Source organism: Saccoglossus kowalevskii, chromosome 9 (assembly GCF_978046115.1).
Source record: "Saccoglossus kowalevskii chromosome 9, keSacKowa6.1, whole genome shotgun sequence".
Lineage (NCBI taxonomy): Eukaryota > Metazoa > Hemichordata > Enteropneusta > Harrimaniidae > Saccoglossus > Saccoglossus kowalevskii.
This window is the reverse complement of record NC_140649.1, coordinates 35,412,478-35,556,656: the sequence shown is the minus strand read 5'-3', so window position 1 is coordinate 35,556,656 and position 144,179 is coordinate 35,412,478. Positions and strand designations below refer to the sequence as shown.

Sequence of the window (144,179 nt, the reverse complement as noted above, 5' to 3'; positions counted from 1 at the left end):
ATTGTCTGAAGTGTATGTTGCCATATTTCTTTGCAGCAGGCCATTGGAATTATGCACGATATATTTTGTGGCACATTTGTGACATGTCTACTTCATTACCAGAAGTGGTACAAGCTGCTTTTCTGAGAGGTGAGCATGTTTGTCGACACCGTCGTGGAGTGTGGAATTCACTTTTCCTTGATCAATTTGGTGAACAAATCTATATACGATATGGAAAGGCCAAAGGAGGGTTAGTAGAAAAGACCCTTTCTGAAGAACAAGTAGCTGGTTGGATACTTTCTCACCCCCTATGCAATAGTCTATCTCTTGCTTGTGACAAAATGTATGATGAAGCGCTTGATGAAGATCATGGTATGGAACTAAATTCTCACAAAGAAGAGGGAAAAAGAAGGAAAGAAATAGATGCCTCCGACAGGAATTATTGCAGAACTAAAGAAGTACGGTAATCCTCTTACCACACAACCAGGCAATGCACTCATCAATATTGTTAGTGTCCGTGTTGCTCAAGATACTATGAATGTAGATAACGCACTTGTCATTGGTCAGCAAATGGTTGCCGAATTCTCAGCAAAATTGCTGGAAGGATTTCATACTCCACTGAGAAAGAAAGTAATACCATGGAGACTATGAAGAAAAGCTCTAAAAATAGGAGATACTAATGTCTATGAAATCAGTTCTCGTGACAAAATTGGCCATGTTTGCTTCTATACATCTTTCACCTGTAGACATGGAAATAGTGGATGGAAATGAAGCTCTCTATCATACACCTTGGCAAAAATTGGGAACTGTAGAACAGTTCTCATATAGCTTTTTCCAGCGTTTTAATAGACCATATGACATTTATTTATTTTTGATAAATACATACCAAGCTTCACAAAGTCACATGAAAGAATGCGACGTGTGGGAGGAACATAAGGAGCATAACCTCACAAGAAATATGACACTACCTGCACGAGATGTTATCATGAAACGTGATCACAACACAACTCAATTAATCAAATTGATTTGCAATACAGACTTTGAGTCACCAACTTTTCACCTCATTGGTGAGGAGCAGTGCTTGTTTGAACATGAAGAAGCAGATGTGAATATCATCAGTTATCTACTCATGTTCCATGACCAGAAAAATCATGTTCAAATAATTGCTGATGATACAGACATATTCGTGCTATTGGTGTACTATGTATGGAAGAACAGCATTTCAACTCAAGTTTCCATGAAAAAACAGGATGGAAGGGTAATTGACATTAACGCAACTGTACTAAATTTAGAAGACTAATACGGTGATATTGTGCCTTTACATGCTGTGTCTGGGTAATAACCTACTGCTCAAGAACAACCTAGGTCTTGGAGTTATGTGCGATCCAAATTCCACTGATGTTGAAATCCTGAATTTTGGCATCCATTTCCTCACTCTTCTTTATGGTGGAACATCAACTTCAGATTTCAACAATCTCAGATACCAAAACTTCAGCAAGATGAAGGATCCTCCAAAAATCAAGTTCCTACCTCCAACCCGTGTAGCTGCAGTACAACACATAAAACGAGCTCATCTGCAGACACTCATTTGGTGTGCAGCAGCACAGAGATATCCACCATCAGTTGATGTATCACGCTATGACTGGAAACTTGAAGGGAGCTGTACCCCTCACCAAATCTACGGACCTACCAAACTTGCTCCAACTGCTTTGTTGAAGGTAGTTGCATGCAACTGCAAATCACAGAACAGCTGCATCGATGCAGTTGCCAACTGGCTAGGCTTTCCTGTACATCGTATTGTAAATGTGAAGGCGAAAATAACTGCTGCAATGAGAACACTATTCCAACAACTATTGTAGAAGATTCAGATGATGACTAGAATTAACACTTTCCTTATTTGATATTATTGTACATAAGGAATACTTTACATCATGTTGAGTTGATTTTGTTATACGATATCATATTTTGTATAGGTAGCATAACTCTTCACCAGTTTCTCAGCTTTTATAATTATTTGATGCGGTGGTTAATCTGTGCTTTGAAAAATTGTGCATTTACGTCGATACTAAACATATTTTCAAGTGGATCTTTGGAATACAACTGCAGTGTCTCGATACAAATTTAAATTACTATTCATGTCTATAAAATTGTGGATATTAAGTCTACTTTAATATGTTTTGTGGGAATGACTACCACTATTAACACGATTGAGGTTACCAAATTTATGCTCAGATGGTATTGACATATTGTTCATTATCACAATATAAAATACGTGATTTAGATCATCGGGATTTTATTCAAATGAAATATATATATATATGCAAATAAAGAATTTAAATTAAAGAAAAATGGATAAGGTCAAATTGTATTCTCAGGACCCAAATGTGCCATTATTAGCATGTTTCATCGTCTCTGGCATTCATTTTGGATTTATGCAAATGAGGTATTTATGCAAATGATAAATTTAACAAACATGCGTGTTAATATTTATTTTGAGGGCCTCAATACTCAATTTGAATATTATACAGCAGTTAAAATTTCCATCTTGATGCAGAGATATCATCATAATAGCATGCGTGATCGTCATTGGCGTCCATTTTGGATTTATGCAAATGAGGTATTTATGCAAATGATGAATTTAGCAAACATGGGGATTAACATTTATTTTGGGGGACTCAATACACAATTTGCATATTATACAGCAGTTGAAATTTCCATCTTGATGCGGAGATATCATCATAATAGCTTGCTTGATCGTCATTGGCAGCCATTTTGGATTTATGCAAATTAGAAAAAATGCTCAAGGGTGCAAACTGGGCACCCATCAGAATCTTGAAGTAGACATACTGGAGAACACATTTCAGCCAAAAAACCTAAGTCATACGCACTTTTACGCTTTTCCCAAAAAACTGGGGCTGGCAACCTGACTAATGTTTTCGTGGTGTTAAAAAAAAAATACTCAATCACGTCATAAATGTATACACCATGTCAATATTTCATTCGTGTTTACTTCTTTTGTGCAATAAACTCTGATGGTTTTCAAAATGCCGTGTATTTATTAGTGTGTGTGCGTGTGTGTACGCGCCCTCTACGATACATTCAGAAAAATCTTTCGTGTCGTCCATGCTCGTCCAATTAAAAATAATTTAAAAAATCCAATTAAAACATAATTTAAAAAAAATAATTAAAAAAAAATTTATAGTAATTTATGCAAATTCACGATGACCTCGTGACGACCTCGTATTCAAATCAATTCCGTGTATGCAAGTGTATCCTCGGGGGCGGACATCCGGGCATTTTCACCGCCTGGCAACCCTCGGCGGTGAAAACAAAGGCCCAAAACTCGCAGAAAACAGTACTTTGGGATGATTGCTGAGACTCCCCTGAACAGTGTAACAAGATTAGCCCTACGTGTGTAACATATATAAATTTGGTTGTTAGGGATTACTTCAAAGTTGAGTGTGTGTTGTTTTCTCGAATTTTCACCGGCTCGACCGGCATTCCACAGCAGCGCGCACAGAGCCCATAGAAATGCATGGTACAGTGGTGCGCGTCTTAGCAACGTGGAACGTCTGTGACGTAGCTCCGCCCCCGAGGATTCACAATATCTCATTGTGACGTCATCCTCATTCAAATGACCGCCTTTACGGCAATGGTCGCTCATTTATGCTAATTTATGCACGAATTTCCATTGCGACGTCATAATTTATGCTAATCTATGTATGGTCCCCATTGTGACGTCATCCATCCCAGTATGACGTCATCGAATCCGAACTAAGAACAGCGCCCTCATGGTCGTCCCTATAGTGTATGCTAAACTACTAGCCAATAAACAAGATGACCACTAACGGACTAAGATTCCATTCCACACCTCACTGTTATGCGTAGAGAATCCGTGGAGCTGTCAGTCTGGTAAACCAGGCTACAACCAATTGACCGACGGTGTATGGCAAACCATTTAGTTGCTTACATCTCAACATAAAGCAATCCGATGTTGTTGTATATTGGGTATGGGATGAACACATGTGGTGACAATGACCATTCCAGTCCAAAATATTCACATTAGCCTAATACACTTTAAAATTCACAATATAGAGTACGACTATTATTACATGATATAAGTACCAAGATTATATTTGTCACGTAATCATGGTCCATCGCTCATATTTATAATATAATCGAGGTCCTTCGCTCATATGGCCACGTAATCATGGTCATTCACTCATATTTATAATATAATCGTGGTCCCTCGCTCATATTTATTAAAAAATCGTGGTCCTTCGCTCATGTTTGCCACGTAATCATGGTCCATCGCTCATATTTATTAAGTGGTCGTTGTCCTTCGTTCATATTTGCAACGTAATCATGGCCGATCGCTCATATTTATAATATAATCGTGGTCATTCGGTCAAATTTATAATATAATCGAGGTCATTCGCTCATATTTATAATATAATCGAGGTCCTTCGCTCATATTTATAATATAATCGAGGTCCTTCGCTCATATTTATAATATAATCGAGGTCCTTCGCTCATATTTATAATATAAACGTGGTCCTTCGCTCATATTTATAATATAATCGAGGTCATTCGCTCATATTTATAATACAAACGTGGTCTTTCGCTGATATTTATAATATAAACGTGATCATTCGCTCATATTTATAATATAATCGAGGTCATTCGCTCATATTTATAATACAAACGTGGTCTTTCGCTCATATTTATAATATAAACGTGGTCTTTCGCTGATATTTATAATATAAACGTGATCATTCGCTCATATTTATCACATAATCATGGTTCTTCACTCAAATTTATAATATAATCGAGGTCTTTCGCTCATATTTATTAAATAAGCATGATCCTTCACTCACATTTATTATATAATTTTGGTCATTTGCTCGTATATTTATCATGTAATATATTTATCAAGGTATTTTTGTAAATTTAATCGCTACTGCATAATTTGTGAACAAATGCAACGTATAACAACGTTATTCGTATCAGCGTTTTATAGTTATTACACCCGTTTAAGCCATTTCGGTTCCGTTCTTCGTTTTAGTGCGTGCCCGTTCCCCGCGTGATGTGGAAGTGCTGCCTAGATTGTGGTCTTATATATCATATCGACGTCGTGTTGCAGTGTCTAATTGTCGGAGCAACTAGATAATTATTGTGAGCAACATGGTAGAATCACCACCACCAGCTTCAGCAGAAACCCGTAAAATAGCCTGTGTACACACACCGGCAGTGTAGTTGGTGGAAGTTATGTTAATAAGGTGAGACAATACATGCATGATGACGACGAATTGAACCGCCTTAGGTTTTCATATCGCACATTGCTGGTAAAAACACTAGTTTCAATGAATACGTAGGTCAGAATACATACACATTGTCCTATGCAGTGGGAATACATTATTCTGAATAACATCCGTACTTGGTAACGATATCCACCATATGTTGTCAGTAACACAGATGATTGGACAGAACATTGATACATTTTATTTCCGTCACTTGGCATATCCAGTACAACCTACACCTCATAGTCTAGTATTATTTGGGTGAACGTGCAGTTTGGCCATAGAGTGGGGGATTTTCAGTTTTCGCATGATAGCGTGGATGACTGCTGTAATATGAGTCAAGTTTCACATAATTACGTGTATAATATCGATTCTGACGAATTGCATTTCATATCTCGAAAGTAATTCGTTTGGGGAATTTGTATTCTCATCATATATATATATAAAGAATTACTTCCATGAATGTAGAACGACAAAAAAACGCAACTGTTTCGAATATTCCCGAGAGTGCTCGTGACAGTTTCTACGTCACGCACCCTTCGCATTGAAGGCGCGGGCATTTCACGTGAGGCTACGCGTTATCTCTCGGGTTATTGGCGTAGGCTAATTGTTAACATTTGAATATCTTGAACAACGTTCACTGATTCATCATTGCTATGTTTAGAAAATATTCCGTTCAACAAACCCTTTCATTTTCCTGAGCTTCAATGAAGCGCCAATGTTTCTTTTGTGTGTATCTGAGAAGAGTTTCTTCTATAATATCGTGTATTAACTACCTACAAAAGCACACGAATGTTTATTTTTGCTAATAATAAGTTGTGTACATACAATATTTTTACATCGAATTGAACATACTTAAAAGATAAATAAATTAAATATATAAGCTGACTAAACATCACACATCATATAATTGGACCATTTCATTAGCGAACAACCCCACGTTTATCAATAATCAATATTTCCAAGAACCAATCACCTACTTCGTACTTCATAGCTGCTGTATCTTTTATATTATATATATATATATATATATATATATATATATATATATATATATATATATATATATATCAATGTAAGTCGTCAGTAGATTAAGTGAGGACCCCCGGGTCCATATGGATTATCAATGTTTCCCGAACGGAGAAAAAAGTTGACATTTTCAAGTTGCAGACATTGTACTAGACCCTACCCTCGTTTTCACTGACGCATCAGGCTTCGTTGATTATCTATGTTGTCGTTTCTACAACGTTTCAGGAGTTTCCGGTTACATTCTGTGATGAACAACGAGTTTTCGGAACGCCACTGACCTTCTGGGGAGGAGCGCATAGTATCACACTAAAATGGAAAACACCACCACTGCGGGCGATGGCAATTTCATGGATACTCACCAAGAGGAATTTGCATGGAGCGTAGTACAATCTGTTATTACCTTCTTCGTTATCCTCAACAACACCGTGGTTATTCTGGCGTTTGCCGTGTTCCCCACGATCAGGAACTCTCAGTCCAACCTCTACATATTGAATATGTCTGTCACAGATCTGCTGTTGGGAGTTCTTGGTCTACCATTAGCTATTCACTACAGCCGGAGCGAGACTTGGATATTTGGATACGTAAGCTGCAGCTTCTATGAATCAGTATTGATTGTCTTCTCACACGAGTCGATATTCAGCGCAATGATGCTCTGCTTAGACAAATATATATTCATAAAGTACCCTCTGCACTACTACTCCATAGTCACGCGTCGTCGAATTTTGTTCTCACTTGCGATAACCTGGCTCGCGTCGTTAGTATTTGGCGTTTTCCCGACTTTTACCAGACTTAATGAAGAGTATCGCCTTAGAGGTGAACGAACATATCCTTTATGTTTCTCTGTTACAGTTGAGTACGTAATTGTAGGCATGTGCTTAAACTTTATTCCCCTAAATATTATAATTTACGTCAATTATTTTATCTTTAAAACATTGCGTAAACAGCTTCGTTGTCGGGTGCGACCAAGTGTAGCCAATGACCAAAACAGTGCATCGGAAGAAATAACCAGGAATGAGCGCCAATTAAAACCCGGGGAAATTAAGGTCATTAAAACAATGATACTAATTGTTATCGTTCTATTATGTCTATGGATACCGTTCTTTGTATCCCTTTTGACAAACTCTATATGTTTTTGCCTTCCGCCCGAAGTGGTTGAATTTGCAATGTGGCTAGGTTTCTCGAACTCGGCTATAAATCCAGTGTTGTACGCATTTAAGAAGGATATTCGCAGCGCATTCTCAAGAATTTGTCATTGCCGGTTCCATATGTTATCCGTTCGAGACAATGAACTATCGATAACAGCTACCGATGGGAGACGCGTTAACGTGAACACGGTTACCCATGCGTAGTGTTCATAGACAACGATCTTTATGAGATACAGGGAGAATGGCGACGCCAGTAGAGTGATCGTGACGATAATCATCTTTACTCATCCTTACATATCAATACCTATATTTTGGCTAAAAATCCTGCATAATTTGAATTATTAGTTGACATTTCACACATTTGTATTGCACTTGTGTAGTCTGCATTTGACGAAAAGCTGCTCATGTCTTGTGATTAACTTGACAAGCAATAACTGTTTGTTTTAAGGAATAACCGTTTAATGTTTTAAATAATGTTATTTTCACAATTACATCACCAACAACGTATCTGTATTTTAATAGTTATAATGATATTTTAGTAAAACTATGGCAACAAATAAAACTGCATAAACTTGCCTGAAATATCGTAATATACTCGAGTTATAAATACTGAGTGTTATTATGTTGTATCTAATAGACAATTAAATATTTGAGTAATTTAAATAAAATTAATTACCCAGAAACCATAGAAACTGTCAATACATTATCAACACGATGAACTCTCAAAGCTAATAACTACTATTGATTAATAACATAGTTTCAGGAAAGACTTTTACCTGACAGCAAGTCTTGACAAAAAACAAACTTAACTTGAATACCATGGAGCAAGTGGGTATTTATACCATCAATAATTTTGAAAAGACGTAGAAAATTCCAAAAGCCTCACTGTCGAACTATAAAATTAAGGATTATTATATACATTGTGTATTTACTTTAGACAATTTGTTAAAATATTGTGTTGTATTGTTATTATATACGACTGACGCATCATCCTTTTTTGTTTTTCGTGTAATTATCTAGAATTGGGTATATTATGTCCCTGGATTCATAGTTGTGTCTACATTTTACGTAAAGTAAATTCAATTACACATTGTCTGATATTTAAATCTGATATCTTAGTAGTTTATTGTCCTCCTGCAAACCATAGGTATGAAATGAAAACCTCGCTAACAAACTCCTAAATCATCTGCCGAAGCAATGGGTTCACACAATCCGAGCTATAGGGTTAGGTGTTATCTATTTGTACTACTCAGACTTATTACTGTAACCTGACAACGCGGCTAACAGCATCGGGCAAGTAATGTGCAGTTTTACTTCACTCATTATCATTTTCACAAACAACTATTGACATCATACTGAACTCCATTAAACAATTAATCACTTCCTCTTGAGTGAGTATAAATTTATTCGCCAAATCCCCAGACATCATAAATGCATTTTCTATTTAATTTATCTTGTAATATTTGAATCGGCTTAAATTAATGAGGGGAAACCTTAACTGTATTGAATAGTAGTTAATTGGATGTCCACGTTTGTTATGGAAATGCATACTCTGTGTTCACTTCTTCAAATACACACACGGCTAGATTTAGATTTTCCAAAAAATGAGAATATTATTCACTAGTTCTACACTATGCTTCACAATGCAGAACTTTGTGATGAGAAATATTATTTCGGAAGTAATTCATCGTAAAAAGCTCATATCTAGAATATACATTGCTGTATAACGCCTATCACGGTAATGGTTACCGGCGAGCATAATTCATCTATAATCCCCAGTTAAAGGGATTTATCAAACCTCGATATTGAATCTGATGAAAAGTTCAGAGATATATGTCAATCATCCCTGATCTACTGATTTATATTTTCAAATCGTTTAATACTACAGAAACAATGTCAACCAAAATATTTTTATTCCAAAATGAAAGATTTTTGATACAGATCTTATACATCGACGTAATTACTAATACGCAACTGATTGTATATACATGCATACCCAAGTAATCACAAAATCTATTTACGTCCGACGAGTATAATCAATATGTATTTCAACATATGCTTAAAGTGTTCGTCTCAGCTACACGCAAGTTAAAATATGTTCGATGATTACAGAACGCACACTGTACATACATTTAATACTATCCAAAGCTTTTACTCGGGGCATTTGCAGTCAGGGAAGGTTATCATCAACTTCGGTATATTAATTATATAACACATGGCACAAAACAAATAACGTAACTATATTTACAGCAGATGGACTTACTTATGTTAATAAATAAAGACACACACTGCTAAAATGCGTATTCAGAACTGTGACTAAATATCATCAATCGTTCTCCCAATTCTTAACATTTATTATGCTTTGAAAAGATTATGTTATGTTAGTGCTCAGCTGCTTTTTACCAGAACAATTATCAATTGATATTAATTTTATTTGATTCTGTTGTGCTACTATAAAGTGAATTTGAAATAAATAACATCAGTGTATGTATGCTTTTTTGAAGATAAAACTTTTAACAATATCACTGAGAACTTTATTGATGAATCAAAAGTATTGATAATTTTTTAATATTTACTTTTGCAAACATTTCAGATAATTGTTAATATTTAATTTGTAAATTGTATATGAGGTGGGTAACTAATTATAACATTATAGAGCATAGCCACGACATGATTGTACATCATTAGGAGTGTAACATTAACCTTTTCATAACCAGTTCCCTCTTGTCATCGCAAATTTAAAAATAGTCCCGTTTATAGTATGCACTTTCCTTAAGAAGATTGGGACAAAAATAGCCACATTTTTGAGTAAAAACCTTAAAATTTACTTAAATTATGTCTTTTGGCTCCAAAATTAGTGTTCATTTTCAGAAACATTAAAAAATATCAGAAAAAAGTGCAGAATACTTTGGGCGAGAATATCTGGTGATGAAAAGGTTAACCATGGAAATCAATATTAGAATATACAGGAATGTAAATAAAAACGATAATTGTATGCACGGAAGCGGAATTATTGATGAAACTCTGATTGCAAAGTTACAGAGAGTATAAAATGATTATTGGAGAGATGTATTAGTGCATTGAATGCTTGTTCAAATGTTCTGATTTGCGTAATTTGCGTCATTAATATTATTTTAACTGTTCGCATATCTATAGTGCCTAAATAAATGTGTGCAACAATTTTATGGTCGATAATGATTTGAATCGGGTTACACTTTTGTAAAAAAAATTGGATGAATAAAAATTGTATAGTGAATTGTGTTTTTATTCTAATTGTAATATGCATTTATATATTAATAATAATCTTTATCCAGCAAGTACACGTTATTTTAGAGAATTATATAATTTATAACATTATAATGTTTTCAAAACGAAGCATAGTACGTTCTAGCTGTTCTTTTCTGAACTTTGACTAGTCTCATTACGTGGACACTGTACTACAATATTCTAAGTGTGGGAATAATAAAAACCTAATTTCTTTAATACGAGCCTTGTTATATTGAAAGGTGATACTGACAGTTTTGTGAACTTTGTCATGTGCTTCATTTTCGTCTACCACAACGCCAAGAATTGTCCTAGTATGAATATTTTCAGATTGACGATCAACTAATAATAACTGATAAATATTTGTGATAATTTGTACAAGTTGTTACTAGCATACCTATTTTTATCTGTGTTTATTATAGTCATTATATTATTTTAAAACATTCGGCAGATCCAAATTTAATTGTTTTACTATTGTCACATCCTTTCCAGATGCACTGACAGTGATGTCCAATTTAGTCTTCATTATTTCTGAGGCAAATCGTTCATATAAATGTTAATCAATAGTAGAACAAAATTCGATTCTTATCTGTAGTGAAAAATAGTGGAATAGACAAAGCTGGTCTCTTGTCTGTTAGAAATAATATTAGTAAATTTTATTAATTAATATTAGTCATTTATATTGATAATTTATTAAACAAAATGTTATGGTTAATTGTTTCAAATGCATTACATGAGTCAAAACAGCACTAATTCTGTCAAGTAACTCCTGTTCATACTGGCCACCCCACATCACAATCCACATTATATGAACAGTGACGTAATCGCGATTATTATTTGCACATAATGCAGCTGTTTGCAAAATATTTGTCTAGAACACGTGTTGGGCATTGACAATCTTCTAATCATGTCAATTGTCAGTTAAACTACCAGTAACAATAATAAGATATTGAATGAATACATCACCGTTTTTACATCACAGGTCATATAGTAGATTCTAATTATGCGTATTATGTGAAAGCATCATCTTTTCAGATGACAGTAATAACAATAACAATAATGTGTTTTTATGGTACATTGTAACTGTTGTTATACATTAAAATTGTACACTAGAATATTACGTGACAATATGTATAAGGTAACACAATAAACTCATTCAGCCAGAAATATGTTTCATTTTACCTTATTTCTTGTTAGTATACTTTAGAAATTTATGGCATGTATTTTAGTATATTACATAATGTTTGAAAGGACTGTGTCATTCACTGCTTCTCCATCAAAATATAGTAATAAAATCAAATCATGTTGCTTTTATGGAAGCTTTAGAATAGTTTATTATGAACTGGTCATGTACAGTCAGTACTAACAAGAGTCATCATACAGTAGTCATGGTAATCGGGAGTCAGAACAGTAACATGGTTTGAGAGACAGCATGTGACCTGTTTCCATAACATCTTATTAGACAGACAAAGCCTCATCGTGATATTGGATTAGATGGGAGAAACATAATGTATTGCCTGGTGACAAGGACAACTATTATGTATTGTGCTACAAGACTGCCATAACATAGCAAGCTACACACAAGTAGTTCGTCGGGGACAGCGGCTTGAGAAACGTTATCAACGTATGTAAAAACCATCGAGTGAAGAATATCACACAGTACAATTGAACTATTGGAATTGCTGTATTGAGCTGTAAATTTAGAAGAGGGGTTGTAAAAATATATGTTTTTATAATTTCTTGCAGCTGTACTGTAACTAATCAAGAAACAATATTTTAGCAAAACTATTGCAACCTACCTAAAAAGCTGCATTTGAAATTTGTTCATTCATTATTTGAGCGCTCGTTATTTATTTATTTTTAGGTTTCATATATTTTGTTATACTAATTATAATTATGTTTATAACGCTAATTAAATATTCGTCCAAGCAATTTAGTAAATTGAAAATTAACTGTCCAAGAACTGTAGTAGTTGTCTTCCTATTATCCTGGCCCATAATAAACATGATGTGCCCATTCTATAGGAAGTGAGTCCACTTGGCAAATATCGATTAATAGCGTGTAATCGGCTACTGACTAAGCAAGCATTTAAATAACATTGAATGAGGAACTTTAAAATGCCACACTTCCGGCTATAGATGTTTGACAAATTATGCAAAGTGGTCAGCCCATTCTTAACAAACATTTTGATAACGAAATAAAACATGTTATTTTTGAATATTTGTTTTCAAATATGTTGTGCTGCGACGGCAAGTCGCGCGTTCACCATCTTGACTTTCACTCAAGTGAAAAATTATATTCCGACGCCCGCAGTTCATAGTAGACATGGTTATTCATGCAAACCATAATTTTGATTAAAGAGAGGAAGTCCTAAAAGCCTCCCTGCTTGATAGTATTTAAAAGACAAACCAGATTCAATGATGCGTCTACTAATTATCAAAGACCAGGAAATTTATTAAACATGAAAATCTCGAAGTCTCGAAGCTGGGTTTCACAATTATGTCATAGTTTGTGATTTGATTTTTGTAGGTGAGAGTTTACCTTTTATGTTTCAATTTATATTATTATGATATGAAAATATACTGTAGTTGGAGTGACAGAATGCATAAATAAACATTAATAAATGTATACATCAGAAATTGGAAACGCTCTATTACGAAGAGTAAATTTCACATCATTTGCATATTATGACGAGACAATAGTTACGTTATTCTATGGGACATGTGAGTATGTGATCGTTCCTAGTTTAGATTATATTTTATATTACTTAGTTTTATTTGGACAAAAACAAAATTGAGCTGTTTATTCTGTGAGTGTCACCTGTATAGTAGGATGTGTCTATATTTTACTTTTTAATACAGTAAATCTAATTACACATTCTCTGATATTTAAATCAAGTTATCTGATCATTATTTATTTATTTGTAGCATGAAATAGAATAATACGTGTAATTGAGTTATTTCAGTTTTACCCATAAGAGATATACTCGCAATACTCCACACCGGAAATGGAGTTTGAAATTATCGGTATTCTCGTTAGTGATTGACTGCGTATAGGGGTTGTAAAAACTGTGTTGGACAATGATACAATTTTAGACACGCATGAATTATTACATTATATACATTAATGTTACCGATTTCTGAATACAACTTCAAACATTTAACTCAATTATATGAGTTACCCATTGTATTTCACCATGATACACTAGACTACTTTACATCGATTTCAGAATAAGAACTGCACTTTCTATGTTCTACGAATCAATTTTTATATAAATCTATGAATTTGATAACAAATAATACATATTAATAAAGTCTATTTATATATATAAATTCGATTGTTTCAGCTAAACTACCATTCTTTTGTCCCTTACAAGGGTAGTCGAATTCAACGCATGCATGTATATAATTCACACAACGATAGTAACAAACAAGGGTGTTTACATAGAAAACATGCGGAATGGCTAAAACAGTCATGCTAAAAGTTGGATTTTGAACCATGGAATTAAATTTTAGAATATCTCAGTTGTGCATACTGTGGATAGTGCAATGACTAATATTCGTGTACCATGAACATATTCAAACACCGAACAATGTCACCGCTGTACACCAACGTCGTTTCCGGTCATCTGCTTGTAGCAATGATATTCAGAGCGACAGGATGAGATCATTCGATCATACTTGAATGGCATGGCAACTCTACTAGCAGCATCAGATAAAGTTGTCCGAGAATACATGATTTGCAGTTGTATCATTGGAGTAAATAACCCACTCTCGTTACAAACACTTCCATAATTCACTTGTGTTACATGTGGGGCCTAGTAAGACTACTAATATTTCTCACAAACAACTACTGGTGTCATTGTGAACTATATTGTATTATAGTTCCGAGTGATTGACAATTTATTTGCTAAATCCCCTGGTACATTATTGTATTTCCAATTTATTTATTCGTTCAATTTCACTGTCTCAATCAATTAATCATGAAAACGGTTAACAATATTGATTAGTGTTTAATTGGATTGTCATTGTTGTGAAAAAAAATATATAAACTTGATGTCTTCTTTTTTACATCAACGTGTATATATCGTCACAAATATTTCATAATTCTCATTGCTGGTATTGTAATACTTAAATGTTGTCGACAAACTATATCAATATATGTGCCCCAGTAATAATTAAATTAACTAGGAATTACCATTTGCTCATCTCCTCCACGTAAACACGTTAAAAAGCTAGAGATAAACCGAATACATACGTAAGTATCTACGTCATACCCGGTTATTGAATAAAGCGCCTTTCTCGCAAAAGTCAGGTTTCCCAATAAATCGAAATCGTGTTTTCTAGAGCTATGCAACTCTATCTAAAAGGTTGTTTTTTTTCATTCAAAACATAATTTTTATTGACTTTGAATGGCGTGATGAGAAGCAATGAAAAACAATAATATTGTTGCTGGCACGTAAGTCAATCGATGTCTAGGCTTGGCGTTTCCAGTAAATGAAAATGCAAAATATTACTGGATCTGATAAATAGACAATACTCTGAGCATGTATTCAGAGTGTGTATTGTATGAAGGGAAAACTCGAAAGTAAAACAGTCTATAAATAAGCGTGTCTGTCCGCGACTCGTGACTGGAAGCTTATATATTTCCTTCCGAAAATACACTGCGTTGACAATGAACATAGCGCCTGCAACAATGATGTGATTACTATAAAGGTTACTGGTGGGTATACATCCTTTCTAATGCCACTAAGAAGGATTTACCGAACCACGAAATTAAAGCGTATAATTTGATTCAATGTTATACGAAAACAAATCGACCTTATATTTATATATTGAGATCGCTAAAAAATTAACTTTTGTCACTAATGAAGTAAATAACGCCGAATGAACTTTAAACAAGTGTTAATATAATCTCCAACCTTATATAAATTTTGATGTTGACCTTATTACTAGAAAGATTTCGTTTTAATGTTTACTACTTAGCCCACTACAAATGCTCATCTATCTTCTAAACTTTTGAGATCATTGATTTCATTTATTCATGTTTTTTGTACGCTATTTTAACTGATTTACTCCTTTGTCAAAAACACAATGTGCTTGTTCTGAAATAATTGGCTCCTGATAAGAGTTGATCTTAATTCGCACTGAACGTAAAATGAAAGTTGTAGTCACAATAGCACAAACAGTATATAGGAATCAGTATATTATAATTATCGACACTACTACCGATACATATCTCTTCATACCATACGAGTATGTATGCGTATACGAGTACGAATATGTTCAATTCGAATCGAATGCTTGGAAAGCTTGTCAAAAGAAGACGACACAATCAAATGTGTGCGACGTATGAAAGTATCTCTTTAGTAGCTGAACAGCTACCAACTAAATATATTGGTTGACCTCAGAGACATGTGCAGTTCATCACAAATGAGGTTATCAACTAGGAAATTAATAATATACCATGTGGCACATATTAATCACAAGCATTACAAACGACAATACAACACGGATAACAGATGAACTTCTATTAATAAATATAATAATGTATATTATTAGTGATGTTTAGGAGACTGACATGTGATTACATTTCCAATACATTACTGAAATATTACATAATCAGGCACTATACAACTAAGTAGTAATGGTATACATTACTGATGAAACGAATTACATTAATACGATTAGTTATGACGTATTAAGCAATGGTATATACAGTTAGTTGCGTCTTCTACTGAATGCACGCGCTACGATTTTGGATGTAGTGATTTCTGAGTGTCGTTGAGACAATGAAAGTCGACTTAATTCGACGACTGTGTTATGGAAAATAGGTCGAATATCATCATAAAAAAACAATTGGAAAAAATGGGCCTCATCCTCAGTACTTTCACTATCACACAATATACATATCCGATAATTAAGCACTCCTGTTTTAAAATGACCCTTTTTTCAATTCTCAAAGCAAGCACACCAAAGCCAATTTATCACATGAGTGACCTTTCTGGCACAGAGAGATCCAACTACATGTATTTTTACGATCCATAATTCCTCTTAAATCTTGCGTAAGTACGAAACTCGTAACTGTGACTGGTTGAATCCTCGAATGACTCGTATAACTATTCCCTCACAGACGCATATACATAAAATAGATAATATGATATGAAAAAGTACATATGAGCAGCGCAATCGTTGAATCTCAAAATAACCTACTAAATAACAATTGCTATTTCAATCTTTAATATTTCATTGCTAGATTTGTGTAAATATCATCAGTAAGTACAGTTAGTTCATTTATTCAACATATTTAACTAATGTCATATTTGGATATTTAATTTAGTTCAGTAATAATATGGAAATGTGTTAATATTTAATTTGTACATATTATTTAAGAAAGGTGACTAATTAGATTGACTACATTTTTGTATAAATTCATGTACAACCATGTCCAGAAAGTGATAATCTGAATTATTCGTAGTTATTGAGCTTTCAGGCAAGTAAAAAATCCAATTATTAGCACACAGAACCAATCACCATTGGCTCACCTCATATAAAGGCAAGACACACAAATATTTAAGCTTTGTAAACTCTGTTTATTTGTTCCGTGCAGGATGTTGATCTACCATAACACCAAGATGTTTTCTGGTATTAACAGTCTAAAGTAATTCTTAATGGTTATCAACTGATATGTTCAGTTCATCAATATGCAATTTGTGACATGTTTAAAGTTGTAGCTAACATAACTGTATCAATGTTATGTTCATTGTATTACGTTTGCATCATTTACCAGTTCCGAGCTCAGTGTTGTGTTCAGTCTCATTTGTTTTCCGAGCCAAATCATTTACGTAATAAGAGTACCAAGTACGGACACATGGGGCACACTTGTAGTACCAAAGCTGTTTTCCTGTTTGTTGGGCACGATTTAAAATATTATATGGTGTCGTTACGTAATTTGTATAATGCTAATTTAAGTACCAATAAGTCATGGTTGATTACGTCAAAGACCTGGTAGCTCATGACATCATTACATCTCACAAAAATTACACTTTCCAAATACCAAACTGTGTCGAAATAAACAATTTATGCTTAGTCAAGAATGTATATAAATGGGCATATATATGTTTTCTGTGATTGTTAGCAATACAAATATTATATGTTTGTAATTTGTTTCTATCCATAAACTTCCACTCTTGCACATTGAACCAATATTCGCTTTCGTATTGAAACCCCAAATGTCTTTATTTGGTGTACCGAACTATGCAATGTACTGTACCTATGTCGTCACATAATTTGTACATTATAATGCATTAAATGAACAGTGTATTGGAATATTGTATTGATGTAATGTAATGTGTCTAAATATTCTGTCCATAATAGGCGATTAAAATGTGTTTTCAGATTCAATTAACTCGTATTTCAGCATCTATGCATTGATAATAGGGCCATCATTACAAATTTCATAAATGAAAAATGGATATCAATATATGAGAAATGTGAGAAATAAACGTTAAACAGTCAATTTGTTGAGATGATCTGAACATAAAAAGTGGGAGACGCTTTCCTGTACAATTTGATTGTTTCCTGTACAAATAGAACCTTTGACCTCATACCCAATAAATGGCTGAACGCTTTTATGTACTCTTTAGCGTGGCTTCTCAATTGACATTATTGTCTTCCTTGCAGACATACGTGATGTAACATCGGTAGCACCAATATACTTTCGACAAAAAAATTAAGGTATTTATGCGCTGTAGAGAGTGGAAGCATATAGAAGATTTTATAGCCGGCCATGTTTCCCATCCGTGTTCGAGATTATATACGTACGTAAACATCGAATAACGTTCTCCAAAAACATTGGGCATCGTGAGTACTGAATGGGTGGTGCAAATTTGCAGACAATGTCCAGGTTAACGACGACGGACATGGGTATGAACTCCAGCAAGTCAATGATATATTCGTCAGGATTGTTGAATGGACAAACATTCAGTAGCAAAGATAGACAATTTGAATAATAACATATTATTAGTACATTACACACATATTATTTTATGCTGTTGAAAAATCAGTTTGTCACGACCAAGCTCAATGCAGCTAATGAATGATGCAGATACAGTTATGTTGTTTACTGGCGCGCCAGACAACGAATTTGTAACTTGCTTTTACTTATCTAAAAATGACGTCAGACAAACAAGATGATATCGGGTTAATGATTTTTCTACTTTACTTCCGACAAATAGCGGGAATGTTTACGTACGATTTCACTTAATACCATCCATCAATCACAAAACATATACACTATATCACTACACGTGCATAAAGAAGAGTAAAACCGTGTCAGTGATGGTTACCAGTATTATCCACAAGTAATCTGTCAATTGTCATTGAGACTGTTCAGCAGTATTCAGATCAACAAAAGAACTACAGGTTAACAAACATATCTCGGTAAAATAACTCAAAAATCAAAATAATGTAGAAGAAATTGTCCATGGTTATCAATATTAATCGATACTAGACTAGGACACACCAGGATATCTTTTGATGTTCTATGTCCATGTCATCTTTCAGAAGATTATATGACAAGGATAGGTTATTCGATCAGCAAATTCTACTGCCTGGCCTTTAAGATATATGACAGGTATATGGCTCAGCTCGAAACGACTGGGAAAATAAATGCAATTTGTTGTGTTAACATTACAAATGAAAGCACTGAAAACTGATCACGGACAGGTAGATGTTTTCCTAACCCTTTGATAGAGGGCGCCATCATGCATATCGTCAGCTCAGATCAAATTGTTGCCACTAAGACAGCCGCAGGAAATATATTTAATTGTACGTCATTCATATAAATATTAAATAACGTAGCAGACATAAACCCGCCTTGATGAACTCCATTAGTTTATTGAGGAAACGCGAGGGTGCGTTTCCCTAAGCAAGTCAAAAAGCCTGCCACTGATACCAGTTAATTAAAAGGCTAATTTATTAAAATGGGTCTAATGGTTTACCATGTCCAATGTTTTGGAGGCATCTAAAAAGCAAACAAAAGCATGACTACCTAGTGAGTTGTAATGGCGACTAATTTGCTTCAGCTGAAAAAACGCACTGATTGTTTTTTTTAAAAAGAAATATAAATAAAACAATTTAATTACGATTGGGTGAAAATTGTTGCCACTCTTTTTCTCATGTAGTAGATAAGCACAACTTCGATTTATATAATGTTCTTCAAACTTTCCCATGGAATGATCAGAATTGCAGAAAAACAGATAGCTGCGAAGAGAGCTGGCGTGTACAGAATAATTAACAATTGTCAGCACGTGCCTGTGGCTAGGGAGAATTGGTGTAAATTACCATTATATTTTTGATAATATTAGTGCCACTTATTAAACGTTTTTTGCCAAGTATTTGTAACAGAACCGTCGTATAATTTGTAGTTTTATAAATCAAAAAGCCATAATCTGGTAAACTCATACTCAAATGTTTTAATTATACCTTTCAAGTAAAAACAGTCTCAGTACGAACAATAACATTACAGTCATTGTAATTTCAACTCGCAAAGTGCGCTGTAAATACATGAAATACAAATATTATTAGTAGTAATAGATTCAATACAAGTTTTTGAACATAGATCAATTTATCTTATTCTTGAACTTGAATTTTCACGTATGTTAATTTTCATACCATTCAATTAATTACAGCATTAATCAACATAGTCCCAGTTTAGTTCTATTAATGTAAACTATAGTGTACACACTCGTGCAAATAAATTCGTATACGAGTAGTGTATCCAATGACGTTCAGTATAGGGTGGCTTTTATGCCTTTACATATACATATACAGTCCTTCTTTAATATTAGGAATTTAAAATTAATCCCAGCTTAAATAAATGTAACATTTATTTGAATATCTCAAAACTCGGTCTATGTTACAGTGATTGCGTGACGTAATCCATTACTGATTGATGGGGAATCAGTAGATGGTAAGTATCCTAAAGCATTGTCAAATAAATGCGTTTTATTGATGAAAACTTCTTGATGTTTTGCTGGCGGACATTTATGCCCAGTAGGGCCTGAACATGGTAATTGGAATCGAAGTTGTTAGGTTTGATTTGTTCAACTTGTTGACCTCATAAGCATTTTGTCACAGGTTTCCAGTTGGTTTCAGTTCTGATTTGACGTATGATGACCACCATATTATTGAGTTGATATCTAATTAAAAAGAATACAATTAAACTGTCGATAAAAAGACGGTTCTATGTATACACGTATACATGTCTTCCATTATTCGAGATGATGCGTGGGCGTAACATTAAACATTGGGAAATTAAAAAAAACAATAGTTTTTTTTTACTTATGACCTGAGATGTATTATTATATTTATTTTATAATATATGCAAGTTCGCGGTGGGTGAGATTTCCGGAACTCTCACTGAGAACCCGAGAAGTAAGCAGTTTAATGTATGTCCACATGAATAAATAATTATGAATATCTTGTATATGTTCGACCTTATAACAAGCTTGGTATTGTCTATTTCCTTCACCGCGTGTATGAATTAATAAACGAGTACAAGAAAAACAAGACGCGTTTCTCATACAATTAGACATTTAATTTATTACCCCAAGACAAATATTCAAGATGCAATTAATTATTCATGATTGAGAACGACGGCGCCTCATTTCATATGACCTGAACGGTGAAGAGAACTTGCGTGCAACCACGTCATATCAATCCAAAGTACCAAGCAGGAATCTCGTTCACAGACGCTTTCTCAAAAATCGAAACTAATTAGGGATATTAATCATTACTTGGCACAATTTGTAATGTTGACGTCGATATTTTGTTCACGCGAGCGCTGGTAACATTTTGACATAACAGCCGCATCTATAATATTTGAATGTTGACATTTGGATAAACAAATGGTTGACACAGTAAACAAATAGCTCTTCTACATGACATATTACGATTTAAAGTAACGCGTCCATCCCTCTCCAACCAATAATTAAGAATGAAGAATAAAGATTTAAATCGTGTTATTGTATGTAGCGGTATATTTTAGCTCCCGGGTATGCATGAGTTTGAAGTGTGTGGAGTGTACGGCTGTCTACGTGGGTGTCTGACTGTGTGAGCAAAATCTTTTTAGCGGATTTTGATCAAATTTAGTGCATAAGTATCTTGGGGGGAATTGATTATCTCAATATATTTGGTGTAAGCAAAATCTCAAAAACTTCTCAGTTTTTGATTTGGTTATTTTAATACACATTTACTCATTAATTGAACTCCTTCAAACAATATTGTGGGTAACCATATTATATTATGATATTGAAGTTGAAAGTATTTTATGTTCTATTTCTGATTACATTTATCCGTTGCACACTTTTAATAAATATCATAAATCTATTATTGTCCAATTCCTTTGTTGTTATATATATCGTAAATCAGTAGTTTCTAAGTGGGGAAAAATCACGCGAAGACACCCTTTATAACCATATAGATGACGTATTCTTTTATTGCAATTTCAAATAAAAATGTCTTGGGTTCTTTGAAGCCAAACTTTAAAATTTGTTTGCCAGTGGAGTCAAATGGCTTTTAATTAGGATTGATATCACATATTTTGGAAATATCACAAAATGGCATGCATCGCATCAACATGATAGATTTACATACATTAACAAACAAAGGTATACATTGGTGAAATGAGACAAGTCAATGTTACATTCAGAAAACATTTACAGTAAGCCATTCTAACTTGCTATTACACAGTAACACAACTAAAGACATTGTATATCAGTGTTCCTATCCAATGCGAATTCACTGTTAAATAAATACTGTCTGAAGATACTACTTAAGACTATAAACTTAATAGAAACAAGATATTTGATCGCTGGAAAACGAACTCTCCTACTTCGCGACAATACTCATCTACGATCGGTATTTTTGAAGTGATTGCATACAATTCATTAGTGTTCTACGATTTTGTTAAATTTAAAGAACAAACGTATTTTGATGAAATTTCCGCTACTCTTCGCTATTTTTAAACGATCCTGAAAGGGTCAATAATACTGACCGTCGAATCCGGCAATAAGTCTACATTTATAATAAGTCGCGTATACATTATTTAAGAATTTCTATGTTGATATAGTGAACTGACAGTGTTGAATTTAGTTTAACCTGAGTTCTTTCCTGCGAATCATATCCCATCGCATGCTGAACGGACATGTTTAAGCTTAAGTAGAACGAATAAAAACTATGAACAAATGGACACAAATTCTCACCGTAAAGCGTAAAGCCAAAATTCAGTAATTTCGAAACTAAGCCCGGAGGACAATTACAGAATAGTGCGACTCGCGCATAATAATACAATCTGCGTGGGTAAATGTGTTTTTCTTTATCTAGAGGATGAAATCAGATCAACACTCGTTGAAATATTGATAACATGAAATAACTAAAGCACCTGTAGGCTGTATTTGGATTTTTATATGAATATACATGAATGATTAAACAGCCTCTCTAAGTACAGCACGTTACTAAGATGTGACATATTTTGTTCTGTTTCAGATAACAGCAATTACATATGTTGAAAATGATTTTTTTAAGTATTTACAATGTGTTTGAATAATTTGGTATGTCCTAAAGCACTGGTTTATTATTTATGATTGACACGTAGCAATGACAGATTGAAATAATTATGTGATTAAATCTGAGTATTGTGACTTTTGTACGTCAGGTAACATTTAAGCTTGTCGTCATTATATTTTATCTGAATTTATAGGCCTCTTAAGGTTTTAGCTAAAGCTTATTCCTCTATGACACTAAGCCTCACGCTCGTCAGTTCAAACTGGCTGGGAATTATGCGCAAGACTTAGAGTGACGACTCCATTGAAACTACGTAACAGTCTGAGCAGAGATTTTTTTACCGTATTCAACCTAATGATAATAATGTTTAATAATATTTATTCAACCTTTGTATCGGCACCATGAAAACTGTAATACATGTCCATATATATTTCACGAGGTATTTCCCACATTCCATTTATGTCCCATAGTATATCACCAAAAGGGAAATTGAACCTATAATTCACCCCCCCCCCCTGAAAGGAAGCTATTCATTAGTGATGAAGATTCAACTTTGTTTCTCAGTGAGATTTCTAATGTTAAATAAAACTCATTTCTTATATGATTAGATGACCTACAAAGATACAGAAAGTGGTAAATGTGTTCAGTGCCCTGATTGCAGACTTCACAAGTTCCATTATCCCTGTAATTTGTCAATCCCATGTTGTTACCTTCAAGATCTAAAAGGAAATTTCTTGATAATCATAAGGATCCATTATGTAATTTTTTTAATGTTTCTTTTAATCCAACAGTTTTAAAGATTTCATCTTGTCTAAATTTTGTTTAAACATGTTTATTTCATTTTCTTTACCGATTTTGTTAAAACCTCTTATCCATTTTGGGTTTTGGGGTATTTCATTTCCATAGATATGTAATCTTTGTATGTACATTATGTATGTCAGATATTTTTTTATCTGAAATAAATTCAATTATCCGGTGTTCATTTCCGTTTTTAAAAAATCCCTATAATGCTTCTACTAGTACTGATATAAACGTCACATAAGTTTACTTGGATTTGTGATTCGTCCGTTGGCGGCCATGCTGTTTTATTATAATGTATGCATACTATTTTTCATAAAATCTGTGAAATTTGCAGAACGTGTTAAAGGGCGCCTATCGTTGCGCTGCGAATGTGCAACATTTGTGTTGATTAACATTGATTTTCCCACAATCCAATGCGCTATTTTAATAGAAGTCAAAAGCATGAGGTTTGACCTGGCGTGACTTGCACTAATTACAGCCGGTGACTCGTTCGATAGCTTCCAATCACCTAAAAAATACTTAATTAAAGCTTGGTAACTTCTCAGTTTGTACTCGTTGATCTGCGCAACAGTCAACAGTCGCCATCTTTGTTTATATGAGATCAAGATATCTTGCGCATGCGTGGCGCGACGACTACTGCTCTTTACATAATGCAACACATAGAATTACAATATGATCTGGTTTAAAGTTGGTATGTATTTAGTTTCCATAAACTGGTCTTGCGGTATGATGTCAAGGTATATACAAAAACCACATCTTATCCTAAAGTCATTGAAATAACTGTGATTTAGTGTAAAAATGAGTGTTGATAGTACTTTACTAAGTTGATACATGACATTATATGATCATTTGATAAATGAACATTGTTCAAATTGTCTTTCAAGTTTAATTTGAACATTAGGGGCAAATATTATTACAAATAGTTATTCTGTGCTCACAAATTTCCTGTGTTAAAAGAGATAGCTACAGAGTCATTGTATTTCATATCACACGAAGATGTAAATCCCGTTGTATTAACAAACGACACTCAGTATGGTCCTTTTCTAAAAAATGCATCAGTAAATATGTCATCATGTCAAATATGAAACGGGTTGGGGCAATATGGCTGCCATTACAAAATGTGGTGGAAATAATGGTAATAATATATAAACGGTGCAATAATATATGAAGTCTAATAATAATATCAGCAAAAACAAGAAGCTTGCCAACCAGCGCATGCGCAAATTTGAGCGTTGTCGCTACAAGCCCGATGACATCATTGTCAATGTTAATCTTCCTGTAATAGATGATGATTCGTTTAGTGTCAAAAATCACTTTGTGTATCACACTTACTATAAAGGGATCAGTATTTGTTAAATATATAGAAAGTGGTTATCGGTAATCGCAGTCCCTTGTAAGTACAATCAGACGTTAAATTAGCATAATCAAACGTTCCGGGCAATGACCTTTTTTTAGTGGTATCTGAATATGTAGTGAACAGATAATAGCAGACAACAGCCCACACTCTATTAACATGAAGATTACATTAACATAATAATTCATAATGTCATGTTCCCTTGATTGAACAAACATGTAAAAATGATTAATTTTTCTAATATATACCGTATATGTTCAGAAAAACGTTCTCCTGGACGTACTGTAGAAATGTTTTTTATATATGCTCTCATTTTCAGGGGGCCTATACTTTATAGAATTGATTATACGTAATACAATATATCATATTATACAGCTGTCGATTAATGTTATAGCCTTAAACGGTGTAAAACATGTGTAGCCGGTGCGGTGTTTGACGGCCTGGTTAACCGTACTGTATTAATATATATATACTCTCATTGATTAGCGAATAAATCATGATTATCGTTACAACTGGTTTTTTAGTGATTTTTTTAGCAGTCAGTGATACGTATTGTGTGCCAGTTTTAAAAATGTCCTTCGGAACTGCTATAGTTCATTTGTTCTTAGTGGCAATTGTTTCATGTTTGCAGTATTGGGTGACGTCAAGCCTCCGATGTATTAAGTGGCAATTTTGCTCTCCATCGCGAGTTCGTTGGTAGCTTAGGGTTTAGTGTAGACCTGACGACGCCAGTCAATTTCCATGCACCCCGTTTATGTCAAGAATAGTTCGATGTCTTTTAAGCGAATATTTAATACTGGTTGGAACAATGCATTATCGTCAAGAAAGTAACCATATAGAAACATTATTTAACATTATTCGTTTAAAGAATTGCAAGACACCTTTTGCAACATAGATTTGTCTAAAATGGGAATGGCCACTAACCAGTGCCAGTGCCAGGTTATAGTCAAAACACACGCTGCCAGCCAATTCGTGATTAAGCTTTCTAGCCTATTACGCGATTGCATTAAACAGTTAACCAGAAACAGACATCTATTTCAGTCCCATGGGCCCCACTCGTGATAAAGACATACAACAATGCGAATATATTCCCAGATCCAGTTGTTTCTGATATGTGCTGTAAACAACCACATACTCGTCATACATGATACTATTTGAAAATTAATATATCGGGGAAACATGGCAAAAATAAGCCTCATTGAAAGTATATTTGCGAAATTTCAAGTCAACATTTTGCATCATACACACACATTCACTGTTATTTCTAAAATAAAGAACCTTGCAATGCCAATTTCAGTTGTACTTAGAACGTTCACGAGCAAACGCCATGGGAAAACACGCTGACAGGAAATTTTAAGTACTCATCGGGAGGTCACGATAAAAGGACTTTCCGAAAAAAAACGGTCTAATATTAATGACGTTATTTAACGAGGAACAAAGTGTGTATTTTCTTGGGAATACTGTACTAATTACAATAACTAGACAAATATCTCATCTTTGCACTCGGTATCATTTACCATGACTATGTTAAACACTTTGATGAATAACAATTATGGAATGAAGTCTCGCGTGATAAATTAAGTGTCCAACATCTACAGCGGTTGATTAATGAATAAATACCAAAACAAAAAATACAACCGAGAACTGATAAGAGAACGTGCGTGAACTGCCTGTGTTTTTTTGTTATTAACTGTCAAGTACCGTCTCAAACTTGGCGCGCGTGATAACAACAGTTTCCACAATAGGCACGCCCAAGAAATTTTCACGCTATGTTGATCTCCGTTGCATCACCGTTTCGTTATTAATGATACTATTTTATCACGATCATTGATGCAAACTTTAAATACACAAATAGCTAGCGTGATGTGCATACATAATTCATGCGACAATAACACGTGAATACGCGAATATTTATATACGTCATTTAATTTATCTCAGTAACTCCGTAAATCAACTTGTTTGTGTCTTTTGGAGTTACTCACATTGCAAAGTCCCAGCAATGAACATGAAAATATGTATTAATATACGCTCAAGTACGGCCTACCATCAATATATTATACATAAGTTGTACACGTACTTATGAAAATCTAGACAAATGTATTTCTCTTAAGCCTGAATTGTTTATTTTCATATGCTTTACGTACATATATAAATGTATTGAGATTCATTCAATCGCTAGACGACGTATACAAAATGCTACACGAATGATTATATCGTTGTGCATAACAGTGAATTGGAAGCATGACCACTGAAGCGATGCTATTTCGCAATTAATATACACAGATGTGTGGGATTCGGCTGATTCAACACAATACTACAAGGTCAAATTAAAATATATTGACCATGTCTGGTGTCTTATTTCCACCTATGCAAATGAAATACAATGCAATAAAATGTACGAAAGTAGTATATATATATATTTATTGTAGCTTAAATACAACACTGAGAATAATTATTTTGGAAATTGAACGAAAACAAGGCACTATACTAACTCGATAGTTTAAATGAATGTTCGTGGAACTTTTGATAACACCAATTTCCTCGGATCCCGTGTAGGCCTGTCACTAAAATATAATTCACAGATGCGATGAAGATTTTCCTAACTTTACTCATGACAAGAGTGACCCAAAACTGTGTAGGCGCTCATTGTATGCATACGATTTCACATCCCAAATATGTTAGGAAAACAATTGTGCACGATTCAATGGATGTAATAGATAACATTCGAAAGAAAACGCACAGCGGTCTGACAAAACAGTCAGCTCTTTTTCCCATTACCAGATTTAAGCGCATCTCGAGTTCTGCCACGCTACCACTACGTTAGGTCTTTCCGTTGCAGTCAGTGAACAGTTATTCTCTTCGGTCGCTACTACTTTCAGTCTACAGCGGTAAATGCTGGCGTACGCATGACGGAAGTCCTTCTTATATGCGTATAAGAGAGGGTTAATTGCGGAGTTTGAGAAGCCTAACCACAAACTAATCTCAAGGACATCGGGTGAAAGGCAACTACATAAAGAGTTCGCCAAAAGTGAAACGAAAAATGGCGTCCATAAACATAAAAAAACAATTGTTATTAAAACCATTGTTTTAATGACTTTGATTTCTCCTGGCTGTAAAAAACGACTTTTTTGTCCATCCTCGTTTTCGAAGTCGTTGAGGTCGTTTCTTGTACTGAGTCTCGTGCGGCGAATCTGATTCCGCAATATTTTGAAAATATAACAATTTGAATAAAGAATTATACCGAACGGTATAACATTCAAACACGCACCGAAGAGAATGTAATGCCATAACGGCGCAAAGCACAGCGGAAACAGTTGCGCCTCTCTCATACTTGTATCTTCGTTTATTCTTGTAAGCGATGGTGCAACTCCAAACAACATGGGTATCATCCACGTAACAGCAATGGCGACACCGATACGACGCGGCGTTACAGTGGTGTAATAGTGCAGAGGGATTTTAATGAATAGGTACTTGTCCAAGCAAAGAAACATTGCACTCAATATGGACGTGTGTACAAAGACTATCAGAGTACCTTGATATAAACTACAAAACGTGAATCCTAATGTCCACTTCCCGTTCCATTTATACAAGACCGCAAAGGGTAGTGCCAGGATCCCGAGAAGCAGGTCCGTTAAAGACATATTGAAGATGAAGACGTTCGCTTGCGAACTTCTGATCTTAGGAAACACGGCAAATGCTAATATTACGATGACGTTGTTCATCACTACGAAGAATGTAATGATTCCTTGCAGTATCAACCAGTGAATAGCCGCCTGTTCTAAGTCAGTTGTCGGGTTGTTTGGATCGCAATCTGTGCCGTTTGCCGCCATGTTCGGAAGTTCTTGCAGCCGCTATGGTCGGTTTTGTACGACTCGAGCGTATGGTAGATCTTCGTTCATTTGAGGATGGTTACCGATATCCGAAGATCTTGTTAGCTGCGTGTTTTTTATCGTTCATACATGAGTAGAAATACACAGTGCAGAAAACTTGTCATCGGTTCGTACCGAAGCGCATAAAACAGTTGCGCCGATCTACCCACGTTATAAATTGGCGTAACGAAGAACCAAAAAGCTGTACATGATGATTTTGCTACCTTTCTATTAACAGATAATAGTTAACGCAAGTTGGATAATTTGCCGCAAGCTATTCGAAAATTCTGCTTATTGTACGTGCAAGATATTGCTGGCGTCATTCTGTCTGGGCCAATTGCAACGGAGCATGTGACTTAGATCATTTTGACAATCCGTTCGCATTAAACACCATGAATAAGCTCGAAGGTATTATATTTTCAGTCTAGAGAGGTTAACCTCCACCCAATTAGGTGTTAGATAATAATTTCCCAACGTATGCACGTATATCTGTGACTCTAGTAAGTATATTGCATTATTGAAATATACAACTTGAAAATGGGCCGGAAAAATAATAAGAGAATTGAGAGTATAAACGACACATTAACTGTGTAATTAACTAAGCGCTCTAACTAATACGCAATATTTGTCTAACATATAATAATCTAAGTCAAAAAATCGTCGCGACGCGTCCTGTGTGGCGCAGGTAAAACACGTTGTTAAGGTATAAGCCTACTAACATTTTAATTGGTTATAAATCGCATGGCAATGTTGCAGTGTCGTATTTTGAGAAACTAGTCCTAATAATTTTCAAAAATCGCTATTTCAAATCGCTAACAATTCCATAGAGCATTCCATTTTTAAAAAAATAGCATTTTCGACACTTTTTAAACCCAGATTTTTGAAATAATTCAGGAAAATCAAAAATACCCCATCATTAACAATATATTATTCTTTTAGCCTATGTTGCCAGACTTTAATTTGAGATACTAGTATGGCATAATATCTCTGCCACAGGAACCTATGGTAAAAGTAATATAATACTGCCAATATGGCCACTATTCACTAAAATACAACCATCATTTTCTCGAAAATTATGCTGGGGACCCCTAACTTTTTTAAGTCAATATTCTTATATTACCCGGAAGTACAATCTGCTAATCTGTACAATCTATGAACAGTGTATTAGGTAAAACACACGAACAAACATACACACTGCCATGAAAGAGTTCGAACCGCGATGGTTTTACTTCGGCTCCTGCTTGTGATACGTCACGCCACGTACAGAGCGCATTTGAATGAACAATAATCCTTCGCTGGTAACACAATAAAATTGAAGCTCACAGTCGGGCTAGTAAAGCTAAAAACCGATGCACGGTGGTAACCTCGGTTGATCTGATGACATCGTATTCATGGTATGCTTCAATAAACAAAACTGCTGATGTTTTAAGTTTCTCGGTAATGCAGCGCTATTAATTTTCTCATGCGTAAAATGCGTTCACAGCGTCGATCTTTTCGAGTTCTTGGGTTTTCAACTTAATACGAAGGACCCTCATTCAAAATTAGATTTTGTCCACAGCATAGATTAATCATGTCTAGTGCCAATTTTAGAGTGCATTTTGCAATGTCAGTGTGGTTTGGGATTTTCCAATATTTCTAAAAACTTGTTCTGATCTGTGATAAAGCTGTTAGTACTAGATGACAGTACAAAATCGAAATTCTGATACATTATTTTGATTTTTGCACGCGATGGTTTTACTTCAGTTCTGACTTGTCACGTTACGTTTAGCCGCATTCGAATGAACAGTAATCGATGGTAACACAACACTAATGACGGGCACATTTTGAACATGTGAACAAACGTGCAACGACATCCAAACAAATTCTTGTCATTAAGTTTATTTGTTACAGATTAAATATATTTGCACATATTCTTATATCATTAATCACAAGTATATAACTCATCAACTATAATAATCGTATTCCTTGTATACCCTGTACCTCTCAAGGACCTGTAGTTAATATCGGGTAATTGGCTGAATATACTAGTATAAAGCCAACGTGTTTAATAATCGATACGATAAACGATATTGTCTAAAGAACTAGAATAAATGCGTATTAAATGTGACAATGTATCCGAACAAGGAATACCTTTGCAATGCCGTGCAATCAGTGAGCCATATAATATACACCTGTTAAATGTTTTCACTTCCATTAAAAGTTAAACTATGCATAATTTCAATAATTTTTTAGTCATTTAGACTCAAATCCCTTATTGATCCGTCTTTTCAATTAAACACATACAATTTAATAACAATACATCATTACAGTAATAGTTTTTTGTTTAAATCATTTGAATAATAGAAATAAACCCTATTATTAATGTTGAGAAGGAAAGGGGTTATGTGCAGCAGTGGAATAGTGAACAGTAAAGATGATCAGAGAATTACGAAAAATTTGTATTTATTATCAGTTGAGCTTTTTCTGGTAAATTCTTCAGTGAATCATGAAGTGTTTTAGCTCCATGAATAAATTAATCAAAATGTGGCTCGAATGTTAGCAGGCCCTGTATTTATATAAACAATAACAACAGTATTACACATTATTAATGCAATTTCATCTACCACTTTTGGTTATTCGGCCATTATTTATCCACCTCATTACTGCGAGTCACTAATAATGTTGAAATCACGTCTTCCCAAATACATGTCTCCTTGCTAAATCAGATCGTTATAGAGATAATGTGATGACTCGGGTAAACGAGACAACTACCTGTTGCGATGGCCGACTAGTTGCCGGAAATGGACAAACGTGTGTTCATCTTGGCGACGCGATGATGCCATACATCTAATCCGAGGCTACTCAATGATGCGACGCTTACGCATGCGCTGCTAGGTGAGTTGGTCAATAATTGCTTCGTGTAAAGCCGCCTTGGGACGGAGTAATTATTTGTAGGTGCACATGAATTATGAATACTCTAAATTTATTTATTTTAACCTAAATTCCTAATGTTGCTTTCCCACTTTGTATGATTTGCAGAAAACCTATTACTGGCAACTGTAAACTTAAGGGCATTGGGTTGTGTATATTTCATGAGGAATCTTATTCAACGGAGTCCCACATCGAATTTGGACGTCCTCCTCAATTAAACTTATCTGTCCACTACTACCACCACCACCACAATTGGTTGGATAGGTGTCGTATAGTCTATAAATACCTGTCCTCACGCAGATATAACCTAAAAAAGTAACTTATTCCATGAAAGGTACTAACGTTAGTACCTCCATGCTTATTCCAAACACGTATTATGAATAAGAAATACCACGAGAATAAATTGGTTTGTCGTACTAAACCGTATTATTAAACAATTCGGCTTAAAGCGTCCGGATAATCCATTGATTAACTATGTTATATTACCACGAATTTGGTGAGCTGCACTAGTTTCTAAGCCGATTTCATCAAATGATGGTGAATTTTCTACAAACCCCATGGTACGTAGTGCAGATGAACAATAGTACGTTGATTAGAGCGACCCGGATGTTCAAGGCACACCTGCGTGTGTAATCACTTGCCACTCGTTGAATTCTCTCTTCCATCGCCTGCTTACTTGATGTTCAGTTTGTACAGTGGTTACTCAACAGCTTGACTGGTCTAAGAAACAGATTTCGCGGATCATTCCAACCAGGCGCATCATGACGGATTGCGATTTGCATACTAAAATCGGCTCGCCATCTTTCTTTTTATGCACCCGGAGCTACCGTTTAACGAGAATGGTCAGTGTAGTATATTGAGCTTGGGTCGTATTTAATGACATGTACTTTATTACGTTATCTGCACATGCGTAGTCTGAACGCCGCCATTACCGTAATAAACCAGTTGTGTTGTTTATACCGAGCTTGTATTCTTTAGCCTGTTACGGCCTTCACTGCACCCAAGAACCCAACAATTTGGCGACGAGGATTAACTTTGACGTGCAGAAAACCGTCAGAACAAGTGAAGTGAGTACAAATTACTTTTGAGCCTGCTTTGAAGACAAAACAAATCAGCGTCACAATGGACGGCAACGATGCTTTGAAACCGTTCAACCCAATTCCGCCAGAGACAGCTACAGCGCGCTGGGAAAGGTGGATAGCAAGATTCGATAATTATCTTGTAGCCAAGAATATTACACAGGATGCGAGGAAAAGAGCTCTCCTACTTCACCTAGCGGGGGAAGAAGTTTTTGAAATTCACCTCGGATTGGAGCAGGCGGAAGACGAAACGTACGTGCAGTTGAAGACAAAACTGAGTGAGTACTTTGCGCCAAAACGAAATGTAGAGTATGAAGTGTATTTGTTTCGCCAGGCAAGTCAGTTACCATCAGAAACACTTGATAAATTTGCTGCTAGATTACGACAGCTAGCCAAGAACTGTGAATTTCATGAGAAAGAGAAAGAAATAAAATCTCAGATTATACAGAAATGCATAAATCCGAAAATAAGAGAAGAAGGATTAAGAGAGCTGAATTTTTCCCTTGATGATTTATTGAAATATGGTCGTTCACTAGAAGCCACTACAGCTCAGGCACATAATATGTCTACAGTCAATGCAGGGGCTGAAGCACCTAGCAATGTACCCACAGTACACAGAATGACCCATTATAAACCGAAGAAATCACACAAGCCTAGGGGGCCTGGTAATGGTGATAAAAACAGTCATGCTGGGGTTGTGGTGGTAAATGGCCTCATGACAAAAAGGAGAAATGTCCAGCTTGGGGAAAAGAATGCAGAAAATGTCATAAGCAGAATCATTTTTCTAAATATTGCAAGTCACAAGGGAGAACAGAAAATAATCTTATTTCTACTGAACCAACCACAGTCTACTCATATGGGCAGGAAACATATAACGTTGACCTGTATAGAACTGCATCAAGTATTTCCAAAACACAGCCATATAGATACAACCTTCAACTGAATGGGGTACCGATAACCATGGAAATTGATACGGGGGCAGCAGTAAGTTTGATAAGTGAGCAGCAGTTTAAGAAACTGAAAGTTGGTCAGCAAGCATTACAACTACACACTGAGGGACTATCCAGATTGAGAACATATGCAGGAAATTGCATTAACCCCTTAGGTCAGGCAGAACTGGAGGCACGTGAAGCAGATACCATACATAAATTAAAAGTATTGGTTGTACCAGGTAATGGTCCAAACTTGATAGGCAGAGACTGGTTAGAAATAATAAAACTAGACTGGCCACAAGTTTGTCATCTTGATGGAGAGTCATGGATTAGTAAACATCCAAAATTGTTCGAACCAGGATTGGGAACCCTGAAAGACACTACCATCAAGCTGCATGTTAATCCTGAGATAACACCAAGATATATGAATGCACGTACTGTACCATTTGCCCTCCGAGATAAAGTAGATAAAGAGATTGATCGCTTAGAAAAGGAAGGAGTCATTAGACTTGTATCTTACTCAGATTGGGCTTCACCAGTTGTACCTGTACTTAAAGCGACAGGTGATGTTCGCATATGTGGTGACTACAAACAAACTTTAAACAAAGCCTTATGTGTTGACAGATACCCAATAATCAATGTTGAAGATTTGTATGCAAAGCTTGCTGGGGGTAATTTTTTCACTAAGTTAGATTTGAGTCATGCTTATCAGCAATTGCTATTGGATGAGGAGTCACAGAACTTGACAGCCATCAATACTAACAAAGGTATATATGCATACACACGTTTACCCTATGGTATATCAGCAGCACCAGGAATTTTCCAGAGAACCATGGAACAGACAGTCCAAGGCATATCAATGACAGCAGTTTATATCGATGATATACTGGTTTCTGGACTTTAGATGAAGTTTTGGATCGCTTAGACAAAGCTGGACTCAAACTAAAACGAGACAAGTGTGTGTTTAAGAAACCATCAGTCACTTATCTAGGACACTGCATTGATGCTACTGGTATTCGTCCTACAGAAGAAAAGGTGGCAGCCATACAGAAAGCTCCAGTGCCTCAGAACAGAGAAGAGCTTAAAAGTTATTTAGGTCTCTTAAATTACTATCATAGGTTCTTGAAGAATCTTAGCACTGTTTTGGCACCACTGTATCAACTTGGACAACAGAACACCAAGTGGCAGTGGGGGAAAAGTCAGCAGGAAGCATTCAGCAAATCAAAGGAACTATTACAATCGTCTCAACTGTTAGTACACTATGATAGTGGTTTGAAACTAACCTTGGATTGTGATGCTTCTCCATATGGCATTGGAGCAGTACTTTCCCATAGAATGCCAAATGGAATGAAACAGCCCATAGCTTTTGCCTCTCGCACACTAGCACCTGCAGAGAAGCGATATGCCCAGATAGAACGTGAAGGACTAGCAATTGTGTTTGGTGTTACCAAATTTCATAAGTACCTATATGGGCGTGAATTTAGCATCAAAACAGATCATAAGCCATTACTTGGTCTGTTAAAGGAAGATAAAGCTATATCACAGTTGGCAAGTGCCAGAATTCAGCGATGGGCACTCACACTAGCCAATTATCAATACCAGTTAGAGTATAAACCAGGATCTAATATGGGAAATGCAGATGGATTAAGTCGCTTACCCATAAAAGAACAACCAGGCAGTGTACCTGTCCCTGAAGAGGTGGTTCTTACATTATCAACACTAGATGGATCACCAGTAACGGCTGAGCTTGTAGCAAACTGGACAGCAAGAGATCCAGTATTATCACACATCTTAAAGTGGGTAACCCAAGGTTGGCCTGAGCAGGTGGAGGAACAACTGCGACCGTATTTTAGACGCAAACAAGAACTCTCAGTTCAGCAAGGATGTATTTTGTGGGGGTCGCGGTTAATAATTCCAGCTCGGGCTCGTGAAGCTATCTTAGAGGAACTTCATGAAGGTCATTCTGGTATAGTGCGCATGAAAGCTTTGGCCCGAAATTACCTATGGTGGCAAGGGTTAGATGCTGAAATTGATGACAGAGTTCGCAGTTGTACAGCATGCCAGGATTCTACGAAATCCCCAACTAAAGCACCATTACATGCTTGGGAATGGCCTAACCAGCCGTGGTTCCGACTGCACATAGATTTTGCAGGTCCATATGAAGGTAAAATGCTATATATGATATTAATCATTGTTGATGCTCATAGTAAATATATAGAAGCTCACGTTATGCCGACAGCAACATCCACAGCAACAATCAACAAATTGTACCAAACATTTGCTACGCATGGTCTACCGCATGTGATAGTATCGGATAATGGTACTTGTTTCACCAGCGAAGAGTTTAGATCCTTTTGTAAAACAAATGGGATAAAGCACATCACAACAGCTCCTTACCATCCTGCCAGTAACGGGTTAGCTGCAAGAGCTGTACAAACAGTCAAGGGAGGTCTCAGAAAGTCTTCAGGATGTTTAGAGTCCAGATTGTATCGGTTTTTGGCAAGATACAGAATCACGCCACAGACTACCACAGGACAGATTCCTGCAGCATTACTTATGCATGGACATCCAAGATCAAGACTTGATCTTGTGCAACCATCACTTCAGACACGAGTATTGCATAACCAGGGAAAGATGAAAGAGAATTACGATACAAAAACAAGGGATCACACCTACTTCCTTGGGGATTCGGTATTTGCTATGAATTATGCGGGAAAACCAAAATGGATACCTGGAATAATTGAAGAGAAGTGGGGATCACTAACATTCCTAGTTAGACTTCAGGATGGAAGAGTTTGGAAAAGACTTCAAGATCAGCTTAGATCTAGATCGCCATCAGAGGAAATTACACAAAGTGACCAAACTCAGAGTAAACCGAATATGGTACCTGTACCAATACGGATGCCTTCTATCTCGCCATCAGTGCCAGTTCCTAAACAGGATTCGTCATCATTGAAACCGGAAGAACATTCATCAGAGAATGTATCACCTCCAACTACTAACAAATCTACTACATTGAAAGATGAGACAACAGATCCTATAAATGAACAATCTTCAGAAACTTCTGCCTCGGTGCCAGAAGTGCGTAGATCTAGTCGTCAGAGAAAATTTCCAGATAAATATGATATGTATGTTTAGTTACATTTTGAAATAGTGCATATGATAGGCCAGAATAAAGCCTGCACTAGGGTGTGAGCCTAGCGCCACCCACATTGTAGTTTAGTTGAGTTTTGCAGTATTCAGTACAAGTGCATGCAGAATGAACTGATCCAGAATAGAACATTATATATTAAATCCCCATATAGACTGCTAGAGTGAGATTCACTTAGATGGAGAGGGATGTAGTATATTGAGCTTGGGTCGTATTTAATGACATGTACTTTATTACGTCATCTGCACATGCGTAGTCTGAACGCCGCCATTACTGTAATAAACCAGTTGTGTTGTTTATACCGAGCTTGTATTCTTTAGCCTGTTACGGCCTTCACTGCACCCAAGAACCCAACAGTCAGATATTGAGAAATAATACAAAATGATAAAATAACAAACAACACTATTGTTACTAGTCATATATGGATGTAATATTCAACAAAAGATATTCGCTGACACATTTTTCAAAACAACTACGTTACAATAAAGCTAAGTAATGGTTTGTGATGGAAATAAATAATGTTTTATTTATTTCATCATTATGAACTGATAAATCATAACCAGCTCAATAGATTAGCCGATAAGTATATACATATTACATTGAAACAACACGTGGTCCGCGCCTTGGGTACCGTGGCTTTCTTGAAATAATTTACCACTGGTCGTTCTAGAATTTCCATGGTTATGACGTGGGATCAAAGTAAAAAAACCTCGTAATATGCGACAAATTGGCTACAAATGAAGCTTCGCGTGTTCACAGGAGCGATTTGATTCCCCAATTCGCGACAGATTTGGTACAAATGCAGTCACATCACATTAACCACTCGTGCTTATGCTTGTCACTGTGGTGTATATGTCGTAGCAATCACGTGGTCATGATTTATCTAACACCTAACTTGCGTATTGACAAACATTATATTTTATGTCGCTCTTATATCGGAAATAAACCACACCATACCATATAACTTGGATTAATCTTTATAATTGAATATAATACAATGTAGTAATACGATGTGACCACAGCGGATAAAACTACCAATCGGTAAGTGGTTTTACAATCCTAAGGAGCTAAGGGGGCGTAAACATTATTCATTCTAAGTTGGTGCTAACATTTAAAGGCTAAATTCACGCAATCGACATCGTATTGTTGTCCATATTGCTACATTGGATTGTACAATTTTGCATGGGATCCGGGGTATGCTCCCCTTAAACAAATAGACCCTCAGTCTGAAACGCTATTTCCTGCATTTTTAGGGGCACATTTTGCTGATACAAAAGGTTTCAGCTTGATTTTGGAGGGGCGACGTCCCCCCCCCCTCGTGCCGCCGCGACTGAGTGTTGTTTACTTGTTCACATACCGTTTATTGTATTCATGATAAAAATGGCACTAACAATATATCAATCTATTCTTCAGCTCCAAGCCTTTTCTGGACTAGATCGATATAGGAAACCTTCGATCCCTGGATCGATCCAGAGTTTTTGCGCACACTTTCTAGATCGATATAAGAATCCTTCGATCATTGAATCGATCAAGAGCCTATACACACATTTTCTAAAGTTGCGTGTGGGCAACGCAATATTCGTCAAATGAAACATCTAACACGCATTGTGCAATATTATAAATTACATTTTTGTTCTTGTTTTGTTTTGTCACATCGCGTGTATAACCAAGCCTGTAATGAAAATGCCTTGAATTATCGTTATTAAATGCCAGTCTAAAATATCTGAAGTTTTGTCGGGAAATCTCATGTGTAACTGGAACCCAGAGTTTTGTTTATATATGCCGGTGTGAATTCAATATACGTATTTCACCACAATTACTGAGGAATGTTCCCTGTCTCTATTTTGTGTCAGGCGTGTACACGTAGTTTATAACAATTTATGAATGAAGGGTTAGTGCGCCCTCGTCGTCATTCTATGAACAACTTTGACTCGCCGATATTGTTATGGTGACAGCTGGGGTCACCGTAGGTCACGGTAGTCAAATCTGGCAACAAAACGAAATCGTAAATTACCACTGAGCAAAACCGATAGGAAAGTAAACTTAACTGTACAAATAAATATATACTGTATAGTGACTTAGAAAAATCAAAATTTGTAAGCAAATTGAATCATGTACAAAATAAATAAAATAGTAAATAAAAAGAACAACGTGAACGGTTACAGTTGAATTATAGGTCAACATCCTCTCTTTGAACACTGGTCTGCACACGCGGCGAAATGAGCTTTTAACGTGGAAAAAATACTAAGAAATCAAATTTTTCTAAGAATCAGTCGAATGTATTGGCCGAGTGAAAATATTATTCATAACTACGCTATACGGGTAATGAAAATGATTTTCCTTCAACTATGTTGTATCAATGCTTCTCAGTCGAACGTTAATAACCGTAGCTCGCGGCAATCAGATCAAGAATACAGAAGTGCAATTCGACCTTCACAACTGGAACTTGATATCCTCTACCTTTTTCACAAACATTGAATTTTATGGATTAGTCGTGATTACTTGACGGTTTCAATGCTTAGTAAATACGATAACATCATTGCTACAACTGGAACTTGACGTTCTGCCCTCGTTTCACAAAAATCTGTTTTTATCCAGTCGACAAGTCGTGAATACTCGAGAATTTTTTTAATTCTACATGGGTCCCATGCAACGCATACAACACGTGTAATAACATTGATTTCATAATAAAATAAAACACTTATTTGTTTAATTTGGCGTACAGCAAAATAACTCAAAAGTATAAAATAACCCTTTTGTAAGTTTCTACACTATATTGTAGTTCGAGATCATATAGCACTTCGCCACGCGCTACAAAGCATAATTATGCAGCGTGAGTATTAAAATGAGCTAGTATATTTTCGGAAAGAGACATCTAATATTTTAACAGTACATATTTCGTCGTGTGGTCGCTTGTCTTTTTTGACGGACAACTAACGACTGAACAATAATATTCCGTTCATTTATGTAAATAAAAAGGGCTAGATTCACAGACATGAGTTGATAAGCAAACATATAGGATTAACTTTAATCTTAGTCCGGATTGGTGTGTAGCCTGAACCTCGGGCCACTAAAAGAAGTGGCCTGAGCCTGAACACAATTATTATATTCGGCTCCGAAACTGCTATGCTATGATTGAGTCGAACGTTTAATTTGGTGACGAGAACCATGGTGACGACCAGTTATCCGCGACTAATAAACGTAATCGCTAATATATAAGTATTACCAAAAGTAAATTACCTTGGGATAATCATGTAGATAAAGAAACAAGGAGATTATATCTGTATCTGCCTTTGGTTATCGTCACCATCGACGTCACCACACATATCCATGGGGAAGACGCGTCGGCTACTAGTCTCTGTGGTTTGTCCATATGTCATCAAATACGTATTATAACAAGAATTTATAACTGTAAAATCGTCGCCGTGTGTATAATTTTTTTTAAGGATATTTAATCATGATTTTATCTCGTATTTTATGCTTACTCCCCAAGCACAGAAATGAACGCTTTATAATTCAAAGAGAAAAATACCTTTTAAACTATTATAGCAGTAATGGTGAACATATGTATCTTTTGTAATGATTGAATTAATTACCTAGCTGCGTTCTGAATTGTTTCATTGCTGTTTAACCAGGTCAGAGAAAAATAGTGGGCCAGGCCGTGGTTGAATCCTAACATTCATTTCAATTATCGTATACAATGATGACAATAATGAAGAGTAATAGTATTATAAACACTAAAACTACGTTTGTACGAAATTAACCCGTTACTCGGCAATACGTATACAGTACAAGCAGCGATGGTGCGATTTTCGGGCGCGAGTCGAGTCTCCGATAATAAGAACATTTTATGGACCGAAATCGAAATTGTCCGACTTATGTTTGTGAATCAGTTGGCCCTTTTTATTTACATAAGTGAACTTAATGCTATTGTTAAGTCGCGCCCTCTGGCGACAAAATACTACTGTGACGTAAATAGCACTGGTTTGGGCTTGTTAGTCCGTCAGAAAAAGACGAGCGAATACAAAACGAAATATGCACTATTACATTATTAGATGTCTATTTCAGAAAATATTCTTGCTCATTGTAATACTCACACTGCATATGCTTATTAATTAGCGGGTGGCGAAGTGTTATATGGTCTCGTATTCTAAATAGTGTAGAAACTTACAAAGAAGGGTTATTTTATACATGTGTGTCATTTTCCTGTAAGCCAAATTAAACAAATATACAAGTGTTTTATTTTATTATGAAATCAATGTTATTACACGTGTTGTATGCGTTGCAATTTTATCTTTAGATCAATGTTTTTTTGCACGTGATATATCCGTTACATTGGACTCGTGTCCGTCGAACATAAAAGCCTTGATTAATCACGAGCGTCAAGTTTCAGTTGTCGCGATGATGGTATCACATTTACTAAGCAATAAAACCCTCAAGTAATCACGACTAATCCATAAAGATCAATGTTTGTGAATTGAAAAAAAATAAATTCCGTAATTCTGTAATAACAGGCTAGACGTACAACGTAATCAATCATGATCAATAATTTTTTTCGTACACTGTAAGTGAAAAAGGTGTCCTTTGAATTCACATCCAAATAAAAAAAAAGTCGTAAAGAATAATCCAGGGAAATTACATTTTCGGAACTGTAAAACGACTAGATGACAAAATTCACTTCAAAATTCAAAAAAGCCCTTTTTATTTCCCGTAAAACTACCAGTTACCCCCTTGCCCCCCCCCCCCCCCCCAATACATGTACCGCTCTGGTCAGTGGAGCGGGTAGTCTCGGAAATAATTAGAGTGATAATGAAGTTCTGCTACTGATTTTTATTTGCCAACAAGAAAAGTAATGTTAGATTAATAGACAGAACCTACTTTGATAGCCAAGTTTACAGAATAGTTTCAGAAAAAGGCAAGGCATTGATGTTTGAAAGTGGTAGGGCACGTGACATTAATATCAAACACGGACCGAACTACAGAGGGCGTGATACACATGCCTGATGATAGAATTCCGCTTGCGTTTTAGCGCTGTGTGATCGCAATCAAAATACGCCGACCGTTGTAAGGCGGCCAGTACTGGCTCTACAACAGTGTATTTATAATCTGTGTGAACAAGATGTATAATTCAACTGTAAACGTACACGTAACGTTGTTCTCTTTATTTACTATTTTATTTATTTTGTACAGGATTCAATTTGCTTAATTACAAATTTTGATTTTCTAAGTCACTATACAGTATATATTTATTTGTACAGTTAAGTTTACTTTCCTATCGGTTTTGCTCAGTGGTCTTTCACGATTTCGTTTTGTTGCCAAAACGGTGATTCCAGCTGTCACCATAACAATATCGGCGAGGGCGCACTAACCCTTCATTCATACATTAGTCTGCAATTGAGGATGTCCATCTCTCATTTTGTCGGTTCATTCTTGGTCTCTCCAAATTCACACCAAAGATGGCTGTTTATGGTGAGCTAGAAAGGTACCCCATTGACTGTTTTATCAAAAAACAACAACTTAAGTATTTCAACCGGGTAACGAACTCTGATAACACACTATTAAGAGAAGTCTACTTAGTAAATAAGAATGTAAAAAGTAAATGGTTTACAAGTGTAGAAACCCTCATGCAAGATATTGATGTTGCCACCATTGTAAACTCAAGTGAAATAATAAATAAGAAAAATTTAGACTTTATTCATTAAAAAATAAAAAAATCATTTGAGAACCAATGGATCTTAGACATTCATAATGATAATAGAAAACAAACCTTGGCTAAAAACAAACTAAGAACATACAGACTTTTCAAACAAGATTTAAAAATTGAAAATTACCTAATTAATATGCAGAACCATGGTCTTAGAAGGTTAATTGCAAAATTCAGGACAAGCAACCATGACCTTAAAATTGAGAAAGGCAGACATAATAATGTGCCACTGGATAAAAGAACATGTGATATGTGCAGCCAAAATATAATTGAGGATGAGCAACATTTTGTAATGAAATGTCCAGCTTACAGTCACCATAGGGACAAATTATTCCTGACTGCACAAAATAAAGTTCCAAATTTTGATAAAGAAAATAGTCAGAATAAATTCATTTTGATTATGGCAAACCATACTCTAGCACCAGCCTTAGCTGTCTTCTTAAAAAACAGCTATGGAACAAAACTATCAACTATCAGTGTATTAGGTTACATTTTGTGTTCATTCTATATTCTGTATTCACCATTGGCTGCAAATTGTCTTTATTGTTTTTGATTTGTTTTATATTTTTAGAAAAGTTTTTATTTTTTGTTTTCCTTTTTAGATTGTAGTTTTTTAATTTCTTTCTGTAAGACCCTTTTTATCCTTTCCTAAGAATGTTATGCGTCTAATAAAAAAATAAAATAAAAATAATACATTGTTATAAATTATGAGTACACGCCTGGCACGAAATAGAGATAAGGAGCTCCCCTCAGTAATTATCGTACAGTACGTATATTCACACCCTGTTCACAGTTTTTCAAGACACTCTATATAAAAATAACCTTAATTACAGGCATTTCATTGCAGGCTTGGTTATACACGCGATGTGACAAAACAAAACAAGAACCAAAATGCCTTAAAGATGCAATATAGACAAGAATATGTAATTTATAATATTGCTATGAATACTACACAATGCGGCGTGTTAGATGTTTCATCTGACGAATACTGCATTGCCCACACGCAACTTTTTAGTTTATGATAAATTATTGTTCCATTCGGTATTGAAAAACAATTTTAAAAAAATTATAAATATATGTTTTTGTCCGTATTGCATCCCTTTTTTCAGGATATTTATTCATATAGTTGACAACTCAAGCAAAATTTCTTCAAATCGATTCAAATGAAGTTCGTAACTTGAATATGATCAACACAACAATGAAAGCGTACAGAGTTTGTTGGTATACTGTACCCCCCCCCCCCCTGTCAAATAGACGGATGAGTCACATTCAACTTTAAATAATCATCTCAATTATCCCTAAGATTAGCCATGAATATGGGGTGTTCTACGAGAAAACATGATTATATATCACAAGTACCCATTGACCCAAAATGGGACACCAACAGATTATTTTGGACATCCCACCATTGTATTTGGTGCACCTCTGATCGAGTGTAGGTACATGTACTAGAAGGAAAGGAGGTTTGAAAAACTAGACAAAGTGCAGGATTCTATATACCGGTATATTTTGCATTGCAGTCCAATTTTTCAGGCAGAAATCTTCTAGTAACATGCAGTGCACAGGAAAGACGTCTGCAATTTTCAATGATATTAATGTGTTCTGAAGTCAATTATATATAATTGTGATATTAGGGCGAGACGAATCCATAATAATTTTGATTCAGTGGGAACTCTTACAAATCTCAGGTAAACAAGACACACCTACTCTGTATTTGGATTTCACCTAGAGAAAACACCAAGATTAGAACATCCAAATACACACAGAATAAACCCACATAGTGGTCTCACCTTTGACCCAGATGATTACGCCCTGTAACAGGGAACAACTGAGAAAAAAAATATTTAAAAAATGTCATCAGTTCTTGCAAGGCATTTAAATTGAGCAGCCATTGGTTGATTAGTAGCATGAGACCTTACAAGTAATGGTAGACTTGCAAGTGATCATAAAAAGTACGCCCTCATGTGGTCAACATTTTTTTTGCCTTTAAATGTAAACTCGTGCAAAGCTGGTATCGTTTCCATTGATGTAAATGTCCATTTACATTATACATGTAAATAAGACAAAATCGTATTATGAATATCAATTGTGATTGATGTACAGAGAACTCAATTTGTAATCATACCGGTAATTACATTTATAGCACGCATCATCCTGCTCTGCATTTGCCAACAAGGTGTCCTAAATTGCCTTTGACCTGGGAAGGGGTATTTGGTGTAGGTGACCAACTTCAAAATGTTACATGTAAAAGGATGATGTACGATACATCTTTTTTAAAACATAATAATAAATGATATATTTGACAATGTTTTGTCTGTAGTTAAATAAGGTGCTCTGGTTGTCAGACTATTGCTTTAGCAGCCAATATCTTTTGTTTCTCAGTTCCAGTAAAAGTTCTTTTACATAATATTAGATAAATTCCTCTCAATTAAAAGCCTTAAAACATGTCAACAAATTCAGTTTTAAAGATATTCAGGTAAACCACAAGATTATACAAATGATGTAACAGAATTGAAAAAGAGTGAACTTCCTCTACTATTGCAAAAATATGGCCAGTAGCATCTGAGCTATTGAATGAAGGTGTGCTGTGAATACACAAATTTATATTTATGTATTATGTAAACTAACCATAGTTCAGCATTGTACAAGATGATAACACTAAGAGTTGCCGAACACCAAGATTCAGACCAATCAGAGAGCAACTCGTTTGTCAACAGATTTTTATCGACCTGTAGAATTCTGTGTTGTATATATACATGCTTTGACTCAACTGAAACACTAAAGCTGATAGGAACTCTGTGTTGTATATATACATGCTTTGACTCAACTGAAACACTAAAGCTGATAGGAACTCTGTGTTGTATATATACATGCTTTGACTCAACTGAAACACTAAAGCTGATAGGAACTGTGTTGTATATATACATGCTTTGACTCAACTGAAACACTAAAGCTGATAGGAACTCTGTGTTGTATATATACATGCTTTGACTCAACTGAAACACTAAAGCTGATAGGAACTCTGTGTTGTATATATACATGCTTTGACTCAACTGAAACACTAAAGCTGATAGGAACTCTGTGTTGTATATATACATGCTTTGACTCAACTGAAACACTAAAGCTGGTAGGAACTCTGTGCAAGAAACTACAGTACAGATTTGAATCATGTTTTAATATTAAAACATATATACAAAAGACAATTGTTGTACAATACACAAAATGTTCATGAATACTGAAATATAGACAGTCCAATTTAAACATATTTAACAAAAACAATACTGGACACAATCAGTCTCAATACCATATATGGTAATAGTAATATACAATATGATACAGATTCAAGAAATGAAACAAAAAGCTTCCAATAAGTAATTTCTTGGAGAAAACAGTGTTTTATTATAGTATGACTAGCTGATTGATTCATTACAACAAGATTTCATTGCAAGTATTTCCTATGAAGCTAAATCAAGAATACAGCTATACTGTCTGACAAAAATGTCCAACATCATGGCTTGTATTTCTAAGGATGCTCAATGTCAAGGACAAAATTTCGAAAATTGGCAACAAATGAATCTGCATTGGCATGTATTAGTTGGAAACCTGCTGCTAACAGCCATTCATCTTGCATGTCCAGCCCAACATTTATAGCAGAGATTGCTCCCTAAACCATTTGTTGGTATTTCAAAATATACTAAATTTGTTTAAATCATTTTAGACAAAGGGCCTACAACATGTATAGTATGTGTTTTCTGTTAAATGTATTGTTTTACACCCAAAATATGGTATAATTAGAAACTTTCCATGATGTTCATAGACATTTAGGACAAAATATTTTAAGCTAATAATTTGACAAATGAATCTCTGCAATTGGCATTACACGATGGTCTCCTTACAGAATTCTACAAACCCAATGTAAACTGTCATGAAATGTGAAAATTGCATTTGAATATAATCCATTATATAGCAGTATTGACCAACATTAGTATCAAAAGAAGTGATTAACAAGTTCTACTTTCAATGGTACCAGAAACAAATAATTATATTTGGTCTTCTATTTTTGGAGATCTATCTTCGTAATGGACAATTGTTTGTAAAGAATACAATATGTACAAATAACCAATCATTCTTGAGAAAATATAATATAGCCTAAAGAACATTGGTATTTAGAAAACACTTCTAATTTATCTAAACCAACAAAGAATATATTCAAATTCTTGCAAATGCTATTTTCAATAATTTATATACACAATTCTTATACACATGTAAAAACGCAAATCTGACATGATCACTGACAAGAAATATGTTCTCTTACAAAAGTTGTTTTTACCACATCACAGATCCAAGAGATGGGACATAATTAAACAAATCCTGTATTGACGTCACTGTCTTGCAGCAGTTCCATCTACACTAACTTGATGGACAGATATAAAATGATCATATCCCGACTTGACGACAAACCTCAGATGGGTTGCAGCGGTGGCCTCATCAAACTACAATATATAAATATTCATAATAATTATGTGATTAGAAATAAAGGAACATGTACTCTGTATAAAGTACACTTTTGCACTGTACTAATAAGCAAAGTTCAAAGTTTATTAGGAATCCTGTCAGCTAAATGCTGTTTTACAAGGAGCCAGTTAAAATATTACATTAAAATACAATACAGAAAAAAAGCTATAAAAATATATACAAATATACAAAGCAACAATTACATTAGAACTAGCATCATTTTAGTTGTGATAATGTTATCATTTTCATCGCACATCTTGTACATTACAGTCAGGAGACAAACATACATACAGTAGTTTGCATGCTTCCAAACTGCAGTCTGTGGGAATTTTTAAAAAGAGTAGGTTCAAGTTCAGGAATGGAAAGAGTGACACCGCATACATGTATGAGCTGCAACAGATAACTTTATTGATCATACTGGTACAGCTGATGAGACGTTTCCTCTCCTACCTAAAAATACTCAAAGTAAATATTGGCCTTGCACATGACTGGTTACAATGGATATGTACATGATTGCTGAAAAGAGAAACGAGCTGATTGGTCATTATGATTTAAAGAACTTGTCAATTGGTTGAAATAAAATCAATCTCACTGGCAGGCTAATTCTCAGTCAGAATCCTAAATTCGCACAGTCCGCTAATGTGTATCCTACACATAAAGAGTGAAACATTGCAGAATAAACTTACAGTGAAATCTTCTACTTGTAAAGCCATGTCTGTTACTGTAAATTCTTTTTCTTCCAGAATTTCAAAATCTATAGGTTCAGCTTGTACACTTCGCTCTATACTCATTTTATGTACTGTAATTAAGGAAAAAAGGTATAAGAGTTATTGCATTTTTTGCAATTTTCACATATGATAATCAAATTTTGATTTCAAATGCGTGCTACTTTGGGTTCTCTAGTTCTCATAGTGTCAAACTTGAAGGTCATTTTATGCAATTAATTTAGTGTTTTAACTTCAGTTATGTATTAAACATGTTGTTTTGGTATTGTAGGCATCCCGGTCCTGAAATCTTATAAAATGTTTGTAAAATATGAAATGTATTTTTTTTGCCAAAATCCCCAAAGAAATTTCAGTAAATTGTGCAAGGTTCCTATATAAACACCTTGAAAGTCACTGGTGTTTGTGATATGACAATCAATCAATCAATAGTCTTCATATTGGTATAATATAGGAGATTATTGTTATTGCACTGTGTTGTAGACCCCTGACTTTTACTGAGCATTATGCTAATTTAACAATGCCTGGTGGGCAAAACCAAAAGTCCAATTGCACGTAGGATTTTATGACTGATGATTCAAATGAAGCCTTCTTATAGTGGGTGCAAGATATTTTCATACACCTAACTCCCATAACCTGGTCGGCAATTACCGAGGGACTTCGCAACATCCCCAGGCACTTTCCGAGACACTCAAGTGACAGTTATAGACGCAATAAAGTTGCATACCGGCCCACGTGACAGTTATAGACTCAATAAAGTTACATACCGGCCCACGTGACAGTTATAGACTCAATAAAGTTACATACCGGCCCACGTGACAGTTATAGACTCAATAAAGTTACATACCGGCCCACGTGACAGTTATAGACTCAATAAAGTTACATACCGGCCCACGTGACAGTTATAGATTCAATAAAGTTACATACCGGCCCACGTGACAGTTATAGACTCAATAAAGTTACATACCGGCCCACATGACAGTTATAGACTCAATAAAGTTACATACCGGCCCACGTAAGAGTTATAGACTCAATAAAGTTACATACCGGCCCACGTGACAGTTATAGACTCAATAAAGTTACATACCGGCCCACGTGATAGTTATAGACTCAATAAAGTTACATACCGGCCCACGTGACAGTTATAGACTCAATAAAGTTACATACCGGCCCACATGACAGTTATAGACTCAATAAAGTTACATACCGGCCCACGTAAGAGTTATAGACTCAATAAAGTTACATACCGGCCCACGTGACAGTTATAGACTCAATAAAGTTACATACCGGCCCACGTGACAGTTATAGACTCAATAAAGTTACATACCGGCCCACGTGATAGTTATAGACTCAATAAAGTTACATACCGGCCCACGTGACAGTTAATCAAAACCCCAGACATGGTATGCCTCTGATGTGTGGTCGCGAGGGACAAAGGGTAGTTGGACTATTCCATTGCTTTTTAAGTACAAAAATCATTGCTGCGCGAGGGACAAGAGGTAGTTGGACTATTCCATTGCTTTTTAAGTACAAAAATCATTGCTGCATAACACTTGGAAGAAATCGAATATGTAGTTTGTTGAGGTACTGTCAATGGATTATGTTAATAATATTAGCATTGTGAGTGTTGCATTCAATTTCTTGTATAATGGGATGTCCCATTGTCGGTTTGCCAGAACACTCATCACCCAGTCAATCTTTCCCTGGAATTTTCTACTTAGTTTCACCTCCACATCATCACCATAAAGCAGTTTCAAATATCTTTCAGATACGAGTGAAATTTAATAAATTCAACGATTTCTTGTTCAGACTTCAGTCAACAACAGATGCTAGTTGGAATGTCTAACCGATGAGACAGAAATGCCATACAATCTCTTGGACCGTTGCCCTCGCTAGTCCAACTTTCTCTGCGATTATTCGCAAAAGGCGAATAATCTCCATCTGAGTGTCTTTGTCTACACACTTTGACATAATAGCAATAATTGTATAGTCAACGATGAGTTCAAATCAGAAACTATATTCAAAACTAAATTGTTCTTACAAGGGTTATTTTGGTAATTTCAATACATGTTGGTGGCATTTTAAATAATTGTATCAACAAGGTTTATTATTTTCCCGAAATGTTCAAAATACAATTTACTAAATGAACAAGCATATGAATGCATGAAATAATTAATATCAAGTATGATTGAAACATGATTGTTTGATAAATTTTCAACTTGACGCTTACAAGTTGTAATAGTTGAGTTGAATCCATCTAAAACCTTGGTCCGTTGTTTTGATTAACCTGTCACGTAGGCGGGTATACAAGTTTATTACGTCTACAATGATCACTGGATCATCTAGGAAAGTGTCTGGGGATGTTGCAAAGGTCCTTGGTAATTGCCTACCAGGTGCGGAAGTTAGGTGTATGTAAATAACTTGTGCCCGCTGTATTGAATCAAAATTTGATGTGATGCATTTCCCATTAGGCAGTTTGCGATGCACAGACATTTTTCAATAACTGTGCTTTAACCTTTTCTTTCAAAAATGTGTATAATCATTACCACTGTGTGTCTAAGCAAACTTAAAGATAGAACATTTCATAATTTGTAGGCTAGTTGTGCTGAGTGTGTCCAGAAGCAGTTGTTGACAAACACTGTGAGAAATAAGATGTTAACATCTTTCACCCTTAGAATTGTGAGCTATTGGGCCCTAAAGTACTAGTATTCTTACCCAGACTTGAGTGAAAAATAGATTATCAATGAATTCTTTATTTTCACCTTATACTTACTTTGATATGTCTTAAGATTTACTGCATTAATATTCATAAGACCAGAAAAACTAATGACAAATTCTTGTGGAAATAGTCCAGTACTTGACCAGAAAGTCTCTTCACTCCTGATAATCAAAATCACAGAAATATACATGTATATTTATTTATATACATTGAATGGTGGACTACATGTCCACTACATGTCCACTACATGTCCACTACATGTACACTACATGTACACTACATGTACAGTAGTTGGACAGCCTGACCTACAATTATCTCAAGACTACAGAATTATGACTGAATATCAGTTGGATTCTGACTAATGAAAACAGTATGAAACTTAATTACTAGTCCAGGAGTAGAGAAACATTTTCAGAATCATGTTCTATTGCGGTACACACTAGAAGTCTGTGAAACAACAACTGCGTAATTATTCTAAAATTATCTATTTCTAGTTTCTATTTGTAAATAGTGTATTACCACAGTCAGCTGGTGCACACACATGATAATAAAATAAATAAGATATTTACTATATCTTGAGTACACCATGAAACTGAATAAGAGACAAGTTGTGAAACGCGTTTTTCAGATTCCTACAAATCAGGACAAAAATTCCAATCTTTCACAAAAATACGATCCGTTGGAGGTAATATTAATTAAGCCAACCGATAACAAAATTCGACCAAATTCAGCATTTTTGTGTGGAAAAATCCCTCAAATACGAACACCTAATTACACTAAGAACATAGAACACTTTCCCGGGGTATTTGAAAACAAAATTGTCATCTAACCGTGAGCCCGTCGCTGATTGGCTACTGAGCTGGCATGACAATTTTTGGTTTCAAATATCCAAGGAAATCCACGGAAAGTGTTTTAGGTTCTTGGTGTAATTAGGTGTTCGTATGCAAGGGATTTTTCCACACAAAAATGCCGAATTCGGCTGAATTTTGTTATCGGTTGGCTTAATATAACCCCAACGGATCGTATTTTTGTGAAAGATTGTCACCTTTGTCCACATGTGTAGGAATCTGAAAAACGCGTTTCACAACTTGTCTCTTATTTAGTTTTATGCTGCATTCAAGATGGCGCCCCCCCCCCATATAGTAAATATTGTATTTATTTTAATATCACGCGTGCACCAGCTGATTGTGTGTATTACATGTTTTGCTATTTGACTAGAATGATGTCCTCATGCACTTATTTCTAAACATTGTGTTTCCTGACAGAAAATGGGTCTGGGATTAATAGTCAGAAATAAGTTTTATCTCGCAATATCAAATTTGATACATATTGCATATTCAACAAAATCTTATTGAATTACCTTATTAATATTATATTCACAACCACATGTATGCATAACGCCAATTTTTTTTTTACTCATATCTTTTTTTTAATATTAATGCAGTTATCATGGAAAATCCTGTTTTTTGTTTTTTCTTCGCTCACAGCGCAGTTTTTTTCCAAATCTTCCAGCCTCTATTTACCTTACAAGGAAATGATGTACCGGTACGTAGAAAAAGCTACGCTCATCACATCCTCGGCAGCTGGCCGTACATACAGCATACCGTTATCCCATCCCTAATTTTTCGAATAAGCAACTGGACAGCGTTTGAGTAATAATAATAATCACAAACATACCCGTCTATCATGTGTTCCGGCGGATGTTTTTCATCACTCGCAGTAGCCAATACAACTTTGGCACCAGCATCAGTTAGGGCAACATCGAACATGGTTATCAGACTCAATATGACCACAGACTAATAAAGTATGACCTTCCAATACACGAAGACAGGGAATGTTGAGCCCCACAAACAAGCTCAGTTTCGAAGTTTCCGCAAAATGAAAATATGTTATCAAGTGCGCATGACAGAAACGAAGTCTCGTGGTTTCTCGCGAAGAATCGTAATTGCTCCTCGAACAAAACGTTTATTAAATGCCTTTACTATATGTATCATAGTACATTGATGTTTACAATTACCCTCTCATTAACAATAATAAGATTATTCAATATTTTGATATTCTTAAAATCTCTTGTAATAGTAATTAAAAGTAACGAGTACTTAGGTGTATACATTTGTGCAATGTACAAGCCTTTGGGATATCCCGGCTTCGGCACACTTGCGCATACCTGGGTTTCCCTGTGCATGCTTGATTAGCCTCGTTTGGTTGGCGAAAGCATGGCTGATACAAATCAACGTCGGAAGAGAGGAGAACGTAATGGTGGACGGAAAGATGCGGCGACAGTCAAGCATGTAGTCAAAAGATACCGTAGCTCGTTGCCTGAGGTGTATCTACTGGTCGTCTTGGTGATGTTCGGTGGCAATCTAGCCGCAGTTGTCTGGTCATATAGTTGGTTGCCCGAACCGCGCGTCGTGTCGACTGTCGACTCGGACTCAATAAGATCGCCCGATGCGGTGGGGGAATTTTACGAACATCGTGCCAGGAAACATCTAGATATATTAACCAGCTTTGGGCCGAGAACTACCGGTAGTGTTGAAAACGAAGAAATGGCCTTCAGGTATATCTTGAAAGAACTGAATAAAATTAAACCACACCCACAGAAAAAATATGAGAAGGACGTACAAAGGCCAGAGGGTTCATTCTCGCTTCATCTAATCAAGGACTTCAGTAATTATTACCGTAATGTCACCAATATCATCGCACGTGTAGGGCCCGGAGAGACTGCGATGTCACCAGGAAAAAAAAACAAGAAAACACGCCCAAGTCTTCTAGTGAATTGCCACTTTGATTCGGTACCTGATAGCCCAGGTAAAATGTACTAGTAATCAAGTATGTATAGGTTGCAAATGGTGCGACATGCAGTAAAGGAACTCAAAAAAATTGAAGGGAAGTTTCGCAAATCATGAGATGATCGATCATCTAGAAATGAGATGATTTCTAAAAATAGAAAAATAGTGATTTAAATGAGTGATTGTGAAAAAAAAAGTGTTTTTGCTTGTGCTTATTCCCAAAGTGTGTGGGTGTTATTTTGTATAGGCAATAATCTAGCACACTTTGATCTTGATGTCCTTATTAATACGACTTCATTGTCATTGAAACTTGTGATCCTATGAGATCTTATTTGCATATCACCATCATTGATGAAATTTCATACTCGCTTATAAAACCTTAATAATATTAAACTAATGTAATTATTTGGAAAAAACCATAATGATAATTTACTAAAATAATTTTACAGTAATTATTTGCTAGGGTTACCCCTGCAAGCCAGAGACTTGTAGGTGAAGTACAGACAGCTCTCAAAGGTCTTATAAAGCATGTACAAGTACCGGTACATAGATTAACCAAGAGTTAATATGATCATCAATTTTTGCATCTAAAAACAAGATCTCAAGTCTCAAGATCGTTACTTGACTAGAAATGGTCAGTTCAAACCATTTTTATGAGGGTCCACACAAATGTGCGCATTTACGAGCATTATGATGCACCCTTGACACACCAGCATTTGACATTTCAGACTGTTTGGATAACATTGCCATTTATTGTATTGAAATTTACATGATTGTATGAAATTAAATTGAAAGGCAATTGCATCGTAATTTACAATTTATATTCAATGTATCCAAGCCCCCACCGAGCTTGTTCTAATTGCGTAATGACCTGCAGGTGAGCATGGGAAACTGGTCAGTAACTTACAGCTAGCAAAGTTGATGTGTTTTGCTTTTCAAACAATATGGCGGTGACAGTAATTAAAGACTTAAAATAGTTTGAGTTAAATTCAAATTTTACATATATGCAAAGAATTATGGGTAAAACATGTCATTGTATATAATCAGAAACTATAATCACCCTGGAAACTCTAAACTCTAACTCTAAATTATATGTAATTTGTTTGAAAATGTTTTCACAAATCAAAAAAATTCAAGCAACCCTTTTTGGGGGGCTCATAAGAGATAACTTTGAAAAAATTCCAACTGTGACTGTGTCATTTTTAATGAATTGTTGTGTTTGTAACTGTGTTAAATTCATGAATCATATAAAATTGCAACTCACTGTCACAAAACTGAGACGGCGTTGCAAGTAATAAAATAGAAAAATGTTTTGCATGATTGCCAGATTCTTTCCCTCTTCTCTCACTTCAGGCGCAAGCGATGATGCTGGTAGCTGCGCTGTCTTGCTGGAAATATTACGAATCTTAGTTGAATCAGACGAGCCACTCAAGCATAGCGTCATATTCCTGTTCAATGGTGCAGAGGAAAACATTTTGCATGCAAGCCATGGATTTATAACTAACCATCAATGGAGGAAAGATATCAAAGCATTTCTGAATTTTGAAAGTGCTGGGTCGGGTGGACGGGAGGTAGTTTTTCAAACAGGTAAGTGCTTCAAAAAAATCAACATTTTTCAAGATTTGATATAAAAAATAGTTACTGTATTTGTAGTACAATGTACATATCAAATATATTACGAGTATACTTTTTAATTACAATTAATTATATTAGAGGTTTACTGTCTGACTCATGGCAGAGTAGGACCTTAAACACTGCATAACCACTGAGTCACAAAACTGCATGGTTTTGATGAGAGAATGTTTATACTAACATATGATACAACATTCCCACAATTCTTAGTATTAACACAGATTGTTTTTGTGTAGTAAATAATATACATACATACATACATGATCAGAGGTTGAATATTTTGGAAATTGCTCACTGGCAAATAAAAAAAGTCATGATTTTTAATGATCTAGCTCTGTTATTAAATTTGCTCACTTCTCAGATAATTTTTAAAGTATGTTTAACCATTTATGTTATTTTCTGCATTCATTTAATACAGTAAAAAATTGTATGTTGTGTATTAAATACAAAAACATTCAAATTTAATTTGCTGTACTGGTCCAATCTGTAGGTATTGTATCCTTGGTAGTTATATCATTCATCTGCCCCAGTCTCCTTGGATTAGCAAATTAATTCATCAAGTATTAGAATATATGTAAAGGAATATTTCATTGTCCTCTGACATGCAAAAACAGTACAGTACTTGTGGTACTGTGGGCGGTTATTAGCAGTGATTTCCATTAACAATTTATCGCTACAACCCAGGGTAAGATGGACTTCTCCGTGCATGCATTTTTAACATATATTGATACCTTGCAGCAGCTTATTTAATGGCATAATTTTAAAATGGTTGATGCACCATTTGCACATATTAATGTATTCTGATTTTTTTTTATCATTTTTTTAAACATAGTATCTCTTTGTCTACAGATGATAACGATCAAAAAATTTGCCGAATATATATGGAAACAATTATTTAAGTTTATTTTGTGAAATCTGAAAGGGGTCATATGAGGGTAAAATCTGATTTTTAATAGGTTTCAGCTGATGGAAAATTTGTGTTTGCATTATCTGTCTCTAGTAATTACATGGTTGTGTCAACTTTTGCTGAAATTGTATTTTAAAGAACTTGAGCATGGCAACAATTTTATATCTGTACTCAGACTTGATTAGGATTTAACAGATCAAATTTTAAGTGCAAAGCTTGTACGGCATATTAAATTATGTGAGTTGTACCGTTATAATTCCTTAATGTTTAACATGTTTCAGGGTTATCTAAAACTTACAAAAGGTTATAGATTGACATTATATAGTCTAATATTAACTAATAGGGCTTAGCTAGTTGTGCATAAATGCAGGTTGGGATTTGTTTGCAAATATTGTAACAACTGACTCTATGGTAAAAATGCATTATTTGAAAGATCTTGAAAATTACAACAGTTGAGCAATTGTGTAATTAATTGACATGTAATTTCCAGTTGAGGGAATGGGGAAAATATTTAATAAAATAGTTTATATATTCTCTAATGTTGTAGGACAGTTTGTAAGTTGTGTTGCAGGTCATGTTATTTTTAAATTATTTATTTTGTATTATGCGGTCAGTGTCACTCATGCTATTCTGGTATCACTATCATAGTAGTAGTAATATTTATTTAGCAGTGTGGAAGACTATATTTATCATGGCAGTTCAGTGTAATAAAACAGTTTAATAAGTTTAATAATTTACTGAATTTTTCAAAATACATATAAATATATTAAAATCCTGGCAAGCTGATTGGCCAATGTAAGCCTTATAAATTTTTAGACATCATGGCTGAGTATCATAAAATTCACCATTATCTCTAAATATTAGTGGTTTACATAATATTTATTGATTTATTATTCAGAATTTAATACAATAATTCAAATATTCATAAATTTGCTCACCCATGTTTAGTGCCAATATTTCACTGTTTGTTAGATGGAAAATCTTGATTTTGGTTACCAAAATGTATTCTTGTTTTGATCTTTGAGTCAAAATCTTTGAAATATCTCATTCTAATTTGCTTGAGTGTGTGTCGAAAGTTAGTAATTTGTTAGGGAGTATATAGATGTTGACATTACCTTGTACATCTTACTCTCTGTTGTATCGTGGATCTACAAACATGGTGCTTGATAATAATTGGAGTGTTTTATTTAAGGTCCACATCATCCATGGTTAGTGCACGCCTATGCAGCCACTGCAAAATATCCCTTAGCAAACTCCTTTGCACAAGATTTATTCCAGAGCGGTGTCATTCCTGCGGATACTGACTTCAGGATTTTCCGAGATTATGGAGACGTTCCAGGTAACAAGTTCCTGCTTTTAATTGTATGTTACATGCCGTTATTGTAAAATAAAATTCAGATTCTAGCATTTTGTCATGAATTCTCATATCGATCAAAGTGAATTTGTTGATGATGAAATGTGTTGGAACAGGTATTCAATATTATTTAAAAAAGTTTTAGAGTCCCAAGTGTCTGTTAAACAATTTTCACCATTAACATCCTCTGAATCTCATAACATTCTCACCCAAAGTTTGTGAAATACTTCCAAACTAGTCCTACTGTCATTTATCTACCCTTGGAAGATTTTGGTGTCATACGAATATGATAAATATATAATTTTCTTTTATGTGATTTCACCTTGGACTTGTGATCAGGAAATGTGATAATCCCATACAATGCTTTTGAACTTCAATCTTAGAGAGGGACCCCCCCCCCCACTTAAGTAAAAAAAAGTAGCCCTTTTATAAACAGAATATGTTTCATTGGAACTCGTCACACAAAAGTGTTAACGCAATCTCTGCTTGTGACTACTTATATAATTGTATATTTCCTATTGGTTGGTATTACCTGAAGCAGGAAGTGCTAGAGGGTGCTAGACTTACTATCAGTGCATATTCAATCTTCTTCTTTTAAAATATTTTCCATGTTGAATAATAATTTTTCATAAATTTAACTACAAATTGTAAAAAAAATAAAATAGAGTATTACTACATGCATTTTTCATGATAAGTTAAAATAAAAGTGCAAACCTGCACACTCATCAATATTGGAAATTAAATTGACTTGTATTTGCTGTTATATGGTGCCCTCAAAGGTTGAGTATGACAATTATCTTGTTTTTATTTTGATACAATTTGTATTTTTTTAACACTTTAAACCTGAAAGATGAGTAAATATTTAAAGCATAGTAGTATTTGTTATCATTTTAATTGTTGCATAAGTTTTGTTACATTATCTGTGTTCATTGTTTCTATCGCCTAGGTATTGATATGGCTTACGTAACTAATGGATATGTCTACCATACAGAGTATGATGAGCCCCAACGAATTTACCCTGGATCTCTACAAGCTGCAGGTAAGACCCTGAAACACTATTAATATAGGAATTTAATAAATTTCCAGAATATCCTTAAATTCTATATTGAAAAATCATTGTCAATGTTGTAGTACTCTTTATAAATTGTGATCAAAACTAAACAAAAAATAAATTAAGGGGTCAAACATTTGAAATTAGGGATAGGGCGGAGGCTGGCTGAAAGATTTTGACCAGTGCAATTTGTTTTTTGCCAACAATTGTTCCTGCAACATCTTGCATGCAATTTTTTATTTTCTTTCTCATCATCTAGCTTGAAATTTTTTTTTTCAACAAATCTTTCAGCCACCCTGATGAAATCAAATGGTCGTCCATACCTAACATGTTCAAGCATCATTTATAGATGTTTTCAGTCGCATGATTTAAATCATGCAAATTTTGTAGATACAATGATGAGTATGTAAATGAGTATAATCTCAAGTTAATCTCAAGTCTGTTAATCTGCTGCTCTTAATTTTGATGTATGCCTTCTCATTGGGAAGTGTGGCTGAACAGTTGGACAAGAAAATCACTGAATTTTCTACTATTTTATTTTATTTTATTCCAGGAGACAACATTTTAGCCCTGATTAAACACATTGCCAATTCCCCATATTTAGAAGATCCCGAAGAATATCGCCATGGTGACATGATATATTTTGATGTTCTTGGTTTTTTTCTTGTGGCTTATCCTGTGCGTATTGCTACTCTACTTAATGGTTGTATTCTGCTCTATGTATTGACTTCTATATGGCAAAGAGTGCTGGCCAATGAAGATGAGTATGAAGGTGGGTACCAAAAAAATAAGGCAGTGTCTCGCGCCCTCAGCTGGGGAAGTGGGAAATTTTTTTATTATTACATATGACTTCTCTCACTGTAAACAGTTTAACTGCTTGGAATATTAGGCAATTTGGTGATTGAATGGCGTACGTCATGTGAACAAAATTTTGCAAAAGTCAATCGAAATTTTACATATGTTTGATATATATATTTTAAATTAATGAACAATTTTTCTCTCACAAAATTAAAGTAAAAATGACTTTTTGGATTTCTTCTTGAAAGTCAATTGCTTTAATAATTGTTATATGTGTACTTTGGCTGGATCTCTCTCAGATTTATTCATTTTGTGATGACATTTTCAATTTTGGTACTTTTAATGATAATTTTTGTAGTTTTTATTAAAAAATGTGATTTTTTAGTTTTTCTCAATTACTTTGATACTTGGTATAGATACCATGATGATAGATGATAAAAATTGTAATTGCCATGACAACAACCATATAAACTACAATGGTTTTGATATGGCAAGAACATGGTAGGAACAATAGCCTAGCAAACACCTATTATTTCATCATCATCTCATATTTTGATCGTGAGGTCATTGAAAAGAGAAGTTATACGAACAGATTCTATAATTTAAAACTTCTCCCAAGCTGAGGGAATTGCAACAGGGCTTGAACTTCATTTTCATCAAAAGCAATTGTCTTGATATCTAATGATTGTATGTCAGTGCTTTTCAATACTGTAACCGGCTTTAAATTTACGAAAAACAAACTTCGTAAATCAGTGAATATCATACAAATTAGGAATGAAAAAATTTGCCTGTGGTCACAGATGGTCATTGACTTTTGCAAAAATTGTTTTTACAGATACAGATGCCATAAATTCCTTCAATTCGGAAAATTTTGAGTGGTTAAAATGGTTTACTGCCTTTTTATGTTATTTCTATATAGATATTTTATAAATGAAAACTGTTTTCCCCTTGAAGTTTAAGCTTTGCTGCATCATGTACTGAAAATTTTTAGACTTGTAGTTCTTATAGCATTAGCTATTTCTTTGAGAAATTTCCAGTGGATGCTATCAGGACTTGATGACTTAATATTTATTGAGTACATATTTATTCCTTGTTTTCTTTGGCTTTTTTTCATTGACATGATGTACTTGGGCTAAGAAATTGCTTATTTTGTCAGTATTAGCAATATTATTCCCAACTTTAAATTCTCAAATACTTAGTTTAATCTACAACGTTAATATTAGAAGTCTTTCATGTTACTTCAAAAGGTCCAGCTCCAGTCTAAAATGTTCCATGTACACATAATACTTTTGAAGAATCATGAATCATGTTGAACAACAACATTGAAGATGACATGGGTGAAATACCTTTTATTTACGTAATTGTAAAATAATTTGGGATTTCTTTTCTTTTAGCCATATACCTATCTCTCATCATTTTGTTTTTGTTTGTTTTTTTCTTCCCAGGTCCAGTAGGATTGTCTTACCTCTTTCATCTTTTACTGGCTGTTGGTATAATATCATTCAGCTGGTGTTTATCCTTCTTAGTTACCATAACAATTGGCTATCTACTGAGTATGGCTGGTTATGGGATGTTCTGGTTCACATCTAATTCCCTTATATTTGGTGTATACGGATGCCCAGCCTTGTTAACTTTAATTTCTGTTCATATCATTGCCAAACATTATTTTTACAAAAAGGTGAGAAGGGTTGTTCATATAATCAGGTGAAAATTCGATGATCTTTTTTTTATTGTGTTCAGTTGAACTAATATGATTGTATGTCATAATGTCGCTTTTTTTTTTCTTCAAAAATTTTGCAAAATGAGACTAAAATCTCACTAGTTTATTTCACTGGGCTCTTGATCAGTACATTTGAGGATGTGACTGAAACACAGATATAAACTAATTTGCATACCGATAGATTGTTAATAGTTTCCCTCTATTCCTCATTTAACCTTTTCATCATCTGTTCCTTCTTTTCATCAAAAATTCACAAAAAGAGTCCTGTTTATACTCTGCACTTTCCTTCAGAAGATTGGGAATAAATAGCAAAATTTTTTGAATAAAAACTGAAAATTTACTCAAATTTTGTCTGTTGGGTCAAAATTAGGGTTCATTTCCAGAAATATAAAAATATAAGAAAAAAGTGCAAAAAAATTCGACTGGGCATGAAAAAGTTAAATTGCTATAAAATCCACTACAAGCAAACCATCACTTTTTGTAAAATAAAGTGGATAGTTAATTATATAAGGACATAAGGTCTTAACAATTTCTGCTCTTTGTTGGAGGATTTATTAATTAATATTGATTATATGCAAATTAGGTCATTAAATCACTGACCTCTGATTTGGGTACAATTTATGCGTGTTCCTGTCGTAATAGTGCTGTGAAATATTCATTGCATGTTGTGATCAATCTATCGATTAAAATATTGATCTATATTAATTACATTACTTATCCTCAAATGGCTGATTTGCATGTAATCTACCATATATTCTAATTTTTGTTTTCATCTAGAGATTTACAAATCTATGGGAGGTGGAGTCAATCTATTTTGATGCAACGCTTCTATTGTGGATGAGTTTTCTAGCAGTCGCTACTGCCAAGCATTCAATGTCTTCTTATATCTTGCTGATGTGGGTGGCCTTTCCCGTTGTGTTTAGACGATTGACGTCACTGTTTTTTTCAGACCATTTAAATGGTAATTATAATGAGAACTGTTTAAGATTATTATTTACAAAAATTTACCAGATATTGCTATGTAAAATAACTGGACCATATGAACATGCTGAGATATAACAAGTACATGTACCTTAATATTACCGATAGAATTATTCCTGCAAAAAATTGGGATTTTTTAATTGTTAGTCCTCGTTAGACAAAGTGATTTATAATGAGTATAATAATTGCAAACTGGGCTAAAATACACCTTTCCAAAAATAATACAATACTCTTTCAAAAAGAATTGTGACAAATGACAATCACTGCAATTGAAAATAAGTGGAATAAATTTTATAAGCATGGTTTTAGTTACTTGTAGTAACTAATTGTCAAAGAATCTATAAATTTTCATTGCCTACAGGGGTTGATAAAGAAGAAAAAACTCAAGCGTGTGGTCATAAGTAGACTGGCATTAATTATTTTACTTCTGCCCATTGCTCCTTTTCATGTCAGACATGTGGAATGTCCTGACATTTTTTTTTATGTGCAAGTGCTGACATGTAATGCATTTTGCCACAGTTAAACTTTATTGCATGTTTAGGACTACGAGTTCTGGTCAAACATAACCACCTGCAATTTCCCCAAAGTCGTATCAGTGAAAGCAAAACGGCCATTCGAAATAGCCTTCCACTCACATAACCAAAAGTAGCATTTGAGCCCCATCAATCATGAGTCTGATGCAACAACAATTTTGCTAATAATGACTAGTTATAAAACAAAAATATTGAATTTCATATCAGGGTGCTAACAAAGAATTTAAAAAAAAAATTAAATTATGCCAAAATATTAGCAACTAGTTTCCATTCACTCACAGTCCATAATTTATTTACAGCTATGCCGCCTCGACTTTTCTTTGGCTCTCATACTGTATCATTGGTAATCCCCACACTTATGAGTATGTACATTATCTGGATGTTATTTTTGTTGGTCCTACCAATAACTGGAAGAATTGGTTCAGTTGTGAAACCTGATTTGTTGATTGCTGCGTTATTAACGTTTGCTGTTGTCTCGTGTACTTCCTACCTGGTAGGTTCCTATACAATGATGATATTTATTGGGACAATTGAAACTTGATTTTCATGATTGTTTTCAAGTTTGATAACAATCATTGATTCTTTCATTTCACTTTGTTGGTAAATGGTAGTTTTTTCATTGTTGATATCATATCTTGCAAACTTTACTGTCTGTCATTGTTGTTGTTGCTGCAAATATTCAATATTTATATCACATATATATATATGAAGTTAAATTATATGCAAATGGCATCAGCTTTTAAAAAAATAATTTTTTCAACAAAATATCATGATTTGTTTCTGCGTTAAATTCTGCTTTTTTAATTCGCTACAGTCACTGCTACAGTGTTGCATTTGATGTGGTTTCCAGAGCGATGTATACAGCACATGTAAAATACATTTGTTTTATTTCATGAATTTCAAACACACACTGCACAAGAACTAGTAAATATCTGAAGTATGATACATAGCCAAGTATATGTCATTTTTCACTCATTATTATTTCATCACACTATCAAATCGTTTCAGGCATTGATAATGTATATAATATCTTTAAAGTTCTAAAAATGGAATTGTCGCAATATTATAAACAACTTTATTGGCTAAAATCTTTTGTGCCTTAACCATTTAAATCATTTTGCTGCAAAGAATTTTTACAATTTATTGTTACTTGAGAGGATGAAACGCTGTGTATTAAGTGTGACTGTCTCTATTCAAGGCAAATGATTTATATAAATAAAATTATGATCAACAACACTATGATTGACAAATCAAACGAAAGAGTAAATGCAAATAAGAAAAGTGTCCATGGTTTACTTATAAACGTTAATGAAAACAAAGGGTCATAAGTGTCGATACTGAAATAAATGCACAAGTCACATTATCAACGGTAATATAAATGTCAAGCTTGAAAGCATCATCAATTGCATCTTTTCCAGCAAATTAATTGATGAAGCAAATACAAACCAATTATCACAGACTGGATGCAAAGTAACAGGTACAACAATAATGCAGATCTTTCTAAGCATGGCTCTGTCATTGCTGTCTAACACTGTAACACAACTGTCAATATCACTATAATTTGTAATTTATTGCTTCACTACTATCCAATGTTCCTTTGATAACTTTGTACCACTTACTGCCAATATTAGAATATTATTCCTGCTAACCTAACTTTGTATCACTTGTTAAATGCAATAATATTACTCAACTTGGTATCACTTACTGCAAGTGTTACAATATTACCTAACTTTGTAACACTTACTGCAAGTGTTACAATATTACCTAACTTTGTAACACTTACTGCAAGTGTTACAATATTACCTAACTTTGTAACACTTACTGAAAGTGTTACAATATTACCTAACTTTGTAACACTTACTGCAAGTGTTACAATATTACCTAACTTTGTAACACTTGCTGCCAATGTTACATTATTACCTACCTTTGTAACACTTACTGCAAGTGTTACAATATTACTTAACTTTATAACACTTGCTGCCAATGTTACATTATTACCTAACTTTGTAACACTTACTGCAAGTGTTAAAATATTACCTAACTTTGTAACTCTTGCTGCCAATGTTACAATATTACCTAACTTTGTAACACTTACTGCAAGTGTTACAATATTACCAACTTTGTATCACTTGCTGCCAATGTTACAATATTACCTACCTTTGTAACACTTACTGCAAGTGTTACAATATTACCTAACTTTATAACACTTGCTGCAAGTGTTACAATATTACCTAACTATGTAACTCTTGCTGCAAGTGTTACAATATTACCTAACTATGTAACTCTTGCTGCCAATGTTACAATATTACCTAACTTTGCAACTCTTGCTGCCAGTGTTACAATATTACCTACCTTTGTAACACTTACTGCAAGTGTTACAATATTACCTAACTTTGTAACACTTGCTGCCAATGTTACAATATTACCTATAACACTTACTGCAAGTGTTAAAATATTACCTAACTTTGTAACACTAGCTGCCAATGTTACAATATTACCTTACTTTGTATCACTTGCTGCCAATATTACAATATTACCTAACTTTGTAACACTTACTGCAAGTGTTGCAATATTACCTACCTTTATAACACTCGCTGCCAATGTTACAATATTACCTAACTTTGTATCACTTGCTGAAAGTGTTGCAATATTACTTCACTTAGTAACACATGCTGCCAATGTTACATTACCTAACTTTGTATCACTTGCTGCCAATATTACAATATTACCTAACTTTGTAGCCCATTTAGTTCAAAATTATCAAAAAAGAATACATGAAAATAAGTAAAATGCACTAATTTTGGTAGAAAGAGTTATGACATTTTGAATTTACTATTTTCACTGATAAATTAAATCTGCGTAATGTGAATAAATAAATAACAATAGAACTCATTGTTTCACTGGCAAATTGTGACCTTAAAAAACCCAGTGAGTATGCTCAAAGTATCAAAAATGTGAAATTAAAAACCTGGGAAAATTAAATGTTTTTACAATTATAACTCGTGTGTATCTTGGATATTGTATGTAACATTATGCTTTTTAGCAGATTTGCATATTGTCTGCAAAGCTTCATCAGCTGGTGTGCTTTGTTCATGAACTTCAAACAAAATACTTGGCATCATAAGTGTAAATAACAATGTGGCATTTTAGCTGAAGTACTCCCTGTACATAACTACCAAACATATTACATTCGCAGAGCCTCTGTAGTTAAAGTAACTTTTTATATAACTGGACATTATACTAAATGTGCTAATCACTTTTTAAATGCTTTGTTTTCAGATGAGTCTTGTTTATGTACTGCGTCGTTTGGAAGGAACATATCTTGTATTGTCGATAATGTTTTTGACAATGTTGGGGATTACCGTGGCAACACCATATGGATTTCCGTATGGAGGAAATCCATTGTATCCAACACCAAAGAGAATGTTCACACAGGTCAGTGTCACTCAATTTTATTTATTACAGTCAAATTTAAACAGTATGACATGGGTAAGTATGTAATGAGTAGCAGTATTGATCTCCTGAAATTGAAGATTCAATAATTTGTATTTAAAATCTGCTATCCTTTCATTACAATTCTAACAACTCCAATGACGTTCAATTGCATGATGGGTAAGGTTCTGCTCATACCACTTCTTTGCTATCCTTTCATCACAATTCTAACAACTCCAATGACGTTGAATTGCATGATGGGTAAGGTTCTGCTCATACCACTTCTCTGCTATCCTTTCATCACAATTCTAACAACTCCAATGACGTTGCATTGCATGATGGGTAAGGTTCTGCTCATACCACTTCTCTGCTATCCTTTCATCACAATTCTATCAACTCCAATAACGTTGCATTGCATGATGGGTAAGGTTCTGCTCATACCACTTCTCTGCTCTCCTTTCATTACAATTCTAACAACTCCAATGATGTTGAATTGCATGATGGGTAAGGTTCTGCTCATACCACTTCTCTGCTATCCTTTCATCACAATTCTAACAACTCCAATGACGTTGAATTGCATGATGGGTAAGGTTCTGCTCATACCACTTCTCTGCTATCCTTTCATCACAATTCTATCAACTCCAATGACGTTGAATTGCATGATGGGTAAGGTTCAGCTCATACCACTTCTCTGCTCTCCTTTCATTACAATTCTAACAACTCCAATGACGTTGAATTGCATGATGGGTAAGGTTCTGCTCATACCACTTCTCTGCTATCCTTTCATCACAATTCTAACAACTCCAATAACGTTGCATTGCATGATGGGTAAGGTTCTGCTCATACCACTTCTCTGCTATCCTTTCATTACAATTCTAACAACTCCAATGACATTGAATTGCATGATGGGTAAGGTTCTGCTCATACCACTTCTCTGCTATCCTTTCATCACAATTCTAACAACTCCAATGACGTTGAATTGCATGATGGGTAAGGTTCTGCTCATACCACTTCTCTGCTATCCTTTCATTACAATTCTAACAACTCCAATGACGTTGAATTGCATGATGGGTAAGGTTCTGCTCATACCACTTCTCTGCTATCCTTTCATCACAATTCTAACAACTCCAATGACGTTGAATTGCATGATGGGTAAGGTTCTGCTCATACCACTTCTCTGCTATCCTTTCATCACAATTCTATCAACTCCAATGACGTTGAATTCCATGATGGGTAAGGTTCAGCTCATACCACTTCTCTGCTCTCCTTTCATTACAATTCTAACAACTCCAATGACGTTGTATTGCATGATGGGTAAGGTTCTGCTCATACCACTTCTCTGCTATCCTTTCATCACAATTCTAACAACTCCAATAACGTTGCATTGCATGATGGGTAAGGTTCTGCTCATACCACTTCTCTGCTATCCTTTCATTACAATTCTAACAACTCCAATGACGTTGAATTGCATGATGGGTAAGGTTCTGCTCATACCACTTCTCTGCTATCCTTTCATCACAATTCTAACAACTCCAATAACGTTGCATTGCATGATGGGTAAGGTTCTGCTCATACCACTTCTCTGCTATCCTTTCATTACAATTCTAACAACTCCAATGACGTTGAATTGCATGATGGGTAAGGTTCTGCTCATACCACTTCTCTGCTATCCTTTCATCACAATTCTAACAACTCCAATGACGTTGAATTGCATGATGGGTAAGGTTCTGCTCATACCACTTCTCTGCTATCCTTTCATCACAATTCTAACAACTCCAATGACGTTGAATTGCATGATGGGTAAGGTTCTGCTCATACCACTTCTCTGCTATCCTTTCATCACAATTCTATCAACTCCAATGACGTTGAATTGCATGATGGGTAAGGTTCTGCTCATACCACTTCTCTGCTATCCTTTCATCACAATTCTAACAACTCTAATGACGTTGAATTGCATGATGGGTAAGGTTCTGCTCATACCACTTATCTGCTATCTTTTCATCACAATTCTAACAACTCCAATGACGTTGAATTGCATGATGGGTAAGGTTCTGCTCATACCACTTCTCTGCTATCCTTTCATCACAATTCTAACAACTCTAATGACGTTGAATTGCATGATGGGTAAGGTTCTGCTCATACCATTTCTCTGCTATCCTTTCATCACAATTCTAACAACTCCAATGATGTTGAATTGCATGATGGGTAAGGTTCTGCTCATACCACTTCTCTGCTATCCTTACATTACAATTCTAACAACTCCAATGACGTTGAATTGCATGATGGGTAAGGTTCTGCTCATACCACTTCTCTGCTATCCTTTCATCACAATTCTAACAACTCTAATGACGTTGAATTGCATGATGGGTAAGGTTCTGCTCATACCACTTCTCTGCTATCCTTTCATCACAATTCTAACAACTCCAATGACGTTGAATTGCATGATGGGTAAGGTTCTGCTCATACCACTTCTCTGCTATCCTTTCATCACAATTCTAACAACTCCAATGACGTTGAATTGCATGATGGGTAAGGTTCTGCTCATACCACTTCTCTGCTATCCTTTCATCACAATTCTAACAACTCCAATGACGTTGAATTGCATGATGGGTAAGGTTCTGCTCATACCACTTCTCTGCTATCCTTTCATCACAATTCTAACAACTCTAATGATGTTGCATTGCATGATGGGTAAGGTTCTGCTCATACCACTTCTCGGCTATCCTTTCATCACAATTCTAACAACTGTAATGACGTTGCATTGCATGATGGGTAAGGTTCTGCTCATACCACTTCTCTGCTATCCTTTCATCACAATTCTAACAACTCCAATGATGTTGAATTGCATGATGGGTAAGGTTCTGCTCATACCACTTCTCTGCTATCCTTTCATCACAAATCTAACAACTCCAATGACGTTGCATTGCATGATGGGTAAGGTTCTGCTCATACCACTTCTCTGCTATCCTTTCATCACAATTCTAACAACTCCAATGACGTTGAATTGCATGATGGGTAAGATTCTGCTCATACCACTTCTCTGCTATCCTTTCATCACAATTCTAACAACTCCAATGACGTTGAATTGCATGATGGGTAAGGTTCTGCTCATACCACTTCTCTGATATCCTATCATCACAATTCTAACAACTCCAATGACGTTGAATTGCATGATGGGTAAGGTTCTGCTCATACCACTTCTCTGCTATCCTTTCATTACAATTCTAACAACTCCAATGACGTTGAATTGCATGATGGGTAAGGTTCTGCTCATACCACTTCTCTGCTATCCTTTCATCACAATTCTAACAACTCCAATGACGTTGAATTGCATGATGGGTAAGGTTCTGCTCATACCACTTCTCTGCTATCCTTTCATCACAATTCTATCAACTCCAATGACGTTGAATTGCATGATGGGTAAGGTTCTGCTCATACCACTTCTCTGCTATCCTTTCATCACAATTCTAACAACTCTAATGACGTTGAATTGCATGATGGGTAAGGTTCTGCTCATACCACTTATCTGCTATCTTTTCATCACAATTCTAACAACTCCAATGACGTTGAATTGCATGATGGGTAAGGTTCTGCTCATACCACTTCTCTGCTATCCTTTCATCACAATTCTAACAACTCTAATGACGTTGAATTGCATGATGGGTAAGGTTCTGCTCATACCATTTCTCTGCTATCCTTTCATCACAATTCTAACAACTCCAATGATGTTGAATTGCATGATGGGTAAGGTTCTGCTCATACCACTTCTCTGCTATCCTTACATTACAATTCTAACAACTCCAATGACGTTGAATTGCATGATGGGTAAGGTTCTGCTCATACCACTTCTCTGCTATCCTTTCATCACAATTCTAACAACTCTAATGACGTTGAATTGCATGATGGGTAAGGTTCTGCTCATACCACTTCTCTGCTATCCTTTCATCACAATTCTAACAACTCCAATGACGTTGAATTGCATGATGGGTAAGGTTCTGCTCATACCACTTCTCTGCTATCCTTTCATCACAATTCTAACAACTCCAATGACGTTGAATTGCATGATGGGTAAGGTTCTGCTCATACCACTTCTCTGCTATCCTTTCATCACAATTCTAACAACTCCAATGACGTTGAATTGCATGATGGGTAAGGTTCTGCTCATACCACTTCTCTGCTATCCTTTCATCACAATTCTAACAACTCTAATGATGTTGCATTGCATGATGGGTAAGGTTCTGCTCATACCACTTCTCTGCTATCCTTTCATCACAATTCTAACAACTGTAATGACGTTGCATTGCATGATGGGTAAGGTTCTGCTCATACCACTTCTCTGCTATCCTTTCATCACAATTCTAACAACTCCAATGATGTTGAATTGCATGATGGGTAAGGTTCTGCTCATACCACTTCTCTGCTATCCTTTCATCACAAATCTAACAACTCCAATGACGTTGCATTGCATGATGGGTAAGGTTCTGCTCATACCACTTCTCTGCTATCCTTTCATCACAATTCTAACAACTCCAATGACGTTGAATTGCATGATGGGTAAGATTCTGCTCATACCACTTCTCTGCTATCCTTTCATCACAATTCTAACAACTCCAATGACGTTGAATTGCATGATGGGTAAGGTTCTGCTCATACCACTTCTCTGATATCCTATCATCACAATTCTAACAACTCCAATGACGTTGAATTGCATGATGGGTAAGGTTCTGCTCATACCACTTCTCTGCTATCCTTTCATCACAATTCTAACAACTATATTGACGTTGAATTGCATGATGGGTAAGGTTCTGCTCATACCACTTCTCTGCTATCCTTTCATCACAATTCTAACAACTCTAATGACGTTGAATTGCATGATGGGTAAGGTTCTGCTCATACCACTTCTCTGCTGTCCTTTCATCACAATTCTAACAACTCTAATGATGTTGAATTGCATGATGGGTAAGGTTCTGCTCATACCACTTCTCTGCTATCCTTTCATCACAATTCTAACAACTCTAATGACGTTGAATTGCATGATGGGTAAGGTTCTGCTCATACCACTTCTCTGCTATCCTTTCATCACAATTCTAACAACTCCAATGACGTTGAATTGCATGATGGGTAAGGTTCTGCTCATACCACTTCTCGGCTATCCTTTCATCACAATTCTAACAACTCCAATGACGTTGAGTTGCATGATGGGTAAGGTTCTGCTCATACCACTTCTCTGCTATCCTTTCATCACAATTCTAACAACTCTAATGATGTTGAATTGCATGATGGGTAAGGTTCTGCTCATACCACTTCTCTGCTATCCTTTCATCACAATTCTAACAACTCCAATGACGTTGCATTGCATGATGGGTAAGGTTCTGCTCATACCACTTCTCTGCTATCCTTTCATCACAATTCTATCAACTCCAATAACGTTGCATTGCATGATGGGTAAGGTTCTGCTCATACCACTTCTCTGCTCTCCTTTCATTACAATTCTAACAACTCCAATGACGTTGAATTGCATGATGGGTAAGGTTCTGCTCATACCACTTCTCTGCTATCCTTTCATCACAATTCTAACAACTCCAATAACGTTGCATTGCATGATGGGTAAGGTTCTGCTCATACCACTTCTCTGCTATCCTTTCATCACAATTCTAACAACTGTAATGACGTTGCATTGCATGATGGGTAAGGTTCTGCTCATACCACTTCTCTGCTATCCTTTCATTACAATTCTAACAACTCCAATGACGTTGAATTGCATGATGGGTAAGGTTCTGCTCATACCACTTCTCTGCTATCCTTTCATCACAATTCTAACAACTCCAATAACGTTGCATTGCATGATGGGTAAGGTTCTGCTCATACCACTTCTCTGCTATCCTTTCATTACAATTCTAACAACTCCAATGACATTGAATTGCATGATGGGTAAGGTTCTGCTCATACCACTTCTCTGCTATCCTTTCATCACAATTCTAACAACTCCAATGACGTTGAATTGCATGATGGGTAAGGTTCTGCTCATACCACTTCTCTGCTATCCTTTCATTACAATTCTAACAACTCCAATGACGTTGAATTGCATGATGGGTAAGGTTCTGCTCATACCACTTCTCTGCTATCCTTTCATCACAATTCTAACAACTCCAATGACGTTGAATTGCATGATGGGTAAGGTTCTGCTCATACCACTTCTCTGCTATCCTTTCATCACAATTCTATCAACTCCAATGACGTTGAATTCCATGATGGGTAAGGTTCAGCTCATACCACTTCTCTGCTCTCCTTTCATTACAATTCTAACAACTCCAATGACGTTGTATTGCATGATGGGTAAGGTTCTGCTCATACCACTTCTCTGCTATCCTTTCATCACAATTCTAACAACTCCAATAACGTTGCATTGCATGATGGGTAAGGTTCTGCTCATACCACTTCTCTGCTATCCTTTCATTACAATTCTAACAACTCCAATGACGTTGAATTGCATGATGGGTAAGGTTCTGCTCATACCACTTCTCTGCTATCCTTTCATCACAATTCTAACAACTCCAATAACGTTGCATTGCATGATGGGTAAGGTTCTGCTCATACCACTTCTCTGCTATCCTTTCATCACAATTCTAACAACTGTAATGACGTTGCATTGCATGATGGGTAAGGTTCTGCTCATACCACTTCTCTGCTATCCTTTCATCACAATTCTAACAACTCCAATGATGTTGAATTGCATGATGGGTAAGGTTCTGCTCATACCACTTCTCTGCTATCCTTTCATCACAAATCTAACAACTCCAATGACGTTGCATTGCATGATGGGTAAGGTTCTGCTCATACCACTTCTCTGCTATCCTTTCATCACAATTCTAACAACTCCAATGACGTTGAATTGCATGATGGGTAAGATTCTGCTCATACCACTTCTCTGCTATCCTTTCATCACAATTCTAACAACTCCAATGACGTTGAATTGCATGATGGGTAAGGTTCTGCTCATACCACTTCTCTGATATCCTATCATCACAATTCTAACAACTCCAATGACGTTGAATTGCATGATGGGTAAGGTTCTGCTCATACCACTTCTCTGCTATCCTTTCATTACAATTCTAACAACTCCAATGACGTTGAATTGCATGATGGGTAAGGTTCTGCTCATACCACTTCTCTGCTATCCTTTCATCACAATTCTAACAACTCCAATGACGTTGAATTGCATGATGGGTAAGGTTCTGCTCATACCACTTCTCTGCTATCCTTTCATCACAATTCTATCAACTCCAATGACGTTGAATTGCATGATGGGTAAGGTTCTGCTCATACCACTTCTCTGCTATCCTTTCATCACAATTCTAACAACTCTAATGACGTTGAATTGCATGATGGGTAAGGTTCTGCTCATACCACTTCTCTGCTATCCTTTCATCACAATTCTAACAACTCTAATGACGTTGAATTGCATGATGGGTAAGGTTCTGCTCAAACCACTTCTCTGCTATCCTTTCATCACAATTCTAACAACTCCAATGACGTTGAATTGCATGATGGGTAAGGTTCTGCTCATACCACTTCTCTGCTATCCTTTCATCACAATTCTAACAACTCCAATGACGTTGAATTGCATGATGGGTAAGGTTCTGCTCATACCACTTCTCTGCTATCCTTTCATCACAATTCTAACAACTCCAATGACGTTGAATTGCATGATGGGTAAGGTTCTGCTCATACCACTTCTCTGCTATCCTTTCATCACAATTCTAACAACTCTAATGATGTTGCATTGCATGATGGGTAAGGTTCTGCTCATACCACTTCTCTGCTATCCTTTCATCACAATTCTAACAACTGTAATGACGTTGCATTGCATGATGGGTAAGGTTCTGCTCATACCACTTCTCTGCTATCCTTTCATCACAATTCTAACAACTCCAATGATGTTGAATTGCATGATGGGTAAGGTTCTGCTCATACCACTTCTCTGCTATCCTTTCATCACAAATCTAACAACTCCAATGACGTTGCATTGCATGATGGGTAAGGTTCTGCTCATACCACTTCTCTGCTATCCTTTCATCACAATTCTAACAACTCCAATGACGTTGAATTGCATGATGGGTAAGATTCTGCTCATACCACTTCTCTGCTATCCTTTCATCACAATTCTAACAACTCCAATGACGTTGAATTGCATGATGGGTAAGGTTCTGCTCATACCACTTCTCTGATATCCTATCATCACAATTCTAACAACTCCAATGACGTTGAATTGCATGATGGGTAAGGTTCTGCTCATACCACTTCTCTGCTATCCTTTCATCACAATTCTAACAACTATATTGACGTTGAATTGCATGATGGGTAAGGTTCTGCTCATACCACTTCTCTGCTATCCTTTCATCACAATTCTAACAACTCTAATGACGTTGAATTGCATGATGGGTAAGGTTCTGCTCATACCACTTCTCTGCTGTCCTTTCATCACAATTCTAACAACTCTAATGATGTTGAATTGCATGATGGGTAAGGTTCTGCTCATACCACTTCTCTGCTATCCTTTCATCACAATTCTAACAACTCTAATGACGTTGAATTGCATGATGGGTAAGGTTCTGCTCATACCACTTCTCTGCTATCCTTTCATCACAATTCTAACAACTCCAATGACGTTGAATTGCATGATGGGTAAGGTTCTGCTCATACCACTTCTCGGCTATCCTTTCATCACAATTCTAACAACTCCAATGACGTTGAATTGCATGATGGGTAAGGTTCTGCTCATACCACTTCTCTGCTATCCTTTCATCACAATTCTAACAACTCCAATGATGTTGAATTGCATGATGGGTAAGGTTCTGCTCATACCACTTCTCTGCTATCCTTTCATCCCAATTCTAACAACTCTAATGACGTTGAATTGCATGATGGGTAAGGTTCTGCTCATACCACTTCTCTGCTGTCCTTTCATCACAATTCTAACAACTCCAATGACGTTGAATTGCATGATGGGTAAGGTTCTGCTCATACCACTTCTCTGCTGTCCTTTCATCACAATTCTAACAACTCTAATTATGTTGCATTGCATGATGGGTAAGGTTCTGCTCATACCACTTCTCTGCTGTCCTTTCATCACAATTCTAACAACTCTAATTACGTTGCATTGCATGATGGGTAAGGTTCTGCTCATACCACTTCTCTGCTGTCCTTTCATCACAATTCTAACAACTCTAATTACGTTGCATTGCATGATGGGTATGGTTCTGCTCATACCACTTCTCTGCTATCCTTTCATCACAATTCTAACAACTCCAATGACGTTGCATTGCATGATGGGTAAGGTTCTGCTCATATCACTTCTCTGCTATCCTTTCATCACAATTCTATCAACTCCAATGACGTTGCATTGCATGATGGGTAAGGTTCTGCTCATACCACTTCTCTGCTATCCTTTCATCACAATTCTAACAACTTCAATGACGTTGAATTGCATGATGGGTAAGGTTCTGCTCATACCACTTCTCTGCTGTCCTTTCATCACAATTCTAACAACTCTAATTACGTTGCATTGCATGATGGGTAAGGTTCTGCTCATACCACTTCTCTGCTATCCTTTCATCACAATTCTAACAACTCCAATGACGTTGAATTGCATGATGGGTAAGGTTCTGCTCATACCACTTCTCTGCTGTCCTTTCATCACAATTCTATCAACTCCAATGACGTTGCATTGCATGATGGGTAAGGTTCTGCTCATACCACTTCTCTGCTATCCTTTCATCACAATTCTATCAACTCCAATGACGTTGCATTGCATGATGGGTAAGGTTCTGCTCATACCACTTCTCTGCTATCCTTTCATCACAATTCTATCAACTCCAATGACGTTGCATTGCATGATGGGTAAGGTTCTGCTCATACCACTTCTCTGCTATCCTTTCATCACAATTCTATCAACTCCAATGACGTTGAATTGCATGATGGGTAAGGTTCTGCTCATACCACTTCTCTGCTATGCTTTCATCACAATTCTAACAACTCTAATTACGTTGCATTGCATGATGGGTAAGGTTCTGCTCATACCACTTCTCTGCTGTCCTTTCATCACAATTCTAACAACTCCAATGATGTTGAATTGCATGATGGGTAAGGTTCTGCTCATACCACTTCTCTGCTATCCTTTCATCACAATTCTAACAACTCTAATGACGTTGAATTGCATGATGGGTAAGGTTCTGCTCATACCACTTCTCTGCTGTCCTTTCATCACAATTCTAACAACTCCAATGACGTTGAATTGCATGATGGGTAAGGTTCTGCTCATACCACTTCTCTGCTGTCCTTTCATCACAATTCTAACAACTCTAATTATGTTGCATTGCATGATGGGTAAGGTTCTGCTCATACCACTTCTCTGCTGTCCTTTCATCACAATTCTAACAACTCTAATTACGTTGCATTGCATGATGGGTAAGGTTCTGCTCATACCACTTCTCTGCTATCCTTTCATCACAATTCTAACAACTCTAATGACGTTGCATTGCATGATGGGTAAGGTTCTGCTCATACCACTTCTCTGCTATCCTTTCATCACAATTCTATCAACTCCAATGACGTTGAATTGCATGATGGGTAAGGTTCTGCTCATACCACTTCTCTGCTATCCTTTCATCACAATTCTAACAACTCTAATTACGTTGCATTGCATGATGGGTAAGGTTCTGCTCATACCACTTCTCTGCTGTCCTTTCATCACAATTCTAACAACTCCAATGATGTTGAATTGCATGATGGGTAAGGTTCTGCTCATACCACTTCTCTGCTGTCCTTTCATCACAATTCTAACAACTCTAATTACGTTGCATTGCATGATGGGTAAGGTTCTGCTCATACCACTTCTCTGCTATCCTTTCATCACAATTCTAACAACTCCAATGACGTTGAATTGCATGATGGGTAAGGTTCTGCTCATACCACTTCTCTGCTGTCCTTTCATCACAATTCTATCAACTCCAATGACGTTGCATTGCATGATGGGTAAGGTTCTGCTCATACCACTTCTCTGCTATCCTTTCATCACAATTCTATCAACTCCAATGACGTTGCATTGCATGATGGGTAAGGTTCTGCTCATACCACTTCTCTGCTATCCTTTCATCACAATTCTATCAACTCCAATGACGTTGCATTGCATGATGGGTAAGGTTCTGCTCATACCACTTCTCTGCTATCCTTTCATCACAATTCTATCAACTCCAATGACGTTGAATTGCATGATGGGTAAGGTTCTGCTCATACCACTTCTCTGCTATCCTTTCATCACAATTCTAACAACTCTAATTACGTTGCATTGCATGATGGGTAAGGTTCTGCTCATACCACTTCTCTGCTGTCCTTTCATCACAATTCTAACAACTCCAATGATGTTGAATTGCATGATGGGTAAGGTTCTGCTCATACCACTTCTCTGCTATCCTTTCATCACAATTCTAACAACTCTAATGACGTTGAATTGCATGATGGGTAAGGTTCTGCTCATACCACTTCTCTGCTATCCTTTCATCACAATTCTAACAACTCCAATGATGTTGAATTGCATGATGGGTAAGGTTCTGCTCATACCACTTCTCTGCTATCCTTTCATCCCAATTCTAACAACTCTAATGACGTTGAATTGCATGATGGGTAAGGTTCTGCTCATACCACTTCTCTGCTGTCCTTTCATCACAATTCTAACAACTCCAATGACGTTGAATTGCATGATGGGTAAGGTTCTGCTCATACCACTTCTCTGCTGTCCTTTCATCACAATTCTAACAACTCTAATTATGTTGCATTGCATGATGGGTAAGGTTCTGCTCATACCACTTCTCTGCTGTCCTTTCATCACAATTCTAACAACTCTAATTACGTTGCATTGCATGATGGGTAAGGTTCTGCTCATACCACTTCTCTGCTGTCCTTTCATCACAATTCTAACAACTCTAATTACGTTGCATTGCATGATGGGTATGGTTCTGCTCATACCACTTCTCTGCTATCCTTTCATCACAATTCTAACAACTCTAATTACGTTGCATTGCATGATGGGTAAGGTTCTGCTCATACCACTTCTCTGCTGTCCTTTCATCACAATTCTATCAACTCCAATGACGTTGCATTGCATGATGGGTAAGGTTCTGCTCATATCACTTCTCTGCTATCCTTTCATCACAATTCTATCAACTCCAATGACGTTGCATTGCATGATGGGTAAGGTTCTGCTCATACCACTTCTCTGCTATCCTTTCATCACAATTCTAACAACTTCAATGACGTTGAATTGCATGATGGGTAAGGTTCTGCTCATACCACTTCTCTGCTGTCCTTTCATCACAATTCTAACAACTCTAATTACGTTGCATTGCATGATGGGTAAGGTTCTGCTCATACCACTTCTCTGCTATCCTTTCATCACAATTCTAACAACTCCAATGACGTTGAATTGCATGATGGGTAAGGTTCTGCTCATACCACTTCTCTGCTGTCCTTTCATCACAATTCTATCAACTCCAATGACGTTGCATTGCATGATGGGTAAGGTTCTGCTCATACCACTTCTCTGCTATCCTTTCATCACAATTCTATCAACTCCAATGACGTTGCATTGCATGATGGGTAAGGTTCTGCTCATACCACTTCTCTGCTATCCTTTCATCACAATTCTATCAACTCCAATGACGTTGCATTGCATGATGGGTAAGGTTCTGCTCATACCACTTCTCTGCTATCCTTTCATCACAATTCTATCAACTCCAATGACGTTGAATTGCATGATGGGTAAGGTTCTGCTCATACCACTTCTCTGCTATGCTTTCATCACAATTCTAACAACTCTAATTACGTTGCATTGCATGATGGGTAAGGTTCTGCTCATACCACTTCTCTGCTGTCCTTTCATCACAATTCTAACAACTCCAATGATGTTGAATTGCATGATGGGTAAGGTTCTGCTCATACCACTTCTCTGCTATCCTTTCATTACAATTCTAACAACTCTTCAATGACGTTGAATTGCATGATGGGTAAGGTTCTGCTCATACCACTTCTCTGCTATCCTTTCATCACAATTCTAACAACTCCAATGACGTTGAATTGCATGATGGGTAAGGTTCTGCTCATACCACTTCTCTGCTATCCTTTCATCACAATTCTAACAACTCCATTGACGTTGCATTGCATGATGGGTAAGGTTCTGCTCATACCACTTCTCTGCTATCCTTTCATCACAATTCTAACAACTCTAATTACGTTGCATTGCATGATGGGTAAGGTTCTGCTCATACCACTTCTCTGCTGTCCTTTCATCACAATTCTAACAACTCCAATGATGTTGAATTGCATGATGGGTAAGGTTCTGCTCATACCACTTCTCTGCTGTCCTTTCATCACAATTCTAACAACTCTAATTACGTTGCATTGCATGATGGGTAAGGTTCTGCTCATACCACTTCTCTGCTGTCCTTTCATCACAATTCTAACAACTCTAATTACGTTGCATTGCATGATGGGTATGGTTCTGCTCATACCACTTCTCTGCTATCCTTTCATCACAATTCTAACAACTCTAATTACGTTGCATTGCATGATGGGTAAGGTTCTGCTCATACCACTTCTCTGCTGTCCTTTCATCACAATTCTATCAACTCCAATGACGTTGCATTGCATGATGGGTAAGGTTCTGCTCATATCACTTCTCTGCTATCCTTTCATCACAATTCTATCAACTCCAATGACGTTGCATTGCATGATGGGTAAGGTTCTGCTCATACCACTTCTCTGCTATCCTTTCATCACAATTCTAACAACTCTAATGACGTTGAATTGCATGATCGTAAGGTTCTGCTCATACCACTTCTCTGCTATCCTTTCATCACAATTCTAACAACTCCAATGACGTTGAATTGCATGATGGGTAAGGTTCTGCTCATACCACTTCTCTGCTGTCCTTTCATCACAATTCTAACAACTCTAATTATGTTGCATTGCATGATGGGTAAGGTTCTGCTCATACCACTTCTCTGCTGTCCTTTCATCACAATTCTAACAACTCTAATTACGTTGCATTGCATGATGGGTAAGGTTCTGCTCATACCACTTCTCTGCTGTCCTTTCATCACAATTCTAACAACTCTAATTACGTTGCATTGCATGATGGGTATGGTTCTGCTCATACCACTTCTCTGCTATCCTTTCATCACAATTCTAACAACTCTAATTACGTTGCATTGCATGATGGGTAAGGTTCTGCTCATACCACTTCTCTGCTGTCCTTTCATCACAATTCTATCAACTCCAATGACGTTGCATTGCATGATGGGTAAGGTTCTGCTCATACCACTTCTCTGCTATCCTTTCATCACAATTCTATCAACTCCAATGACGTTGCATTGCATGATGGGTAAGGTTCTGCTCATACCACTTCTCTGCTATCCTTTCATCACAATTCTATCAACTCCAATGACGTTGCATTGCATGATGGGTAAGGTTCTGCTCATACCACTTCTCTGCTATCCTTTCATCACAATTCTATCAACTCCAATGACGTTGCATTGCATGATGGGTAAGGTTCTGCTCATACCACTTCTCTGCTATCCTTTCATCACAATTCTATCAACTCCAATGACGTTGAATTGCATGATGGGTAAGGTTCTGCTCATACCACTTCTCTGCTATGCTTTCATCACAATTCTAACAACTCCAATGACGTTGAATTGCATGATGGGTAAGGTTCTGCTCATACCACTTCTCTGCTATCCTTTCATCACAATTCTAACAACTCTAATTACGTTGCATTGCATGATGGGTAAGGTTCTGCTCATACCACTTCTCTGCTGTCCTTTCATCACAATTCTAACAACTCCAATGATGTTGAATTGCATGATGGGTAAGGTTCTGCTCATACCACTTCTCTGCTATCCTTTCATCACAATTCTAACAACTCTAATGACGTTGAATTGCATGATGGGTAAGGTTCTGCTCATACCACTTCTCTGCTGTCCTTTCATCACAATTCTAACAACTCCAATGACGTTGAATTGCATGATGGGTAAGGTTCTGCTCATACCACTTCTCTGCTGTCCTTTCATCACAATTCTAACAACTCTAATTATGTTGCATTGCATGATGGGTAAGGTTCTGCTCATACCACTTCTCTGCTGTCCTTTCATCACAATTCTAACAACTCTAATTACGTTGCATTGCATGATGGGTAAGGTTCTGCTCATACCACTTCTCTGCTGTCCTTTCATCACAATTCTAACAACTCTAATTACGTTGCATTGCATGATGGGTAAGGTTCTGCTCATACCACTTCTTTGCTATCCTTTCATCACAATTCTAACAACTCTAATTACGTTGCATTGCATGATGGGTAAGGTTCTGCTCATACCACTTCTCTGCTATCCTTTCATCACAATTCTATCAACTCCAATGACGTTGAATTGCATGATGGGTAAGGTTCTGCTCATACCACTTCTCTGCTGTCTTTTCATCACAATTCTAACAACTCTAATTACGTTGCATTGCATGATGGGTAAGGTTCTGCTCATACCACTTCTCTGCTGTCCTTTCATCACAATTCTAACAACTCCAATGATGTTGAATTGCATGATGGGTAAGGTTCTGCTCATACCACTTCTCTGCTATCCTTTCATCACAATTCTAACAACTCTAATGACGTTGAATTGCATGATGGGTAAGGTTCTGCTCATACCACTTCTCTGCTATCTTTTCATCACAATTCTAACAACTTCAATGACGTTGAATTGCATGATGGGTAAGGTTCTGCCCATACCACTTCTCTGCTATCCTTTCATCACAATTCTAACAACTCCAATGACGTTGAATTGCATGATGGGTAAGGTTCTGCTCATACCACTTCTCTGCTATCCTTTCATCACAATTCTATCAACTCCAATGACGTTGCATTGCATGATGGGTAAGGTTCTGCTCATACCACTTCTCTGCTATCCTTTCATCACAATTCTATCAACTCCAATGACGTTGAATTGCATGATGGGTAAGGTTCTGCTCATACCACTTCTCTGCTATCCTTTCATCACAATTCTAACAACTCTAATTACGTTGCATTGCATGATGGGTAAGGTTCTGCTCATACCACTTCTCTGCTGTCCTTTCATCACAATTCTAACAACTCCAATGATGTTGAATTGCATGATGGGTAAGGTTCTGCTCATACCACTTCTCTGCTATCCTTTCATCACAATTCTAACAACTCTAATGACGTTGAATTGCATGATGGGTAAGGTTCTGCTCATACCACTTCTCTGCTGTCCTTTCATCACAATTCTAACAACTCCAATGACGTTGAATTGCATGATGGGTAAGGTTCTGCTCATACCACTTCTCTGCTGTCCTTTCATCACAATTCTAACAACTCTAATTATGTTGCATTGCATGATGGGTAAGGTTCTGCTCATACCACTTCTCTGCTGTCCTTTCATCACAATTCTAACAACTCTAATTACGTTGCATTGCATGATGGGTAAGGTTCTGCTCATACCATTTCTCTGCTGTCCTTTCATCACAATTCTAACAACTCTAATTACGTTGCATTGCATGATGGGTAAGGTTCTGCTCATACCACTTCTTTGCTATCCTTTCATCACAATTCTAACAACTCTAATTACGTTGCATTGCATGATGGGTAAGGTTCTGCTCATACCACTTCTCTGCTATCCTTTCATCACAATTCTATCAACTCCAATGACGTTGAATTGCATGATGGGTAAGGTTCTGCTCATACCACTTCTCTGCTGTCTTTTCATCACAATTCTAACAACTCTAATTACGTTGCATTGCATGATGGGTAAGGTTCTGCTCATACCACTTCTCTGCTGTCCTTTCATCACAATTCTAACAACTCCAATGATGTTGAATTGCATGATGGGTAAGGTTCTGCTCATACCACTTCTCTGCTATCCTTTCATCACAATTCTAACAACTCTAATGACGTTGAATTGCATGATGGGTAAGGTTCTGCTCATACCACTTCTCTGCTATCTTTTCATCACAATTCTAACAACTTCAATGACGTTGAATTGCATGATGGGTAAGGTTCTGCCCATACCACTTCTCTGCTATCCTTTCATCACAATTCTAACAACTCCAATGACGTTGAATTGCATGATGGGTAAGGTTCTGCTCATACCACTTCTCTGCTATCCTTTCATCACAATTCTAACAACTCCAATGACGTTGCATTGCATGATGGGTAAGGTTCTGCTCATACCACTTCTCTGCTATCCTTTCATCACAATTCTAACAACTCCAATGATGTTGAATTGCATGATGAGTAAGGTTCTGCTCATACCACTTCTCTGTTATCCTTTCATCACAATTCTATCAACTCCAATGACGTTGAATTGCATGATGGGTAAGGTTCTGCTCATACCACTTCTCTGCTATCCTTTCATCACAATTCTAACAACTCCAATGACGTTGCATTGCATGATGGGTAAGGTTCTGCTCATACCACTTCTCTGCTATCCTTTCATCACAATTCTATCAACTCCAATGACGTTGAATTGCATGATGGGTAAGGTTCTGCTCATACCACTTCTCTGCTATCTTTTCATCACAATTCTAACAACTCTAATGACGTTGAATTGCATGATGGGTAAGGTTCTGCTCATACCACTTCTCTGCTATCCTTTCATCACAATTCTAACAACTCTAATGATGTTGAATTGCATGATGGGTAAGGTTCTGCTCATACCACTTCTCTGCTATCCTTTCATCACAATTCTAACAACTCTAATGACGTTGAATTGCATGATGGGTAAGGTTCTGCTCATACCACTTCTCTGCTATCCTTTCATCACAATTCTAACAACTCCAATGACGTTGAATTGCATGATGGGTAAGGTTCTGCTCATACCACTTCTCTGCTATCCTTTCATCACAATTCTAACAACTCTAATGACGTTGAATTGCATGATGGGTAAGGTTCTGCTCATACCACTTCTCTGCTATCCTTTCATCACAATTCTAACAACTCTAATGATGTTGAATTGCATGATGGGTAAGGTTCTGCTCATACCACTTCTCTGCTATCCTTTCATCACCATTCTAACAACTCTAATGACGTTGAATTGCATGATGGGTAAGGTTCTGCTCATACCACTTCTCTGCTATCCTTTCATCACAATTCTAACAACTCCAATGACGTTGAATTGCATGATGGGTAAGGTTCTGCTCATACCACTTCTCGGCTATCCTTTCATCACAATTCTAACAACTCCAATGACGTTGAGTTGCATGATGGGTAAGGTTCTGCTCATACCACTTCTCTGCTATCCTTTCATCACAATTCTAACAACTCTAATGATGTTGAATTGCATGATGGGTAAGGTTCTGCTCATACCACTTCTCTGCTATCCTTTCATCACAATTCTAACAACTCTAATGACGTTGAATTGCATGATGGGTAAGGTTCTGCTCATACCACTTCTCTGCTATCCTTTCATCACAATTCTAACAACTCTAATGACGTTGAATTGCATGATGGGTAAGGTTCTGCTCATACCACTTCTCTGCTATCCTTTCATTACAATTCTAACAACTCCAATGACGTTGAATTGCATGATGGGTAAGGTTCTGCTCATACCACTTCTCTGCTATCCTTTCATCACAATTCTAACAACTCCAATGATGTTGAATTGCATGATGGGTAAGGTTCTGCTCATACCACTTCTCTGCTATCCTTTCATCACAATTCTATCAACTCCAATGATGTTGAATTGCATGATGGGTAAGGTTCTGCTCATACCACTTCTCTGCTATCCTTTCATCACAATTCTATCAACTCCAATGACGTTGAATTGCATGATGGGTAATGTTCTGCTCATACCACTTCTCTGCTATCTTTTCATCACAATTCTAACAACTCCAATGACGTTGAGTTGCATGATGGGTAAGGTTCTGCTCATACCACTTCTCTGCTATCCTTTCATCACAATTCTAACAACTCTAATTATGTTGAATTGCATGATGGGTAAGGTTCTGCTCATACCACTTCTCTGCTATCCTTTCATCACAATTCTAACAACTCTAATGACGTTGAATTGCATGATGGGTAAGGTTCTGCTCATACCACTTCTCTGCTATCCTTTCATTACAATTCTAACAACTCTAATGACGTTGAATTGCATGATGGGTAAGGTTCTGCTCATACCACTTCTCTGCTATCCTTTCATCACAATTCTATCAACTCCAATGACGTTGAATTGCATGATGGGTAAGGTTCTGCTCATACCACTTCTCTGCTATCCTTTCATCACAATTCTAACAACTCCAATGATGTTGAATTGCATGATGGGTAAGGTTCTGCTCATACCACTTCTCTGCTATCCTTTCATCACAATTCTATCAACTCCAATGACGTTGAATTGCATGATGGGTAATGTTCTGCTCATACCACTTCTCTGCTATCCTTTCATCACAATTCTAACAACTCTAATGACGTTGAATTGCATGATGGGTAAGGTTCTGCTCATACCACTTCTCTGCTATCCTTTCATCACAATTCTAACAACTCTAATGACGTTGAATTGCATGATGGGTAAGGTTCTGCTCATACCACTTCTCTGCTATCCTTTCATCACAATTCTAACAACTCCAATGACGTTGAATTGCATGATGGGTAAGGTTCTGCTCATACCACTTCTCTGCTGTCCTTTCATCACAATTCTAACAACTCTAATGACGTTGCATTGCATGATGGGTAAGATTCTGCTCATACCACTTCTCTGCTATCCTTTCATCACAATTCTAACAACTCTAATGACGTTGCATTGCATGATGGGTAAGGTTCTGTCATACCACTTCTCTGCTATCCTTTCATCACAATTCTAACAACTCTAATGACGTTGAATTGCATGATGGGTAAGGTTCTGCTCATACCATTTCTCTGCTATCCTTTCATCACAATTCTAACAACTCCAATGATGTTGAATTGCATGATGGGTAAGGTTCTGCTCATACCACTTCTCTGCTATCCTTTCATTACAATTCTAACAACTCTTCAATGACGTTGAATTGCATGATGGGTAAGGTTCTGCTCATACCACTTCTCTGCTATCCTTTCATCACAATTCTAACAACTCCAATGACGTTGAATTGCATGATGGGTAAGGTTCTGCTCATACCACTTCTCTGCTATCCTTTCATCACAATTCTAACAACTCCATTGACGTTGCATTGCATGATGGGTAAGGTTCTGCTCATACCACTTCTCTGCTATCCTTTCATCACAATTCTAACAACTCTAATGATGTTGAATTGCATGATGGGTAAGGTTCTGCTCATACCACTTCTCTGCTGTCCTTTCATCACAATTCTAACAACTCTAATTACGTTGCATTGCATGATGGGTAAGGTTCTGCTCATACCACTTCTCTGCTGTCCTTTCATCACAATTCTAACAACTCTAATTACGTTGCATTGCATGATGGGTATGGTTCTGCTCATACCACTTCTCTGCTATCCTTTCATCACAATTCTAACAACTCTAATTACGTTGCATTGCATGATGGGTAAGGTTCTGCTCATACCACTTCTCTGCTGTCCTTTCATCACAATTCTATCAACTCCAATGACGTTGCATTGCATGATGGGTAAGGTTCTGCTCATATCACTTCTCTGCTATCCTTTCATCACAATTCTATCAACTCCAATGACGTTGCATTGCATGATGGGTAAGGTTCTGCTCATACCACTTCTCTGCTATCCTTTCATCACAATTCTAACAACTCTAATGACGTTGAATTGCATGATCGTAAGGTTCTGCTCATACCACTTCTCTGCTATCCTTTCATCACAATTCTAACAACTCCAATGACGTTGAATTGCATGATGGGTAAGGTTCTGCTCATACCACTTCTCTGCTGTCCTTTCATCACAATTCTAACAACTCTAATTATGTTGCATTGCATGATGGGTAAGGTTCTGCTCATACCACTTCTCTGCTGTCCTTTCATCACAATTCTAACAACTCTAATTACGTTGCATTGCATGATGGGTAAGGTTCTGCTCATACCACTTCTCTGCTGTCCTTTCATCACAATTCTAACAACTCTAATTACGTTGCATTGCATGATGGGTATGGTTCTGCTCATACCACTTCTCTGCTATCCTTTCATCACAATTCTAACAACTCTAATTACGTTGCATTGCATGATGGGTAAGGTTCTGCTCATACCACTTCTCTGCTGTCCTTTCATCACAATTCTATCAACTCCAATGACGTTGCATTGCATGATGGGTAAGGTTCTGCTCATACCACTTCTCTGCTATCCTTTCATCACAATTCTATCAACTCCAATGACGTTGCATTGCATGATGGGTAAGGTTCTGCTCATACCACTTCTCTGCTATCCTTTCATCACAATTCTATCAACTCCAATGACGTTGCATTGCATGATGGGTAAGGTTCTGCTCATACCACTTCTCTGCTATCCTTTCATCACAATTCTATCAACTCCAATGACGTTGCATTGCATGATGGGTAAGGTTCTGCTCATACCACTTCTCTGCTATCCTTTCATCACAATTCTATCAACTCCAATGACGTTGAATTGCATGATGGGTAAGGTTCTGCTCATACCACTTCTCTGCTATGCTTTCATCACAATTCTAACAACTCCAATGACGTTGAATTGCATGATGGGTAAGGTTCTGCTCATACCACTTCTCTGCTATCCTTTCATCACAATTCTAACAACTCTAATTACGTTGCATTGCATGATGGGTAAGGTTCTGCTCATACCACTTCTCTGCTGTCCTTTCATCACAATTCTAACAACTCCAATGATGTTGAATTGCATGATGGGTAAGGTTCTGCTCATACCACTTCTCTGCTATCCTTTCATCACAATTCTAACAACTCTAATGACGTTGAATTGCATGATGGGTAAGGTTCTGCTCATACCACTTCTCTGCTGTCCTTTCATCACAATTCTAACAACTCCAATGACGTTGAATTGCATGATGGGTAAGGTTCTGCTCATACCACTTCTCTGCTGTCCTTTCATCACAATTCTAACAACTCTAATTATGTTGCATTGCATGATGGGTAAGGTTCTGCTCATACCACTTCTCTGCTGTCCTTTCATCACAATTCTAACAACTCTAATTACGTTGCATTGCATGATGGGTAAGGTTCTGCTCATACCACTTCTCTGCTGTCCTTTCATCACAATTCTAACAACTCTAATTACGTTGCATTGCATGATGGGTAAGGTTCTGCTCATACCACTTCTTTGCTATCCTTTCATCACAATTCTAACAACTCTAATTACGTTGCATTGCATGATGGGTAAGGTTCTGCTCATACCACTTCTCTGCTATCCTTTCATCACAATTCTATCAACTCCAATGACGTTGAATTGCATGATGGGTAAGGTTCTGCTCATACCACTTCTCTGCTGTCTTTTCATCACAATTCTAACAACTCTAATTACGTTGCATTGCATGATGGGTAAGGTTCTGCTCATACCACTTCTCTGCTGTCCTTTCATCACAATTCTAACAACTCCAATGATGTTGAATTGCATGATGGGTAAGGTTCTGCTCATACCACTTCTCTGCTATCCTTTCATCACAATTCTAACAACTCTAATGACGTTGAATTGCATGATGGGTAAGGTTCTGCTCATACCACTTCTCTGCTATCTTTTCATCACAATTCTAACAACTTCAATGACGTTGAATTGCATGATGGGTAAGGTTCTGCCCATACCACTTCTCTGCTATCCTTTCATCACAATTCTAACAACTCCAATGACGTTGAATTGCATGATGGGTAAGGTTCTGCTCATACCACTTCTCTGCTATCCTTTCATCACAATTCTATCAACTCCAATGACGTTGCATTGCATGATGGGTAAGGTTCTGCTCATACCACTTCTCTGCTATCCTTTCATCACAATTCTATCAACTCCAATGACGTTGAATTGCATGATGGGTAAGGTTCTGCTCATACCACTTCTCTGCTATCCTTTCATCACAATTCTAACAACTCTAATTACGTTGCATTGCATGATGGGTAAGGTTCTGCTCATACCACTTCTCTGCTGTCCTTTCATCACAATTCTAACAACTCCAATGATGTTGAATTGCATGATGGGTAAGGTTCTGCTCATACCACTTCTCTGCTATCCTTTCATCACAATTCTAACAACTCTAATGACGTTGAATTGCATGATGGGTAAGGTTCTGCTCATACCACTTCTCTGCTGTCCTTTCATCACAATTCTAACAACTCCAATGACGTTGAATTGCATGATGGGTAAGGTTCTGCTCATACCACTTCTCTGCTGTCCTTTCATCACAATTCTAACAACTCTAATTATGTTGCATTGCATGATGGGTAAGGTTCTGCTCATACCACTTCTCTGCTGTCCTTTCATCACAATTCTAACAACTCTAATTACGTTGCATTGCATGATGGGTAAGGTTCTGCTCATACCACTTCTCTGCTGTCCTTTCATCACAATTCTAACAACTCTAATTACGTTGCATTGCATGATGGGTAAGGTTCTGCTCATACCACTTCTTTGCTATCCTTTCATCACAATTCTAACAACTCTAATTACGTTGCATTGCATGATGGGTAAGGTTCTGCTCATACCACTTCTCTGCTATCCTTTCATCACAATTCTATCAACTCCAATGACGTTGAATTGCATGATGGGTAAGGTTCTGCTCATACCACTTCTCTGCTGTCTTTTCATCACAATTCTAACAACTCTAATTACGTTGCATTGCATGATGGGTAAGGTTCTGCTCATACCACTTCTCTGCTGTCCTTTCATCACAATTCTAACAACTCCAATGATGTTGAATTGCATGATGGGTAAGGTTCTGCTCATACCACTTCTCTGCTATCCTTTCATCACAATTCTAACAACTCTAATGACGTTGAATTGCATGATGGGTAAGGTTCTGCTCATACCACTTCTCTGCTATCTTTTCATCACAATTCTAACAACTTCAATGACGTTGAATTGCATGATGGGTAAGGTTCTGCCCATACCACTTCTCTGCTATCCTTTCATCACAATTCTAACAACTCCAATGACGTTGAATTGCATGATGGGTAAGGTTCTGCTCATACCACTTCTCTGCTATCCTTTCATCACAATTCTAACAACTCCAATGACGTTGCATTGCATGATGGGTAAGGTTCTGCTCATACCACTTCTCTGCTATCCTTTCATCACAATTCTAACAACTCCAATGATGTTGAATTGCATGATGAGTAAGGTTCTGCTCATACCACTTCTCTGTTATCCTTTCATCACAATTCTATCAACTCCAATGACGTTGAATTGCATGATGGGTAAGGTTCTGCTCATACCACTTCTCTGCTATCCTTTCATCACAATTCTAACAACTCCAATGACGTTGCATTGCATGATGGGTAAGGTTCTGCTCATACCACTTCTCTGCTATCCTTTCATCACAATTCTATCAACTCCAATGACGTTGAATTGCATGATGGGTAAGGTTCTGCTCATACCACTTCTCTGCTATCTTTTCATCACAATTCTAACAACTCTAATGACGTTGAATTGCATGATGGGTAAGGTTCTGCTCATACCACTTCTCTGCTATCCTTTCATCACAATTCTAACAACTCTAATGATGTTGAATTGCATGATGGGTAAGGTTCTGCTCATACCACTTCTCTGCTATCCTTTCATCACAATTCTAACAACTCTAATGACGTTGAATTGCATGATGGGTAAGGTTCTGCTCATACCACTTCTCTGCTATCCTTTCATCACAATTCTAACAACTCCAATGACGTTGAATTGCATGATGGGTAAGGTTCTGCTCATACCACTTCTCTGCTATCCTTTCATCACAATTCTAACAACTCTAATGACGTTGAATTGCATGATGGGTAAGGTTCTGCTCATACCACTTCTCTGCTATCCTTTCATCACAATTCTAACAACTCTAATGATGTTGAATTGCATGATGGGTAAGGTTCTGCTCATACCACTTCTCTGCTATCCTTTCATCACCATTCTAACAACTCTAATGACGTTGAATTGCATGATGGGTAAGGTTCTGCTCATACCACTTCTCTGCTATCCTTTCATCACAATTCTAACAACTCCAATGACGTTGAATTGCATGATGGGTAAGGTTCTGCTCATACCACTTCTCGGCTATCCTTTCATCACAATTCTAACAACTCCAATGACGTTGAGTTGCATGATGGGTAAGGTTCTGCTCATACCACTTCTCTGCTATCCTTTCATCACAATTCTAACAACTCTAATGATGTTGAATTGCATGATGGGTAAGGTTCTGCTCATACCACTTCTCTGCTATCCTTTCATCACAATTCTAACAACTCTAATGACGTTGAATTGCATGATGGGTAAGGTTCTGCTCATACCACTTCTCTGCTATCCTTTCATCACAATTCTAACAACTCTAATGACGTTGAATTGCATGATGGGTAAGGTTCTGCTCATACCACTTCTCTGCTATCCTTTCATTACAATTCTAACAACTCCAATGACGTTGAATTGCATGATGGGTAAGGTTCTGCTCATACCACTTCTCTGCTATCCTTTCATCACAATTCTAACAACTCCAATGATGTTGAATTGCATGATGGGTAAGGTTCTGCTCATACCACTTCTCTGCTATCCTTTCATCACAATTCTATCAACTCCAATGATGTTGAATTGCATGATGGGTAAGGTTCTGCTCATACCACTTCTCTGCTATCCTTTCATCACAATTCTATCAACTCCAATGACGTTGAATTGCATGATGGGTAATGTTCTGCTCATACCACTTCTCTGCTATCTTTTCATCACAATTCTAACAACTCCAATGACGTTGAGTTGCATGATGGGTAAGGTTCTGCTCATACCACTTCTCTGCTATCCTTTCATCACAATTCTAACAACTCTAATTATGTTGAATTGCATGATGGGTAAGGTTCTGCTCATACCACTTCTCTGCTATCCTTTCATCACAATTCTAACAACTCTAATGACGTTGAATTGCATGATGGGTAAGGTTCTGCTCATACCACTTCTCTGCTATCCTTTCATTACAATTCTAACAACTCTAATGACGTTGAATTGCATGATGGGTAAGGTTCTGCTCATACCACTTCTCTGCTATCCTTTCATCACAATTCTATCAACTCCAATGACGTTGAATTGCATGATGGGTAAGGTTCTGCTCATACCACTTCTCTGCTATCCTTTCATCACAATTCTAACAACTCCAATGATGTTGAATTGCATGATGGGTAAGGTTCTGCTCATACCACTTCTCTGCTATCCTTTCATCACAATTCTATCAACTCCAATGACGTTGAATTGCATGATGGGTAATGTTCTGCTCATACCACTTCTCTGCTATCCTTTCATCACAATTCTAACAACTCTAATGACGTTGAATTGCATGATGGGTAAGGTTCTGCTCATACCACTTCTCTGCTATCCTTTCATCACAATTCTAACAACTCTAATGACGTTGAATTGCATGATGGGTAAGGTTCTGCTCATACCACTTCTCTGCTATCCTTTCATCACAATTCTAACAACTCCAATGACGTTGAATTGCATGATGGGTAAGGTTCTGCTCATACCACTTCTCTGCTGTCCTTTCATCACAATTCTAACAACTCTAATGACGTTGCATTGCATGATGGGTAAGATTCTGCTCATACCACTTCTCTGCTATCCTTTCATCACAATTCTAACAACTCTAATGACGTTGCATTGCATGATGGGTAAGGTTCTGTCATACCACTTCTCTGCTATCCTTTCATCACAATTCTAACAACTCTAATGACGTTGAATTGCATGATGGGTAAGGTTCTGCTCATACCATTTCTCTGCTATCCTTTCATCACAATTCTAACAACTCCAATGATGTTGAATTGCATGATGGGTAAGGTTCTGCTCATACCACTTCTCTGCTATCCTTTCATTACAATTCTAACAACTCTTCAATGACGTTGAATTGCATGATGGGTAAGGTTCTGCTCATACCACTTCTCTGCTATCCTTTCATCACAATTCTAACAACTCCAATGACGTTGAATTGCATGATGGGTAAGGTTCTGCTCATACCACTTCTCTGCTATCCTTTCATCACAATTCTAACAACTCCATTGACGTTGCATTGCATGATGGGTAAGGTTCTGCTCATACCACTTCTCTGCTATCCTTTCATCACAATTCTAACAACTCTAATGATGTTGAATTGCATGATGGGTAAGGTTCTGCTCATACCACTTCTCTGCTATCCTTTCATCACAATTCTAACAACTCTAATGACGTTGAATTGCATGATGGGTAAGGTTCTGCTCATACCACTTCTCTGCTATCCTTTCATCACAATTCTAACAACTCTAATGACGTTGAATTGCATGATGGGTAAGGTTCTGCTCATACCACTTCTCTGCTATCCTTTCATTACAATTCTAACAACTCCAATGACGTTGAATTGCATGATGGGTAAGGTTCTGCTCATACCACTTCTCTGCTATCCTTTCATCACAATTCTATCAACTCCAATGACGTTGCATTGCATGATGGGTAAGGTTCTGCTCATACCACTTCTCTGCTATCCTTTCATCACAATTCTATCAACTCCAATGACGTTGAATTGCATGATGGGTAAGGTTCTGCTCATACCACTTCTCTGCTATGCTTTCATCACAATTCTAACAACTCTAATTACGTTGCATTGCATGATGGGTAAGGTTCTGCTCATACCACTTCTCTGCTGTCCTTTCATCACAATTCTAACAACTCCAATGATGTTGAATTGCATGATGGGTAAGGTTCTGCTCATACCACTTCTCTGCTATCCTTTCATCACAATTCTAACAACTCTAATGACGTTGAATTGCATGATGGGTAAGGTTCTGCTCATACCACTTCTCTGCTGTCCTTTCATCACAATTCTAACAACTCCAATGACGTTGAATTGCATGATGGGTAAGGTTCTGCTCATACCACTTCTCTGCTGTCCTTTCATCACAATTCTAACAACTCTAATTATGTTGCATTGCATGATGGGTAAGGTTCTGCTCATACCACTTCTCTGCTGTCCTTTCATCACAATTCTAACAACTCTAATTACGTTGCATTGCATGATGGGTAAGGTTCTGCTCATACCACTTCTCTGCTATCCTTTCATCACAATTCTAACAACTCTAATGACGTTGCATTGCATGATGGGTAAGGTTCTGCTCATACCACTTCTCTGCTATCCTTTCATCACAATTCTATCAACTCCAATGACGTTGAATTGCATGATGGGTAAGGTTCTGCTCATACCACTTCTCTGCTATCCTTTCATCACAATTCTAACAACTCTAATTACGTTGCATTGCATGATGGGTAAGGTTCTGCTCATACCACTTCTCTGCTGTCCTTTCATCACAATTCTAACAACTCCAATGATGTTGAATTGCATGATGGGTAAGGTTCTGCTCATACCACTTCTCTGCTGTCCTTTCATCACAATTCTAACAACTCTAATTACGTTGCATTGCATGATGGGTAAGGTTCTGCTCATACCACTTCTCTGCTATCCTTTCATCACAATTCTAACAACTCCAATGACGTTGAATTGCATGATGGGTAAGGTTCTGCTCATACCACTTCTCTGCTGTCCTTTCATCACAATTCTATCAACTCCAATGATGTTGCATTGCATGATGAGTAAGGTTCTGCTCATACCACTTCTCTGCTATCCTTTCATCACAATTCTATCAACTCCAATGACGTTGCATTGCATGATGGGTAAGGTTCTGCTCATACCACTTCTCTGCTATCCTTTCATCACAATTCTATCAACTCCAATGACGTTGCATTGCATGATGGGTAAGGTTCTGCTCATACCACTTCTCTGCTATCCTTTCATCACAATTCTATCAACTCCAATGACGTTGAATTGCATGATGGGTAAGGTTCTGCTCATACCACTTCTCTGCTATCCTTTCATCACAATTCTAACAACTCTAATTACGTTGCATTGCATGATGGGTAAGGTTCTGCTCATACCACTTCTCTGCTGTCCTTTCATCACAATTCTAACAACTCCAATGATGTTGAATTGCATGATGGGTAAGGTTCTGCTCATACCACTTCTCTGCTATCCTTTCATCACAATTCTAACAACTCTAATGACGTTGAATTGCATGATGGGTAAGGTTCTGCTCATACCACTTCTCTGCTGTCCTTTCATCACAATTCTAACAACTCCAATGACGTTGAATTGCATGATGGGTAAGGTTCTGCTCATACCACTTCTCTGCTGTCCTTTCATCACAATTCTAACAACTCTAATTATGTTGCATTGCATGATGGGTAAGGTTCTGCTCATACCACTTCTCTGCTGTCCTTTCATCACAATTCTAACAACTCTAATTACGTTGCATTGCATGATGGGTAAGGTTCTGCTCATACCACTTCTCTGCTGTCCTTTCATCACAATTCTAACAACTCTAATTACGTTGCATTGCATGATGGGTAAGGTTCTGCTCATACCACTTCTTTGCTATCCTTTCATCACAATTCTAACAACTCTAATTACGTTGCATTGCATGATGGGTAAGGTTCTGCTCATACCACTTCTCTGCTATCCTTTCATCACAATTCTATCAACTCCAATGACGTTGAATTGCATGATGGGTAAGGTTCTGCTCATACCACTTCTCTGCTGTCTTTTCATCACAATTCTAACAACTCTAATTACGTTGCATTGCATGATGGGTAAGGTTCTGCTCATACCACTTCTCTGCTGTCCTTTCATCACAATTCTAACAACTCCAATGATGTTGAATTGCATGATGGGTAAGGTTCTGCTCATACCACTTCTCTGCTATCCTTTCATCACAATTCTAACAACTCTAATGACGTTGAATTGCATGATGGGTAAGGTTCTGCTCATACCACTTCTCTGCTATCTTTTCATCACAATTCTAACAACTTCAATGACGTTGAATTGCATGATGGGTAAGGTTCTGCCCATACCACTTCTCTGCTATCCTTTCATCACAATTCTAACAACTCCAATGACGTTGAATTGCATGATGGGTAAGGTTCTGCTCATACCACTTCTCTGCTATCCTTTCATCACAATTCTAACAACTCCAATGACGTTGCATTGCATGATGGGTAAGGTTCTGCTCATACCACTTCTCTGCTATCCTTTCATCACAATTCTAACAACTCCAATGATGTTGAATTGCATGATGAGTAAGGTTCTGCTCATACCACTTCTCTGTTATCCTTTCATCACAATTCTATCAACTCCAATGACGTTGAATTGCATGATGGGTAAGGTTCTGCTCATACCACTTCTCTGCTATCCTTTCATCACAATTCTAACAACTCCAATGACGTTGCATTGCATGATGGGTAAGGTTCTGCTCATACCACTTCTCTGCTATCCTTTCATCACAATTCTATCAACTCCAATGACGTTGAATTGCATGATGGGTAAGGTTCTGCTCATACCACTTCTCTGCTATCTTTTCATCACAATTCTAACAACTCTAATGACGTTGAATTGCATGATGGGTAAGGTTCTGCTCATACCACTTCTCTGCTATCCTTTCATCACAATTCTAACAACTCTAATGATGTTGAATTGCATGATGGGTAAGGTTCTGCTCATACCACTTCTCTGCTATCCTTTCATCACAATTCTAACAACTCTAATGACGTTGAATTGCATGATGGGTAAGGTTCTGCTCATACCACTTCTCTGCTATCCTTTCATCACAATTCTAACAACTCCAATGACGTTGAATTGCATGATGGGTAAGGTTCTGCTCATACCACTTCTCTGCTATCCTTTCATCACAATTCTAACAACTCTAATGACGTTGAATTGCATGATGGGTAAGGTTCTGCTCATACCACTTCTCTGCTATCCTTTCATCACAATTCTAACAACTCTAATGATGTTGAATTGCATGATGGGTAAGGTTCTGCTCATACCACTTCTCTGCTATCCTTTCATCACCATTCTAACAACTCTAATGACGTTGAATTGCATGATGGGTAAGGTTCTGCTCATACCACTTCTCTGCTATCCTTTCATCACAATTCTAACAACTCCAATGACGTTGAATTGCATGATGGGTAAGGTTCTGCTCATACCACTTCTCGGCTATCCTTTCATCACAATTCTAACAACTCCAATGACGTTGAGTTGCATGATGGGTAAGGTTCTGCTCATACCACTTCTCTGCTATCCTTTCATCACAATTCTAACAACTCTAATGATGTTGAATTGCATGATGGGTAAGGTTCTGCTCATACCACTTCTCTGCTATCCTTTCATCACAATTCTAACAACTCTAATGACGTTGAATTGCATGATGGGTAAGGTTCTGCTCATACCACTTCTCTGCTATCCTTTCATCACAATTCTATCAACTCCAATGATGTTGAATTGCATGATGGGTAAGGTTCTGCTCATACCACTTCTCTGCTATCCTTTCATCACAATTCTATCAACTCCAATGACGTTGAATTGCATGATGGGTAATGTTCTGCTCATACCACTTCTCTGCTATCTTTTCATCACAATTCTAACAACTCCAATGACGTTGAGTTGCATGATGGGTAAGGTTCTGCTCATACCACTTCTCTGCTATCCTTTCATCACAATTCTAACAACTCTAATGACGTTGAATTGCATGATGGGTAAGGTTCTGCTCATACCACTTCTCTGCTATCCTTTCATCACAATTCTAACAACTCTAATGACGTTGAATTGCATGATGGGTAAGGTTCTGCTCATACCACTTCTCTGCTATCCTTTCATTACAATTCTAACAACTCTAATGACGTTGAATTGCATGATGGGTAAGGTTCTGCTCATACCACTTCTCTGCTATCCTTTCATCACAATTCTATCAACTCCAATGACGTTGAATTGCATGATGGGTAAGGTTCTGCTCATACCACTTCTCTGCTATCCTTTCATCACAATTCTAACAACTCCAATGATGTTGAATTGCATGATGGGTAAGGTTCTGCTCATACCACTTCTCTGCTATCCTTTCATCACAATTCTATCAACTCCAATGACGTTGAATTGCATGATGGGTAATGTTCTGCTCATACCACTTCTCTGCTATCCTTTCATCACAATTCTAACAACTCTAATGACGTTGAATTGCATGATGGGTAAGGTTCTGCTCATACCACTTCTCTGCTATCCTTTCATCACAATTCTAACAACTCTAATGACGTTGAATTGCATGATGGGTAAGGTTCTGCTCATACCACTTCTCTGCTATCCTTTCATCACAATTCTAACAACTCCAATGACGTTGAATTGCATGATGGGTAAGGTTCTGCTCATACCACTTCTCTGCTGTCCTTTCATCACAATTCTAACAACTCTAATGACGTTGCATTGCATGATGGGTAAGGTTCTGCTCATACCACTTCTCTGCTATCCTTTCATCACAATTCTAACAACTCTAATGACGTTGCATTGCATGATGGGTAAGGTTCTGTCATACCACTTCTCTGCTATCCTTTCATCACAATTCTAACAAGTCTAATGACGTTGAATTGCATGATGGGTAAGGTTCTGCTCATACCATTTCTCTGCTATCCTTTCATCACAATTCTAACAACTCCAATGATGTTGAATTGCATGATGGGTAAGGTTCTGCTCATACCACTTCTCTGCTATCCTTTCATTACAATTCTAACAACTCTTCAATGACGTTGAATTGCATGATGGGTAAGGTTCTGCTCATACCACTTCTCTGCTATCCTTTCATCACAATTCTAACAACTCCAATGACGTTGAATTGCATGATGGGTAAGGTTCTGCTCATACCACTTCTCTGCTATCCTTTCATCACAATTCTAACAACTCCATTGACGTTGCATTGCATGATGGGTAAGGTTCTGCTCATACCACTTCTCTGCTATCCTTTCATCACAATTCTATCAACTCCAATGACATTGAATTGCATGATGGGTAAGGTTCTGCTCATACCACTTCTCTGCTATCCTTTCATCACAATTCTATCAACTCCAATGACGCTGAATTGCATGATGGGTAAGGTTCTGCTCATACCACTTCTCTGCTATCCTTTCATCACAATTCTAACAACTCTAATGACGTTGAATTGCATGATGGTAAGGTTCTGCTCATACCACTTCTCTGCTATCCTTTCATCACAATTCTAACAACTCCAATGACGTTGAATTGCATGATGGTAAGGTTCTGCTCATACCACTTCTCTGCTATCCTTTCATCACAATTCTAACAACTCCAATGATGTTGAATTGCATGATGGGTAAGGTTCTGCTCATACCACTTCTCTGCTATCCTTTCATCACAATTCTAACAACTCTAATGACGTTGAATTGCATGATGGTAAGGTTCTGCTCATACCACTTCTCTGCTATCCTTTCATCACAATTCTAACAACTCCAATGACGTTGAATTGCATAATGGGTAAGGTTCTGCTCATACCACTTCTCTGCTGTCCTTTCATCACAATTCTATCAACTCCAATGACGTTGCATTGCATGATAGGTAAGGTTCTGCTCATACCACTTCTCTGCTATCCTTTCATCACAATTCTATCAACTCCAAGGACGTTACATTGCATGATGGGTAAGGTTCTGCTCATACCACTTCTCTGCTATCCTTTCATCACAATTCTATCAACTCCAATGACGTTGCATTGCATGATGGGTAAGGTTCTGCTCATACCACTTCTCTGCTATCCTTTCATCACAATTCTATCAACTCCAATGACGTTGCATTGCATGATGGGTAAGGTTCTGCTCATACCACTTCTCTGCTATCCTTTCATCACAATTCTAACAACTCTAATGACGTTGAATTGCATGATGGTAAGGTTCTGCTCATACCACTTCTCTGCTATCCTTTCATCACAATTCTAACAACTCCAATGACGTTGAATTGCATGATGGGTAAGGTTCTGCTCATACCACTTCTCTGCTGTCCTTTCATCACAATTCTATCAACTCCAATGACGTTGCATTGCATGATGGGTAAGGTTCTGCTCATACCACTTCTCTGCTATCCTTTCATCACAATTCTATCAACTCCAATGACGTTGCATTGCATGATGGGTAAGGTTCTGCTCATACCACTTCTCTGCTATCCTTTCATCACAATTCTATCAACTCCAATGACGTTGCATTGCATGATGGGTAAGGTTCTGCTCATACCACTTCTCTGCTATCCTTTCATCACAATTCTAACAACTCCAATGACGTTGAATTGCATGATGGGTAAGGTTCTGCTCATACCACTTCTCTGCTGTCCTTTCATCACAATTCTAACAACTCTAATTACGTTGCATTGCATGATGGGTAAGGTTCTGCTCATACCACTTCTCTGCTATCCTTTCATCACAATTCTAACAACTCCAATGACGTTGAATTGCATGATGGGTAAGGTTCTGCTCATACCACTTCTCTGCTGTCCTTTCATCACAATTCTATCAACTCCAATGACGTTGCATTGCATGATGGGTAAGGTTCTGCTCATACCACTTCTCTGCTATCCTTTCATCACAATTCTATCAACTCCAATGACGTTGCATTGCATGATGGGTAAGGTTCTGCTCATACCACTTCTCTGCTATCCTTTCATCACAATTCTATCAACTCCAATGACGTTGCATTGCATGATGGGTAAGGTTCTGCTCATACCACTTCTCTGCTATCCTTTCATCACAATTCTATCAACTCCAATGACGTTGAATTGCATGATGGGTAAGGTTCTGCTCATACCACTTCTCTGCTATCCTTTCATCACAATTCTAACAACTCTAATTACGTTGCATTGCATGATGGGTAAGGTTCTGCTCATACCACTTCTCTGCTGTCCTTTCATCACAATTCTAACAACTCCAATGATGTTGAATTGCATGATGGGTAAGGTTCTGCTCATACCACTTCTCTGCTATCCTTTCATCCCAATTCTAACAACTCTAATGACGTTGAATTGCATGATGGGTAAGGTTCTGCTCATACCACTTCTCTGCTGTCCTTTCATCACAATTCTAACAACTCCAATGACGTTGAATTGCATGATGGGTAAGGTTCTGCTCATACCACTTCTCTGCTGTCCTTTCATCACAATTCTAACAACTCTAATTATGTTGCATTGCATGATGGGTAAGGTTCTGCTCATACCACTTCTCTGCTGTCCTTTCATCACAATTCTAACAACTCTAATTATGTTGCATTGCATGATGGGTAAGGTTCTGCTCATACCACTTCTCTGCTGTCCTTTCATCACAATTCTAACAACTCTAATTACGTTGCATTGCATGATGGGTATGGTTCTGCTCATACCACTTCTCTGCTATCCTTTCATCACAATTCTAACAACTCTAATTACGTTGCATTGCATGATGGGTAAGGTTCTGCTCATACCACTTCTCTGCTGTCCTTTCATCACAATTCTATCAACTCCAATGACGTTGCATTGCATGATGGGTAAGGTTCTGCTCATACCACTTCTCTGCTATCCTTTCATCACAATTCTATCAACTCCAATGATGTTGAATTGCATGATGGGTAAGGTTCTGCTCATACCACTTCTCTGCTATCCTTTCATCACAATTCTAACAACTCTAATGACGTTGAATTGCATGATGGTAAGGTTCTGCTCATACCACTTCTCTGCTATCCTTTCATCACAATTCTAACAACTCCAATGACGTTGAATTGCATGATGGGTAAGGTTCTGCTCATACCACTTCTCTGCTGTCCTTTCATCACATTTCTAACAACTCTAATGACGTTGCATTGCATGATGGGTAAGGTTCTGCTCATACCACTTCTCTGCTATCCTTTCATCACAATTCTATCAACTCCAATGACGCTGAATTGCATGATGGGTAAGGTTCTGCTCATACCACTTCTCTGCTATCCTTTCATCACAATTCTAACAACTCTAATGACGTTGAATTGCATGATGGGTAAGGTTCTGCTCATACCACTTCTCTGCTATCCTTTCATCACAATTCTATCAACTCCAATGATGTTGAATTGCATGATGGGTAAGGTTCTGCTCATACCACTTCTCTGCTATCCTTTCATCACAATTCTATCAACTCCAATGACGTTGAATTGCATGATGGGTAATGTTCTGCTCATACCACTTCTCTGCTATCTTTTCATCACAATTCTAACAACTCCAATGACGTTGAGTTGCATGATGGGTAAGGTTCTGCTCATACCACTTCTCTGCTATCCTTTCATCACAATTCTAACAACTCTAATGACGTTGAATTGCATGATGGGTAAGGTTCTGCTCATACCACTTCTCTGCTATCCTTTCATTACAATTCTAACAACTCTAATGACGTTGAATTGCATGATGGGTAAGGTTCTGCTCATACCACTTCTCTGCTATCCTTTCATCACAATTCTATCAACTCCAATGACGTTGAATTGCATGATGGGTAAGGTTCTGCTCATACCACTTCTCTGCTATCCTTTCATCACAATTCTAACAACTCTAATGACGTTGAATTGCATGATGGGTAAGGTTCTGCTCATACCACTTCTCTGCTATCCTTTCATCACAATTCTAACAACTCCAATGACGTTGAATTGCATGATGGGTAAGGTTCTGCTCATACCACTTCTCTGCTATCCTTTCATCACAATTCTAACAACTCTAATGACGTTGAATTGCATGATGGGTAAGGTTCTGCTCATACCACTTCTCTGCTATCCTTTCATCACAATTCTAACAACTCTAATGACGTTGAATTGCATGATGGGTAAGGTTCTGCTCATACCACTTCTCTGCTATCCTTTCATCACAATTCTAACAACTCCAATGACGTTGAATTGCATGATGGGTAAGGTTCTGCTCATACCACTTCTCTGCTATCCTTTCATCACAATTCTAACAACTCCAATGACGTTGAATTGCATGATGGGTAAGGTTCTGCTCATACCACTTCTCTGCTATCCTTTCATCACAATTCTAACAACTCTAATGACGTTGAATTGCATGATCGTAAGGTTCTGCTCATACCACTTCTCTGCTATCCTTTCATCACAATTCTATCAACTCCAATGACGTTGAATTGCATGATGGGTAAGGTTCTGCTCATACCACTTCTCTGCTGTCTTTTCATCACAATTCTAACAACTCTAATTACGTTGCATTGCATGATGGGTAAGGTTCTGCTCATACCACTTCTCTGCTGTCCTTTCATCACAATTCTAACAACTCCAATGATGTTGAATTGCATGATGGGTAAGGTTCTGCTCATACCACTTCTCTGCTATCCTTTCATCACAATTCTAACAACTCTAATGACGTTGAATTGCATGATGGGTAAGGTTCTGCTCATACCACTTCTCTGCTATCTTTTCATCACAATTCTAACAACTTCAATGACGTTGAATTGCATGATGGGTAAGGTTCTGCCCATACCACTTCTCTGCTATCCTTTCATCACAATTCTAACAACTCCAATGACGTTGAATTGCATGATGGGTAAGGTTCTGCTCATACCACTTCTCTGCTATCCTTTCATCACAATTCTAACAACTCCAATGACGTTGCATTGCATGATGGGTAAGGTTCTGCTCATACCACTTCTCTGCTATCCTTTCATCACAATTCTAACAACTCCAATGATGTTGAATTGCATGATGAGTAAGGTTCTGCTCATACCACTTCTCTGTTATCCTTTCATCACAATTCTAACAACTCCAATGACGTTGCATTGCATGATGGGTAAGGTTCTGCTCATACCACTTCTCTGCTATCCTTTCATCACAATTCTATCAACTCCAATGACGTTGAATTGCATGATGGGTAAGGTTCTGCTCATACCACTTCTCTGCTATCTTTTCATCACAATTCTAACAACTCTAATGACGTTGAATTGCATGATGGGTAAGGTTCTGCTCATACCACTTCTCTGCTATCCTTTCATCACAATTCTAACAACTCTAATGATGTTGAATTGCATGATGGGTAAGGTTCTGCTCATACCACTTCTCTGCTATCCTTTCATCACAATTCTAACAACTCTAATGACGTTGAATTGCATGATGGGTAAGGTTCTGCTCATACCACTTCTCTGCTATCCTTTCATCACAATTCTAACAACTCCAATGACGTTGAATTGCATGATGGGTAAGGTTCTGCTCATACCACTTCTCTGCTATCCTTTCATCACAATTCTAACAACTCTAATGACGTTGAATTGCATGATGGGTAAGGTTCTGCTCATACCACTTCTCTGCTATCCTTTCATCACAATTCTAACAACTCTAATGATGTTGAATTGCATGATGGGTAAGGTTCTGCTCATACCACTTCTCTGCTATCCTTTCATCACCATTCTAACAACTCTAATGACGTTGAATTGCATGATGGGTAAGGTTCTGCTCATACCACTTCTCTGCTATCCTTTCATCACAATTCTAACAACTCCAATGACGTTGAATTGCATGATGGGTAAGGTTCTGCTCATACCACTTCTCGGCTATCCTTTCATCACAATTCTAACAACTCCAATGACGTTGAGTTGCATGATGGGTAAGGTTCTGCTCATACCACTTCTCTGCTATCCTTTCATCACAATTCTAACAACTCTAATGATGTTGAATTGCATGATGGGTAAGGTTCTGCTCATACCACTTCTCTGCTATCCTTTCATCACAATTCTAACAACTCTAATGACGTTGAATTGCATGATGGGTAAGGTTCTGCTCATACCACTTCTCTGCTATCCTTTCATCACAATTCTAACAACTCTAATGACGTTGAATTGCATGATGGGTAAGGTTCTGCTCATACCACTTCTCTGCTATCCTTTCATTACAATTCTAACAACTCTAATGACGTTGAATTGCATGATGGGTAAGGTTCTGCTCATACCACTTCTCTGCTATCCTTTCATCACAATTCTATCAACTCCAATGACGTTGAATTGCATGATGGGTAAGGTTCTGCTCATACCACTTCTCTGCTATCCTTTCATCACAATTCTAACAACTCCAATGATGTTGAATTGCATGATGGGTAAGGTTCTGCTCATACCACTTCTCTGCTATCCTTTCATCACAATTCTATCAACTCCAATGACGTTGAATTGCATGATGGGTAATGTTCTGCTCATACCACTTCTCTGCTATCCTTTCATCACAATTCTAACAACTCTAATGACGTTGAATTGCATGATGGGTAAGGTTCTGCTCATACCACTTCTCTGCTATCCTTTCATCACAATTCTAACAACTCTAATGACGTTGAATTGCATGATGGGTAAGGTTCTGCTCATACCACTTCTCTGCTATCCTTTCATCACAATTCTAACAACTCCAATGACGTTGAATTGCATGATGGGTAAGGTTCTGCTCATACCACTTCTCTGCTGTCCTTTCATCACAATTCTAACAACTCTAATGACGTTGCATTGCATGATGGGTAAGGTTCTGCTCATACCACTTCTCTGCTATCCTTTCATCACAATTCTAACAACTCTAATGACGTTGCATTGCATGATGGGTAAGGTTCTGTCATACCACTTCTCTGCTATCCTTTCATCACAATTCTAACAACTCTAATGACGTTGAATTGCATGATGGGTAAGGTTCTGCTCATACCATTTCTCTGCTATCCTTTCATCACAATTCTAACAACTCCAATGATGTTGAATTGCATGATGGGTAAGGTTCTGCTCATACCACTTCTCTGCTATCCTTTCATTACAATTCTAACAACTCTTCAATGACGTTGAATTGCATGATGGGTAAGGTTCTGCTCATACCACTTCTCTGCTATCCTTTCATCACAATTCTAACAACTCCAATGACGTTGAATTGCATGATGGGTAAGGTTCTGCTCATACCACTTCTCTGCTATCCTTTCATCACAATTCTAACAACTCCATTGACGTTGCATTGCATGATGGGTAAGGTTCTGCTCATACCACTTCTCTGCTATCCTTTCATCACAATTCTATCAACTCCAATGACATTGAATTGCATGATGGGTAAGGTTCTGCTCATACCACTTCTCTGCTATCCTTTCATCACAATTCTATCAACTCCAATGACGCTGAATTGCATGATGGGTAAGGTTCTGCTCATACCACTTCTCTGCTATCCTTTCATCACAATTCTAACAACTCTAATGACGTTGAATTGCATGATGGTAAGGTTCTGCTCATACCACTTCTCTGCTATCCTTTCATCACAATTCTAACAACTCCAATGACGTTGAATTGCATGATGGTAAGGTTCTGCTCATACCACTTCTCTGCTATCCTTTCATCACAATTCTAACAACTCCAATGATGTTGAATTGCATGATGGGTAAGGTTCTGCTCATACCACTTCTCTGCTATCCTTTCATCACAATTCTAACAACTCTAATGACGTTGAATTGCATGATGGTAAGGTTCTGCTCATACCACTTCTCTGCTATCCTTTCATCACAATTCTAACAACTCCAATGACGTTGAATTGCATAATGGGTAAGGTTCTGCTCATACCACTTCTCTGCTGTCCTTTCATCACAATTCTATCAACTCCAATGACGTTGCATTGCATGATAGGTAAGGTTCTGCTCATACCACTTCTCTGCTATCCTTTCATCACAATTCTATCAACTCCAAGGACGTTGCATTGCATGATGGGTAAGGTTCTGCTCATACCACTTCTCTGCTATCCTTTCATCACAATTCTATCAACTCCAATGACGTTGCATTGCATGATGGGTAAGGTTCTGCTCATACCACTTCTCTGCTATCCTTTCATCACAATTCTATCAACTCCAATGACGTTGCATTGCATGATGGGTAAGGTTCTGCTCATACCACTTCTCTGCTATCCTTTCATCACAATTCTAACAACTCTAATGACGTTGAATTGCATGATGGTAAGGTTCTGCTCATACCACTTCTCTGCTATCCTTTCATCACAATTCTAACAACTCCAATGACGTTGAATTGCATGATGGGTAAGGTTCTGCTCATACCACTTCTCTGCTGTCCTTTCATCACAATTCTATCAACTCCAATGACGTTGCATTGCATGATGGGTAAGGTTCTGCTCATACCACTTCTCTGCTATCCTTTCATCACAATTCTATCAACTCCAATGACGTTGCATTGCATGATGGGTAAGGTTCTGCTCATACCACTTCTCTGCTATCCTTTCATCACAATTCTATCAACTCCAATGACGTTGCATTGCATGATGGGTAAGGTTCTGCTCATACCACTTCTCTGCTATCCTTTCATCACAATTCTAACAACTCCAATGACGTTGAATTGCATGATGGGTAAGGTTCTGCTCATACCACTTCTCTGCTGTCCTTTCATCACAATTCTAACAACTCTAATTACGTTGCATTGCATGATGGGTAAGGTTCTGCTCATACCACTTCTCTGCTATCCTTTCATCACAATTCTAACAACTCCAATGACGTTGAATTGCATGATGGGTAAGGTTCTGCTCATACCACTTCTCTGCTGTCCTTTCATCACAATTCTATCAACTCCAATGACGTTGCATTGCATGATGGGTAAGGTTCTGCTCATACCACTTCTCTGCTATCCTTTCATCACAATTCTATCAACTCCAATGACGTTGCATTGCATGATGGGTAAGGTTCTGCTCATACCACTTCTCTGCTATCCTTTCATCACAATTCTATCAACTCCAATGACGTTGCATTGCATGATGGGTAAGGTTCTGCTCATACCACTTCTCTGCTATCCTTTCATCACAATTCTATCAACTCCAATGACGTTGAATTGCATGATGGGTAAGGTTCTGCTCATACCACTTCTCTGCTATCCTTTCATCACAATTCTAACAACTCTAATTACGTTGCATTGCATGATGGGTAAGGTTCTGCTCATACCACTTCTCTGCTGTCCTTTCATCACAATTCTAACAACTCCAATGATGTTGAATTGCATGATGGGTAAGGTTCTGCTCATACCACTTCTCTGCTATCCTTTCATCCCAATTCTAACAACTCTAATGACGTTGAATTGCATGATGGGTAAGGTTCTGCTCATACCACTTCTCTGCTGTCCTTTCATCACAATTCTAACAACTCCAATGACGTTGAATTGCATGATGGGTAAGGTTCTGCTCATACCACTTCTCTGCTGTCCTTTCATCACAATTCTAACAACTCTAATTATGTTGCATTGCATGATGGGTAAGGTTCTGCTCATACCACTTCTCTGCTGTCCTTTCATCACAATTCTAACAACTCTAATTACGTTGCATTGCATGATGGGTAAGGTTCTGCTCATACCACTTCTCTGCTGTCCTTTCATCACAATTCTAACAACTCTAATTACGTTGCATTGCATGATGGGTATGGTTCTGCTCATACCACTTCTCTGCTATCCTTTCATCACAATTCTAACAACTCTAATTACGTTGCATTGCATGATGGGTAAGGTTCTGCTCATACCACTTCTCTGCTGTCCTTTCATCACAATTCTATCAACTCCAATGACGTTGCATTGCATGATGGGTAAGGTTCTGCTCATACCACTTCTCTGCTATCCTTTCATCACAATTCTATCAACTCCAATGATGTTGAATTGCATGATGGGTAAGGTTCTGCTCATACCACTTCTCTGCTATCCTTTCATCACAATTCTAACAACTCTAATGACGTTGAATTGCATGATGGTAAGGTTCTGCTCATACCACTTCTCTGCTATCCTTTCATCACAATTCTAACAACTCCAATGACGTTGAATTGCATGATGGGTAAGGTTCTGCTCATACCACTTCTCTGCTGTCCTTTCATCACAATTCTAACAACTCTAATGACGTTGCATTGCATGATGGGTAAGGTTCTGCTCATACCACTTCTCTGCTATCCTTTCATCACAATTCTATCAACTCCAATGACGCTGAATTGCATGATGGGTAAGGTTCTGCTCATACCACTTCTCTGCTATCCTTTCATCACAATTCTAACAACTCTAATGACGTTGAATTGCATGATGGGTAAGGTTCTGCTCATACCACTTCTCTGCTATCCTTTCATCACAATTCTAACAACTCCAATGATGTTGAATTGCATGATGGGTAAGGTTCTGCTCATACCACTTCTCTGCTATCCTTTCATCACAATTCTAACAACTCCAATGACGTTGAATTGCATGATGGGTAAGGTTCTGCTCATACCACTTCTCTGCTATCCTTTCATCACAATTCTAACAACTCTAATGACGTTGAATTGCATGATCGTAAGGTTCTGCTCATACCACTTCTCTGCTATCCTTTCATCACAATTCTAACAACTCCAATGACGTTGAATTGCATGATGGGTAAGGTTCTGCTCATACCACTTCTCTGCTGTCCTTTCATCACAATTCTAACAACTCTAATTATGTTGCATTGCATGATGGGTAAGGTTCTGCTCATACCACTTCTCTGCTGTCCTTTCATCACAATTCTAACAACTCTAATTACGTTGCATTGCATGATGGGTAAGGTTCTGCTCATACCACTTCTCTGCTGTCTTTTCATCACAATTCTAACAACTCTAATTACGTTGCATTGCATGATGGGTATGGTTCTGCTCATACCACTTCTCTGCTATCCTTTCATCACAATTCTAACAACTCTAATTACGTTGCATTGCATGATGGGTAAGGTTCTGCTCATACCACTTCTCTGCTGTCCTTTCATCACAATTCTATCAACTCCAATGACGTTGCATTGCATGATGGGTAAGGTTCTGCTCATACCACTTCTCTGCTATCCTTTCATCACAATTCTATCAACTCCAATGATGTTGAATTGCATGATGGGTAAGGTTCTGCTCATACCACTTCTCTGCTATCCTTTCATCACAATTCTAACAACTCTAATGACGTTGAATTGCATGATGGTAAGGTTCTGCTCATACCACTTCTCTGCTATCCTTTCATCACAATTCTAACAACTCCAATGACGTTGAATTGCATGATGGGTAAGGTTCTGCTCATACCACTTCTCTGCTGTCCTTTCATCACAATTCTAACAACTCTAATGACGTTGCATTGCATGATGGGTAAGGTTCTGCTCATACCACTTCTCTGCTATCCTTTCATCACAATTCTAACAACTCTAATGACGTTGCATTGCATGATGGGTAAGGTTCTGCTCATACCACTTCTCTGCTATCCTTTCATCACAATTCTAACAACTCTAATGACGTTGAATTGCATGATGGGTAAGGTTCTGCTCATACCACTTCTCTGCTATCCTTTCATCACAATTCTAACAACTCCAATGACGTTGAATTGCATGATGGGTAAGGTTCTGCTCATACCACTTCTCTGCTATCCTTTCATCACAATTCTAACAACTCCAATGACGTTGAATTGCATGATGGGTAAGGTTCTGCTCATACCACTTCTCTGCTATCCTTTCATCACAATTCTAACAACTCTAATGACGTTGAATTGCATGATGGTAAGGTTCTGCTCATACCACTTCTCTGCTGTCCTTTCATCACAATTCTATCAACTCCAAGGACGTTGCATTGCATGATGGGCAAGGTTCTGCTCATACCACTTCTCTGCTCTCCTTTCATCACAATTCTATCAACTCCAATGACGTTGCATTGCATGATGGGTAAGGTTCTGCTCATACCACTTCTCTGCTATCCTTTCATCACAATTCTATCAACTCCAATGACGTTGCATTGCATGATGGGTAAGGTTCTGCTCATACCACTTCTCTGCTATCCTTTCATCACAATTCTAACAACTCTAATTATGTTGCATTGCATGATGGGTAAGGTTCTGCTCATACCACTTCTCTGCTGTCCTTTCATCACAATTCTAACAACTCCAATGATGTTGAATTGCATGATGGGTAAGGTTCTGCTCATACCACTTCTCTGCTGTCCTTTCATCACAATTCTAACAACTCTAATTACGTTGCATTGCATGATGGGTAAGGTTCTGCTCATACCACTTCTCTGCTATCCTTTCATCACAATTCTAACAACTCCAATGACGTTGAATTGCATGATGGGTAAGGTTCTGCTCATACCACTTCTCTGCTGTCCTTTCATCACAATTCTATCAACTCCAATGACGTTGCATTGCATGATGGGTAAGGTTCTGCTCATACCACTTCTCTGCTATCCTTTCATCACAATTCTATCAACTCCAATGACGTTGCATTGCATGATGGGTAAGGTTCTGCTCATACCACTTCTCTGCTATCCTTTCATCACAATTCTATCAACTCCAATGACGTTGCATTGCATGATGGGTAAGGTTCTGCTCATACCACTTCTCTGCTATCCTTTCATCACAATTCTATCAACTCCAATGACGTTGAATTGCATGATGGGTAAGGTTCTGCTCATACCACTTCTCTGCTATCCTTTCATCACAATTCTAACAACTCTAATTACGTTGCATTGCATGATGGGTAAGGTTCTGCTCATACCACTTCTCTGCTGTCCTTTCATCACAATTCTAACAACTCCAATGATGTTGAATTGCATGATGGGTAAGGTTCTGCTCATACCACTTCTCTGCTATCCTTTCATCACAATTCTAACAACTCTAATGACGTTGAATTGCATGATGGGTAAGGTTCTGCTCATACCACTTCTCTGCTGTCCTTTCATCACAATTCTAACAACTCCAATGACGTTGAATTGCATGATGGGTAAGGTTCTGCTCATACCACTTCTCTGCTGTCCTTTCATCACAATTCTAACAACTCTAATTATGTTGCATTGCATGATGGGTAAGGTTCTGCTCATACCACTTCTCTGCTGTCCTTTCATCACAATTCTAACAACTCTAATTACGTTGCATTGCATGATGGGTAAGGTTCTGCTCATACCACTTCTCTGCTATCCTTTCATCACAATTCTAACAACTCTAATTACGTTGCATTGCATGATGGGTAAGGTTCTGCTCATACCACTTCTCTGCTATCCTTTCATCACAATTCTATCAACTCCAATGACGTTGAATTGCATGATGGGTAAGGTTCTGCTCATACCACTTCTCTGCTATCCTTTCATCACAATTCTAACAACTCTAATTACGTTGCATTGCATGATGGGTAAGGTTCTGCTCATACCACTTCTCTGCTGTCCTTTCATCACAATTCTAACAACTCCAATGATGTTGAATTGCATGATGGGTAAGGTTCTGCTCATACCACTTCTCTGCTATCCTTTCATCACAATTCTAACAACTCTAATGACGTTGAATTGCATGATGGGTAAGGTTCTGCTCATACCACTTCTCTGCTATCTTTTCATCACAATTCTAACAACTCCAATGACGTTGAATTGCATGATGGGTAAGGTTCTGCCCATACCACTTCTCTGCTATCCTTTCATCACAATTCTAACAACTCCAATGACGTTGAATTGCATGATGGGTAAGGTTCTGCTCATACCACTTCTCTGCTATCCTTTCATCACAATTCTAACAACTCCAATGACGTTGCATTGCATGATGGGTAAGGTTCTGCTCATACCACTTCTCTGCTATCCTTTCATCACAATTCTAACAACTCCAATGATGTTGAATTGCATGATGAGTAAGGTTCTGCTCATACCACTTCTCTGTTATCCTTTCATCACAATTCTATCAACTCCAATGACGTTGAATTGCATGATGGGTAAGGTTCTGCTCATACCACTTCTCTGCTATCCTTTCATCACAATTCTAACAACTCCAATGACGTTGCATTGCATGATGGGTAAGGTTCTGCTCATACCACTTCTCTGCTATCCTTTCATCACAATTCTATCAACTCCAATGACGTTGAATTGCATGATGGGTAAGGTTCTGCTCATACCACTTCTCTGCTATCCTTTCATCACAATTCTATCAACTCCAATGACGTTGAATTGCATGATGGGTAAGGTTCTGCTCATACCACTTCTCTGCTATCCTTTCATCACAATTCTAACAACTCCAATGACGTTGAATTGCATGATGGGTAAGGTTCTGCTCATACCACTTCTCTGCTATCTTTTCATCACAATTCTAACAACTCCACTGACGTTGAATTGCATGATGGGTAAGGTTCTGCTCATACCACTTCTCTGCTATCCTTTCATCACAATTCTAACAACTCCAATGATGTTGAATTGCATGATGGGTAAGGTTCTGCTCATACCACTTCTCTGCTATCCTTTCATCACAATTCTAACAACTCTAATGACGTTGAATTGCATGATGGGTAAGGTTCTGCTCATACCACTTCTCTGCTATCTTTTCATCACAATTCTAACAACTCCAATGACGTTGAATTGCATGATGGGTAAGGTTCTGCTCATACCACTTCTCTGCTATCCTTTCATCACAATTCTAACAACTCCTATGACGTTGAATTGAATGATGGGTAAGGTTCTGCTCATACCACTTCTCTGCTATCCTTTCATCACAATTCTAACAACTCTAATGACGTTGAATTGCATGATGGGTAAGGTTCTGCTCATACCACTTCTCTGCTATCCTTTCATCATAATTCTAACAACTCCAATGACGTTGAATTGCATGATGGGTAAGGTTCTGCTTATACCACTTCTCTGCTATCCTTTCATCACAATTCTAACAACTCCAATGATGTTGAATTGCATGATGAGTAAGGTTCTGCTCATACCACTTCTCTGTTATCCTTTCATCACAATTCTATCAACTCCAATGACGTTGAATTGCATGATGGGTAAGGTTCTGCTCATACCACTTCTCTGCTATCCTTTCATCACAATTCTAACAACTCCAATGATGTTGAATTGCATGATGGGTAAGGTTCTGCTCATACCACTTCTCTGCTATCCTTTCATCACAATTCTAACAACTCCAATGACGTTGAATTGCATGATGGGTAAGGTTCTGCTCATACCACTTCTCTGCTATCCTTTCATCACAATTCTAACAACTCTAATGACGTTGAATTGCATGATGGGTAAGGTTCTGCTCATACCACTTCTCTGCTATCCTTTCATCACAATTCTAACAACTCCAATGATGTTGAATTGCATGATGAGTAAGGTTCTGCTCATACCACTTCTCTGTTATCCTTTCATCACAATTCTATCAACTCCAATGACGTTGAATTGCATGATGGGTAAGGTTCTGCTCATACCACTTCTCTGCTATCCTTTCATCACAATTCTAACAACTCCAATGACGTTGCATTGCATGATGGGTAAGGTTCTGCTCATACCACTTCTCTGCTATCCTTTCATCACAATTCTAACAACTCTAATGACGTTGAATTGCATGATGGGTAAGGTTCTGCTCATACCACTTCTCTGCTATCCTTTCATCACAATTCTAACAACTCCAATGACGTTGAATTGCATGATGGGTAAGGTTCTGCTCATACCACTTCTCTGCTATCCTTTCATCACAATTCTAACAACTCTAATGACGTTGAATTGCATGATGGGTAAGGTTCTGCTCATACCACTTCTCTGCTATCCTTTCATCACAATTCTAACAACTCCAATGACGTTGAATTGCATGATGGGTAAGGTTCTGCTCATACCACTTCTCTGCTATCCTTTCATCACAATTCTAACAACTCCAATGACGTTGAATTGCATGATGGGTAAGGTTCTGCTCATACCACTTGTGTATCAGTATTGGATGTTCCATAAACATTCAATTGCCACAAACACAAGCAATTAATAAATACATGTATTTGTTTAATGTCTGTAATGGTAACATAATCATGTATGTCACTAATTCATTAGTTTCCTTATCCCAGAAGTAAAAAATAATTAATCTATTATATAATATGAAATTTGATCTGGAGTACAATTTTTTTGGCCACATAGGTTGTTCTCAAAGCCCTTAGTTTTCTTGGAACAGTAAAAATATGCCAAAAATGAAATGGGCTTTTATTTTCTGAAAGACAAAATGTTCCCTTTGGAAACATTAAAACCTGAACTGCCAATTACATGATGGTGCTTGCAAAAGTTTTACTATAAAGTGAGTTCATTTGTTTTATTCCTAACAGCATAGCATAAGGAAGTTTCATGATATTTCCGGCTCTGTATGGAAAGAAGATTCCCACTTGTATATTGTTCCATTAGATGACAATGGATTACAACATTTACTAGCGGCACATCCGGAATTGAAAGATGCTAAAGCAGAGCATTGTGTTGAAAATGCACCATACTGCGGTATTGCACACTATCTTCCCATTGGCCACATGATGAGGTCAGTATCACCATATTCCATTTGGTCACATGATGAGCTCACTAACATCATATTCCCATTGGCCGCATGATGAGGTCAGTACATAATATCATATTCCAATTGGCCACATGAGGTCAGTACGCAACACCATATTCCCATCTGCCACATGATGCAGTCAGTATCACCATATCCCCATTGGCCACATGATGAGGTCAGTAACACCATATTCCCAGTGGCCACTTGATGACGTCAGTAACACCATATTCCCAGTGGCCACATGTTGAGGTCAGTAACACTATATTCCCATTCGCCACATGTTTAGGTCAGTAACACTATATTCCCATTAACCACATGATGAGGTCAGTACATAATACCATATTCCTATTAGCCACAGGATGAGATCAATATCACCATATTCACATTGGCCACATGGTGAGGTCATTAACACTATATTCACATTGGCCACTTGAGGTCAGTACGTAATACCATATTCACATTGGCCACATGAGGTCAGTAACACCATATTCAATTTGGCCACATGATGAGGTCAGTAACACCATATTCAATTTGGCCACATGATGAGGTTAGTAACACCATATTCAATTTGGCCACATGATGAGGTTAGTAACACCATATTCACATTGGCCACATGATGAGGTCAGTAACACCATATTCACATTGGCCACATGATGTGATCAGTAATGCCATATTCACATAGGCCACATGAGGTCAGTAACACCATATTCAATTTGGCCACATGATGAGGTCAGTAACACCATATTCACATTGGCCACATGTGATCAATAACACCATATTACCATTGGCCACATGTGATCAATAACACCATATTACCATTGGTCACATGATGTGTATAAATGCCACTATATATATTTTAACTGTCAACTCCACATGTGCAATCTGCCACGTAGTACCCACAAGAAATATGTGTTTAGTGTGTGGCAAAATGCGCATACTGAAAATTAATTTTGTAATTGTCACCTGACACATCATCAGCCCTATAAAAAAGTATGTACTTACCCCTCTTTAATATACGTCAGCTGATAGAATTTTTTTCTTTCAGAAAGAGTGTCTGGTTACCAGCTAGCCCAGTCAATACAATTGATCCTGTCCAGTTCAAACTTGTGCAGAATGTGAAACGAACAAAATCTGTACGCCATCTCAAATTTTCTCTTCTTGGTGAGTGTAGTAATTAATGTTGCAGTTATTCTGTAATTCTTAAAAAATAAAGGCAGCACATTTTCTTTGTAAGTAATAATATTTTATAATGAAAATAATATTTCACTAGGTTCTGAACGCATGACTGTGTATATCCAACCAAAGAAAGGTGTCTTGCTCACCAAATGGTCCTTACGTGGTAAAATTGGAAAGTCAGCGGATGTCAGCAATGATGGTGTTTATTTCATCAATTACGGCCATGGTTATGCAACATCACCCTGGGTATTCTGGATTGAACTAGATGTGAGTCAATGTTTACACTGTTTTTAACATGCACTTTACAGACTATTTCAGCATACTGTACTTGCTCTGTTAGCACTTATATGTAAATTGAAGCTTTTCATGGGTGATGTCAATTTAGAATCCAGAAAATTATTCTGACCACTCTTCCAATCATCAATTCTGGTTTGAATACAACTATCATATCAAGATAATAGGCATGGATTCAAATTAGAATTATATATCATGATTTGATTATTGAAACACAAAATACTACATTCTATATATATTTTGAATGGACGCATGGTGCAATTGTACTACTTGGACATATTACTAATGAACAGTGCCCTTTAGTGGTAGATAACATTCATAACAGTATTGTTCACACCATGATGAAATTTGGTAAATCATACATTTGAATATTCAAAACAAAATAAGACCATATATTTGAGTTCAAAAACAACATTTTGGATCATGAATTTGAAACTTCAAATGTTGACTTAACCCATAGGCCTACATTTACAGCCGGATTTAGTACAACTTGATGAATTTGGTGACAGATTAATTGAATCACATTGTCTAATATGGATTGTCAATACACTAGCACTCAATGCAGGGCATACATATCAGATTGCATATTGTTAAAGTATATGTGTACGCTGAACATTCTGGGCATGCAACAACCAGATTATTTTGTCATCAAAAACTTCGGTGTTTTTTCCCTACTGACAATAAACTTCATATTGTTATTGGTACTTTTTTGATCACTGATTAGTTTAATGTTAGGGACGACGTCAAAAGATATGTCGGATAAAAAACTTATTTGCTTTAGTTTGGGGGTGAGGGGGTTTTGACCTCAAAAAGTTTCCATCCTACAAAAACGATTTTATTTTTCAATGAAGTCAAAAAAATCTTGGAGTATTTGTAGTTCGTTTTTTTTCTATCCAATCATAGACAAAAATAACAGAAAATGGAAAAAAAACATCCAAGACGAGAAAATGGTTTGGTCCGAGTGTAAATATGTGCGTCAAATAAGGTCAATTTCAGGGCATGAACCTAGAGCATGCGCAGAACCCAGAAAAGTAGTTTGCGCATGCGTATATTCCCCTTCATTATTACAACTACATGTAAGTGCTATGCCATACTACTGTCCGATTATCGATTTGTATTTAATGGTGAATGTAGTCTGACGCCATGATCAATATTTATAAATTAAGTTTCAGTGGGGGGGTTTGGAAAAAAACTAAAAGAATTAAGTTTTTTATCCGACATCTATCTTTTGACGTCGTCCCTTAGTAAACATGCATATCTATTATTCACCCATTTCGGATTTTTAAAAATCAGATTTAAATTGAATTAATCACAGAGGTGCTCTGGAATTCAATAGACTGAAAACCACGGACGAAAAATCAAATGTATTTTTGTATGTATTATAAATTTTGATAATGTGAGTCACATTGTTATTATGTTGTGCATATCAAATAGATAAGTATCAGTAAATATATCATAAATATCTCCAATACTCTCATCTCATGGAAGTTCTTTCTAAGCTTTCTTTTCTAAATATATTAATTATCTAATACTAAAATTATTTGTTTATTAAAATAAGTTTTGATATAATGTCCCTCATTATCATTTGTTTTCTCATCAGACTACTAATGCCGAAGATGATGGAACAGATGCTATTCTAAATATTGCAGTTGCTGCCCATCATTTCCACAAAGATGACGTCAACAAAAGCAAAGATCTACTGAAGTATTTGAAGAAGGATCCTGTTTGGGTGACAGCCACCAAAGCTATTAGTACCTATGAATCATGGGTATTTTGATGCATCATAGGAGTTTTTGATTTGTTTTAATTTGGGAGGAGACAGCAAGTTCATTTAGTTAGTACCTAGGATTTCAAGTTTGATATCGTTTATGATGTTTCTGTGGTTACATGTATATTGTGTTCTTTAATGTTTTAGGGATCCGAAATTCAAAGTGAAATACTCACTAAATCAAGATGAGTCAGCTGGTTGACTTGTAGAGAGAGTGAGGAAGATCTTCAATGACAAAATTAAATTGTATGTGATTTGATGCACAAACACAAATTTTGTGCACCTGATTTTTATCTTTTTCTCACTTACTTTGTTTATAAATATATGTATAATTTGTTTTCACTGGTTCCATACATGATGTATGATACAGCTTTTGCTAACCTGACATTTGTCTCTCACCGATCCCCAATTTACGTCCCACTTGCGCTATCACAAATAACATTTGGCTTGGACATGTTACCATTGTTTTCTATGGCAATGATACATCTCAAAATGTGGTGAAAAAGGTGTATAGTATTTTACAGGGTATATTGTGATGTCAAGCTGTGTTAACAATTGACCATATTTTTAGAGTTTTGTAACGAGAACCGCTGATATGATATATTATTTTATTTTATTTTTTCATGAAAAAAAAACTGATTGAGAGTGGACCAAAGAAGTTCACATACTGTTGAAAATTGCCAGGACGATTAATTGTGGACAGATTTTGAGACAAAATGTTGTCACAGTGTGGAAACATGCATACATATGAAACTTAAACTTGCAATGAAAGATTATTCACATGTATATTGGTGACAAGAATCATTAGCTGCAGTCTCATTTTGTCATTGTAATGATTTTATGGAATGAATATGTGAAGTCTGCCCAACCAAGAAAGTAAAACATAATACCAAGGGATACCAAGCTTGAAAAGAAACTCTTGGGTTGAAATCTTTATACATTTATAATAAGTTAATTGTTTTTTCCTTCTGGAAATACTTTTAATGTGAACAAGAACGAAACAACAAATGTAACCATTTACGCTTTAGAAAATGGCTGCCAATTACCTCATAATATTGAATTGAATATTGGTAGCAAGCCAACTTAATAGTTTACAGTTAGAAATACAATGTAATGTGTGAACAATTATATACTCTATGAATATTGCTAATTGATGTTGCTGCTTTTAGTGTTACTCATAATGTTAACAACCAGCATTAGACATGGACCATAACAATGTAACTTATATCTTTAATTTTTGAGACTGATTCACACAGATTAATCAAAGCTAGGTAGTTTATTAAATGTGGCGTTTAGCAAGCCCTCAAAAAATTGTAATTTTAATCAGATAATCTTATGCACAGACCAGTCTGAAGACAGAGTCAAGAGGAGTACTAATTTTGTTCTTAATTAATTAATTAATGTATTTAATTCACTATGATTTTTAAATTGTTTGTAATATCTCTATGCAATTTTAATTGTTTATACTGTATGGAATATATATATATAGGAAGATGTTAAAAATCAAAATCTCAATAAAAGATGTAAATTTCTGATATTATTTTATTTAGAAACACAATATCTTACTTTTCAGGACTACCTTTATCTTGATAGTTTATATTGTGACAAATTCAAATATATGGCTGCAATCATGATCTAACATGCCCGGAAATTAAAAACAAGTTGTTCAACGTAATTTGAACAAATCACATAATGAAACGAAAATGATAATCTGACAACAATGCAATTTTCAATATACAGCTCACTTTCCACACTCAAGTAGATTATATGTTGATGTTCGGTCAGAGGTGAGCATGCGTGAAGTTATTAATTATGCAATCTATTGAAATGCAAACGGCAAATTTAAGAGAACATTTACATTTTAATATACCGGCATTCATCGTGTTGCTTCACTGCTATACACAATGATGTTCTATGCTGCGTTGACCCACAGGATTCCTATGGGACTTGTGAAACTAGTGTTGTCGACTGTGTTCATGGTGCTTGTAATCATAACGTTCGGTCGGTATTTCAATCCATCAACCTATGAAGTCGACAACACAGGCGAACACGGTCGCAGCACTGCTCGTTCCCCAACAGCACACATTGGTAAATTGATTCAAAATAATATCTACGAGATTGGGGATATATTCGATCAAGACGTGTTAAGAAAAGCTATGCAAATTGGAAGGTTGCGGTGTAACTGTCCTGATCCACCGGAATGGTTAAAACCTGTGAACAAACGACGAATTGAAGAAGGAAATAAGTGGGAGTTTGAGAAGAACAAACGACTGGAACCACTGTCTATCTGCAAAGCCATGTCACCATTTAACTATATTGGAGGTGGTATCACCGTGGAGCCGTATCAAACAGTGCCCATCATTGGATTGTCACTTCATCCAATTGTAGAACAAATGCTACCAAACTTGAACACAAATATTACTCTACAAATATCCTCAACAAAGAAAATGGGAAAACTCCATTTAAGCAAATTGATAAATCCTATGATGTTAGCAAACCACGTCATATCCGGTGAAAGGACATTTGAATTGAAAATTAATTTGAAGCAAAATATAGAGCTTCTAAACACAATTCTGGACACTAATATTCTGTATACAAGTGATAACTATGAGCTTGATGCCCGTGATCAATTACAAATCACATTACTGAATTTTACAGCTGATATCTATGTTCGCATTCGGAGGGAACCATTGCCAGATCTGTATGATCCTGGTGAGAGAAATTCAGTCATCGATAAAGTCACAGTCATCACTAAAACATTTGAAAGACCCGATGTTATTGAACAGTTTGTTTCCCGTGTTCATAAATACTACCCAAATATATCAATAATAATTGCAGATGACTCCGAGTTTCCAAAACCGATCAAAAAAGACAATGTCAAATACTTCATCATGCCTTTCAGAGAAGGAAGTTTTCCAGGAAGAAACCTTGCCTTGAGTCAGGTCAGAACAAAATACGTTGTATTTTTAGATGATGATATGTACTTCACGAACGAGACCAATCTGGAAATTATGATGGAAAAACTCGAAGATCCAAATATTGACATGGATATAAATTGTGGTGAGGTGAAAAATCTGGGAATACTCAAAGGACTTCGAAAAATTGGTTACAATGATACACAGGGATATTGTAATCTGGGACCATTTTTTCCGCGTAATAATATTGTACCTGGATATCCACAGTGTGTATGGGGAGAAATGTTCATGTTCTTTTTCATGGCTAAAACAGCAGTTCTCCGTAAAATTGGTGCATATCCACAGATTGTACAGGCTGCCCACGAAGAGGCGTGGATAGACACGATAGGAAAGGCGAAGAGTGCGTTTTGTTCTGATAGTTCAGTTTACCATATACATGGTAATAATAAGAAATATGCCGAATTTCGCAAGGAAACTCGCAGTGAGTTGTCTTCTGATCCGTTAGCATTGTTTGAAAATAACATGTGCTATTGGTGGAGCTGGTATATGTTCCCAGATTTGTCTAACTTCAGACTAAAAGTGGCTAACCCTCTACGATAAAAAGTGACTGGTACTAAAGAGAACTGCTTAATTATCATGCAACGATTAGATCTCGACCATCCACTCCATTGATTCATCTCTACATACCTCGTTCATCGCATTACAGCGAAGATCGATACAGCTCGACAGTCCGATATGAGTAGCGTGACATTTATATTTTGTTTTGTTCTTTACTGAAACATTAACTGGAACTTCATCAAAGACAGTTCTGATACAATTATATCGACATTGGACATAATGCTCGGCTACATGTTTCTGACTTTCGTTTGAAGTTCGTTAACGCATCATACAATATAAATAAACCAATGGCCACAATATGCCACGGATTTGCACCTCATCGGAGTAACGCCCCAAAAATGTAATTGTTTGTTCTGTAGATTAATAAATGAAACAGAAAAATAGTGGTGTTTTAGAAAACCTGTGCACTGTTTTCAATATTCCGAATTTAGCACTTTGCCCTAATCTCAAGTTTGTTATTTCCTCATACAATAGAATACACGAATAACCACCATATGCCACATACTTATCTGCACGTTCGTGCCGCCCACCAATGGGATTGTGGTCTGTATAGTTTGAACGACTCGCTTCTATCTTATTTGTTCTCTGCTAATATTTTGTATAGTATTATATTATTTCCGGAATATATGTATGATTCAATGGATTGAACATATTCTAGAAATAAACAAAAACCAATGCTGGCAAAAACGTTATTGTTTTTAATAACGCTAGAAAATAAGGAAAATTTAATCGAGCTATTAAAACGTTTAGAATTTATCATATAAAACGATCGAATTCAACATATTTGTGGCAATATGTCGATTTCGTTGGTATTTATGTGAGAGCTATTCCACTTTAATGTTTACACATCATAACATACGCCTATGACGATAAACAAACACACGTCCTTTTAGTAGTGGCAGCAAACTCGACACAGATATCACAAACTCTCACGATGATATGCCAGCACACAGCGAAAATCTGAGAACAAGATTCGTGTAGTAACTCATATACAATATGTATAAATAAAACGTATGGAAATAAATTGTAATTTTGAAATATATTTATATCAGAGTATAGACATTAGGTGTTAGGTGTAATTATGATATCAAAAAAGTAAATATGGACAGTGATCATCTGGTCATAAAAACATGAGTTGGTAAAGAATGTGATGGAAATTGATATAAGAATGGTCCAGCGGCTATTACGTTATTAAGTATAGTTATAATAATATTTGGTTTGAATTTGTTAGTTTAATGTTTTAGTCAAAATTAAGAAATTAGCACACTGTGACAGACTGATATTTGTGTTTAAAAATAGCTATAACAAATAAAATAATAAATAACATAACAAAATGAATAATAATAAGCAGTGATTAATTAGACATGGTCAACAAGCAGTATACACGTTTGAGTAAGTTCATAATACACTCACTATACATTTTTAAAATGTGCCTTCCAAACATCACTTTCGCATTGATTGAATGTATCAGTGGCGAGCTTTTCATGATCACTAGTTGAAATAGCTGCCCCGTATAACCTCGGTCTTCAACTTGTTCTATCTTCTTGTTCTTTGTCTAGCTGGGCACTTGCTTCTGTAGCATTGCTGTTCCATGTGTTTTTATAGATACAATTGTTCAGTGGCCTAAGCTTTTGTGATTTGCAATCTCACTTGCCGCATAGGGACCCTGGACTCAACGGATAACCTTCCCGCCCCAGCATTGAAGTCACCAACTAAAATACAGATGTGTTTGTGTGTTCTACGGATAAGGCAATAGCATTGTAAAACCTGTTCCCGGCGTCAGCACAATTGATTACTTCAGAAGATAAGAGCAATCCCACACCAAGGTTATGGTTCTCTCCCTCCTGGCTCTTTATATTCGGTCGATATGGCATGCTGTGCCGGAAGCTGCAATTGTGTGTCATACTGTGCCAGTATTGTGTCAGCATACACAAAATGTGCACTATGCAATACTTCCATTAGCCAAGCTAGCACACACCACAATGAAAATAATAAATTATTAAAATAGTGTGCTTTAATGTAGAAAGTGTGTGATATACGGAAAGGAACATTATACCGAAAATACTTACTATATTTTAAGAAGCTGAATATCTTCTGCAATTTAAATCAGTGTTCATTAAGACATTTTTATTTGGAAACCAAAGAAAAGTATATCGTCATCAAATAATATAAAAACATGTTTGCTATTATTTCATATTTGATATGCGGTGATCTCAGCAAGTGAATTTCAATTGGGATTTTATACAACATTACATCGTTGGTTTGTAAACAATGCTCAGTCTATGCATGCACACGCTCCATTCACATACAATACATTCTTTAAGTTGAAAGGTGATACTTTGAAAGAACATAGTGTATTTAAGAGGGGTCAGGTCAGAGGTCATCGAGTTTCGGTCGACATGTGCACACGCGCAATTCGTGTGCGCTCACAATATGATACAATCTTAAATACAATGTTAAAATATATGAATTTGGAAAGTGTGTTTTAGAGGGGTCAGGCCGGAGGTCATCGAGAGTCTAAGTTGTTGCTGCTACAGTGAACGTACACAAATTTGTGCTTATATTCAATATATTTTTTTGCAAAATGCGATAGCTGAAGTGAATACAAAGTAAATAGAAACTAAATAAAAATGAAACACTTTGACTATAGTTATCGAAAGTGTTTCAAAAATACATTATTGATTTGGACTCGGCATATTATAATAGTCAATATGTCTAATGTAGTATGTCAAGTATAGAATGCATGCTTATCATGGCATCTAGACTCCTGTGTTGACTATTTGAAATCATAGAGGTGATTAGAACTGTGCAATTTTCCGAAATACAAATGTATTATTTATTTGAAAAGGCCAGCATAATGTTCTGCAACACCCATTCTTATGGCGACCAAATGGTGTTTGAAAATAGTCATTACTTGCTACTTTTCAGTCAAGTTCTCCCCCTTGATGTGAGTTTGTACCACGATGTTCACAGGGGTCGTCAGAAATATGTTCACACTTTTGTGCGATTAATTGTATTCAAATATAGTCATTTGCAAATTGATAATCGAATGTTTTAATTTACCTGAATTTTTCTGCGCAAGTTAAAATATCTATACTTATCGTAATATATATTAAATCGTGTACGCTGATATTGTCTTTGATGTTATGCTTTTTAGACAACGGCTAGGACAATAACGTCAATGTACAATGATTTTAGTATTAAAATGAGGTATTCTGTGGTAGAGCGTATCGGTAATCAGTCAGTGAATGCTAAAGTATGACATTCACGAGTTACTAGTATGCAGTGTGTCCTGTGATCGTATGTTCACGGGCAAAGAATGTCACGACTGATGGTTTACTGTCATATTACTACATGTGACAAAAATGCAAGATAGAAAGTCTTATTTGCTTTTGTCAACAATTTTGACATATCTTACCTTGATAGTTTGAATACAACAAATTCCCAAACAACTTTAGAAAGTACAATTTCATTTTGTATGCATGTCAATGTTATTTCAAAGCAAACTAGATAAAACTCGCGATTCAGAGAAGATGTCTACTTGTGCTAGATTTCTTTAATATTTATATCAACAATCACATATACCACATATACCAAGTTTGAAGTTCCTAGCCATTCCCCTTGTAGCTCAATACTGAACATACATGACTTTTTGTTTCTAAAAGTTTGCTTTGTCATGTAGATGACACATGTGCCAAATGTGAAATATATATCTATACCCCACGTTATAACGCATACATACAGGCACACACATAGACACTCACTTACAGTAAAATAAATAATAACGTTACTGGTAAATTCCTGGTGGAGTGTTTTTACGCTTCAGATTTTGTTTATATTTAAATATTGCAATGCGGTCCATCTTACAATTCGTTACTAGTATTACCAGGGATAAGTCATTGCGATTACTGTGGTATTTGCAGACAATACTAAATACTATATTGTATCACTCGGCTGTAAAAATGCGGAATAAGTACACGACAGTATTACGTATGTATTTTCACATCTCCCATTAGCATTTGTATAAGTACGGCATTACGTCATGCGCCAGCTACTTTAACATATTTAATATATTACCAAAATTGATGCAAAATATATTTTCGAGGTTATTTGGTGCTCATATAATTAAACAATAATGAACGACCCGCCAACCCAGGGGAGTTTTTGTAGCGTTGTCAATACCAGTGGATTTGCTGCCACAAAAAATCGGAAAATTTGGAAAAATGAATCTAAATAATTTAAATTGTCTTTCTGGAAAATGTTCTCACAATCTCATATGGCAAACTAAGAAACTAGTTTTAATCCATCAAATATTATTGTATTTAAATCATTTACATTGCTAGTGGACAAGTGACCGGCGTGTGGTGTAGTGTGGAGTAGCATTGTAGTGATCACCCGGGCGAACGGCACACCGTGACTGGTACGTCGTTTCGGTGTCCGCCGCGGCCTTGCACTACGCTACGCTAGATCGCCGCTGTGGACCGGTTGGGTCGACTGTCGTAGAGGTGCGTACCCGCGGTACATGTATTGTTACACCATTCCATGAGTCGTTTTTAAACCATCAAGGTAGATGTTATTGACACACCCTTAACTTCTGTTTCTTGTGTCGATACATTACAATTGGCGACGAAGATAAACTATTAACATTCCAAGCTTATTCTGAGGTAACTTTATATGGTGAAAATGACGTCCTTCGGCAAGATTGATGAGTTTAATGTTGAAATTGAGGACTGGTACACCGAACGCGTAAGTGAATACTTCATTGCAAGCGAAATTACCGATGTGAATAAGAAACGTTCTATTCTACTTTGTGTCTGTGGAACTAAGACATAAGGCTTAATGCGTAGTCCAGTTTAACCAGAAAAGCCATCGGACAAAACGTTCAAGGAGCTCTGTGATGTAATGCAAGTACATCACCATCCAAAACCGTCAGCCATTGTACAACGTTTCAAGTTCAACTCATTATTCCGTAAACCAGGTCAGTCAATCTCAGAACTTGTTGCTGATGTACGACATTTAGCAGAACACTGATGTTTGCCACTACAAAGATGCTGAGTGTATGATAAAGGAAAATAGGGCACATCTCCAAAGCATGTAGAAGTAAGAAGCAAACAGGCAGACTGACAGTGAGACGAAATGGTCAACATGTCACTAACATAGGGGAAGAGGACTCAGAAAATAATGACACTTCCTATAAAATGTTTAATGTTAGTTCAGGACATGAGAAAGTACGCCCCATAGAGGCAGATTTTGTAATTAAAAATCAGTGTGTTAAATAGACACCGGTGCATATGTTTCATTGATGAGTAAAGGAACTTCAAAATTCAAAATGCACACGCAGTATTACGTACGTATACTGGTGAACGGATAAAAGTTGTAGGAACTCTTAATGTAGTATGGTAGTCAGAGAGCAAATGTACCTCTTGTAATTGTAAAAGGTAGTGGTTCTGATTTAGTAGGTCGTGATCGGTTGAATGTTTTTGGGGTAAGATAGGCAGCAATTTGTCATGTTAAAGTTGCTATGGCTCATGAATCACTGATAAAGCAGTATTCAAATGTATTTCAGGATGGGTTAGGTACTGTCAAAAAAGTGACAGGGAAAATCCATGTTGATTCTAATGCCCAACCGAAGTTATTTAAACCTTGTCCTGCACCATATGCGATAAAGGATAAGGTAGGATCCAAATTGATGCAACTTCAACAGGAAGGTGTAATTGAACCAGTTGAGTTTTCTGATTTGGCTGCACCTATTGTACCTGTGTTGAAAGGTAACTGTCAAATATGTATTTGCGAAACTCGACTCCATGAATCGAAGATCCTTTGTGCAACCCTGAGTGATGGACAGACTTTCATTAAGCTTGATTTGAGTAATGCCTACTTACAGCGATTTGGCAAAAGTGTATGGATAGTACACTACAAGGAATTCCGCTTGTATGTGTACTCATTGATGACATTCTGATCAGAAGCTGAACACAATGGAGAGTTGGTATTGAATAAATTGTCTGAAGCTGAAATTCGTATATCGTAGCAGTGGGCCTACATTCACTAGGAAGCAAAGTTCGCACGTTGATGGATGCTCCTGTTCCGTGTAACATAACTGAATTAAAATCGTACCTGGGACTTCTTAACTACTACGGTCGTTTGGTAACCAACCTGCCAACCCTGTTAGCGCCACTGCATATATATCTGAACAAGATACTAAATGGTACTGGGAAGTGAAGCAAGATAAATCATTCAACGAATCTAAGAGATTATTAAATTCTTTGAAAGTACTAGTTCCCTACGACCCAACGAAAGACCTGATACTTGCATGCGATGCGTCACCCTACGGAGTCAGTACTGTTCTCTCCCACGTAATGCCAGGTTGCTCTGAGAAACTGATTACCTTTGCATCATGCACATTTGCACCCGCCGAGAAGAATTAATGGTAATATTTGGAGTGAAGAAGTTTCATTCTTACTTGTTCAGCAGACATTTTAAAATTCTCAATGATCACAGCCTGTTATAAACTTTGTTTAATGAAGCAAAAGGTGTCCCGACAGTGACATCATCGCGAGTCCCGACAATGGCATCATCGCGAGTCCCGACAATGGCATCATCGCGAGTCCCGACAATGGCATCATCGCGAGTCCCGACAATGGCATCATCGCGAGTCCCGACAATGGCATCATTGCGAGTCCCACGATGGAATCTCACATTATCCGCTTAAGTTTACGTATAAGCCAGGTATGGGCCATGTAGACGCAGTGAGTCAATTACCACTGCAAGATTAACCATCCAACATTCATATACCTACTGATGGAATTCCTGGACACATCACCTGTAACATCAGAAGATATCAAACGATGGACAGATCAAGATCAAGTATTATCACGAGTTCGTATATTCATTACTCATGGATGGCCAAATACAGTGTACGAGAAATTTGTTGAGCCAGAACCCAAACGATACTTCGTTCGTAAATCCGAATTGAGTGTTCAAGAAGACATAGTTCCATAGGGTTTAAAGTCATTGTGCCGCCACAAGAACGATCGCGTATACTAGAAGTGTTACAAAAATCGCACCCAGGAATAGTTCGCATGAAAGCATTCGTTCAAAATTGTGTGTGGTGGCCATATCTAAATGATGAAATAGGGACTACTGTTTGCAAATGTAGTACTTGCCAAGTTAATGCGAAATTTCCGCACCATATCACTCTGGATCCAATGGTTTGGCAGAGTGATCTGAAACATTCAAGGAAGAGATGAAGAAGTTGAATAAGGGGAGTATTTCATCCAGAGTATCTCGATTTTTACTCAAATACCGTACTACACCACATCCCACAACAGGAAAGTCACTAGACATGTTACTGTGTAGAAGAAAGTTGAAAACTCACCCTGATCTACTTCAACCTGATGAATCAGCGAAAGTGCGACGTGCATAGACAACTCAGAAATTATGGCATGATACACACTCGAAAGGGAGAGAATTCTCTATTGGAGATACCGTATTTGCTTATAATTTTAGATCTGGTGTACGTTGGTTAAATGGCATAGTCATTGTAAATGAAGGTTCTTCTTTCATAATTAAATTACTTGATGGTTGCACAATAAGACGCCATGCAGATCATCTCAGAAAGTCAGTGTTAGATTTTAGTGCTGATATCAAGTTAAATTCACATAGTGGTAGTGAAATAGTCAGTAGTGATATTCCGTTTATTCCAACCATAACACAGATTGGTGTACCAAAAAAAATCACTGATAGTATAATTCCAAAATCATCAGATTTAGGAAATTGACCTAGTACACCGAAACGACGTTCAACTCTAATTAAAAAAAAAAGCACCAGAACGTTTAGATTTGTAATATGTTTATTACAGTTGGTAATGTGACAAAAATTGTTTGAGCAACCTTAGTTTTGCGTTTCAGAGCAGAAGATTCACTAGCAAGGGTGATTTGTGCTGAAAACCTCTACCCTCTAGTTAGGTTATGTATATGGTTGTACATTTTGAAGTTTTATTGAAGGTGAATTTCAGAACCCGGAATTGCAGAACACAACTAGCATTTGTATGTATTCAAAAGTTTAAGGAAGTGGAAGTGTAGTATATTCACATTTTATTGTACTTGTGAGATGAGCTTGACCCTATCATAATTAGCCATTTAAGACGCCCCTTTAACTAGTGTCGTCTGCGCCTTGAGATGTATGCCATGTTATAAGCTCCGTAACCAAAATAAACTGCTTTGATATTGTGTTTCTTGTGTGAATACATTACAGGCTTGTCTTTTTTTGTCATATGCGGAAATATGATGAGCACTGTCAATTAAAACGTTGGGTGTACAAACATTCTCCAATAAACGATGTTAGCACAACCTTCCTTTTCCATTTCAGTAATTCCGCCAAATCAAATGTTGTAACTAAGCGAGTATAATTTTAAATTTAAACACGCACTTTTCGTATTCACTAACCACTTATTTTATTTCACAATAAAAGTAGTAACATCTGCTTCTAAAAGATTTCTAAAGCATACTATTAGCTATTCAGGAACCTATCAAGTTATACTATATACTATTGGCGAGCTGTGATAATTTCCTCTGCAATTGTCACATTTATAATCTAAAATGTTTGTTTTTTTAACTCAGATATGTATTTTGTGGGAGAACGTATATATATATATATTAGTCCTATTAGCCCTGATGTGATGCTTTGTGATTTTTATTAGAAGCCATTGAGAATCGCTTAATTATGCGAGTTGATGACTATTTAGTGCTAATCTGTGCAGGGACTAACCAGGATGTGCATAATAAAGAATTAAGATGATCAATATTAATTAGTTGAGAAATTAAATAGTCAGTTAGTTTGACGTGGAATAAAAGTATATTAGATGCAGGCTCCTTTAGTAATTCAGTATGTGGTATTGGTAATTATGCAAAGTTATTCAAATTCTAAACATTATAATGACTTTTTAGACAATTTTCTCCATATTTTCAGAAATAATGAATAGTGTAGGGACTGGCAATTTTTGAATCATTAATACTTGTCGGAAATACACTGTGATTATCAGATGATGGACCCTTTAAACTTTGGGATATGTTCAAGGGTGAAGTTAACCCCAGTAAAAATATTAGTTTAGCTTGCACATTTGAACAAAACTCATACATTTTGAATTAAAAGTTGTTTTAAGCAGTGTATACGTGTTTGAATGTACGTAAGATATGTATCACCATTCTGGAAGTGAGTGAAAGCAATAATCACCATGATATAAAAGCGATTTACTAATTTTGCAACTAGTTATGTTGCCACTGGGCCTAAATATGAAATTGAAACCTCAAAGAGCATGATTATGGTATCTAAGTATGCGCAAACGCTAATGAAATAGATAAAACGTGTGCACAAAACTGGAATAAGCTATTTGAGCATCCACTTCAAATAAGTTATTCACAAGGTTCTACGGGACTGGGTTCTAGGACCCTTTATTTATTAACTTATTAATTTCTAGGGGTAAACAAAAATAATGTGAAAGGAACTATTTCCATTCGAGGAGACAACATTAACAAGGTTTGACAAACATCTCACCTAGACCAAGATATTGAAAAAATAGTAAAGCTCGCAGACATATTCTACCTGTACATATTTTACTTCTTCTTTTTCATTCTACCTTATATAACATATGACTTAGAGGTGTGGACAACGCTTACTTGATGCACTTTTGAAGATTGTGTTGAACCCGCGGTGTTGTTGATATGTTTTGTTTTACTTCATTGAATTAAATATTAATATTTTTATTCAAACAGTAAGAAATAGCGACAGTGCACATTAATGTAGTTTGACTATTTCTTAATTGCCCAGTTTTCTGGAGTTACTATCAGTTGCTATATTTTAAGCAGATATACTAAGCGTATATATAAATAAAATCACACTCTGTCACACGCAACGTAATATTACCGTAATTGGTATAGTACAGGTTTGATGGTTCAAATACCAAAATGGCAACAGCAACAGAAAGACTTCCCTGGCGGCGATGATAAAATACGAACACGGAGCCAACAGATGAGGTTTCAACTGGTACTGGTATTATTATACTCTGCAAACATCAAGTACAATAACGCGGTAAAACTCCACTACTCCAATAACTAGATACTTAAACTCCAAAACAATTCAATGAGATCTCCGATCTGAACTCAGTGCTGAACAACTCCCCTATATATACCTCCACTGTCTATAAATAAACCATTACATCAGCATACATAATGAGTCTGGCACTTACTACAAACTTCTAGAATGTTCCATTACCTTCTATTGCCTCCTACAGTGTTCCACCCAGACACAGTACGGTTCTAGAACATTCTCAGTGACACGGAAGTGGTAAATAAGTCGTGTGCGACACACTCTGACAAGTCAACGGTACTTTCCGGTTCAGACTTCATATTTCCGACATTTGATTAATACTCATAATGATATATGGTACCACATAGAGCGCATTATAATCTGCGCACTCTTTCCAAAACATCTTTCTAAAGCACCCCTTGGTTGTATACCAGATTATGCAGGAAAAAATGTCCATCAATGTATTAAACTATAAAACAGCATCACATAACTTCACTGTAGAATATTCTTTGCCATGGTAATCATTTTATCACATGATATCCGATATTATATCATGTGGTCCAAATTTAGACAACCTCAAGATATCAAATACAGTTACAATTTTGAAATCTGTATCGACTTCGTTAATAAGAATATGCGACGGGTTTGTCACTTTTCAAAGGGACGGCAGCAATACAAGGTTTCAACAGACGACTAAATATCATGTCATACTCTAGTTTAAGATTGTTAATAACAATTGGTGCATTCGTTACAAATATATACACTGTGGTATAATACGGTTATACCTATATACCTGTATTATTAAGAACCAGATGCAACCAGGAATTAGTTGCAAAGAATCTTTTAAGTTCACATTCAGATATATTGACAATGTACTTTTAATCAAAAATCCGGAACTTAATGATTTATAATATATACTATGAACTTGAGATTAAGGAGACTGCGAAATGTCATTGTTGTGTTTCATGATTTATGATGTATCATGATTTGTACAATAAAAGTCGGTTTTTAACAGATTGATTGATCAAAATAATCACAATTAACTTAACTTCACGGCCTAATCCCGCTCATACATTTTTCAGCTCATTCGCTATTTTGAATCTTGCAGTGAATTGGTAATAGTGGTACTAGGGTTACCGCAGCGACCATTTGATTTTGAATCAGAACGATGTAAGATGGGTGTCACATGCGAAGCGGGATGTGCTAAGACTTTCAAAAAAATAACGAGAGGATCAGAGTTTTGGGATATGGAGATATAGACGAGAATTGGGGGGACAAAGACATTTGCAGATTAATTAGGGAAGGTTTCAACATCATATGTACACATGAGAAATATTTCTATTCAATTATATCCATTGTTCTTTAATTTATACCAATGCAATTAATTATGTCATATGCATACCATATCAAGAAACGTGAAAGTATGCAACATTAAAACATAGAGAAGCCTTGATGTGTCAAAATCAGCTGTTAGACATTATGTATGCATTTTTGAGAAAGAAAGAAATGATATTGCACAAAAAGAATTTGGCAACTTAGAGCACTAAACATGTTGATATTGCATTCGATAAACATATTTTATGCTCTCTTGAGAATTCACTTTATATACACCAGTATTATCTATACCCTGTTCTTGTTATTTCAACCTACTGCCGTTGATGGCGGCACAATACAACCACTTTTGCAATGTCTAATAAATAAAATGTGCCCTTATTTGTTATTTGACAACAATGGACACTGTTCATCGAGTGTGGCTTAAGTTCCGCGGACGTGATCTGTAGCGCGGTAATTATTTTAGTGTGGTGAACGCCGGAGGTAACTTTGAGCATGTAAATGAGCCCGTAATTGTATGCAAGTAATGTGTACGTATTACGTATTGTTCATATTATATATTATTATATATTATATCACGCATGTACACAATAGTGTAACCCCGCAGTCAACAAAGGATCTCAACCGAACGATAACATGGTGTCATGTGGCGGATTGATGAATACGATTTCAACAGTTCTTCTCAAATTCATTTTACCGACAGTGTTTATGGTGTATGTAGTTGTTACAGTGAAACAATGGGCGTCGTTAGGGACGGTAGAGACGTATTCTGCCATGAGCTGTGAAAATGTTGTAGGTGCAATTCGTGAGTACAACTCAATCAACTCAGTTTCAGACCATATTGACAAATACACTCCAGTTGAGGATCAAAACACGTTGCGGGAAATGATGCAGATTACTCGATTAAGGTGTAACTGTCCGAAGCCACCATACTGGTTGAAACCTGTCAATGAAAGACGAATTGAAGAAGGAAAGAAGTGGGAATTTGAGAAGAACAAACGACTGGAACCACTGTCTATCTGCAAAGCCATGTCACCATTTAATTATATTGGAGGTGGTATCACCGTGGAGCCGTATCAAACAGTGCCCATCGTTGGATTGTCACTTCATCCAATTGTAGAACAAATGTTACCAAACTTGAACACAAATATTACTCTACAAATATCCTCAACAAAGAAAATGGGAAAACTCCATTTAAGTAAATTGATAACTCCAATGATGTTAGAAAACTACGTCATTTCCGGTGAAAAGGCATTTGAATTGAGAATTAATTTGAAGCAAAATATAGAGCTCTTGAAAGCAATTCTGGACAACAAAATTCTTTACTCCAGTGATAACTATGAGCTTGATGCCCGTGATAAATTACAAATCACATTACTGAATTTTACAGCTGATATCTATGTTCGCATTCGGAGGGAACCATTGCCAGATCTGTATGATCCTGGTGAGAGAAATTCAGTCATCGATAAAGTCACAGTCATCACTAAAACATTTGAAAGACCGGATGTTATTGAACAGTTTGTTGCTAGTGTTCATAAATACTACCCAAATATATCACTAATAATTGCAGATGACTCCGAATTTCCAAAACCGATCAAAAAGGACCATGTTAAATACTTTGTCATGCCTTTCAGAGAAGGAAGTTTTCCAGGAAGAAACCTTGCCCTGAGTCAGGTCAGAACAAAATACGTTGTGTTTTTAGATGATGATATGTTCTTTACGAGCGAGACCAATCTTGAAATAATGATGGAAAAACTCGAAGATCCTAATATTGACATGGACATAAATTGTGGTGAGGTCAAGAACTTGGGGATACTTAAGGGGTTTAGAAGTATAGGGTATAACGATACACAGGGTTATTGTAATATGGGTGCATTTTTTAAACATAATAACCTTGTACCTGGATATCCACAGTGTGGGTGGGGAGAAATGTTCATGTTCTTTTTCATGGCAAAAACAGCAGTTCTCCGTAAAATCGGTGCTTATCCACAGATTGTACAGGCTGCTCATGAAGAGGCGTGGATAGACGCAATAGGAAAGGCGAAGTGCGCGTTCTGTCCAGACAGTTCGGTTTATCATATTCGTGGTCGTAATAAGAAATACAGTGCATATCGCAGAGAATCCCAAAGTATTTTATTTTCTGATCCGTTGGCGTTGTTTGAAAATAATATGTGTTATTGGTGGAGTTGGTATAAATTTCCGCGTGTCCCAAATTTTAGCATTAAAGTGGAAAATCCTTTAACCTGAGAATACACGGCAATCTTGTTTATGTGTACGCCTGTCCGGTTATCGTACTGTGATATGGCACAAAACAACCATTAGTATTCTCATACGTTATAGCGTTTTTGTCGCCGTGTTGTCGGATAGCACCATTTATTGGACTCTCGGTTACATGTAGTCCAGTTATCTGTAACTAAACCATATTGTTTTTATGAAATCTAAATTTGCGAACACTACAGCACCAGCTTAAAAATACACTATGGTGATGTGTTGTTGTTTTTTTTCTGGTGGGGGGGGGGGGTAAAATATCAAGGCAAATTACAACTATGCTGTATCACATATATAAGTGAATTCTTACCATGAGGTAATATTAGCCTAAATACATCTCAAAAATTATAATTATTCAGTCTAAATCTTATCTAATTTGCTAGAACCTGATATTCATTAGTTATCTTACATAACTTAGCACAACCATATATTATTGATATATCTGCAGTACTTAGTCGTAAAATATTACTAGATACATTATGTAATAATACATACTTAATTAGTGACAACTTAGCACCACATTATATTTGGTTTATATTATTTTTTATGCGATTCTGTATCCATTTTCAGGTTTTCCGTATTCAATACGTTTGTCAATTGTAATTAATTCTTTTGAATTTTGTTTTGTATGTATCCATTTTTTTCCTCTTTAATATTACACCAATACACTCGTGTTATATGTATGACACATTAAAAAATGTGAAAGTATGCAACATTAAAACATAGAAAGGCCTACAGATTAATCGAATTATTCGGAAACATTCCAAGTTCAGTTCTGCGTAAACGTGTCTGTAATACTACACTAAATTCATGCCCATTCACCCTGCTTGCTTGGACCTCCTATTTGAGATGGTTCTGGCGTTTCTCGCTATTTGTGTAACAACAAAAAACAGTTTTATGTCACGAGAGTAAAAGAAACCCCCTTGTTCACATATAGAACGACAATACGTAGCGTGTGCACTGACGTCAGATAACCACGGGGACTAGAAGGAAGAATAAGAATTTGATGAATAACTTGATGAATCTATGAGAATGCCTTAACAATTACTAGTTACCAGCGTTGTATGGTTTGGTGAGCCATGACACTTGAAGCGGGAACGAGCCAATATTATGTGGACCCTGTGGTTGTTGTTTCCATATATTGCCGCTAGTGGCAGCACAATACTGCCACCATTGCTATAGCTGATAAATACAATGTGTCCATATTTGTTATTTGACAAAAATGAACACTGCTCATCGATTATAGTTTATGGGATGTGGACGTGATCTGTAGTGCGGTAATTCATGTTAGTGTCGTGAAGGAAGAGGTAACTTTGCAGCAAGTAAATGAGACCGTAATTGTATGCAAATACTACGTATCATTCATACTGGGACAGGTATTAATCACGCCCATACACAATACTGTAACCCCGCAGTCAACCAAAGAGCTTAATCGAACGAAAACATGGTGTCATGTGGCGGATTGACGAACAGAATTTCCACAGTTCTTCTCAAATTTATTTTACCGACAGTGTTCGTGGTGTATGTAGTTGTTGTAGTAAAAGAAAAGACGTCGCAATCTATGCTAAGGACGGTAGAGACGTATTCTGCTATGAGATGTGAAAATCATACGGTTATAACAACGCGGAAGTACAACACATTTAATTCAGCTTCATACCATATGGACAAATATACTCCAGTTGAGGATCAAAACGCGTTGCGTGAAATGATGCAGATTACACGATTAAGGTGTAACTGTCCGAAGCCACCATACTGGTTGAAACCTGTCAATGAAAGACGAATTGAAGAAGGAAGGAAGTGGGAATTTGAGAAGAACAAACGACTGGAACCACTGTCTATCTGCAAAGCCATGTCACCATTTAATTATATCGGAGGCGGTATCACCGTGGAGCCGTATCAAACAGTGCCCATCGTTGGATTGTCACTTCATCCAATTGTAGAACAAATGCTACCAAACTTGAACACAGATATTACTCTACAAATATCCTCAACAAAGAAAATGGGAAAACTCCATTTAAGCAAATTGATAAATCCTATGATGTTAGCAAACCACGTCATATCCGGTGAAAGGACATTTGAATTGAAAATTAATTTAAAGCAAAATATAGAGCTTCTAAACACAATTCTGGACACTAATATTCTGTATACAAGTGATAACTATGAGCTTGATGCCCGTGATCAATTACAAATCACATTACTGAATTTCACAGCTGATATCTACGTACGCATTCGGAGGGAACCATTGCCAGATCTGTATGATCCTGGTGAAAGAAATTCAGTCATCGATAAAGTCACAGTCATCACTAAAACATTTGAAAGACCGGATGTTATTGAACAGTTTGTTGCTAGTGTTCACAAATACTATCCAAATATATCAATAATAATTGCAGATGACTCCGAATTTCCAAAACCGATCAAAAAGGACCATGTTAAATACTTTGTCATGCCTTTCAGGGAAGGAAGTTTTCCAGGAAGAAACCTTGCCCTGAGTCAGGTCAGAACAAAATACGTTGTGTTTTTAGATGATGATATGTTCTTTACGAGCGAGACCAATCTTGAAATAATGATGGAAAAACTCGAAGATCCTAATATTGACATGGATATAAATTGTGGTGAGGTCAAGAACTTGGGAATACTTAAGGGGTTTAGAAGTATAGGGTATAACGATACACAGGGTTATTGTAATATGGGTTCATTTTTCAAACATAATAACCTTGTACCTGGATATCCACAGTGTGGGTGGGGAGAAATGTTCATGTTCTTTTTCATGGCAAAAACAGCAGTTCTCCGTAAAATCGGTGCTTATCCACAGATTGTACAGGCTGCTCATGAAGAGGCGTGGATAGACGCAATAGGAAAGGCTAAGAGCGCGTTCTGTCCAGACAGTTCGGTTTATCATAATCGTGGTGGTAATAAGAAATACAGTGCATATCGCAGGGAATCTCAAAGTATTTTATTTTCTGATCCGTTGGCGTTGTTTGAAAATAACATGTGTTATTGGTGGAGTTGGTATAAATTTCCGCGTGACCCAAATTTCAGCATTAAAGTGAAAATTCCTTTAATCTGAAAATGCATTACAATCTTGTTTATTTGTACAGTGACGTGGCGTAGAACAGCTTTAAGTTATTACATTTTCATAAATGTGTGTTTTATCGCTGTTTGACTTATAGTACTAATTCAAACTGTAATTAAGCGAATTGACTACACGTTTTATTTAGCTCACAACTAACCTACCATGTTGTTTATGTTTTTTCAGCTAACTCTCAAAACCAGCTAAAAAGTCTATGATACGTTTTACATGCATACCATTACACATATAAGCTGTTTTGTAACCTGTCCGGCATGGTAATTGCCTATATACATTTCAAAATATTAAAATTAGCTATTCTGAATCTTATCTTATGTACTAAAATCACACAAGTGATCTTTTTTGTTTAAATGAAATAGCATGACCATTTATTATCGACATAACGCTTGTTCTGAGCTGTCCAATAAGACTATATACATTCTGTAACAATGCAAATCTAAATATTGACAAATTTAAATTATTCTTTCTGCGATTCTGTAAGCAATTTCTTTTCAAATAAACACAAACCAAAACACGATGACGATTCCCTGTTTGTCATATATATTCCAACGAAAATTTTCTTTTACTTCAAATCCATAGTGTGGCATTGCGCAGTTTAAGGATACTTGAGGGTGTGGGATATTACTCTCCTACTAACGAAGTGTTGTTATTTGCACAAAAAACTAGTGCAATACACAGTTTTGTGTTCTGGTTGGTTAGGGGTTCGCATATTTCAAGTGTATTAGTTGAAAAGGTTTCGGCAAGGTTTCGCTTTTAAAACATAAAATTATTTACCAGCTTTAAAAAGGCAACATAAACAATACTCAAGAGCCCTCGTCCACGACAACGCCATGGTATAACATTTCTAACTAATTACGAAAGGTTATAAAGTCAGGTCTCTAAGGCGTGACAGAGTAAACATGCGATCATCCAATCGCTGCAGTCAATGGCACGATCATGTGGCTGCCAGGGGTGTGTCTGTGGCTGCCAGGGGTGTGTTTCACGGATAAAGCCTTGCAAAGTTGCCACTACTAATTACAATAATTAATAACAATCTATTTATAAATTGCGCATAATGTTTTCCGAAAATTATCTTTAAAGAATGTATATGACCGGATTGAAGCACTAATTCAGTTAACTCAACAAAGATGTACTGCAATAAGATACGTTTAGGGCAGCCATATAGTGTATGTCCCAGAATGGTGTCCAACACATCATGAAAAGTATAACTTAGGGGCGGTAACGTTATTAGTGTGTATTGTGTACACCCGAAATATTAAGGCTATTTAAGCTATTTCAGTTATTCTAACGTTTAACATGTATTTGACCAACAACTAAACAAAGAACCCGCTTTAAATGCATAATATGAGTGAGGATGATCACTAACAAATCTATTGTAATTTCGCGACCACTAATCAACATATCGAAATGACAATTTACACCCAAGACGGACAATAAGAAACTAAGTGGTCCTGTGTTGCAACACAATTATGATGTAAGGTTAGTGTTAGCATTATTAAATCAAACCAGAAATTCAGAATAATGAAATTTGGAGTATTTCGACAACACACAATAAATTGTGACGCCGCCTAAGCAGTTATCCAGTTATTCAGACGTGATATTATGTATCATGTATAATTCGTGGGCATAACACTTAACTGAATATTGACCCAGGCAAGCCTGTTGATTACAGAGTTTCTTTTAATCTGATGTTTAAAACCATATTTTCAGTCAGGTAATAAATCTTTGCTCAAATAACAAAATAGGCGACTTCGGTGGAAGTATCACCACCCAACTACTACTTTAAAACAAAAGAGTGCAGCAAAACAGTTATCTATTTAAAATCTATCATATAAATTACCTCAGATCATTGTCTAGTTTCATTTTTATGAGTAAATCACAGTAAAATTAAAGGAAAACTTATAAGTGATGATAATTTTATATGCTTAAATAATCAAACTAATACATTATTTTACTGGAACAACAAGTCATTGTCAATGACACGTCCCCGTTCCGTTCATATTTGAGTGACATATACATTCAAAGCAGATCATGACCGAAATGCACCTGCATATGTACAACACATTGTACTAAATCTGAACAAGTCATGAATGACACTGCCTTCGCTAGTTGTCATTCTAAAATTGCATGGACATAAATTGGCAAACGTGATTTCTATGGCATTTTCAAGTTTATAGCACTCTTCATCCAGGTCAGCATTATTCTCAGCAAGGAAACCAGATAGCACCAAACCAGTACAACAGGTAAAATGACAAGGAAGTATACAAATCAGATCTGCAAATATGTAGAGTCAGTGTTGTGTCTGTTTGGATAAACTAGTTTGTGGCCCTGGATTAGTTTCAATAACTCTAATAAGGACAAGATTACTTCTCATACGACAATGATACAAATAAAGTGCACAAATCCAGAAAAATATTATCAAGTTTTTATTATCATACATTAATATTAACAAATCGTGTGAAATTTTATGTACAGAGAAACACATATTTACGCTTTGGTTGACAGAACTTATCAAAGTAAAAAAAAAGAGGACCTGCGAAACTTTATACAATTGTCAGACACGCAGTGAATAGTACCGGTATGTTTTTGTAATACATGCAGTTCCAGTGGCTTTGCTTTCTGAGAAAAAAAATCTGGCTCTGCACCTGAAAAAAAAAGAACATTTAGCCCAAAGTAAGCAGAGGTTGTAGCATATGTGCTCCCATTGGCTGTTAGATTTAATTAAAAAAGATATTTGTGTCTTTTTAGTACGAAAAAATATTACTTAATAAATTTATACCAGCCAGAAAGAAATTGCAGTTCACACTGTACTATTTTAAACATGTTCTACCAAAGTCTAGGATGAACTAATTCAACAGTCTGTTTCCACTCTACAAAGTTGTCAAATTAATATTTACGGGATTCTGCAAAAATAAAATATTAAGAATGTGCAAAAAGCCAGAGTACTTATGTTTTCAATGTCATTAAAATCTGACCAGGGATTTGCCGAAAATTTCACTTGAGCTGAACCAAATGGATGCCAAGCTATCAAAAGAAATAAAAAAAAACTATTGAGAAAAATACAAAAAAATACATTTAATATAAAAGCAGATAGAAGTGCATATAAAACTAATCAGCAGAGGTAGTGATCATGTAGGTAACCTAAGTGTATATCAAATTTCCTTTGAACTGGATTGCATTGTCTCAGATTGGCTGCTAATTTGCATATTAATTTGCATACTAATTAACATATTGTAGTTGTATTAAAATAATATACAAAATAATATCCGGAGTTTTGAAAAAAAAACATTATGACTATTAAGTCAACATCATTAAAATTGAGGATTACGTGAATTTGACCCCCTCCCTAAAATTGTTTCACATATCCCTTAAAAACATGGCCGCCGTTAAATTCATCTCAATCGAGGTCCGTAATTTATTTTCCTCCTCATAATGGAGATAAATTATGGTAGCTAAACATTGAAATTGCCACCCTGACTTCAGTACCGAAATAAATAGCTGATTGGGAAAATGTGTCTCTGTTGACAGAGGTTCGATTTACCGATAAACTTCAACACCGCATGGAGGTCCCGGTCACGAGTGTAGTAACGCACTCGGGTATCATATTTACTTCAAAGGTAATTTAAAAGTGATGATAGATTCATTGATATTGAATTACAGTACTTTTCAATTTCATCATTGCTTTCAAGCAGTCACGGTTGGCCGAACTTGACTTGTGTTTTCTCGATAATTCTAGTCTAATATGTCGTCACGAAACCAAGTTTCAATCTGCTAGCAGTTGCCAATGAACACCGGAAATAGCAATCGTACATAACAGAATCACGATCAGCGTGTTCTAAACTTTTACTTTTTTATTATTCCAGCATTTTATATGCCAAACGTTATTCCCAAGCCTCCTAAATGACGAGATAAACTTTCGATTTACACGTTTCATAACCAGTTCTTGAACTAATAGCAGGACTGTTTTTCTGGCAAAGTGTGACACTATGCGATCGCTAGTTTCTCACTAAAGTCAGGACACAAAAGGATAAATCAAAGTTCATAATAAATACCATAAGCACAGTTTCTTACCTTTGAGATAGAATTTAATCTATATAAGCCTTGTGCAAAGAAAGATACAGTCCCGGAATACAATATCCTCAGACGAAATCGACGGCGATTTCCTCAGCGATTAGACTGGCGCATGCGCAATACGGTATGCCAGTTCTCTTGCGAGATGTCGTTAAAACTCGGATTTTTCCGGCAAATTTCGGCACTTGTACGAGTAAAATGTTGAAAATCACAGAAAAACACAATGAAACTTTGGCGAATCAAAAAAATACTTGGCGTGCATATGTATGGCATTAAGAATTACATTTGCACCAACTTGGAAAAAAATTGGACAGAGCATATCAAAGTTATAAGAGGTAAAAGACGGACGGACGGACGGACGGACGGACGGAACCCAATCTATAAGCCTTCGGCAGACTTCGTCTGCGAAGGCTAAATCCATCCATGCATGACTGAGATCCGGTTCCGGAATTGTGAAAATACGTGATTTTGATGCATTTTCGGCCTTAAAATGACCATCATTCAGCTATTGTTAAGCGGATCATGAAACAAATGCACATACATATTTGTGACATGATGTACCTTGTGTGTGTGAAGTTTGAACTTGATCAATCCAGACATGTCTTGGATACGGATCCAGAACTGAATTCTTAAAAACAAAATGGCCGCCAGTCGGCCATTTCAAACTTGATCCGAAAAAAAAAATGACGTGCATCAAGGTCCTATTATGTTTAATGTATGTACCAAATTTGAACGAAATCCGTCCATGCATAACTGAGGTCCGGGTCCGGAATGGTGAAAATATGTGATTTCAATGCATTTTCGGCCTTAAACCGGCCGCCATTTGGCTATCGTTAATGAGATCATGAAACAAATGCACATACATATTTGTAACATGATGTACCTTGTGTGTGTGAAGTTTGAACTTGATCAATCCAAGCATGTCTCAGATACGGATCCAGAACTGAATTCTTTAAAACAAAATGGCCGCCAGTCGGCCATTTCAAACCCGATCCAAAAAAAAAATGACGTG

The 144,179-nt window shown here is 36.8% G+C and overlaps 6 protein-coding genes and 1 long non-coding RNA gene across 7 annotated transcripts; 4 read left to right on the top strand and 3 right to left on the bottom strand.

Moving 5' to 3' along the window:
* Positions 1-28,221: 28,221 nt before the first annotated feature.
* Positions 28,222-29,268, bottom strand: LOC102800928 (histamine H2 receptor-like). Its single transcript, XM_006816569.2, has one exon. The coding sequence runs from the start codon at positions 29,266-29,268 to the stop codon at positions 28,222-28,224; it is 1,047 nt and encodes a 348-aa protein (XP_006816632.2).
* Positions 29,269-47,291: 18,023 nt separating this feature from the next.
* LOC100376624 (intraflagellar transport protein 25 homolog) lies at positions 47,292-52,917 on the bottom strand. The gene is made up of 4 exons (XM_002734830.4): positions 52,717-52,917; positions 51,094-51,200; positions 48,285-48,397; positions 47,292-47,576 (listed from the first exon to the last, which is right to left on the bottom strand). The coding sequence occupies exons 1-4, from the start codon at positions 52,806-52,808 to the stop codon at positions 47,466-47,468; spliced, it is 423 nt and encodes a 140-aa protein (XP_002734876.1). The 5' UTR covers positions 52,809-52,917; the 3' UTR covers positions 47,292-47,465.
* Positions 52,918-53,182: 265 nt separating this feature from the next.
* Positions 53,183-120,327, top strand: LOC102800815 (endoplasmic reticulum metallopeptidase 1-like). The gene is made up of 13 exons (XM_085504081.1): positions 53,183-53,847; positions 55,182-55,415; positions 57,560-57,706; positions 58,668-58,760; positions 59,326-59,544; positions 61,016-61,248; positions 62,068-62,251; positions 63,104-63,297; positions 66,084-66,239; positions 115,337-115,539; positions 116,600-116,715; positions 116,825-116,997; positions 118,625-120,327. Exons 1-13 carry the CDS (start codon positions 53,256-53,258, stop codon positions 118,799-118,801), a joined length of 2,721 nt encoding a protein of 906 aa, XP_085360207.1. The 5' UTR covers positions 53,183-53,255; the 3' UTR covers positions 118,802-120,327.
* Positions 120,328-120,696: 369 nt separating this feature from the next.
* Positions 120,697-122,724, top strand: LOC100375110 (beta-1,4 N-acetylgalactosaminyltransferase 2-like). The gene has a single exon (XM_002742127.2). The coding sequence runs from the start codon at positions 120,697-120,699 to the stop codon at positions 122,305-122,307; it is 1,611 nt and encodes a 536-aa protein (XP_002742173.1). The 3' UTR covers positions 122,308-122,724.
* Positions 122,725-134,346: 11,622 nt separating this feature from the next.
* Positions 134,347-136,745, top strand: LOC100375254 (beta-1,4 N-acetylgalactosaminyltransferase 2-like). Its single transcript, XM_002742128.3, has one exon. It carries the CDS (start codon positions 134,377-134,379, stop codon positions 135,985-135,987), a length of 1,611 nt encoding a protein of 536 aa, XP_002742174.1. The 5' UTR covers positions 134,347-134,376; the 3' UTR covers positions 135,988-136,745.
* A 658-nt stretch (positions 136,746-137,403) lies between these two features.
* Positions 137,404-139,613, top strand: LOC100375406 (beta-1,4 N-acetylgalactosaminyltransferase 2-like). The gene has a single exon (XM_002742129.3). The coding sequence runs from the start codon at positions 137,453-137,455 to the stop codon at positions 139,073-139,075; it is 1,623 nt and encodes a 540-aa protein (XP_002742175.2). The 5' UTR covers positions 137,404-137,452; the 3' UTR covers positions 139,076-139,613.
* Positions 139,614-141,499: 1,886 nt separating this feature from the next.
* Positions 141,500-142,160, bottom strand: LOC146739177 (uncharacterized). The gene is made up of 2 exons (XR_014930640.1): positions 142,072-142,160; positions 141,500-141,741 (listed from the first exon to the last, which is right to left on the bottom strand). It is a non-coding gene; the product is annotated as an uncharacterized LOC146739177 (long non-coding RNA).
* Between the last annotated feature and the right edge of the window lie 2,019 nt (positions 142,161-144,179).

Bases quoted from the DNA above. Each gene is read 5' to 3' on its own strand.
- LOC102800928 (XM_006816569.2), bottom strand. From the start codon at position 29,268: ATGGCGGCAAACGGCACAGATTGCGATCCAAACAACCCGACAACTGAC.
- LOC100376624 (XM_002734830.4), bottom strand. From the start codon at position 52,808: ATGTTCGATGTTGCCCTAACTGATGCTGGTGCCAAAGTTGTATTGGCT. The intron at 51,201-52,716 runs GTATGTTTGTGA...TTTGATTATCAG, and splicing joins CCGGAACACATGATAGACGG to GAGTGAAGAGACTTTCTGGT. The intron at 48,398-51,093 runs GTAAGTATAAGG...CCTTAATTACAG, and splicing joins AAATCTTAAGACATATCAAA to TACATAAAATGAGTATAGAG.
- LOC102800815 (XM_085504081.1), top strand. From the start codon at position 53,256: ATGGCTGATACAAATCAACGTCGGAAGAGAGGAGAACGTAATGGTGGA. The intron at 59,545-61,015 runs GTGGGTACCAAA...TTTTCTTCCCAG, and splicing joins CAATGAAGATGAGTATGAAG to GTCCAGTAGGATTGTCTTAC. The intron at 66,240-115,336 runs GTCAGTGTCACT...TATTCCTAACAG, and splicing joins CAAAGAGAATGTTCACACAG to CATAGCATAAGGAAGTTTCA.
- LOC100375110 (XM_002742127.2), top strand. From the start codon at position 120,697: ATGATGTTCTATGCTGCGTTGACCCACAGGATTCCTATGGGACTTGTG.
- LOC100375254 (XM_002742128.3), top strand. From the start codon at position 134,377: ATGGTGTCATGTGGCGGATTGATGAATACGATTTCAACAGTTCTTCTC.
- LOC100375406 (XM_002742129.3), top strand. From the start codon at position 137,453: ATGGTGTCATGTGGCGGATTGACGAACAGAATTTCCACAGTTCTTCTC.